Here is a 144,179-nt window from a genome sequence, read left to right on the forward strand (position 1 = left end):
CTAAATTTGGTTAATAACATATGTTAGCTTCCAAGAAATGATGCGCCTATGGATACAAGCGTCAATAATAACTGAAGAATCCCCTTCTATATGTAACCTATGGAAATAGCCTTGTTTAGCTAAAATAAGCCCAGCCAATAAGGCATGAGCCTCCGCTATGTTATTAGTATCAATGGGCAAAGGAGAAACTGTGATAGCGACAACCTGACTAGAGGGATTTCTAATACATGCTCCAAAACCTGATGGACCTGGATTTCCTCTTGAAGCTCCATCAAAAATCAACTTCCAAAAACCATATGAAGGGGGTCTCCAAAAATTCTTTCTAGGTAAGAGATATGTGGGTGAGAGGCTAACTTTCCACCCATTTGGTATGAATAATTGTTGCCATTGTTGGACAATTTGGGAATCCCAATGGGTCACAATCGGGTTGAATTTAATCACTTTTAGACTAGAATTAGTCACTTCTGAGATTGATTTTTCAATACCAATCAAAACAATGTCTAATGATAGGGATTCCTTTTTGAAAATACGCATATTATGTTCCCACCAGATAGCCCAAACTACCAAGGCTGGTATGCATTTCCAAAGATTTGCAAACAATGCTTTTTGATAAAGAGGTGGCCATGCTTGAAAGAGATCCCAAAGATTGTTTGGTAAAGGAGTAAGGTAATTAAGTTTACTCAAAATGAAGCACCAACATTGATAAGCAAGTGAACATGTAACAAACAGGTGATCCACAGTTTCTTCTTGTTCCTCACAAAAAAACACATTTAAAAGGAGGAGCAATATGTAGTCTATTCAATTTGTCACTAGTTAAAATCCTGTGTTTAAGTGCTAGCCATGAGAAACAACCTGCTTTAGGAAGAACAACCGGATTCCAACAAAATGAAAAAGCTCTGGAAGTAGGTTTATTCAAACCATTCTGTTTTAAAATTTTGTACCCCTCTTTCACTGAATAATTTCCATCCTTAGCTGGAGCCCAAAAAATCCGATCATGGGCTTTAGAAAAAAAGACTTGCTTTGAATTCAAAATATTTTGAAATTGAATGGTTTCCTGTGGTGACAGAGGTAATTTAGTAGGATCTTTCCAAACTATTTTCTTTGAAAATTCACAGACATATTCCACATAATGATTAAATTGGGATCCCCAGTGAAGCTCAGCAACTTGGATAACATTCAATGAGATTCCACTCTTAGAAAGTGGAATTTGACCATTCCAGGAATCGTTCCAAAAATTAATACTGAAGCCATTATTGACTTCCCAAGAGATGTAGTCTACAATGATTTTGCGCGAAGCTATCATGAAATCCCAAATGACCGAGCCTTTAGGAGGGTTTGAAATAGTAAGGATTCTAGAAGGATCATTGTTATCTAGATATTTTTGCTACATAATTTTGCACCACGTAGATTGAAACTTGCAATACATGTGCCAAATCAATTTCCCACCAAATGCTTCATTTCTAATAGATAGATCAAGAATACCTGCCCCTCCAACACTTGAAATCTGTGACATATCTTGTAATGAAATAAGTGGGATCTTACGAGATTCATTCATATTACCCGACCAAAGGAAACCCTTAATCAATTTTTGAATTGTTAGTAACACTTTAGGTGGGATGTTGAGGACAACAATGGAATAATTAGGAATTGCAACTAGAACTGATTTGATCAACAAAATTCTTCCTGCCAATGACAACCATCTAACTTTCCAAGAAGCAATTCTACTCTGAATACGTTGAATAACCGAAGACCAATACGAAGATTTATTTGAACCCATGAAGAACAGAATACCCAAATATACTGAGGGAAGAAAGTCTTCTGAAAAACCCAATATTAGTTTGACTTTGTCAAAAACCATTTTCTTAGTATTGAAGAAATAAATCTTCGATTTCTGAGCATTAATAGCTTGACCAGACACAACTGAGTAGAGATCAAGGGTATAAAGAATATGACGAGCTTCCTAGACATCTGACAATTCAAACAAAAGAGTGTGATCCGCAAAAAGAGAATGTGTAATATATATGTTTGTACTTGAAATAAGAGCTCCTTTCCATTTCTGCAACATGTGTTGATGTGAAATGGCTCTACTAAACGCTTCAACCATAATAATAAATAAGGCTGGGGATAAAGGATCTCCTTGTCTAATCCCTTGTTTAGAAGGAAAAAAACCCACATGCTTACCATTAATGATCAGCAAAAACCAAGCTCACGAAATACATGCCTTAATCCATTTGCACCAATTTTTTGAGAAACCCATTTTAGCAAGAACTTGAAGCAAAAATTTCCAGGAAACTCTATCATAAGCTTTCATCATATCTAGTTTACTAACAAAGTTTGAAGAATTACTTGAATTAATAAAGTGGAGAACTTCATGAGCCACGAGTGCCATTTCCATGGTTTCCCTTCCCGAGACAAATCCACCTTGTTTTGGAGAAATAATATGTGGAATAAGATGTTGAACCCTAAGATATATGGCTTTAGTGATTATCTTATAAGATAAATTGCATAAAAAAATTGGTTGAAAATCCGCAAAAGTTTGGGGATCCCTAATTTTGGAATAATGGAAATATTGGTAGTGTTAAAATATTTCAAAATAAGTTTAGATCTTCTAGATTCTTCAACAGCCGCCAATAAATCCCATCCAATTATATTCCAACAACTTTGAACAAAGCAGTAAAACCATCTGGACCTGGGGCTTTGTCAGGCGGAAATGAAAATATAACCTTTTGAATTTCTCGAATAGTGAAGGGAGCCATCAGAATATCATTGTCTTGATCTGTAATCAGTTTTGGAATAGAGTCAAGAAGTTCATCCACTTGTGATATAGAAGGCTTAGGCAAAACGTCAGGCGCAAGAAATTTTTTTTAAAAATTGACACCTTCATTTCTGATAAGATTTTCATTGGATAAGAGATCACCAGAGGTAGCGTCTTTGATATGGAATATTGTACTATTAATTCTTTTTTGCTTAGCTGAAGAATGGAAAAACTTTGTATTTCTGTCCCCATCTTGGAGCCATAATTCTCAAGATTTTTGTCTCCAATACATCTCTTCTTTAGCACACAGGTCCTCCCGTTGTGATTGTAAATTCTTTTGAGAAGAATATGTTTCTTCATTCATTCCCTGCTAGATGATCTGATTATATACTTCTTCTAACTATTCCTTGACTTCTACTTTTTGGTGGAACACATTTTTGAAAACCTTTTGATTCTAGATCCTAATTTGGGATTTGACACATTTAAGCTTCATAGCAAACTGATGCATTTTAAGACCTTCCATAGGAACTTCATTCCACCACTTTTGGATACTATGTAGAAATTTTGGATGCCTGAGCCACATACTTTCAAATTAAAATGAAGAGTGAAAGTGTTGTTCTGAACATTTGTTGTTGCAAATGAGGCTTAAAGATATAAGAAAATGATCAGATCCTGGCAGTGTAAGGATTTCTGAAGAAATATCTGAGCAATTCAACTTCCAATCATTTGATAAGAGAAACCTGTCTAGATGAGCAACAATATTAGCAAATCCAGATCTCTTATTAGTCTAGGTAAATGAGCCATTATTTGGGTGAACATCCATCAGATTGTTATTATCCACAAAAACATTAAAATCTTGTATGGTTTTGGGGGGGGGGGGGGGGGGGGGGATAATACCTCCAGTTTTCTCGGATTGAGATAATAAAGCATTAAAATCACCTCCAATAACCACTTGTAGATGCTCTTGCATTTGAAGAGAGCATGTGATAGAATCCCATAAACAAGCTTTATCCTTAGACGAAGCAGGTCCATAAACATTAATGAGGATAAAAGATATGTCAAATGTAGTTATATAAAGCATCTGCCAATTGTTCTCTTGTTGGAGGAGCTGTGAATTAAGTGTAAGAGGATTCCAAAGAACTGCTAAACCTCCAGAAGCACCCAATCCTTGCATATGATAAGAATTCCATTTTTTCCAGCTAGCAACTGTTTCATCAAAGTTATGTTGGGACAATTTAGTTTCCTGTAATAAAATAATATCTACCTGCAAAGAATCAATAACTTGTTTGATTCTTTCCCTCTTGTCAAAGGCATTTAAACCTCTGACATTCCAAGAAATGATTTTTATTGGAGACAAGGAGAACTCCTAGTTCTCCTTGTCGATCTTTTAATAACAGTGAAGCTATTGTCCAAAGTTGTTTGAATACCTGCAGCAATTTTTGTTCTTATCTTGGAACCCTTCGGTCTACCTCGCGCCTTAGGTGTTTTAGCAGTAGGAGGTATTGTAGACGGAGATTGCAATATTGATAGAGGCTGAATTTTAAAATTATCTAGATCGTGAGGATCGTGAGACAAAGGTTCTTTAGGAAACGATACCGTAGACTTTTGCACTAGCTGATAGAGATTAGCCTCTAGTCCCAAGGGATCTTCTACCATTAAATCTATGTTTCCTACGCCAGAATCTTGAGGAAATTGGTTAAGAACTGTCTGTTTTTCAAATGCCCGACTTGGGATCAATTTATTCCAAAATTGAAATTCTCAAAGCAAGGAGTCAATTATAGGTGAATTGTAATCCTCAACTTGCAAACCTTCTTCTTTGGCAATATCAAAAATAATAGAAGTGGTAATTTCAGAAAAAATTTGATCACAAATAAAAGTCAATATCATAGGAGAAGGATGAATAGAGAGGCAACAAATAGACCGCCCTAGCAATGAAAGTGAAAAACTTCTATTCTGAAAATTGATCAAATTGAGTGACTTTGAAGGTACACAACGTTGAAAGTCTATCAGAGGAAGTAACTTGGATCTTACGTCTTTAAAGGAATCCATTGAAGATGAAGGGACAAACTCCAGCAAAAATATTTTACTATTGAAGCACGCACGTTGGAAGAAAGCCATAATCCAAAGAAATTGTTGAAGATAAACCATGAATGAGACTGGCATGAATTTACCTGTATGCATGTTCGCTGTGTGCATATTGTGCAAGCTATTTGATGTAACATCTTGATCCCCTAACATGGAGAAAATGTTATTGGTCTCAAAAGTGTGACAGTCCATCAAAGAAATTTTCTGAGAGCAAATATTGGAGTCTGAACAGTGATCAGGACAAACTTGTAAAACATCCTCTTGTCCAGTTTGGCACATAAAACTGAAGTGACCAATTTTATCTTGAAATTTGTGAATCACAGAGGAATCCTACACCTTAACTGATTGCATCCATTTCCCCCATTTGGATATGAGAGCAATAGATTTAGGAAATGGTTTATGCATATTACTCAATAAACAAACCCTGACTTCCATTTGAGGGCACTCATATGGAATCAAATCATGTTTAAAAAAAATACCCAACTTGTTAGCTATAATTTCCATAATCTTAGGATCACAATATTCCAAAGGCAAGGAAGGAAAAGAAATCCAATGTGGAAAGAATTGGATATTAATATCTCATGGATTAAAATTTGGAATCCACAACATGGTATATAACCTCACTCCTTGACAAAACCAACCCTTCTGCTTATTAATAGCATCTCTTTCATCTTTCGAATTAAAAATAGCAATAAAGAAGTTGGAGTCTGAGTCATGATAAAAAATATCTTTAAGACCAGACTAGCGTATGAAAGCCCAATTCTTGATATCCATAAAAGATAAAGAAGCAATAGAAAACTTACCTATGAGAGCTATCTGCTAAAGAGTAGAGATCAAACCCTACAACATTTGATTTGAAAAAGTAACATGCAATTGTTGTTGAGAAGAATTCAAAGGATCTTGATCCATATAATTCTGATATTTCTCTTGACTAGTGTCCGACAACTGTTGGTCAGGTGCAAAGTTCGGAAGGCCTTGATCTAATTTACCCTGAATTTTCTTTCTCTAGATCTTTTTTGGTCTGAAGGGGGCTCTATGAATTCTCAAATCTAACTTCTCTTGAGTCACGCTATTTTGCATCTAGGCAGATTGCATTTGGACAGATAAATCGAGAGGAGCACCTTCACAAATATCAAAAACTGGTTGCTTTTTGAGGATCTTTCTCTTTGGATTTCTCTGTGCAAGTGTAGATTTATATCGCATATTCGCCTTTGCAGGAACCAATGAATTTGAAGCATTTCTCTGGGATGAACGATTCATTGAATGATTATTATGAGAAAAATTCCCCCCCCAAAAAATTTTGGAGGCTAAGGTTGATGAGCATGGTTAGAAGATTCACCCTTTTCGAAATAGGGTGAGAATCTAGGGTTTATAGCTTGTGAACCTATAGATCTCAATTGCGACCTTCGATCATGAAAATGAGGGTTAAGGAAAAAGGGTTTTGCAGGTTGAACAATTGCTTTCCCTTTGAAAATAGACTTATCAATGGTATTTGGGAGCCATTTAGAATTTATATCTTTGAAAGGGCAACTCTGAAATAGAAAAGGGTTAGACATAGACTTGATAGGTTGTACCACTGGTGTAGAAGAAAAAATTTGTTTGAGGTCATGATCTCGAGCCGGTTGGACAATAGGGGTAGATGAAAAAATGGAAGAAAATTCATGAAAGACAGAATTAGAGCCAGATTGATTACCCTGGTCTTGTCGCATGTCACCATGAGATTTTCCCTCGCACCTATGTTGATGCTGCTCCAAGCCATGTCGCTTCCCCTCATGCATGTAATGGTCCTGCTGTTGATGAGCCAAGCCATGAGAGACCCCCTCGCACCTGGGATGATGCAGTTCAACCCCCTTACCCCTGTCCTCGACGCCATTGCCATTGCCTTTGCGCTTGTGAAAGACAGAATCAGAGCTAGATTGATTACCCTGTTCTTGTTGCATGTCGCCATGAGATTTTCCTTCGCACCTATGTTGATGCTGCTCCAAGCCACGCCGCTTCCCCTCATCCATGCAATGGTCCTGTTGTTGATGAACCAGACCATGAGAGACCCCCTCGCACCTAGGATGATGCACGTCAACCCCCTTACCCCTGTCCTCGATGCCATTGCCATTCCACATCCAATAAAATTAGGACCAATCAAAATGGTTAGTGGTATCAAAGTTGAAGATAGACTCGAAGGCGACTCTAATTATACAACATGGTAATTGCGAATGAAGGTAACCTTAAAAGATAATTATCTCAAACAATTCATAGAAAAATCTGACCAACCACCGAAAGGAAATGATGAATCGAATAAGTGGGAAAAAGACAATGCTAGAGCTATGAAATTGATTGTGGATGGAGTTAAGGATCATCTACTCCCTATTATTTATGAACTAGACACTGCACACGAAATGCTTAAAACACTTGAAGAAATGTTTGAGATAAACAACACAATGAGAATCCTTAATTTGAAAGATAGTCTCTCCAACATTAAGATGAACAAAGGAGAAACTATTGCCTATTTCATGAGAATAACTGAACTAAGGAACCAACTTTCTAAAAATGGTCATGTTTATGATGAAAAGGAATTAACCATGATAGCTCTAAGAGGATTGCCACAATCATGGAAAACCTTCCGACAAGAAGTATGTGCTCGATCCAAACTTCCCAAACTTGGTCGACTAAAGGATGATTGTATTCAAGAGGAAAGTATGTTAATATTACAAGATGATACTTCGACTAGAAGTGATCTTCATGCTCTTTCAACTCATGTTGATAAAAGCAAGAAACCAAATTTCAAAAGGAAAAGATGGCATGTAGATTACTCTAAGATGCAATGTTTTAGATGTGACAACTATGGTCACTCTACCTTTAAATGTCCTAATAGATTGAAACATCAAGCAACTTTTGCCAAAGTCAGTGATTATGATATAGAGTTAGAGAAACAACCATTCTAAAAAGGAACTTCTAAGTATCCTTAACATGAGTGAAATATTGAATTAAGAGGGAGTTCTTTATTATATTCATGTAATGAAAATAAATGTTAAATGTTTCTTTAAAGTAAATTTAGTTGTTATAACTCTAAGATGGAGTCTTAGAATATGAAATAAATTACTATACTTTTATATGTAATATTTGCTTCTCATGTAAGCTATGTGCTTTGACCTTTCTATTTTGAAATGTACTACAAGAAGAGGGAATTGAATGAAGAGTCCTATTTATCATTCAGAGGGAGAAGACTGAGGATGCTATTTTGTTAACCTCAATAAACCTGATCTTATTGATTAAGAGGGAGTAAACCATGTTGAGAGGGTTTCTCTAACGATCATAAGTTATCATAGTCATGAGGACTATGACCTTGTGACTTTTATATGGGCTTACCCCCTGAGGAAGTGACGAATTCCAAATGATCATCACTTGTATTTGCGAGAAGTTGTTGTAAGGTGACGATCTTACAATCAACTTGTATTATGAGATCTAATAAAATGAGTAAATGGTGAATGTCTTGTATCTCAACATTCTAGGAGACCATTACTCTTAGAGTACTTGGTGAATATCTTGATATTCTGGGAGGCCAATACTCTTGATATCAAATGTGATATCTAAAACATTTTGAGTAAGTGGTGGATATCTTGATATTCTTGGAGGCCAATACTCTTGATATCAAATGTGATATCTAAACATTTTGAGTAAGTGGTGAATATCATTTATATTCTGGGAGGCCAATACTCTTGATATCAAATGTGATATCTAAAACGTTTTGAGTAAGTGGTGAATATCTTGATATTCTTGGAGGCCAATACTCTTGATATCAAATGTGATATCTAAACATTTTGAGTAAGTGGTGAATATCATTTATATTTTGGGAGGCCAATACTCTTGATATCAAATGTGATATCTAAACCTTTTTTTTGAGTACTTGATGAATATTGGATGTCGATATTCTGGTGAGATCAAGACTCTTGATATCAAATGTGATATCTTACCCTAGTTTGAGTAATTGATGAATATCATATGTTGATATTTTGGAGATCAATACTCTTGATATTGTATGCAATATGAAATGATGGAAAACTTCTGAAATTTCTAATATTTCTAATGGTGTAATATTTGTCTTGTGTTTATCCTCCCTTGCTAAGAGGGAGTGTTAATATTTATAGCTTTTGTTAGATAAAACATATGAACAAATTTTTATTATTATTAAATATTATTAAATTATATATATAAAATTGTGTATCTTAATATATCTAATATGGCGTGATAATAAAATAAAGCTTTGTATAGATATAGACTCTCCTTAAGTCTATTAATCTCTTTGGGCATATTGTATGTGTTTATAAGCTGATGTGTGCAAGGGTCATAGACCTTGTACTTGCACAATAGTAGAGACTGCATTATTATCTCTTGTCTTATCCTCCCCGTACGTGGTTATCATGTAAGAGGATCGCAGTATATGGTGTTTGGATTAGGCAAGCCTTTAGCATCCTATTTTTGGAGTCATTGTATGTTCTCATGCCTTGATTATATGTTGCGTTGACTAAACAAATTTTTGTTTACTTATCCTAATCCACGTCCTCTAAAGGATGCCTCCTTTCATTTCGCATCATTTAATGACTCCACAGTCTCATTGTGCCTATTCATTCAGATATAAATTACATCATTCAAATTTGCAAAGATATCCGAACACATTGACCACAATAATATATAAGGTCTTTTATATTAAAGGCGTCAACAATAAATTAGAGATTTTTGAATAGTTCAAGATTCATGACAGATAGAATTATCGATATTAAAAGGGTGGAGAATAAATAATTAATACTTCAAGACTTATTTAAATTATACAAGAATATATAAATATATTTGATAGATCGATTATATATATAGAAGTAAAGGGATAATATAAATCTAATTATGAAAATTTAACACCAAGATCTAGAAGCACAAGAGATAACACAAGAGAGACAAGAGATGATCAAATGAGAATCTCAATAATGATCAAATGATAATGGATTTAAGATGACTACATCATATAAGTTCCTTGTATATAAAGACAACTTATATGTCTAGGAGTCATACAAGAGATAAACATAACAACTAAGCACATGACCACCAAGAGTGGATTATCCTCCATTATGCATGAATGTATGTGCAACAATGAAAAGATAAGACTACAAAGGTGTATCTCATAAAGAGATGTAGTAGACAAAATGTGCTTAATTGAAGTGCAAACTACTGTGTTGTCAACATGACAACTCATGAATATGCAAACTCCTAGGTGTCTACACGACAACTAATATGAATATGCATTAACCTAAGTAAACTTAAGTGTAAATAGTAAATGCTTATTTATACCAACACCCCTCCTTAAGTGAAACTTAGGGGAATGTAGTTAAGATTAGAAAAGTTAGATTGTAATGCAAGATGGGTCGCAACTACTAGGCCATGTTAGGTACCCATGTACAAACTGCAAGTGCAAAAGATATGGAATGCAATCTCCCATAAAGTAGAGAAAGATGGAAACCACATGTGAAAATCCCCCCTCCAAAAAGAGAGATGAGTACAATAAAAGAAAATGAGAGAGAAGAAGACCTCACGTAAGGAAAAGCTCCCCCGCATAAGAGAGAAGTGGAAGAGAGACCAAGTAGCTCCCCCCTTCCCCCTCCACCCCCCCAATGTAGAATGTACACTTGTGGTAGATGCTTCAGGCTCAATGTAGAAACTCCTTCATGAGTGTAGAACAACATTCCTCCCCTTAGGAAGAAACATAACCAAAGGTGTATCAATGAAGCCTCTCCCATCTGTAGGAAGAAACCTCAAAATGTATGAAATCTTTGAAACTTGCCCAAGTGTCCCCATGTCAATACTGAAAGTTGCCTCCTCCAAATCATGTGTACTATGCCACTTTGCTGAAAAAGACAAATCAGGATCAACTGAGGATGAATGTGGAATATGTATTAAAGACTCAAGTATCTCCTCTGAGGAAAAAGTGACCTCCTCCAATTGTTGTATAAAAGGAACTACCATCATATCAACCTCGAAAGATTGATCAAGTAGAGAATGAAGATGAGGGTCAACATGATCCCTCGCAACAATTAAAGAAAGATTATTTTCACCAAAGAGAAGATGAATGTAATGTAATGCGCCCTCCCCCGCCCCCCCCGAAGATCCTTGGAACACAAGGATAAACCATGCATTGAATAATTTTTTTTCTTAAGATAAGTTACTTAACAACATAAAGTAACCAAGTGCAATAGCGAAACACTAGGACAAGGTGATGAGAAGAGAGAATATGACAAGACTCACATGTTCACCTACACCAGTGAAAGTCTTACAACTACTTCCAAAGATCTCTAAGCTTAAAACCAAGACCACACGAATCATGAGAACATACCAAGCGGATATTCTTGTTTAATCCCAAGGTAAAAGCTCCTAGCATGCTTAGACATACAAGTCTATATCTACTCAACATATCATAATCACGATTCACAAGTAGAGACCAACAATGGTCAAGCAGAAGATGAGGGCCCAAAGTTACCACTACTCATCTACTAAACACCATGTTGAAAGATAGATGTTGAATCTTGAAATTTTACTAAGCCTGAAATCTTGAAGTCCTAAAAATTGCCTAAGTTTGAATTTTTGAAGCCCTGAAATTTCTTAGAATCCTTATCTTATCTCGAAGAGGTTTGAAAACTATCTCAAATGAATCATCGCATATATTAAAATATATCTTTTAAACGATATATTTTAAACACCACAGAAACATTTGTTGAACTAGGAAGAAGTGCAACCCTAAAGGGTACTCAGAACACCAATCAACTTCCTAATGAAAAGTCTAGAGATACCTGGTGTTTTCTCAAGCAAGTTTTTGCAAGAAAACTAGGCAACACTATAATACAGCTAGGCGACATTTCTCACTATAGCTAGGCGATACTTTTCCCTATTGCCAGACGATACTTCTCAATATGTCCAGGCGATAGTTCTTAGTATGGCCATGCTATACTTCACCAATATCGTACGATATTTCACACTACTATGGTGTGATACTTTCCAGTATTGTACGAGCTTTCTCCTTAAGGCATGCAATACTCTTCTAGTATTTCCCAATGTTGAATCACTATTGCCTAGGATTGAAAAGAAACAATTTGATGAATAATTAAGATAGTATAAGAGTTAGAACCTCCACACCGGGGAGTACTAGATCCACTATAATCCATGCAACAAGAAGTAGAATACAACTATCTATCTAATCCATAACAACATATGAAGGAACATGCGGAAAGCAACATTGCAATGAACATATATGGTTCATAAACCAAACATCATATGAAGGAAAACATAAACGATAAAGTACCAACACAACTAAAACTTGTGCGCGGTTCCTTCCAACCATAATAACATCATGAGACCTCGAAGGTCCTAGCCATCCCCCGTGTGTAACATCCCAAACTGCCAACTAGATAGTCGAAGTTGTCTTATAAGGATGTCACTACTAAAGTGTAATTACATCATAAGAATAGGAAATCTAACATGTTAATCCAAAAGCAATAGATACTCCAACTAAGCAGATAACATCATCTAATCATATGCTAAACATCATAATAAGGGAATGCATCAATAAAACTAACATCATCTAAACATGATATCCAAACATTCCAATGAAAGCATAAATCACAAGAAAGTATACTCCGGAACCCAAAGTATCAAGTGAAAACATCCAACAACGGTCGCACTAGGGCAATAGACCGTCTCTGTACATTGGTCCCCAACAATGGTGAAAGTAGCTATGCCTCCCAACCACGTGGAACCCATACGTCCACTCCCACCGTGTTGATGGAGATAATGATCCAACCACAAACACACATAAAGCACAATGTCCATAGCTAACACTCACACCAAACAGTAATGATGACTGAAACCAAGATCATGAGATAATGCAAGTACTATAGGTCTTGGTCAAACACTCGATGAGCTACTCTGTACGGGTTGACATCATGGAGAGTCGCTTGGCATTGAAAAGCCCAAGCTAGTACTGACATCTCTCCACTTCCCAACGGAAGGAGCACATCCTGAATCCTTTACACATTTTATTTAGTTATCACTTAATTAAGACTTCCTCTGCCAACCTGTGGGAGTAGTCACCAAGATGCGAGATAGAAGCCCCTCCATATGCTACCCTACCCTACCCATGCTCATCCAATGATGAGTGCTCGTAGGCATGCATATTCCCAACCCAACCCTAAATGATCATAACTTTTGACAAGTCCACGGAAGATCGGGCCTCACAAGTCACCCAACAAATGTATGTGCACGTGTTTGTGTGTGGCACACCACCATCTACAAGACAAGAAGTTTTATTTAACTTCTTTACTATGGGGGTAGGGGTTTTCTGTAGAATCTACATGATAGAATCCTTTGGTGGAAACTTATATATACCTCTTCCCCTCTTTCTATCTATACTCTTATGTAGCCATGTGACATTAACAAGCACTTATGAAGGTATCCTAAAGTGTTTGGAGAGAAAGTGAGTACCCTCTTGATAGGGGGACTAGTAGAAATAGGAGTTTGAGTTGAGAAAGGGAACTTTGGCATATTTTCCTATTCTATAGATGGTTATTGCACTTCCTTGATTGGAGTTGTCCCCTTATATTCACCTAGCTAGGTGGATGTGTATCTTGATCACCTTGGTCTCGTTGGTCTATCTAATCTAGAGATGTGATGTCTAGTTTCTTAGGGACTATGTTATCCACTTTAATATTTATGTTTGGAAAAGGTCTTATTCCATTATTGGGATGAATTCTTGAGAGTTTATATGGAGGTTTTCCATTGCCTCCTCCAACTCCAGACATATCAGTCACTAATATATTTGAACTAGGAGCACTCTAAGTAGACTAATAAACCTAGCTTTATGTTAGGGACATGGGAGTACCTACTGGGGTTGAGTTATGTCCTCCCTTCTCATCCTCATCAACCACTTCTAAGTTCTTTTCAAAATAAGGGCTTCCTAACATCTAGGTCATCTTTTTTTATGCATCCTAGTTGATGGGCTCTAATGGGGTACATTGCGCTCTAGTATAGTACCAAGGATCTAGAATATTAGAATTGTCTTTTGTTACTCCTTGGACATCTCATTTGATCCAACATCCTATGATTTAGTCTATTCTTAGTTTAGGCCATGACTTTCTTCATACTTCAAAACCATCATTGTGATTTGCCCATAAATCTTCTAGTAGAAACATGATGATAAGAGGGGCATATTATCTTTAACAAAATTAGTTGAAGAAGAATGTGCTTCATAACATCATAAGTTTCCACAATATACCTATTTGTAACTTTAGTGATGTTTATGATGTTTGAGGAGAAATAACGAGTGTATATACCCAATAAAATAGGCAAATCTATACTTTATTTGTCTTTTTTCTACATCTTTTATTTTCTTTACAAAATTGCATGCTTAATTCCACCATAATGATTTTGTCATCTGCATAATGAGGAGCTTCCACAAGAATACCATAAAGGCATCCACTCTTATATATGTAAAAATGGGGAACTAGATGAAGTAACTCCTATAAGTTTTTGTTAACATTGTAGCCTCTAGACAAATCCTTCTTTTTGGGAATCCCTATAATTTCCACACCAATTTCATAGTAAAAACATCATTTATCTTATAGAAGTTTGTACATGTGTTATGCGTTTTAGGGAACATGTACAAATTATTTGTGTGAAAAAGAGCATCCATTTGTCCAAACATATTGTATGCTCGTCTCTTGCTAATATATACAAGAGCACTATCAAACATATTGTATCCTCGTCTCTTGTCATTCAGGTTCGATGAGGTTGGGTAGTAGTGCTTTTTACTTATACCATTGAGATCTGATAGCTGGATGTCCTTGTGTAGTTATTCCTTTCATTCTGACCTTGTATTTCTGATAGATGGTTATATTCTGTTATACTGTATTTGATTATCAGAGATCTTACTAGATGATGTATTTTATTCATGATGTATATTCTTTGATCTTTTCATACCTTGTGACTTGTATGGTGGATGATTATGCATTTTGGTTATGCCAAGTGGCATCTTATGTAATTATATACTATTTAAATAGATTCGTACTTGTGGTTATTCCATGATGTGGATTTTGGTTATGTGTTAGATTTAATATTAATAAACTTATACATGTGATTCAACGTCACGAAACCCTTAGAGATGTAATCTATTTATGATGGTTGTATGTATGTGAGTTATTGCTTCCGCTATATTATTTGTTGTTGTTATTATCTTTCAAAAAAAATTGTTTGAAAAACTTAGTGAAACTTTGGGTTAATTTCTTTTGGGTTTCCTGGCGAGGCATTACAATATGAATGTATATAAGGATAAACAATGTTTACAAACATCTATAGGTAATTTCTTAGATTGTTACATGTATTTTCTCCTTGATTCAACTCCCAAAAAATTAATTTTGTAGCTCAATGCAACATATCTTAGGACAATAAGCAAGCTTTTAATGATCACAAGATAATATTCTCTATTGTAGATGCTATTAAATCTCTTTTATTTTTCAAAATATCAAATTATAGATGTGAACAATAAGAATGCCTTAAGTTTTTTTTGATGATCTCTAGATGATTGAATACAAACTCTTAAATTCAAGCAAATACACAAGTCAATTCAATGTATGTTAAGTTGGCTCACAACTAATGAATAAATTTAAAAATAAAGCTAATACATATAAATATACAAATCAAGAATACAAAAATTAAAAACCAATGAAAATGGAATAAAATATATTTAATGGGTGGTGTGATGGTGAAGATGGAAAAGTTCTTGAATTCTATTATGGACAAGTCTTATTAGATAAGTAAAGGCTCGAACATCATAAGAAATGCACTAGAAAAGTTTGAGTCTAATAGGAACCAAGTCTTACTAGGTAAGTAAAAGGTCCTACATCATAAAGAGTGGGTTCAAAATCGTGCCTTGATTAATTTGATAGTTCTTGACTTTTAACCCCAAAAAAAATTCAATGAAAAGCAACTAATTAAAACAACTGAAATCCCCCATTAAAAAGTAAATTGAAATATACAAAATTATAAACTGGATTCATAGATTGCTTTTTTGGTTGTTGCAATGCGACTGAAGTCCCCCAAGCCTGTGTGAGCACTCAACTTGTATGTAAAATTATTAGTTCCCGCCTTTGGTAGGAAACGAGGTTCCATATTAGTTACATAATCTAAATTTTTCATTGATATACTAATGTTTGCAAAAGGTTTATTAATTTGCATGATTTTTTGGAATTGAAAAATACAAATTTTTTAATGAAAAATACAAATTTTTAAAAATTGTATTGGCTCATGATAAAAAAAGCAATGAAAAAATTCAATTTTCTTCAACAAAAATACAACTATTTTTTCCAACACCTCTATTAATGCATGCATTAATTGCAAATTTATCTTTTTCACATTTGTGACGAGTGGATAAACTTTAAAAAAAATCAATCATTTTTCTAACACCTCTATTAATGAATGCATTAATTTCAATTTTATCTTTTCCACATTTGTGACAAGTGGATATATTTTTTTTTTTTCAATTTTATCTTTTCCACATTTGTGACAAGTGGATATACTTTAAAAAAAAAGACAATCAATTTTAATTGATGTTTATTTTTGTAATTTGTAAAATGTTATTTTATAGACATTTTAAATTGTCAATTTTCAAAAATTATTTTTTATATAGTTTAATTTTAATTTATATATAAGTTTAAATTAAATTTAATTATTTTTATTTTTCCATATCTAAACCAATGTTTTTAATAATTAAAAAAAAAAAAAAATTATATATATAATTTTATTAGATTATACATTTATTTAACATATATAATTTTTATTATATTGATATTTTTAATTTATAATTTAAAATACATAATATTAATTTTGTATCAATTTTAATAAAGTTCAAATTGTTTAGCTTGGTATATTATCAACTTAATTTATTATAAATGTGTTTGGTTTTTTTAAAGCATAAATGTTATTTTTTAATTAATTTATGTTTATTTATTTTTATACATTAGATTTAAGCTTGAGAATATTGTCTAACTTTTTCAATTGGATGAATTTACCACTTAAACAAGATTTATCAAACAATTTAATAATTAAAATTAATCAATTTAACTCTTTTTAAAAAAAATAATATAATTTTATCTATATCTTATATATAATTAGTTGATAAATATCTTTGATATGATATATGTTAATTTAGCATGATACTATAATATTTATTTATATATTCTTTTATTGCTTTAATTAATATATATCATTGCAATTATATAATATAATAATATAATAACTATACTCTATAATTTAATTTAATTTAGCACTATAATATTATATTTTTCATTACTATTTATTTGTTATATTTATTAAATTAAATACATTATATTTTAACCTAAACCTACTTCAATCAACCAATCATATAATAAAGACAAGGCAGGAACTTTGTCACGCGCCCTTGCGTATGGGAAAATCTTTCGCATTCTTCTTGATCCTTAAAAATTTCGTTCCCGAAACCACGATTGTAGGTGTATCAGCTAGAGGGCTTACCAACGGCAGGAAGATGTACAGGTTTCTATGATACTCACTGCCGACTTTTGCCCTCTATTTTGAGTTGGTTAATGGATTCGATTTTTGAACTAAGATTAATTGTTGTGACTGGAAGGTTTAGCATTGCTCTCCGGCAGGATCTACAAATTGATTCTTTTTAAACTTATCAGATTTCCATAATCCATACTAGTTTTTTTTCGGTCGATATATGATGTGCTTGTTTTGTAAGATTTGTGGGTAGTTCTCTCTTTGGTTGTGATTGTTGGGACAATAATTAATTCCCAATTGACAACAACCAGAATGCAGCTAAATAGCTGAACCCAAATTCACCTCTTGTCAAAGCAGAAAAGAATCCCGATGACACGGAAGGGAATAAGAGGTAAATCAATGGCTACCCAAAAACTATTATTCTTTGTCGGGTTTCTGGTGATGGCTGCAATCTTCGTTTACTTGTACTCCCAGCCAAACTTGCCACTCTCTTTGCCCCCAAAAGAAAACCCAAATGCATCCCAGAGAACACTAGTACATTCAAAGCCTAAAATCGACAGAGATGGATTGAGCAAGAATTTCAGATTGGTAATTAAAGTTCTGGCTTACGATAGGTTGGAATCAGTGTCCAGATGCTTAGAGTCCCTGGCAGAGGCTGATTATGATAAAGATAGAGTGAAACTTCACATTTTCGTTGACCACTTTGGGATTGAAGAGCAGGGTAAAAGTGCTGTGCCAATGGATGTTGATAGTAAGCTCAATAATGCTCACCAGATTTTACAGTATGTTGATGTTTTTGATTGGGAACATGGTGAAAAAGAAATTCATTACAGAACCCGTAATGCTGGACTGCAGGCTCAATGGTTGGAGGCTTGGTGGCCATCCTCCGATGACGAGTTTGCATTTATTGTGGAGGATGATATGGTCTTGTCTCCGCTGTTCTACATATATTTGAGAGCTCTTATTGCAAGTTATTATTATAACCCAGAGAACTTTAGTCCCATGGTTTATGGAGCCTCTCTTCAGCGACCCAGATTTGTTGGAGGTAAGCCTCTGATTAGTAGATAAATGGAATCTAGTAATATGAATTGTATGTTTAGTTGTATAATTCATACATTGGAGCTGCTTGTACAATGTAGGACTGACTTGTGTTCTCTAAGATGATAAGATCACTAGGATTACTTTTACTTGTACCGGGTTTAGAAATGACTACTTGAAAACACGAGAATCTTGATTATCAGAAATACGAGGGGAAGAAAGTTTAGGTATTCCTCTGAAGAAAAATCAGGAGAGGAAATGCAGCAGGAAATGTTCAGAAGCAGCAATAGAAGCCTTAGCAGGAAAAACAGTAGAAGGGTTAGCAGGAAAAACAAAAAACAAAATATCAAAGTCATAATTAGTTTACCCGTACAAACTGCAGGAAATAATAGTAGAAATCCCTTCAGAGTATCACAAATGTTTTTGGCTACAATCTCAGAGTTCCCATAAGCTTGAGATGAAGTTTTCACTTTCAGAAGTTTCCAAAATTGCTGAAGCATTGATAAGGTGGCAGACAAGTACCCAGTTTCCCAGAATTTTTTAAGTGATTCCTAGGAGCATTGCAATTAAACAGTCTAACATAAACTAGCTTTTAATACATGCTCTAATCGACTAGAGTATTCTGATGCAAGATTTAGCCTTCGTTCTCCTAGGCATGTCAGTTTTAGATAAGTAATGGTTGAAAACCAAGGGTCTCTCGCCCTCTGGAAGAAGACCATCTGAACCATTTATTTGATCAGTTAAAAATGGGATCAGGGTCCACTTTCAATATAGAACAAATAAAAGAATAAAGAGCGCTTCAGACTCATATATGGGGAGCACAAGAAAAAAACACACTAAAAAACCTATAGGGGATTCAGAAACCAAAAAGGAGCTCAGAAAGCAAAAAAGACATTGGAAACTAAGCCACCGAGTTTGCAACTAAGTTACTAAACCATCCACCAAGAAAGAGCATCTCATCTAGCCTTTTTTGCTAACCCCTTCCTTATGCTCCTAGTGAGGAGGCCATCCAATGTCCACTGAAACCCATCGTCAACTGCTTTGCAGCGTTCAATATGGAGCTTCATGTATTGTCTCTTTCTTGGGTCACCTTAGATTTTACCTAAATTCACAAATCCAAAACGAAACAAAGAGAAAAATAGTTAGAAATATAACCCTCATCCAAGAATAAAATGAGATAAGCCTCTTTTGGAAACCTGCAACCAGATTAGATAATAATGTAGACATAACTCATTGGATACTTGCAATTCTAAGATTAAGAAATATATATCAATCTGCAAAAAAACTCTTAATGATTATATGGGAGTTAACCATAATGAGGGTTGTGATGGGATACATGATGTGATCCCCCAAGTATCCTCTACCCTGCCCTGCAGCAGGACCCTACCCTCTTTGGCCTCACGGTGCTTAATCATCTTTATGAGGTCATGTAACTAGTGAAGTTTATATGCGAGTATCCATTCTGGCTCATTTAAACAATTGATTAATGTGTTTGATAGGGGTGGCTGCAATAGGGTGCTGTTAAAATGACCCTCAACCCTAGCAGGCTCTCATCCACCTTGGTCTCATGGTCCTTAACCATCTTTATGAGGTGTTGTACTTGGTGAGAGATCTGGGAAATGTGACGTGTCACCCTTTCTTCTTTTTGAATGTGATGTTTGGTTTAGAGATGGCACTGGTGGCCTGGGAAACGGTGCATTTTTTAAGTGGAATGAACAAATCATCCAAGTCTTGGAAGTCTGCATAATCCTCCTCAAGATACTCCATAAATGGATATGTGCCCTCAGAATCAAAACAGTTATCCACATCCTCACTCAGCTAATCAATACTAGGGAGTATATCTTTGGGCTGAGAGGATATTGGCACCACAGCAGTAGAGTTGTCACCTTTGGGCTGACGTGGGGAATAGTCTAGAGGAGAGGAGACAGTAACAGAAGCCCTAGGAATGGGATCGGGTTATTCATGAGGGGCAAATAATTTACCCTTGTGCCAGATAAAATCATCATATGGGGAGCTCGACTTCCTAATCTATTTTTCAGAGTGAATTTCCCTAAAGTAGATTGCCTGGTAACAATCTTGTAACCCATCATGTTGCAGCGAAAGGATCTGAAGGGAAGACCATTATAGTTTAGAAATTGGGTCCAAGTGCAATGCGAAGAATGAATTGCGGCTGAGTGGCGAACTTGTCTAGAATTGTCAATGATAGCACAAACCTTGGTGTATCTCCAATGGTAGGCCCTGGAATCTGCATCCAGCTTAACGAAGGAAGTTCGAAGGAACCAATCTGATTGAACATACTGCTTATGAGCCCAATATCACACATGAAAAGAGGAAGATTATACATTCTGATCCAAACAGGGATGAAAGTGATTTTGGTGGTTGTAGGATCAAAGAAAGGAGACTAGCAAGAAATGAATAGGCCTGACTGGCCATAAAACCAGGGACCATTCTACTTCACATAATTGCAGTCTTCCACAGAATTGAAATGGAGACAAAAGCCAGAATCCAGAATATCAATTTGTGGGAGGTCACAGTGCTCCAGGAGGACTTCATCCAGGCAGCAAAGTGATCAACCGATGGTCCTTTGCTCAAGCATCTTTTGAGGAAGGACTGATTCTGAAACTCCGCAAAAACTTCCTCAATGAACAAATCCAAAACGTGAAAATCAACAGGGGCCCTCCCCAACAAAATCTCAAAGTTTTCAAGATTGCAAAGATGCAATCCCTTTGAGATCAAAATAGAATTTGTATATTATTAGGATTTTATAATAGAATTTGTATATTTGGACTAGGGCTTGTCGCAACATTTTGGGGCCTGGAGAACTTGTTGAACTCATGGTAAGGGTTAGACTGATTTTTGCAGCCCTCAACAAAGAAGGGAGCTGCAGAAGGAAAGGATGACTGAGGAGCCGAATGTTGGAGTTTATCCCCATGTGATTGAACAGCATCAAATCCACACATGTCTGCACCAGAACAATCTCGCTCTTTACACACCTTCACTCTGTCACCAATCTATGCTATTTCACACTTTTTGCTTGCTCTTACATCTCTCATTATATCATCTTTAGTACATATGTTTATTAAAATATAGATATGCTTTGAGAAAAAACACCATCTGGACCAATTTTAGTTCCAATAGAAGAGTCAAAAATATCTAAAACAATTTAGAACTATACTAAATCTTCTGCTCATGCTACATGAGGCTTTAATGTGACACAGACCAGCATTTAAAACCTCATCAAACTACTAAGCATTAGCTGCAGCATGAACCGAATTATTTTTAGGGCTCGTCCATCAATATACGCATTTATTGCCCTTGCTAATGCTTGAGAATCTCTAAGGCTAATTGTAATGGCTACTTTTTGAAGTAGGATTTTATAATAAGTAATAATAATATAATTAAAATATAAAAGTAAATAAATAAATAAATAAATAAATAAATAAATAAATAATAAAATTACAACTTTAATGAAAGGTCAAGAGATATGTAATGAAGAGTTGTGACTCCCTCAAAATAAGATATAAAATGGAGGAGAGTTCATTTAAAAGGTGATATGGAGGAAGGGAGAAAAGGGGGAGTAGAGGAATTAAAGGAGGATTAATGGAGGAAGGAACAGGATGAAAATAAGGAAGTGAATCTTTCAAAGGGCAGCAATGATGAAGGGATGTAACTCTTTCCAAGGGTTGCAATTATCAAAGGTTGCGACTCTCTCAAAAGGACGAATGATAAAGGATTGTTACGCTTCCAAAGGGTAGGAATTATGAAAGCTTACAACTCTCTTGAAGGGCAGAAATGATGGAGGATTGTGAGTCTTTCAAAGGGTGGTAATTGTGAAAGGTTGTGACTATTGCAAAAGGGCAGACTGGATGAACAGGTGCGTCTCTCCCTCACATTGGAAGAAAGGGGAGAAGGCAATCAATCAGCAGGGGATATAGGATGAGGAATAATTAGATAAAAAAGAGAAATTGATCAATCAAATAACAACAGATTGACCCAATCAGCAGGACAGTTACGAGCAGATATAAACAGTGGTAAAAGCAATGATGAGAAATTAATGAGCAGGGGTGGAGTAAGAAAGGATTTCACAGAAATATCTGAATGTAAGGAAAAAGGATCAGATTGGACCTTACAGAAAACATAGGAAAAAGATTAATCGGGTATATAGCGGAATAGCTCAATCAAGCAACAGTAGCGATCTAGACAAACTCACAGAGACACATGCCTTATAAGAAGCATCAATTAGTTTGGAAAGGCAGCGATGGGTTAAGAAAGGACACTTCTCATCCCATAGGGTCATAACCTTTATGAAACTGAAAGACATAACTCTCCAGCCCAATGGAAGGAAACTGAAAGACATAACTCTCCAGCCCAATGGAAAGAAACCGAAGGACATAACTCTCCAGCCCAATGGAAGAATGTAAGAGACAACACTGATCATTCAATGAGAACAGCAATCAATGAAGAAGAACATTAACTAAACAACAATCATTATTATTACGAAGTAATTGGAAAATATTTGCTTGATATTAATAGTGATTAAGAGATCAATTTATACAAGAGACTAGACGATGTTTCCTTTGAAACAATTGCAAAGAATAGAAACATGAAACTAAATATTAGAATCATTCTAATATGTTCAGGAGATTACAATAGATAACCATTAGATACTAAACAGAGATAATATAAATGATCTATTATCGTAATACCTTCCCTTAATGGTTAATCTATCCAAAGCATGAAGCTGTCAAATGCATTGTTTTAGTGGTCTGAGAACAAGATTGCTTAGATAGGACAGCTAAGCGTTGACGACATTAAACCCTCATGTGCCCATACTTGTGGCAATAGTTACATTGAATGTTCTCTTTCCTGGAGCTTTCTGAAGCTAGAGCAGAGGACTTCTGTTGAGAAGATTGTTGTGAATAAGACTTGCCCTTATCCTTTTCAAAGAATTTAGCAACAAAGGCTTGCTTTGTGGAGGTGGAGCTGCAAGTGCTACCAAACTTTTGTTTCCACCGATCTTGGTGAAGCAGAAGTGTGCACTGTGTAGAGATCTATGAAATTCAGATCAACACCAATAGAAGTGATGTTGAGAGTCTCGATAAAATGCTTGTAGGATTTGGGTAAACTCTTGAGGGTTGTGACCACAATGTCCTCTTCCTCCATCTTGTGTCTAATGGAAAGTAACTGATCATGGATTTCCTGAATCCTATTTAGGTGATCCTAGAGCGATTTCCATTCATCCATGACAATAGAAAACAAAGTGTTCTTGAGAAAGAAGGCACTACTTTTGTTTTAAGTCTCATGAAGTGTCTTGAGATGCTCTCATATCTCGTCAACTGTCTTGTTCGATGGAATTTGAGGGAGCTGATCATTAGTTGCAGATAATTTGAGAAGCATCACCACCTCCCGATTATGTTGATCATATGTCATTTGATCAGGACCAACTTGAGTAGGTCGAGTTGTAGTACCCAGAACCACCTGATCACTGTCGCAATATTTGAAGATGGTTAGCATATGCTATTTCATGTGCCATAAGTGCAGCCATTGAACTTTTGATTTTCCTCTAGCAAAATATTAGTCATAGATGCCATAGCACATTTTCTAGTGAGGAAGCGTGAAAGTTTGTGAAGGCACATACTTCGAGGTAAAAAGGTGGAAGAACCAGAAAAAATGAAGAGGTACCCAGTAGAGAGCTTAGACAACCTAGAAAGAATATGTTGAATTTTGGATTCGTTGGCTCAAAAATTGGGTCACAAAAATTTGATGCACTCAGAAAAACGAATGACAACCCAATTGAGCTCTCAAAAACCCCATCATGAATTTCTAAAAAAATTTCAAATCTTGTTTAGAAAATTAGGGTTTCGACTAAAAGCAACCTTGGCTGCAATAAAGCTTCAAAAAAGCTTAGAAAAATGACAGATTTGCAGAGAAAATTGCAGATTCTAGGCACAACATTAAAGAAATATTAGAATATGCTAATACCCTCCCTTAATGGTCATTGTCTAGCTGTTGTCTTTTGGTCACAAGTTCTACAAAACATTTTTTTGCTGTTAAGACCCTCCTTGGATCTGCAAAATGTTAATGACCAAGAAGCCAAAATTCGTCCATAAAAGAAGAGAGAAGGGTGTCCCCTTCTTTAAAATGCTTTGTAACAAGAGACAAGAGCTTGCCATTGACTTTTCCATTGAGATAAGTCTACCACTAACCAACCCAGAAGCAAGAAAACATCTGATAAAAAATCATCACAAAATATCCAACTTGATGTTAGATAACGAAGTTGCTCTTCCTTGGAGACAGAGATAAATATTAAGAACAACTACCACGATGTTGAGAAAAAATCGACAAACCTTCCAAACTTTGTAGATGAGCATGATGCCCCAAAATAGACCACAAAAAGGCACAATTTTTTAAAGGAGAAAAATCAAAAAAACCAAACACGATTTTTGAGGTGAAAAATCAATCAAAACTAGACAGTACAAAGCTTCGTTTTTTATAGGAAAAATAGTAAAACCCACCATATAATTTTTGAGGAAAAGGTATAAACCCACAAAGGAATCCCACACAACTTTGCGAATTACAAAATCAGAAAATTTTCAAGGGAAAAATTATAGAAACCCATAATAAATTTTTTAAGGGAAAAAATTATGAAAACTCAAAAGAAATTTTTCAAGGGAAAAAATTATGAAAATCCATCAAAACTTTAAAGGGCGGCAAAACATGAGACTTTGCATGTTAAACCAACACATGCAAGCAACATGCAAGCACATGCAAGTACATGCAACCCTAAAAAATCAGAGACTTTTGCTGCAACCAAGAAATTGCTAGATCAAAACCCCTTACCAAGCTTGCAATTTCCAGCAAAAATCCTTGAAGATGAACCACAAAAGTTTCATAAAATACCTCTAACAATCTTTATATCTAAACATTGGAAAACAAATTTCTGGAAAAAATTTCAAATCAAAAGATGCTCCAATTTTTTTTAAAAAATCTGCCAAATTTTATGAAATTCCATTGACTTGCTGTGATACCATATTACGAAGTAATTGGAACATATTTGCTTGATATTAATAGTGATCAAGAGATAAATTTATACAACAGAGTAAACGATTTTTTCTTAGGAAACAATCGTAAAGAATAAAACCATTCTATTCTAGAAATAGAAAACTAAATATTAGAAACATTCTAATATTTACAGGAGATTACAATAGATAGCCATTAGATACTAAACAAAGATAATAGAAACTATCTTTTATTGTAATAGTTATCACAATAGTGGCATTAAGTTACTACAATCCATAATTGAAGGATGGATGAAGAGGCATGATCTGGCTGAGGGAGCAACAACTCCTCAAGGGTCGCCTCTCTTCATGTCAATATTAAGATAAATGTTGGTGAGGGCCATCATGGGAGAGACCATTAAGGAAAAGAATCAATCCTGTTAGCATTGGGACTCATAAGATGTAGACCAATTCGTCAAGTAACAACAATCAGACACATAGATAGATCAAATCAGGGATTTCTATCTATTGCAGACAATATCATTCTTGTTCAACGGTGGTATGCATGAGATGTGTTAGAAAAAAAGGTTAATTTAATTTAATTTATTAAATTACCTTTTTCTCCCTTCTTAAGATTTCACTTTATGCACCTTTTGTATTCTCATTTAATAATTAATTAGTAACTATTAAATAGCATTGACCTTTTAGATTACCCTTTTCGGGTTTTGATCTCCTTCTATAAGGATAGATTGTTTGTAAGTATTTTGTATCTTTTCATTTTCTGAGAATACAATTTGCATATTTTCAGAGCAAACCCTTGCCTCCTCTTGGCTTTTTCTTCTCCGTGATAGGTTTTTACATACATGTATTTTTCAGGCTTTGTGGATTGCGTATTGCTCAAATCCTTCATGGTATCAGAGCTAGATCTGTTGTAGCTTGTTTAGTATCTGGAGAAAAAAGAGAAAGAGGGTTTAACAGAACAAATTTGACATTTTTCGGACATTTTTCTTTAATTTCTGAAGGTGTGACGACGGCGATTCAGAAAAAATAATTATAGAGATGATTTTCAAACAATGATATCTCACTCATACAAACTCCTTTTTTTGAGCAATTTTTTTTTTGTTTTGGGGTAGAATTTCGTGATCTACACATTGGTGCAGGTTGTTTGTGATCTTTGTTTCTAATTTTTCCGAAAATCACAAATCCTGATTTTTGCAACTTCAAAGGCTTTGTTTTGGCTCATATGGACACATATTCAGGTGTTATATTTTTTTTATAGTGCATGATTTATTGTCTACTTTCCAGATTTGGTATCAATTTGGAGTAATATTGAGTGGACATAGTACTTTCAGCATTTGGTCATTTTTTGGCCTACAAAAAACAGGTATTTGTAATTCATATCTAAAGCTTTTTTGCTTTTCTCTCATTTACGCATTCCTTCTAGCAACTAGGGTTTGGTTTTTTGCATTGTGGGGGGAGTTTTGTCATATTGTTTCTATTATTTACTTATGTAAACCAGAAATAAATTCAAAAAATAATTCAAACACCGAAAACAAAGGCCAAGACCTCTTCTTGTCTAGAACTTCTAACCCCTCATAACTATCACATATTGAAGACCTTGATGACACGACTTTTATCATATTGTTTCTGTTATTTACTTATGTAAACCAGAAATAAATTCAGAAAACAATTCAAACACCTTCTAAAACAATGGCCAAGACCTCTTCTTGTCTAGGACTTTTGACCCCTCATACCTATCACACATGGAAGACCTTGATGACACAACTTCTCTGGTCAAAAGGGTTGTGGTCTTGTTTAGATGCAGTACAACTAGTTTTATAGAGGCCTTTTGAGGTCATGCAACACAGAAACAAGATGGATGAGGCAAGAGGATTGATTGCCTTATAGGTCTCCGATAGTCTACTGTCTCATCTTGATGGGTGCAATACCCCTCTAGCAATGTGGACCAAGCTTGAAGGCTTGTTTGGTACAGTGAATGAGTTTAGGGCACTTCAGATTGAGGCAGAGCTTACCTCACTTATAGCGGATTCTTTTCCTTCCATTGAGGACTTCTTGATGAAATTCAAACAACGGAGGTCTTTATTGCAGGGTTGTGGGAAATTGAAGACTGACACTGAGTGTATCTACCTGATTCTTTCTAAGCTTCGTGGAAATTTTCAGATTTTTTCTTCTACCTTCTATTCCACCAAAGCTGCTTTGGGTAATAGATTTACCATGCCATCCTTTGAGGTTTTTTGTGATTGTTTGACTCGAGAGCAGGCTAAGCTCTCTCAATTGGATTCTCTCACAGGCTCACAGAATCATGCATTGGTAGCTCAACCATCTTCAGGGATGAAGGAAAAGACTCAGAAATCTCATTCTATAGAGTTTCAGATTGATTCCAGCACTCACAGTTCATCGGGGCCACCTCCTCCTAAGGGGGGTAAATCAAAGCCAGAAAGACGAAAGTGTGCTTATTGTAATAAGCCTAATCATGATGAGTCACATTGCTATGAGAAGAAGTTAGATGGTTATGCCAAACGGGTTTCAGATTTGACAACACTCTTTCAAAAGAGCAACATTGATATTCCTTTTACTTCTCATAGACCTTTTTCATCATCATCATTTCAGTTAGATGGTAAAGATACAGGAAAGGGTCATGCACTATGTACAACCACTATTCCTCATTCTTCTAGATGGTTACCGGATTCAGGTGCTTCACACCATACGACATCTTCTTAGGATTTGTTCTCTTCTTTCGAGGCTTCTCCTACTCCTCACATTTTGATGGAGAACAACACAGTTATGACTGTATGTGGGAAAGGTTCTATTGACATTGATGATGGTACATTTAATGATGTACTTTGTGTTCCATCTTTGTCCTCTAACCTTCTCTCTATTTGTCAGATTACACATAGTGGGGCAGGTTAGACAGTTGAGTTTGCACAAGATTCAATGCATATCAAAGATAGTGAGATAGGTAATATTATTGCTACGGGGACTATTGATCATGCTTCCCCCCTATATTCCTTCTCACATTTTGGTCCACCATCTCCACTATTAGAGACTCACTTTCTGTAACGCCTTGCGAAGGGACCCACAAGAATTAACCTAAAGTTTTACTAAGTTTACCAAATATATATATATATTTTAAAGTAAGAAAGTATAACATGCACATTAAACACATAGTAGCGGAAGCAATAACATACAGTCAACTAAAGGATACATGACAGGTTACACTCCTTAAGGATCCCAAGACGTTGAGTCACATTTAAATCTAATCTAATACTAAGTCTAACAACTACCACATCCACGTGAAAGAATAATTTAAAAGTCCAAAGTCCATAATATACATTTGTTCCGAATGCCTCTCGGCGAATGAAATCCGGAATGCTTAATCATCCATTGTACATGCCACAGGGTATGAAAGGCTAAAAGAATATACATATGTAGTATTAAAGATACATCATCCTCCACGAATCCATGATGCAAAGTATAGTAAAATAAATGAAACCATCTACCATACATGATACATCCATCCATCATAAAAGATATAAACATCCAACATTAAATACAACTATCCATCATAAAACATAACTAAGTACGCGGTTCCTCCCACCTGTCAATAGCATCATTAGACCATTGTGGGCCCTAGCCATTTCCTGCGCGTAACATCCCAAGTCACCGATAAGATCGTCGGTACTATAGTAATAAGGACATCACTCTTAAAACATGCTACAACATATGCATAAAGAAATCTAACATACTATAATAAAGCATAAGATGATCCTACAAAGCAAATAACATCATCTATCACATACTAATCATCAATATAAGGAAATGCATCAGTAAATAACATCACTTAAACATGATACACAAGCATCCCAAGAAGCTCCGGCCATGGTGGCTACAGATGGATCTCAATGGTAAGAGTGAAAAAGCACTACCACCCGACTATGTGAAACCTAAATGGTCCACTCCCACCACGCTGAGGAGATAGTCTCAAGTCCCAAACAAGATAACAAATCACATATCACAATACTCTCTAAGTTCAGGAAATCCTAAAAGTATTCTAACTCAAGGGTTCCAACATAGATCAACATCTAGACCCAGAGGCACACAAGACACGTAGGAAACCTACTATGCAAGCGGGAAAGTGTCATCGCACAAATCACGTTGGAAGTTACCCGAGCAATCCCCTAGGAATCCTGGGTCCTCAATGAATCTTGCGGCCACTAGTATCCTCTCATACTGATGAGGCATACTATGGAATGCAAGGTCGTTACCAAGTGTTCTCTCTACTCCCATCCTAGTCTGTACTAGCACTCGAGGCATGGGCGAGAACATACAATTAATCTTATTAGGTTCATTTTAATCCCCATTTAGTGTAATGTTTTCACTTATTAAAAAAACAACTTACAATGAGTCATCCCCAGAGCCTCTTAGGGCCCCCGTCCCCCATTGCAAGCCACTTCCTGACACTACACATAGATAACCTACCCTAGGCTCATGAAATCACAAATCACAAAATCACCTTAGCCCTATACAAGCGATTGGAAAGCATCAAAAGATTAGCCACAATAATCACATCAGTTCTCCACGAGCGACTGAAAAGCATCAAATGATAATCATAATAATCACAATAGTTCTCTATTAGCAACTGAAGGCATGGATGATAAATCACAATATCCAATGGTTCTCAATGAGCAACCAAAATAAATTACAATACTGATCGAAGACTCAAAAATGGTCAAGTCAAACATGACATCATCAAGAACATAGCAACAAACATCTCAGTCTCATCAAGGTGACTGAAAAGTAATCCAAGTATAACTAATCGAGGGCTCAAAAATGGTTAAGACAGGTATCTCATATACATACACCTTAGCTTCACAGAAGAAGACTGGAAAGCAATAACAAGCAGTAAATACAACCATATCATAGAGCAACCATCACATTACCATGGTTGGGTATAAAAAGATCGAGATCAAAAAACATCATAACATCACAAACACACAACCCCCAAGCCTCTGGTAACAACCTAAATTGGTCAACATCTAATCAACCCCAAGACCCCCAAAGCATAGATAGTACATGGAAAACATCATAGTCTCACATTTGGGTTTGAATGATAAAATATTGTTGAATTAAAATAAGGTTTCTATTTCTAGTTTCATATATGTTTCAAGTAATAAGTTTCGCAATTAACCTTTGCAATTAACCCATTTCTATATTTAAATGAATTGTACAATTACCCTATAAATAATCTAAGGATAATCATTTTTAAGTTATAGAAGTAACAATTAATGATTTTAAATAAAATAATTGCAATTTTATTAAAATCAATATCATCATTAAAAATAAATAAATCTAAGTTCCACTAAGTACTCTAGTATATTAGACTTAATTAATTTCATTTAATTGAACTAATTAATAATATTAAAAGTAAAATAAAATGATTTTACTCTTTATTAATTATTTATTAAAATAATAAATATTAATAAATTTATTAAATTAATAATGAAAATATCATTAAAATCCATTAACACATTTATTACAATAATATTAAATTCACATTAAATTCTATTAATAAAGTTATTAGATAATAAATTTTATATTATAAACTTCATCAATAAATTATTATTAAATTGGCATAAAATATTAACAAAGTTTATAAATAAAAAAACTTTTTAAAACAAACATTATTTAAATAAATAACACTGCGGGCCTTATATCAGCCATGCGGTGGTTTAATAACACCACCCCACCATTCGCAGTCAAGTACATTGAGATTGCAGTGTGGGAGCCGTCGAACGTAGGAGGTAAGTGGGGTGGGGTATAAAATCCTCTCCCATATATATATATATATTTTAAATTTTATTTTCAATTTAAATAAAACTCCCCCTCATAAATATACCATTTATTTTTAGATTCATTTAAAGTTTAACATAAATTATATATATTCACTTTATTTATTTTAATTTTAATTTGATTAAAATTTAATAAAATTAATTCAAACAGTATAAAATTAAAATTAAAATTAATTCAAATATTATTCTTTTATTATATATATATAAAATTTTCTTTTTAATATATATTTTTTTGAAATTGTTTTCATCAGTACTTTGATAGAGAAGATATTTGTAACCATTCGAATTTTCAAAATTTTTCATTTAATTTAAAATTCAACCCTTCCCTGATTAAATCCTTGATTTCTTTAATCTAGTGAACGAGGATTCCTAATCACTTTTCTAATCTCTATGTATGCCGAATATATTGACAAGCATTTAATAATTTACAATATTGAAATGTTTAAGCTTTCATCACAGAGAATTTGGATTAACAATCCATAGACATGAAGAAGACAGGAAAGGAAAATTGCGTAATTAATCAGTGATCAGAACACAAGACCCTACTTGAGCCTGATGCTAAAACTCAATCTCCGAAAATTGTGAGAGAGTTCGCTCCTCTTTAAGAACCTTTCCCTAAAAATTTTCTCAGAATTCTCTTTCTGAAATTCGCTTCCAAAATTTGCATCCAAAATTCGTCTCCCAAAATTCGTGTGTTTCGAAAATGAACTCTCAAGTGATAATAAGGAGTTTTCTCCTCAAATCGGGGCACTAACTGTGCGTTCACCCGAGAGGACTCCTTGCTCACCAGAGTTAACTCTAAAATTAACTTTTATTAATCTCTTCTTTTATATTTTCATGCACGAGAAATGAATTATTAAATTACTTTATTTAATTTTCACTTGGCTTCTTTTTAATTAATTTATTACTTTAATCTCATGCACGCACTTTATTAAAATATCTTTATTAAGTTCACATGTTTAAACTTTTTAATTAATTTCTTTTATTTTCAACTCATGCGAACTTGAATCTTTTTATAAATTAATATCTTTTCACTTCTTAATTTATTTTAGAAACTTAATTGATAAAATATTTATTAACTTAAATAACAATAATATTTAGCATTTATTTAAAAATGAACTCTAAATATATTATTATTAAATTAAATAAATATTATCACATTCTAAATTTATACTTACAACTTTTATCTCCAAATTTAATTCTTTTTATTTAATTAATTTCTCAATTAATTAAATATAATTGAATATTAATATATCATAATAATTTTTCATTAAATTAAATCATTAATTAATCTTTTAATTAGACTTAATTAATAGAAAATACACCAAAAACTCATAAAACAACATAAAAAAACCCATCATAGCAAAACACATACCAAATCAAACAAAAAGGGTTATAATCACGAATTAATGTCATTCAATGCATTTAGAGAGTGCTTGACTCAGATACTTGTCCTAATTTTCAATTAGGACAAATGGCTTAAAGGGTTGGGATTTGGACTTAAGAATTTATCTTCCCTCTCTTACCATTGAGATAATGTGATGGTGTACGCTCATCCTGGCAATTTAGGGAAGTCGATATCCAGTACCTGCAACCTGCATAAAATCCACACATGTACAGACACAATATTCTAAGCTAAACAGGCAATGGCAGGAAGTGGTGCATCGTGTAGATCTCGACTCCCTTCCTTATCCACATCAAAAACGCCATACATAAAGAAGACAAACACGCACACCATACACATGCAGTATGGGGTAAGTATCCATAAGAAAACACATGTGATAATAAACCATCTAACTAATCATCATTAATAACTGAAGACACTGAATAATTATCAAACATACATGAAATATAGAGTACAAAGTAATCTCATCGTATAATAAACTGAATGTAAAACAATATCTGATAATCTGAAAGTAATGCTACTAAATTAAGCATGAAACTGGCCTAAAAGAGTTCAACAATGATAACAGAAATGTGAACTAGGGGCAGGCACTACACTTTTTTTTTTATGAGAGTCTATTGAGGTGAAGTCAAGTCGGAACTTATGTGATGTCCCCAAGACCAGTGTTGTGACTTCTACACGTCCACCTCTTGTTCAGATTCCATCTCTTGCGCATGGTTACTCTTCAGCATTGCCTACTATTGTAGCTTCAGTCATTGAGCCACCTACTGCAGTTGTTGAGGATATATCAGAGGACACACATCTCCTCTGAGATGACAGATTCAACACACATGTTATTCCACCTCCATTGGAGATTCCATTTTAGAATTCTCACGCTTTCTCCTTTGAGCATCAACTAGGACTTCTAGTTGCACTTTACATACATGGGTTTTATCATCCTTGTCCACTGTCTTTGTTTCCTTCAGATTGGAGCCACATTGGTATGTTTATCGACACAAGAGTTCTACCATTCTGGAGGGGCTGTGGAGTCTCAAGCTTCTATCATGGAGGCTTTCATTGTACTTATGGTCTTGAGAGATTCTCTTGAGATGTTTCATTTATGCATTCTTTTCTCTCTTTTTGGAGTAGAGTTTTTCCCACTGGGTTTTCTCTATTTCTCTGTTTCATAGAGATTTGTTTGTGATTGGGTACCTCATTAGGCCTTGTTGTCGGGATCCAAGTTTTTTATCCGCATTGCATTGTAGTTTCCTTGCTTTTTCCGCATTGTTGCTCATCTTCAGGGGGGTGTTTTATTAAATTACCTTTTTCTCCCTTCTTAAGATTTCACTTTATACACCTTTTGTATTCTCATTTAATAATTAATTAGTAATTATTAAATAGCATTTACCTTTTAGGTTACCCTTTTCGGGTTTCAAACTCCTTCTATAATGATAGATTGTTTGTAAGTATCTTGTATCTTTTCATTTTTTGAGAATGCAATTTGCATATTTTCAGAGCAAACCCTTGCCTCCTCTTGTCTTTTTCTTCTCTGTGACAGGTTTTTATATGCAGGTATTTTTTGGGCTTTGTGCATTGCGTATTGCTCAAATCTTTCAAGATGTATACTTAGTATATTTAATATATAATTTATTATATGAACTGCTAACCTTTCTAAAATTGTAATTTGTTTATTCTCCTTAGGACTTTTCACTAGGTACACCTCATATGGATGGCAAGAGCCACTTATAGCCAAGAGGAATAATAAATGGTTCAGGGTAAAGGAAATATTTTGTAAGTACATGTTGTATAGCATCATTTACATGATGGCTTAGCATGAAGTCCTCCTTCCAAGGATGCAATTGAGCATTTGACGAATTTGTAACTACGAGTTATGAATGCATGTGCATAGACTGAAATGTTTCTTAGTTGTACAAATTTATTTCTGTGTATACTTATGGATAAGATTCAATATTGTTTAAGAAGCATAAGAAGAATGTCTTGGAACACATTTTTGCAAGTGATTGTCATTGCCATTAAGTAATGAAAATCCACTAGTTGATGTCAAAATTCCATTATTTCATCCAATGTCTAAGGAGATTTGATGCTCAATATCGAGTGACCTCACCGTATCCATTATAGTCTTGAGTCCTAGATTTCCTCAAATATATTATAAAAAGGGTTATCAAGTGTTTTTTGATTGTGGTTTAGCCACATCCATGCTGATATTTAGCATTGCTACTAACTTTAAACATGAAACTAAAATAAGTTCTTAATCTATAGATAAAATGATTTCCATGACATTGAGGCAACCCAAACATTGGTCTGATATGTTGAGAATGTGATATTGCAAAATAATGAATGAAGCCTCCATATGTGCCATGATTGAAAAATAATGGCATCCCATTCTTAGATGTGCCATAAAACTAGAAATCATAGAAATGTAAGGGGGGAAGATAATTTTTGGTAGACTTTAACTTAAGAGACTGATTTGGTCTCTAGCTTATACAAAATTGCAGGATTTATTAACCTTGAATTTTGAAGGCAAACAGTAACAATGAACTTCTCATGTGACATGAGGATCCTAGTGGATGGCCTAAATTTTGTAAAAAGTATAAAACGTTCTCTGTTAATTAGGTGATCCATTTTAAAACATCAACCATTCTTTTGTAAGTTTGAGTTGTACTTCAAAATGTTTCTATGCAAAAACAGATGTTTGAAATTTCTGGCAATTTCTAATGACAATGGTATTGTGGAGTTCAAACAAATTATTTATTATTACGCAAGTAATTGGTAAATTATTTGATGTATTAGCAATGAGCAAAGACACTCAATAAACAAGCTTACAATATTTATAGAATAAGCAAGTTTTTGAAAAAAGAAACTGTAGATAAGATCAGAGACAATCTTATCATCTAAAACTATAATAAAGTACATTATTGAGCATTAAAATAATTAATAAAACATTATGTTAATACCCTCCCTTAGTGCTCAATTTATCAACAACACCAATAGAGTCCCTAAATTTTACAAACTTATTTGGACTAAGGGACTTGGTGAGGATATATGTTGTCCGATCCGTTGTTGGAGCATACAACAACTAAATGGATTTGTCTTCAACAAGTTGTGGAATGAAGTGACAATGAGTTTCCACATGCATGGTTCTTTCATGCAAGATTGGATTCTTGGCAAGTTTGATAACTCCCTAATTATCACAAAACAAAGGAGCCGGACCTGCTTGAGATGTTTGCATATCCACAAGCATTCATCAAAGCCAAATTGCCTCACAAGCTCATTTAATAGCTCCTCGATTTTCTGTTTCTGTCGAGGAGAGAGCCACAACCTGCTGCTTCTTACTAGTCCACGTGATTGCACCAAATTCCAAATTGAACACATACCCAGATGTTGATTTTCTGTCATCAACTGAACCTACCCAATTTGAATCTATGTAACCAAGAAGTCTAGGATCTTAAATCCAAGTGTACAAGAGTCCAAAATCAAAAGTGCCCTTCACATAATGATGCAGCACATGCTTTGCTACTACCCAATGATCAACCTTGGGGGCTATCATGAAGCGTGAAATGTAGCTCACTACATAATTGAGGTTAGGTCTAGTGGCAGTGAGATAGATGAGACTACCCACTAGTTGCCTGAACAAATATTCATCTACTATAGGTGAATCGAAATTAGTTGACAACTTAAACCCTTTTTCCATGGGTGCAGAGGTAGTTTGCAATCTTGCATTTAGTACTTATCCAGAAGACTTCGAGCAGACTTGGATTGGGAGATGAAGATACTGCTCCTTGTCTACCAAACCTCAACACCTAAACAAAGATGGAGAAGTCTCAAATTTGTCATGTCAAATGAGTCGCACAAACTCTGTTTGAGCTCACCAATCAAGTGTACCGAGCTGCCAGTAATGATCAGGTCATCAACATAGACAACAACCAACAAAATCTCATTACCGACTTGTTTGACATACAAATCAGGATCAAATGGACATCTCTGATAGCCATGATCTATGAGGCACTTATCAAGCTTGCTATACCTAGCCTGATGAACTTATTTCAGGCTATAGAGTGATTTTACTAGTCTGCACACCTTGTGTTCTTGACTGACAACCTTGAACCTTAGAGGCTGAGTCATATAGACTTCTTTGTTCAACTCACCATTGTGGAAAGCACTCTTAACATCCATCTGATGAATTTTTTAACCAAACTGGGCTGCTAAGGCAAGGACAAGCCGGATGGTATTCATCTTGGTAGTAGGAGCAAAAGTTTCCTCATAGTCAATGCATTCCTTTTGTGAGAACCCCCTAGCAATGAGACAAGGTTTGTACTTTTCAAGGGTTCTGTCAGCTTTGTATTTCACCTTATAACCCATTTGCAGCTAATGGGTTTCATCCTTGAAGGAAGATCATAAAGGACCAAGTGTGATTCTTTTGAAGACTTTGATATTTGGCTTCCATAGCCTTTTCCCACTTAGGTATCCCTTTAGCCTTTGAATATGTTTGAGTTACATAAACATTGTGAATGTTGGCCATGAGAGCAAAATTAATTGTATGCTGCTGTTTGCTCTTGTTTCTGGATGATCTACCCTCAATGAGCTCATCATGATGAAGATCACTGATAATCTTAGCCCACCATTTAGGCTAGAGAATAGAAGGACCAACATTGGATTTAGGAGCTAGAACTGGTATTGGATTCAGAACATGTTCATCAAGTGGAAGATTACCATCATCCGGAGGAAACACAGGTTGAGCATCTTCAAACTCAGAACTTGCATCATCCCTTTCATCAGGTAGACCTATCGTAGACGAACACCCAAATCAAAAGCCTTTAAAGGTTGATCCTTAGAATTCTACACATATGAGGATGGGTGAAACGTTCCACATGTTTCATTATAGACAAATCCCTATTGAAGATGAGACGATCAGGGTTTACTTCTATTAATTGGTAAGCCTTATGGTTAGCACTATACCCTATGAACATAAGTTTTTGACTCTTGGAATCCAACTTGGAGTGCTTGGCATCTGGAATCCATACATAAGCTAAAGAGCTAAAGATTTTGAGATGACTGATCCTAAGTTTGTGACCAGTCCAAACTTCTTCAGGAGTCTTTCCCTTACCAACCTATGTAGGGGACCTATTAAGGAGATAGACTGCAGTGAAAATTGCTTCTGCCCAATACTTATTAGGAATACTCCTATACTTTAACATGCAACGAGCTATCTCAACAATAGTATGATTACACCGCTCTACAACATCATTTTGCTAAGGAGTGTGGGGTGTGGTTAAATGATGTTTTATACCATGTGTATCACATAAGTTGGAGAATGTAGTAGAACAAAATTCCCCCTGTTATTTGACCTAAGAGTATTTTACTATTTATACAACAACCAAACTCTTTTTCTACCAAGGCCTTAAACTTCTGAAATACAACAAACACATCTGATTTCTGTGTAAGAAAGGACACCCACATTTTATGACTAAAATCATTAACAAAAAGCAAGAAATACCTGCAACCAATAACAAAAAGTGTATTCATTGGCCCACAAAGATCAACATGAACCAATTGAAGTATCGTAGAGGCCGCCATGGTTCACCATCCATGAGCAGTGTCTTGTGCTACTTCCTAGCCTGACAAGCTCCACAAACACAATGATGCTGAGTCTAGATCTTAGGTAAACCAGCGATAAGTCCCTCTCGAGCCAACTGAGAGAGATAGTGCACACTTAAGTGCCCATACCCTTGATGCGAAAGACTAGTGATGGAAGAACTTCTGCTTGCCATGGCTAACTCTAGAAAATCACCAATATCCACAAGTTGGTAAAGACCATGATCCTTAATGCCAACAACTATAGTAGTGTGAGTCTCCTGACCAACAATCAAACACTTGTGTGAGCTAAATACAACATCCAGCTAAGGAGAATGTTGCATGATCTGACTGATTGAGAGAAGATTTAGTTCCATGCTAGGAACATAGTACACATTGAGCAATATGAGATCCCTCCTACTAGAATGTACCTAAATAGCGCCCTTACCAACAACGGTGTATTCTTCTCCAAAAACAACTAGGTCAGCAAATTGAGAGAAGTTTGTGAACTAGTCATGTCGATTAGTAAAGTGATGCGAAGCACCTTAGTCAATGTACTAGGCACAAGATTTCACATGATTTGCAAATCTTTTAGCCATGAAGGCGTAAAAGGAAGATTATTTCTACTCAGTGTGTTTGGCAATATGTGCTTTCTGCTGAGACCCTCTCTCCTCCTTCAGTTCAGAAGCCAATCACTTACGACAACCCTTCTTCATGTGATCGTATTTATGACAGTAATTACATTGTATGTTCTTTTTCTTAGAACTGTCCTGAGGTTGACCTGAGCCTTTCTGCTATGAAGGTTGACCTTTGTTTTTTGGCTGAGAGTGTCTTGCAAAAGCTTTCTCTGTAGAAGATGAGGAAGAACTAGTACCAAACTGTTGTTTCCATCGTCCTATTGCAAAATCTTGGTACGGAGATCTAGAAACTTCAGATCAACATTCGTGGAAGTAATGTTGAGGGTTTCAACACAATGTTCATAAGACCTTGGAAGATGTTTCAAGGTAATAACCATTATGTCTTCTTCATCCATCTTCTGACCAATTGCCTCCAACTGATCACTTATGTCCTTAATCTTCGTCAGATGCTCTTGTAAGGACATTCTCTCATCCATCATGATCGAGAAAAGTTTATTCTTTAAAAAGAATGCATTGCTTGTATCAGAGGTTTCACACGAGGCCTTCAGGTGCTCCCAAATCTCAGCAGCTGATTTTCCAGAGGGAACCTATGGAAGCTGATCATTTGTAACATAAAGTTTAACGACCATGACAACTTCACGATTGCATCCATCAAACTTTTCTTGATTTGGTTTCGCTGTAGCTGGATGCTTAAGGGTGCCCAAGACGATCTTATCAAGACAATGATATTAAAAAATGGTCATCATTCGTTGCTTCCAAGTGTTGTAGTTTTAGTTAGATAATTGAGGGGGGCGGGGGGGTGAATCAGTTATCCTCAAGTTTTTTAAAACAATTCTCAATACATTTCACCATAGATGGACTGCTGGTAGAGTACTCTCTAAGTTGCAAAATATGGCCGAGTTTTTTGGCTTGGCGAGTTTTTATAACTTTTATTGGGGCGAAAAACTTGCAGAATTTTTAGCAAGAACTTGTCAAGTACTTGTTGAGTTTTTGTTAAAAACTCGGTCGTGGTTATATAACAAGTTCAAGGCAACAAATGACCTAGATTAATTTCATTTCTCATTTCTTCACTTGTATTTTATTGAGAGGGGAAAAGTCTTCCAAACACTTGCAAACTGATTTCGATCGATTTGAAGCAGACTTGAGGCGGGTTTGAAGCATAGTTGCAACAGGTTTGGAATAGACTTTTTGAAGAGGATGACATCAATGATTTGAAGAGGCAGGCTATGGAGGAAGGCATGGATTTGGTTTCACATTGGATGACATTCAGTTGAATGAGTAGTCATTGCTAGTGCCAAGAAAAGCTAGAGGCAGACCTATATCTAGGATTGAGGACAAGCAACAAACTGAGTAAGACATACCGAGCAAGAAGACAATCATGGCCAGTGCAAACTTCTAAGATTAGACCCTCTAGTACTATCTCTTCCTTAGTTTTTATTAGAACTGAGAAGAGGAAGATGTAATTGGAATGATGCATTTACTTTTAGGTTTACAAAAATTATTTACTATTTTGCTTCTAGCCTTGAATCTTCCTCAGGAGAATGCAATTTTGTACCCACTTATGCTTAAACATATTTAGACTAAGCTTGTTTTTTTTTTTTTGTATTCTCTTTTATTGACTCATTGGATGTATCTTCTCATCGATTTTTACAAAAAAAATGCATTTCCAAATAAATTTAAGCAATTTTTAAGTTGTCGAGTTTTTCCTGAAAACTGGCCGAGTTTTCCCCAAATTTATTTTATAGACCTTGGCGAGTTTTTGGCTTTTGCGAGTTTTCCAACTATGATTTTCACAACTTAAACTTATTAGCAAATTCACTCTATAAGCATATTAAACTTGATCAACCGAGTCACAATAGTAAATAACAATGTTCACATGCAAACTTGAAATAACATGTAAAACAATCATATACACATGAACACCGATATTTTAATGTGGAAACCCAATAAGGCCAAAGACCACCTAGGACTTGTCACCCAAAAAGAATTCACTCGTTTGAAGTAAGCTCGGTTAAGAGCCATCTCTATTAAAGGTTACATACACATTTTCTAGATGTGACCTTGTTAGGGGATTCACACCAAAGATCATCTAGACCTTATCACCCTTTAGTGAGTGACCTATCTAAAGGACTCAAAAACATTCACTGGAATGTCACCTTACAAAATAATTTACAAATAAGACTATTAGATCCACTCGGTTAAGAGATTTTCTGTAACAATGGTTAGAAAGTAATAGTGAAATGATTTGATAAATATGCAACTGCCTTTGCTTGTTCAGATCTCCATTCCACTCAAATCTTTTCCTTACTTATTGGTCATCACACTAATTCCATTAGTTCACTTCATTTCACACTTCAGATCTACTTAGTATGCCCTTCTACTCTTTCTGGTTATCAACTTATTCAACAACTTGACCAACATATTTAGCCTTCTTGTCCTCGCCTTATATAGACAAATTTTTCCTGCTTAAACATATTCATTAGGGTTTCCATGAATTCTTCTCATCCACACGATCGATTACCAACTTAGATTCATTGAACTTGACGCTAGGTAAAATATTTTACGGATCATGCCAACTATAGCTTCACCTTGAAACTTAATTTTCTTGGATCTCAAAACACATCTTGAATCTTTACCATTTGATTTTACCTTGGCAATTTTATCTGTCAATCTCACTAATAGACTTTGTCCTCATCTGAGAGTCTTCGAGAGTCTTCTAGATAGTCTATATCTTCTCTTTCTATTGTCCCTTAATTGATTCTTCACAAATTGTTCTTCTTTTCCAAACTGTGTTCTTGCTTCGCTGAATACCTCCATCACTCAGTCAATATTATGCTCAATAATCACTAATCTCGCTCGGTAATCACTATTCTCGCTCGGCAACCGTTCTTGCTTAGTAACATCTTCTGCTCGGTTAACCTTGGTCTCCAACTTACTTAACCTTCCTTCTTTTTCTGACCACCATTTCTAGCTTGGTGCAACTCACTGATTTCTTAACTTCTCACTATACAACTTCATTCCTTTCTTATCAACCAAAAAAACTTGTGCATCATCTTAGCACTTTATCAAATCATAAAACAATCAAACCAATATTATCTTGCTAGAGACCAATTCATCAGTTGCCCAATTAAGTTCACATACTTAACATCACTTCTTCATTTCATCTCTTATCTTTACCATTCATTTCTCTTTTAACACCACATCCTTCAGATGATTTGCAACTTACATGAATTAGTATTGTCAATCAGCTTGACATCAATGACAACATAACAACTGATCTAACTCAATTCATAGCTCGGTTATCAGACCTTGTTCCTCATCAACATCGCTAGATTAGTCATAACAATTCTTCTCATCCATCAGCATTAGTTGGGTCTAACCATAGATGGAAGACTCGCCGGTCACTCGGCGAGTTTTTAAAACTCGCCAAATATTTTGGGACGGCGAGTAAATCGCCCAAAAACTCGCCTGCCAAAAAACTCGGCGTGAGTCCAAAAACTCGCCGAGTAATCTGCGAGTTTTAATCAAAAACTCGGCAAGTTAATGTAAAAAACTCGCGGTTCAAGGAACGCGCGGCCAATGACGCTTAAATAGGTCAAAATGCATTGTTTTTTGCATTGTTTCTTTCATTTGTGTGGAGCAAAGAAGGTTTTAGCTGATTGCAAGTGATTAAAGGCAGATTGGAGTGGATTTTGAAGGATTCTAACCGAATTTAGAAGAGAAATTTCTTTTCAGGTATGTTCATCTTATCATTGTTTGAAATTTTTTTATAGTTTTAAGCAAAGCTTTTATTGTTTTTGTTGTTGTTTGTAAATGATTTCAAATCATTTGAAAGTTGAAACCCTAGTTGTTCTAAACTTCTAGCTTCTAAGTTCTAAGTTCTAACTTTGTTTATTCATTTTTCTATAAATTTAATTATTTATGTGTAGGGCAGTGGACAAGCATTAAGAAAACATGACAAACCCGCAAGAAGAGTGGCCACAAACACCATGCCCATCTAGATATATAGGCACTCGGCCTAAAAATGCAAGAGATAAGGCATGGCGGTATGCCTATGAAGCTCCAAGTCCAAATGATATTGGGAAGGTGATATGCATTCCCTGTGAGAGAATTATTTCTGGAGGCATAAACCGCCTCAAATACCACCTTGCAGGCATAAAGAAACATGACTCAAATCCTTGTCTCAAGGTAACTGATGAAGAAAAAAGATTCATCCATGCCCTACTTGCAGCTGTTGAAGAGAAAAAATTGAATAGGGAGAGGGAAAAATTATCTATGAGGGCAGCCATAGCTGAATTTGAAGGAGCTCCTTTTGATATGCAAGAGGAAGAAGAAGCACTTGAGAACATACCAGGATCTCTTCGTGGCCCACGGATCCGCAAACAAAATTTCTCTTTTACCGGTTCCACTTCTTCTACATCTCCTACTTCTTCATCATCACCATCCGGATCCCCATCAGGGATAGGTGGTTATTTTGTGCTCAGGAACACACCTGGAGCACAGCCATCATTAGAGGGCACTGCATGGTTTAAGGAGGTGCATGAGCAAACTGATATTGCAGCAGCTGATTTTTGGTTTTTTAACAATATCTCAATGAATGCCGCTGATAGTCCCTATTGGGTCAATATGGTGAATGCAATGACAATATCAGGCAAAGGGTACAAGCCGCCTAATCGCAAGGATATGAGTGGAAGGTTAGTATTTTACTATTTAGTAATTGTAAATAATTGTGATTCACTTTAGTTCATTGTTATATTTTAAATCTTAATTGTTATAACTTATTTCCTAATTTTTTACTAACACTTACACTTTATTTAATATTACACCTAAATTTTGTAGGTTGCTTGACAAAGCGGTTGGTAGGGCAACATTGTTGATAGAAGACCAAAAGAAAGAGTGGAAGAAGTATGGCTGCACCATTTTATCTGATGGGTGGACAGATGGAAGAAGTAGAACCATTATTAACTTCTTGATTGCTTGCAAAGATGATGTGGTGTTTTGGAAATCTGTCGATGCCTCCAACAAAGTGAAAAATGCAGCCACATTGGCTTTAATGTTGGAGAATGTTGTCATGGAGGTGGGAATAGAGAATGTGGTGCAAATAATCACAGATAATGCAGCAGCATATGTGGCAGCAGGTAGATTTAATTTTTTATATTTGAATCAATATGAATCATGAATGTAATGCTATGGTATTATTCAATTTAGATTTGATGTAATTTGTAAATACTAAATATGGAAAGTTTGTTACTGATTATTGATTTTTTGCTAATCTTTTAGGTAGAATCCTCCATGAGAGGCATCTCACACTTTTTTGGTCACCTTGTGCAGCACATGTCCTTGACCTTTTTTTGGAGGACATAGGAAAACTTGATTGGGTGAGTAAAGTTGTGGAAGATGCTAGGCGAGTCACGAAATATATCTATAATCACCCATGGGTTCTCAGTTTGATGAGAAAAGCCACTAAAGGCAAAGATTTGATGAGACCTGCTATGACAAGGTTTGCAACGGTCTTCTTGACGTTGCAAAGTATTCTTGACCACATACTGGCTTTGAAGCAAATGTTTGTGTGTGCTGATTGGGTTGCTTCACCTTACTCAAAGAAGCCCAAAGGAGAGGCTGTGGCACGAATAGTCTTTGATGATAGCTTTTTTGCAAAGGCTAAGGAGATTGTGGAGGTAACTTCATTATATTTTTAGTTTATTCAAGTTTCATTATCAATTCATAACTTACTATGTTATTAACTAATTTGTATTTTTCAAATTTCAAATGTAGATGTCTCTGCCCCTGGTTCTAGTCTTGCGCACATGTGATGGGCAGCAATCCCCAATGGGAAGTCTTTATGAGGCCATGGATAGGGCGAAAGAGGCTGTTGGAAGTTACTATCATGGGGACAGTCTCAGATTTGACTCCATTTGGGAAATAATTGATAGGAGGTGGAACAATATGCTCCACCAACCTATTCATGCAGCAGGCTACTTCCTCAATCCCAAATTCAGGTACTATGATAATTGATTGTCCTTGAAGTTGGAATTTTAATAAGTCTTTATTTTACTTTACTTTTTAAGGTTGTGCAGTAAGACTTGATATCATTTTCTATTTGTTTTAGGGCTGATGATTCCTACTCAGATTCTAATGGAGAGGTCATGGAAGGTCTCTCTAAATGCATTGAGAGAATGATATCAAGTGAAGAGGAGAGAGACCTTATTGTGACCGAACAACAAATCTATGTGGAATCAAGGGGTCCTTTGTTCTCTTCTATGCTAGCAAAGAGAGCAAGATCTACTCAAGCACCAGGTAAAGCATCAAACTTTAAAACTTTTGCTAATTGATAAGTTGTGCTTCTGATTTTTTTTTATTGCTTTATAACTTTTTTAATTTTGTTTTGCAGATGCTTGGTGGGCAAGTTGGGGTGGCAATACCCCCAATTTAAGGAAATTTGCTCTCAGAGTCCTATCCCAACCTTGTAGCTCATCCCATTGTGAGCGCAATTGGAGCTTATTTGAGTCCATCCATACAAAGAAAAGAAACAGAATGACTCAAAAACGGCTTAATGATCTTGTTTATGTGCACTATAATCTTAAGTTGTGCATAAAAAAGGCAGAGCTCTTAGAACTACCTGGTCCGCTTGATCTAGATGAGATAGATCCTTATTCTGATTGGACAGCACAGGAGCCAAGTCCATTGTTTACACCAGATGAGATCGCTTATTTGGAGAGGCAGGCCATGGAGGGAGAGGCTAACACTGATTTTCAGTTCACTATGGATGACATTGAGGATGAGGACGAGGATGATGATGATTCAGGCGAGGATCAGGCATTACCATTAGGAGGAGATGCATCCTCTTCTAGGATGCTGAGCCAGTCAGTAGGGACGTCGAGCGAGGGGGCACAACCACAGAGTTCACAGTCACGCAGCTCACGCCCTATCCCAGTGCGGGGCACTTCTTCTAGGACTAGACCCCCTCGCTTTCCTGCTAGTGCAAGTGGAAAGAGGAAGATGTGATTGACATTGTATTGATGTATTTAGACTTTTAGTATTTACTTCTAGTTTGATAGATTGAAACTATTTAGTAATTTACTATTTTGCTTCCTACCATGAGCATTCTGCATGAGAATGCAATTTTGTACGCATTATGCATTTATATATATCTAAACTTTGTTTCTTTCTTTTGTATTGTCTTTAATTAACTTATTAGATTCATCTTCTCATTAAATTTTGCAAAATAAATGTATTTTTAATTAAATTTCAGCGGTTTTTTAGGTTCCCGAGTTTTTTCCGAGTTTTTTTTTTAAATCGCTGAGTTTTTCCCGATTAAACTTTTGGGGGGCTTGGCGAGTTTTTGCATTTGGCGAGTTTTCCAACTATGGGTCTAACAAATTCTCCCTTTGGCATTGATGACAACGCTTTAATATCTCTAATACTTCTGAAATATACCATCCAATACCAAACTTCATTAATGGCAACACTTCTCATTATCAGATTCTCGCCGTTAGGATAATCTCTCCATGGCTTAAGCATCTTAGCTTCTTTACTTCATATTCTCCATCTTCCATCTCAACATCTCCCCGTTTGCTGGCAACACACTTCTCAACACCTCTACTTCATCATTAAGTTCCTCCCTTTGATTATCCTTCACCTTCTTCTTTCTTTATATCTGCTCATTCTCAGGTTCTCATTATACTCTTCTCCTTTTAGCATTCAACTCCCCCTTTTTCTCATTCACTCCCCCTTTGACAACAATGCCAAAGGTATCTTCAAACCTTGTTGTAAAGTCTTTTTTCATGTAGTTGTACCTTGTACCTTGCTTTCTGTTCCCTTACATCATTTTCACCTTCTTCACAACTTTAGGCAACTCCTAAAGAGTGAACTCTTGCAGCAAATCACAAATAGATGTTTTGATAAAGCATGAATTGATGCAACGCGCATCTTCCTTTAGTGAACATTAGATAGGGGAATTACCCCTTGTTTACCTCGTAAATATTAAAAGATATCCTTAGGTAATGGTTTTGTAAATATATCAACAATTTGTTCCTTTGACTTTACATACTTTAGCCTTACTTGTTTCTTTTGAACTTGCTCTCTCAAATAATGATATACTTGATTGATACATGCTTTGTTTTTGCATGCATCACTAAATTCTTTGAAATGTTTATAGCACATGTGTTGTCACAATAAATTTTTATAGGATCAGTTACTTCCTCTTGCATACCTTCTAGTAATGTTCGATCCACACAATGTTAGAGCAATTGATTGCAGCTGCTACATATTCTGCTTCAGCACTAGATTGTGAAATACAACTATGCTTCTTGCTTATCCATGCCACCAATCTTTCTCCTAAAAAGCAAGCTCCTCCACTTGTGCTTTTTCTGCCATTGACATTGCCTGTCTAATCAACATCATAATAAACTCTCAACTCAAAATGTCCATCTTTCTTGTACCATAAACCATAGCGCTCTGTTCCTTTAAGATATCTAAAGATTCTTTTCACAACAATCATATGTATTTCTTTATGATTAGAAGAAAATCTTGCCATAATACTAATAGTATGATCAATATCTGGTCTTCTATGGACAAGATACTATAACCTGCCAATCATTGATCTATAAAGTGTTTCATTCACCTCGGTAGAGTCACCTTCCTTTGAAAGTTTACATTTTTTGATCATTGGTGTACCAACTGGTCTTGACTCTTCCATACCAAAGGTTTTCAAAATCTCCTTGATATATTTGGATTGTGTTATGTATATCCCATTCTTAACTTGTTGAATTTGCAATCCAATAAATAATTTGATCTCTCCAAACATAGACATTTCAAATTTCTTTCTCATTTCATCAGCAAATGATCTTTACATTAGTTCATGTCCTCCAAATATGATATCATCAACAAATATTTCAGCTATTAAGATCTTATCTTTAGATTCGCTTTTCAAGTACACATTACTGTTATCACTAGTTATGAAATCAATTCTCATCAAATATGAGTGTAATCTTTCATACCATGCTCTGTGTGCTTGCTTCAATCCATATAAAACTTTGTGTACTTTGTATACCATTTTTTTTTGATCCTGATCCACAAATCCTTTTGGTCGCTCAATGTAGATCTCCTTCAGAATTCCATTTAGAAATGCAAACTTCACATCCATTTGATAAACCTTGAGTCCTTTGTAAGCAGTATGTGCAAGTATTGTTCTCACACCTAATCTAGCAGCAAGAGCGAATGTCTCACCATAATCAATTCCTTCTTCTTGAGCATATCCTTTGCACACTAGCCTAGCTTTGTTCCTTATCACATTGAAAATCCACTTTGTACCAATGACATTCTTATCCTTGGGTCTTGGTACTAGTGAGCAAGTATTGTTTTTCTCAATTTGATCAATTTCCTCATTCATTGCATTTATCCAATCTTCATTGCATTTTTGACTGTTCCAGGTTCAAATTAAGAAATCAAACAAGTATTTTCTCTTAGCTTACTTCTTGTCATGATTCTAGTATTTTTATCTCCAATTATTTGATTTTGTGAATGATTACTTTTGACATACTTTGCTAAAATTGGCTCAGTTCTTTGTTTTTCAACATCTTCACTTGGTGGGGGTTTAATTGGTCACTTGGTAGTAGCTGCTTGTTGCTCGGGTATGGTACTCGATGCACCTTCCTGTACATATACAAGTCTTTGATAGTCTTCTAGTTCTTTTTTGCTTTCTTCATCACTCTTATCTGCAAACTCATCAATTCTTACATTTGCACTTTCCACCATTTTGTTATTAACCTTGTTCAAACATTTATAAGCTTTGCTTCATGTAGAGTAACCTAGGAATATACCACCATCTCTTTTAGAATCAAACTTTCCAATCCTAGCATCTTTCGGAATATGAGACCTACTTGTAAAGATTTTAATGTGGCTAACATTTGGTACGCCCGTACCAGAGTTCATAAGGTGTTTTGTTTGTACCTTTCTTCAGTTGTACTTGGTTGAGGGTATAGACAACAGTGCTGATTGTGTCTTTCCAAAATATTTGTGCAACCTCCTTCTTAATCAACGATGTTCTAGCACAATCAACTATTGATCTGTTTCTTCTTTTAGCTATGCCATTTTGTTGTAGAGTCCTCGGTGCAGAGAGTTGTCTTTTAATTCCATTCTCATGGCAAATGACAGTAAACTCATTAGACATGAATTCACCTCCTCTATTAGACCTTAACCACTTCAATTGCTTACTTGTTTCTTTCTCAACTCTTGCCTTATACAATTTGAACATTTGAAATGCATCAAATTTTTTTTTTAAAAACATCACAAACATCATTCTTGAGTAATCATCAACAAATACAATGAAATAGCGATCACCATAATAACTTTGAACTTTCATAGGACCACAAAGATCAGTATGAACCAACTCTAGTACATCATTAAATGAGTAAGACTTGCTTTTAAAATTTGACTTAGTCATTTTACCAACATTGCTTGCACATCACTTTATTAGGTTTGCTTAAGCTTGGTAAACCTCTCCTTTTCTTCCAACTAACCTTGATTATGTTATCAAAATTCACATGACAAAATCTTTTATGGCATAGCGAAATATCTTTAATCGTTGTAATCAAACATGTGTCCTCAATAGAATCCAGATAGAATAAGTTACCTCTTGTTTGTTTTCCAATGCTAATCAGATTTCCAACATCATCATAGATCTTCACCTTCTTGTTTTGAGTGTTATTTAGCTGAGCCACACTCAACAGATTGTATTTTAGTCATTGCTCCCAGTATGTATTTTCACAGCTAATCTTCTGCCGCTGCTCCTCGTTCCCCCATTTGCTTTCGCTTCGTCGACAGTGATAGTGAGCTCTTTTCCTCTCATCTTTTGAGACTCCTCAATCCTGCAAGTTTTACCGACTCTTGTGAGACCTCCATGTTTGACTTGCTTACGACGACCATTTGGAAGTCTGCCATCCTTTTCATACCTCAGTCCTTCACTTCCCCTCTACAGCAAACATCGTAATACTTGTTCTATGAACCAATGGTTCGATATTGACTGCAAAGCTTTTCATCGCTCAATGCATTCTGCTTTTGAGGCCCACTCCCCCTACTTTGCTTACCTTCGCTTCTCTTACCTTTATTTTCTTTGCTGTAAGAAACAATCCTTTACTGCTTCCCAATGCAAATCCCTTTGCTCCATGTTGACGTTGGTCTGCAACTCCCATATTTTTTGGTGCACCATTTTTCCCCGTTGTTCCCCTCTGCCCTCCATCCTTGACTTTTGTTCCCTCACCTCTCACACCATGACTCTTTATGACATTCTGGGGCAACCTTCTATCCACCCCATTCTGCTTCCTTTTTGCCACTTGCTCACCCCCTCTTGCATTTACGAGGCCATCAGATCCATGAGATGTAGTAGAGCAATGAATGAGGAGGGGTTCCAGGCTGGACTCATCAAGTTTGGTGCCTCAGTTCTGGGCCCCTAGCTCTTTATACTTTTCATTCGAGTGCACTGGGTTCTCGACTTCTTGGTCCAGGAATTTGATTTACCCTATTCACAAGACTAGTCTTGTCTCTGATCCTGGGAATTACAAAACCATTATGATTGGGCACACGTTTGCGAAATTTTATGCGACAACTCATAATGCTATGTTATCTAGCGAGCTTGATAGGAAAGGTTGTAGAGCTAGAGGGCAGGTTGGTTTTCGGGCCGACTATCAGACCATGGACCATATATTCACTTTACAGGTTATTATTGAGGAGGCTAGACATAGATCGATGAAAGTTTATTGCTGCTTTGTTGATTTTTACAAGGCTTGATGGCTCTTTTTGAGAGGCTTCAGGAGATTGGGATTTTTGAGATGCTATTTACTACTATTATGAGATTATATGAGATTGTGGTGGGTAGATTCAGGACCCCTGAGGGTTTCTTAGATCTGATCCATAGCACCATTGGGGTCAAACAAGGTTGTCCTCTCTCCCCTACATTGTTCGGCTTATATATTGATGAGCTTGAGGACTTCCTTTTGAAGTCATCATTCCCAGGTGATGGTTGTTACTTACACCAGGTTTTGATCTCCATTCTTCTTTTCATGGATGATGTGGTTCTTCTTGCTTCTTCTCCAGAAAGTTTATAGAGGCTGTTTGATGGTTTGGCTTCCTTTTGTGATCAATGACAGTTTGTGGTTAACCTGGGTAAGACTTGGGTTATGATCTTTAATTGCTTAAAGACTTCTCATATTCACTTCTTTTTGCAGGTACAGGAGATTGAGATCACTTCCTCTTACATGTATCTGGGGGTGAAGTTTTCTAGAGCTCGGTTCAGTATGAGACTGGCGATTCAATCTAGAGTTAATAACGGTATGGGTTCTCTTGCTACGCTTGAGAAACACTGCTTTAGACACCACTTTCAGGATACCTCGTCCAAGTTATCCCTCACAGCAGGAGTTGAATGAGCATGTTAGACTAGATATTTACAGACAGTACATTATCTTTACTTGGACTAACCTGCCTGCTAGCTTACGTCCGAGGATGACCTTCTATGGGGAGCACTTTTTGGAGATTTGTGATGGGATTATTGTTTTTCCTAGTTACCTATCTTCGCGGTGGTCTCATGCCTTGCATATCACCCTAGGGTCCTTCAGAGTTGGTTCTCACTGTCTTAGGGCTCAGATCGACCCTCATATTGATAGTGGAGAGCGAATTTGTAAGCTGTGTACTTTAGATGAGGTCGAAACAAAGACACTATTTTTTGTTGCCCTATCTATTATGAGATCAGAGGGAGATTTTATTGTCTGTTTCGGGATTGTTTTTCTCTTTCAGATTTCTTTAGTCATAGTGACCAGCGGTGTCTTGCACTCTATCTTTAGGAGGCCACCCTACTCCATGATAGCACTTTATAGTCACTACTTCCTCACCGACATACATCTACTCAACTCATTACTGCCTTTTTCACACCCTTATCTCCTTTATGTGGTGCGAAAAGGTCGTCTAGTTCTGCCAGCTCTTTGGGCATTCTAGGTCTACCAGTCCCCGTATCGGCTTCTTGCACTAGCGGCACTCCTCTACGAGCTCATAGAGACAGATCAGAGCTTCTATCCATCTGGAGTCGTATCCTTCTGTGAGTGATTTCTTTTTGCCAAGAAAGGACTCCTAGTCCTTGTCTTGACCTCTCTCTTTGTATCTTTTCTTTTTCTTAGTTTTGTTGTACGCTTTTCTCAGACACCATTTGGTGCTCCTGTTGTTAGCTTTTTTGTTGTAATCCTCCAGTCCCGTAGACCTTTTGGTGGTCTTTTGTTGGACATTAATATTATTATCTTATCTTATCTCATTCAACATAATGGAACCTTTTCCTTTTTCAAGACATAGAGCATCATTTCCAAGTTTTACAAATCCTCCATCATAATGTTCTATATTATCAAACTTTCCAATATCACAAGTCATATGGTGTGAACAACCACTATCGATAATCCATGTATCATTCTTACTAACTTGAGAAATGAGAGGTCTTTCATCTTCATAGCTCATCTTCTTCTGAGTCATCTTTCATAGCAACATAAAGAACTTCCTCACAATCATCTTGATCAGTTTCATACTCGGTGTCATCTTCTTCTGTTAGGTAACAAGACTTCTTTCCTTTGTCCTTGTAATCTCTATTTGTTTGGTATCTATTCTCCTTTTTGTCATTCTTATTATTCTTGTTCTTGTTAGGACATCTAGATGCAATATGACCAACCTTGTTACATTTAAAGTAGATCAAAGGTAATTTACCTTTATACTTTCCTTTCCCTCTCGCTAGTCTTTTAGCCAGCAATGCCTCTAGCTCTTCTTGTTCTCTCTCCTTTGATTCATAGTCATTTTCATCTTGACTGTAATGAGAATTCATTTCTTGAACTACGAATGGTTAATGATGACTTGAAAGCAATTTCTATCTTTGGTAAACAATCATCAAAATGTTAAGCTCAAATGCAGTCAACCTATTGACCAAAGTCTCAAGAGTAATAACATTACCTAGCATGGATCTCAATTCGTGAATAGCAGAAACTCTAATAGCTTAGATGCGTAATAGAGTTCTAAGAACTTTACTTACCTTAACTTCTTCACATATGATTCTAGCGGCTTCTTTGATAGCATTACAGCTTCCTTGAATCTGTTACTGTATTGCACAACGTTCTTGCATTCTTGCATTCTCATGTCATCAAACTTTCCTCTAAGACTTTCAACTTTTGCCCTCAATACATTCTGATCTCCTCCATGAACAAGTGTAAGTTTGTCCCACATTTCTGTTGTTGTAGCAGTCTTTGACATCATCAAATTCAACATTAGTTAGGAAAGAAGCTATCTCTATCATCAGGGTGTTGTGTTCTTACTTCTTTCTTTTCTCTCATCCGTTCAACTGTCATTGGTCCAAGAGGTGACGATGTGTAGTGATTGTCTAGGTAGTATAATGCATAGTCTCCAATTCCAGATAAGTACAGTCTCATGCTGATGAGATTTTAATTTCTCGATTCGATTGTGTAGAATTCTTTACCATCAACACTTCAGATCATACTACATGATCCATCATTAGGATGCAAGAGAATAAGAACATTTATGGATCATACTACATGCTACATTGTCCCGAAGGGAAGTTCTCTTTATTGAATTTGGGTACCTCTCTCTTATACATCTTCAGATTTTTAGCTTAAGACTTTCAAATTTATTCCTCCAAGCACCTTTTCTCTGATACCAATAGTTAGATAACTAAGGCGTGGGGCGTGGGGGGGTTTGAATCGATTATCCTCTGGTCCTTCAAAACTATTCTCAATACTTTTCACAACTCAAACTTATCAGCAAATTCACTCGGTAAACATATTAAACATGGTCAACTGCATAACATCATTAAATAACAATTTGGATCTTCTCTTTATGTCTTCGCTTAATCAACTCTTGACAAACTATTTTTCTTACTGAACTGTGTTCTTGCTTCACTAAACACCTCCATCACTAGATTAACATTATGCTTGGTTAACACTATTCTTGCTTGGCAACCATCCTTGCTCGATAACATCTTCTACTCAGTTAACATTGTTCTCCAACTTACTTAACCTTCCTCCTCTTATCGGCCACCATTTCTATCTCGGTGCAACTCATTGATTCCTTAACTGTTCACTTTACAATTTCATTCCTTTCGTACTAACCAAAATAACCTATTGGTGCATCATCTTAACACTTCATCAAATCATGTAAAACAATCAAACTGCTATTATCTTGCCAGAGACCAATTCATTAGTTGCCTAATTAAGTTCACATACTTAACATCACTTCTTCGTTTCATCTCGTCTTCACCATTCATTTCTCTATTCAACACCACATCCTTAAGATGATTTGCAACTTATATGAATCAATATTGCCAATCATCTTGACATCAATGACAACATAACAACTGATCTAACTCAATTCATAGCTCGGTTATCTGACCTTGTTTCTCATTAGCATCACTTGATTAGTCAAAGCAATTCTTCTCATTCATCAGCATCCATTGGGTCTAACAATATCTGCCATTGAAATGCTGTTTGCCTTCCAACATGATGTTGGTCAATGGAACCTTCACATTTTTTGAGACACGAAAAACTAGAGACTATGGAGATACTGATCGCACAAAGTTCTATGCACAAATTTCAATGCATTGAGACAAGCACAGATTTCAAATCTGCTGGCACAAAAATCAAGGCACAGATTTTGAGACAAACTTGTCAGAAGACCAAAAAAAATATGACGAAGACCTAGAAGAGATCTTAGAAAACCTAGAAAGATTCTGAAATCAGAATAAAATTCCAATTACATGGAAAATGAGGTACCTAGAAAATTTCAATGATGAACTATATGAGATCTCGAAAAACCCATCAAGAATTTGCAAGCACTTTTTCAAAACAATAAAGGACTTGAGAGTTTTGAAAGAAACCCTAGCCATTTTTGAAAAACCCAAAAAATTGCAGTTTTGACTGTAAAATATGGTGGAAATGTAAAAATGCTAGCCGCAGATTAAAGATAGAGGGTTTTAGAAAGCCTAGACGATGTCAATAATGGCAACTGCTGGAGAAAATCACACCACAAGACAAGAATCTGTCAACTCAGAAAAACAAACTTGCCTCCAGTGTCATGTCAAACAAGTAGACACTGACATATCACCTTGTATTATGCAAAGGTATTCATTGTGTGAAAACAAGATTTTGGATTATAAGATGTTAGTGAAATAATTTCTAAAATATTTTCCTCCACACAGTTTGGAGGGGTACACGTTTGGATATGTGGAGTAGAATGCCAATCCCACCACAATTTACTCCAACACTCAGCTGGATGCCACCTATTAACTGCTTTCTATGAATGCAAGAAATATTTCCAAAGTCTGTTACTCAACCACTCATAAATACTTTGCAGTATACAGGAGGATGTTCATTACTTTTAAATTTTTTGTTTGAATGTCTGAAAAATCGAAATAAGTAAATCTGATAGGAGTTAAAAAAGTAATATTTTCTGCTGCCCAGACAGTAGTTCATCATGGGGAAGATGATTTTCTTATCTAAACTATTCAAACAGCACACTCAGAACCCCCAGTCAGAGGTTGTACTTCTCCATCTCAGCACTTCTAGAGGTCCAATCATAAATTTTCTAGGAGGATGAGACACATTTGATTCCTTTTGTGACAACGATGCCACGAAAAACCTTATGTTCCATCCCTACAAATATAAAAGTTTTATATCAGCTTGATTTTTCTCCCTAGGAATATGCAAATTGTTATGCTAGGATGAAATAAGTCCCAGGCTGTTGGCAAAGTTTATAAAATGAAAGACTTGATATTTCAAATGCAGATGTTTGTGTGTTAGTGCTTCTCCTTTGTAAACTTGGACAGTCTAGGCTTAGAAGAGTTCAACAATAGTAAGGGTTTTCTACATTCCTCCACCTTAACAATTTACTTCAAAAGCCACAATAAGTATTAACTCTTAACAACTTGGAAAGTGATAGCACCCTTCCAATAGTAAGTGTGGATGGTTGTTTCGCAGATTCCACAGATATTTCTATCAAAATCTTTTTGTTAATGTCTGGTAGCTTTAGTTGGAAAAACTATGAGGCTAATATATATATATTAGTATGAGATATAATACATTTATAAAAATATATGAGATATTATATTATCATTTGTTATATTAATTAGATTATAATGGATAGACATGTCTCTCCATGTCTCTTCCATAATATAATTAAGAGTGAAATTGCTGCTATTGAGAAACATATACCCTAGAGGCAATGTTAATACATTTGCAGTGATCCTGATAAAATAACATGGTATCAAAGGCAAGCTGCAAATGTATATTGGTTTTCTCTGTTTGGAAGGGAAGCTTAGATTCACCTGCAAAAATCTCTTTCTGTTTGGGAGAATGGTAAAGCACGACGTGAATAGACCAAATTGGCATTTGAATGGTGGGGCATTTGCTTAATCTTAATGCCTGATGAAGTGCCTCTGATCAATGTTGTGTTGCCTGTTCGCGCTTGGGTGCTGACTTGTCTAAATGTTTTCTGGGATTGCTTATGAAATGCAGAAATCAACAAACAGAGAACACGTACATAATAACAGTCTTCGATCATTGTATTGCAGAGAATTCGGCAATGAATAGATTGTAGAGTCTGTCTGTCAAATTGAATGTACAAGATGAGCTTTCATAGGGTAAAGATCAACATAACACATAACTACTTAGATCTCTACGGTGATAACAAAACATAGTCTTCTACGTTGATAAGGGCACATTGACTTCTATTACAACTTTATAATATTTAACATCTTCATCAGTGAGAAATACTCAGCAACTTCTGATATTGTCCTAGCAATGTATAATAACGAAGACTTTGCTCAAATTGTGTAATAATAACAGAGTTATTAATATATTAGAACAAACACAATAGATTCGAAAAGGAGTGATTGAAACATTCATTCAAGCAAAGGATGCGGGAAGCATGGAATTTTATATTTGACTGAAGGCTCTGGCACTTGTTCACAAATACTGGTTTATTCCTATTGGTAGGAAATCACATAATTTACACCTCTCAAGATGTGTGAGGGGCTGCATTGGATGCAGCAATGAATTGATTTGGTAGTGAAAGATTTGACCCATAGTCATTTCTGAATTGAACAGGCTCAATATAAGCCTTGTTAGAGTTTGATGCATATTGATCTAGAAACCCAACAGGTTACTGGTCCACTGTCCTTTGGATATCAGTGGATCGTCAATGTAAGGATATCACTGGGAGATGGAGTTGATACATAGTGCATACTGTGTTTGACAACCAATTTGGTGGGGAGAGTGGACAAAACTGACATTGATTTAGTCGTGGAGGACGTGAATAATAATCCAAACCATTGTAATAGCACATAGCTCCTCTTGCTTATGAGAGGCAGCCACTAGTGTATGCAATTGATAAGGTACAAATCTTGGAAACCGATCCATGCATGTTATCACAAACTATTTAAATGACGAGCATTTTGATTCAAACAACATGATATCAAAGGAGTATAACACCACCTTATAACAATGAGCAAATAAACCCAAAAATATAAGGGCAAGGCACGTGAGGTATGTGATATTATAAGTTATATGTTTTATTAAATAGAAAAAGCTATCTTTATTAGCTCATGAAATTATTATATGATTTTTCATATATATATATATATATATATTTATGATATATGAATATCAAAAGAAATATATGATTGAACATTGAGAATTTAAATGGAATAATTATTTTCACAGTAATATGTTGAAAATATAGATTAAAGTTTATGCATACATAGATATTTATCTATATTATATTGAAGAAATCGTATATAAGAATGCAAAATTATTTATTATCTTTGAGTATCATGTTAGTCTCTCTCTTATTCTTTTATTTCAATATGTACTATAAGAGCTATTTGCCTTGATCTTTTCTGAGGACGCTCTTGCAAGAAAGGAGGATTCATATCAGACTCAGAGGGAGTCTGATGCTCCATCAAAAGCATCATTGGATGAGGAGTTCAGATGATTGATATTCAAAGGGAGTTCGAAAGTTCATATGTGTGACAATATGATTTTAATGAGCCTACCCCCTGTGTACATCATGAGGAAGTGATGACTTCCAAATGATATCTCTTGCATTTGCAAAAGTTATTGAAAGGTGACGATCTTACAATAACTTAATTTTCTATTATGATGGATATCTTATGGATATCTATGCAGATCATGATAGATTATACTTTAGCTTGGTGGATGTTTATATGGTATGCATTATGAGAATGCGTGTGCACATACCTTGTTAACATTTTCTTTTGAGTATATGGTGAGTGTTATGCAAATTGATGTTTAGGCGGCCATTACACGAAGTACTTGGTGAATGTCATGCTACTTGATGTTCTGGAGGCCATTACTCACAGTACTTGGTGAGTATCTTGCATCTTAACATTTTGGAGGCCATTACTCAAATAGTATTTGGTGAATATCATGTGTTGATATTTTGGAAGACCAATACTCATGATATCAAATGTGATATCAAAATGATGAATATCATATGTTGATATTCTGCGGACCATTACCTTATTGAATACATGGTGAATATCATATGTTGGTATTATGCAGGCCATTATTTAGAGTATTTGGTGAATATCATATGTTACTATTCTGAAGGCTAGTACTCATAATGTCAATTGTGATATCAAAATGGTGGAAATCTTCTGATCAAATATTTCCTTGTATGTGTCCTTACCAAAATTACCAATGGTGTAATATCTAACTTGTGTTTATCCTCCCTAGCTAAGAGGGAGTGTTAATGTTTGGTAGCTTTAGTTGGATAAACTATGAGACTAAAATGTGTATATTTATATTTATATATTAATTAGATTATAGTGGATAGACATGTCTTTCCATGTCTCTTCCTCAATATAATTAACAGTGAAATTGCTGCTATTGAAAAACATATACCTAAGAGGCAATGTTAATATATTTGCATGTGATCCTGATAAAATAACACTTTCAAATATGCATTCCCTATCCCATCTTTTGGTATCCATCTGACTCTCACTATGCCAACACATGTCAGTGTTAGAGGATGATTATAGACCCTAAACCCTCTTACTCTCAGGTTTCACCACTAACATCTTTTAGTTTACCTATGACAAAGGTGTGCTTCTCACCCATCTATTGTATTTAATGACAGTCATCTCCCTTATCTGTTGGCCAATTTAAAAAGACCCTAAACATTCTTACTCTTAGTTTACACCTGTTGAAGTGCATCTTACGACACTAATAACTTAGGTAAGTTTCACAAACAAACTTTATCTCTCTTCAAAGATGATTAAGTTCTGAAATAGAATTAATCCCAAGGCTTCAAATGTCAGGTCCTGAGGTACAGGTTAACATAGTTGGTCATTGTAGACACTCTTTTATAAAGAGACTTGCACAATGAGTTCGAAGAACTACGGACAGATTTGTGGACATAGGCGGTTAATGCTTATCTGGATTTAGTCAGATGCTACATGATCTTGCGATCAAGCTCTTTATTACCAATTTCAGTACTCAGATGTTCAACATCTTTAAAATTTTAGATCAGATGGAAAGAAAATGGAAAAACAACAAAAGGTCAGAAAGAGAAAGGTTAGAAGTTCTAATGTGGAAATTTAGCAGAATTGACATGCAAACCAACAAGATATCAGATAACTATTATATGTTTCATCAAATTGTTGATGTGAGTTTTATGCCAGTACAACATGTAGAACTGAGTACTTAGTATTCCAGGATGAAACAACAAATGTCCAACTCTCTCTTGATTAAGGAGGCTCATATGCTAGACAATGTATTTGGATTGTATGACCAAATGAGACAACCCCAAAGTTCTTCTTCTTAACTCAGTTGTAATGATGTGATATGCTGGTTATCACAAAAGAGACTTACACTATTCATTCAATGGATATCAACTACTTCAACTTATTCTAGCTACTTCCCACTAAACAAACTACTCAGGAATAAGGATTTATAAAGCTATTCTACTCCTAGAATGTAAAAAATTGTGGATGTCTTTGTGACCCTCCTAGATTTAGTTTAGCCATCGACATCAACCAAGCTAGTGCAATTTCCTAAGGTAGATATAAGATGTCCAAAGTATTGCCATTCCATTAACACCATCTATTGATGCATATCAATGTGTAAACAATAATCAAAGTAAAGCTCATAAATATGCCATCCGACCATGAAAGGCATATATACAATTAGGAAACAGGTAGAGGTTTGATCGGAGGGAGTGTTGGATTTGTAGCATCTGTCGGATATCTTCTATCTGATATTGCTCAAAAGGAATCACAGATACTCTCATAAATATACACATGTATCTATCTATCTATCTATCTATCTATCTATATCTATATATATATATATCTGTATGAGAGTATTTTAATTGACTATATTAAACTGATTCGATCTGTTCAAACCCTTTACATATGCAGCAATCATATCACAGTATGAATATGATTCCATTATTCACTATTATGGTGAGCCACTTCATTGTGTTATATCACTGATTGAGATCATAAGTTATGAATTGCTTAATACCCATCATGATCAGATTTCTTGAACCATCGAATATGATTTAGTATAATGGATCCTAACTAATGATTAAGGATAATTCTTAAGGGTTGTCTCATATAGAGACATGACCCTATGTGCCCAAAGGGCACGTTGGGCATGTTAAATCTGTAACTTATTAATCATACTGATCTGATAACAGATCGATCAGATTTGATATAGCATGATAAGTAAGGGATTAAGTCTTTGCCTTATAACCTTTGCAAGATTGGCGTCTATCCTTAGGAGTTTGGTTTAAATACTAATCTAACAACATTGTTTGTGTTTGTAATTAATATTTAATTATCCTTAGAAAGTTGCCGACTTCTAGAGGTTAGGCAAATGATGCTTGGAAGAGACATGTCCTTTCTAAGGACATGTCCCTTGACTCCTATACTTATAGAGGGTAAGGATGAAGTCTAAGGACACACAAGATCAAATACAAGTCTGCTCCTTAGTCATTACCGCCTTCATCAAATTGCAGAAGCAAAAGACAGAATTCTGAATTACATCTCTAATCCAATTAAAGGCTATAATTTGAAGTTATTCACAGCAAGCCATAAGGAGATAAAGAAGGTAGATTCCAGTTCATATTCAGTCCAAAGAATTTGCAAAAACTTTACATGGTATTAGAGCTCTGGTAGTTGAACCTAGGCTCTACAAAATTCGGTAAATCAGACTTTATATATATTTAGCAGCTCCTATTTTCAATGGCATATACAATCAGATCGGAGGACAGGATGGGAAAGAACACTTAGATGCCTGGAAATTCAGAATCATGATGATTCTAGAAGAGAATGATGTAAAACAAATTGTTGATAAAGCATCCAAGCAACCACCGGTTGAACCTCATAAATCCATTTGGAATAAAGGAAATAGGAAAGCGATTCAAATCATATTAGATGGAGTTAAAAATGATATCGTACCCATGCTTACAAAACATCAAACTGCATTTGATATGATGAATGCATTACAAAATGCATGTGAGGTCAACAATGCAAGTAGAGTTCTTGCACTGAAAAGGCAACTAAATCACATTCAGATAAAGAAAGGAGAATCAATGAATTCTTACTTCCTGAGGGTTGCCAACATTAGAGATGAATTGTCAAGTATAGGAACCATTATCAGTGACATAGAATTAACACTAATGGCTACAGATGGATTACTAGATTCATGGGAGACTTTTGCACAAGGAATAAGTGCCAGAGATAATCTTCCTGACTTCAACAGACTTAAGAACGATCGTCTGCATGAAGAATCCAAAAAACTAAAGAAAGGAGGGAAACTAAAAACAAAAGATGAAAAACTTCATGTTCTTAATACAAACTCCTATAAGGGCAAGAAGAAGCATTTCAAGAAGAAAAAGAGAAATCAAAAGAATGGGAAACCCAAGAAAGATCTATCCAAGATAAAATGTTTCAGATTTGAAAAGTTTGGACATTATAGATCTAATTGTCTTGAAAATTCTAAACAGCAAGCAAATTGTACAAATGTTATTAGGGAAAAAGATAACTATGATCCCGAGAATCGTGTATTGTAATCGTCACTATCAAATGAAATCTCAAGTAAAGCATGGGTAATTGATAGTGGATCTTCTAGACATATAACGAAATACAAAGAAGCACTAGACTCTTTATTAGAAAAGGTTAATGGCGAAGTTACCATTGATGATAATTCAACACATCCCGTCGAAAGAATTGGAAATTGCACTCTAAAGCTAAAATTTGGAAATTCTCTTCTTCTCAAAGGTGTACTCTACGTACCAGGAATCAAAAGAAATCTAATCTCAATTACAGCACTTGAAGATGATGGGCATAATGTTGCATTTGTGGACGACAAAGTAATAACTTGGGCAAAGAACTCCTCAATCAAGAAAGCAAAGTTGATTGGTTAGAGAAAAGGATATTTGTATGAATTGAATTCAGAATCTAGTCGACCTCGTCAAGCCTTAATTCATGAAGCTGAAGACAAATGAAATTTGGCATAGAAAATTATGTAATGACCCTTACTAATAGGATCACTAAAACATTGATTCTTTGTACAATTGAATTTCGTCAAACACTTGGCATGTAATCTGAACTGTACTACTAAAGAAAATGTACTATGAAATTTCGTCAAAAACTGGGCATGTAATTGAATACTGCTGGAAGTAAATTTCTGAATGTAGGAAATTGTTGTGCAACAGATCTAACAACTTGCTGATAAAATGATGCCCAAATGTACTACAACTAACTGAGACAAATTCACAAACAATTGGCAAGAAATGTAAAGGTATAGCTGGAAACTTAGAAAATTGCCATAATGCTAAATACTGAAAATATCTATCATTCAAATCCTTCTTCACCTTCATACATTGGATCATTACAATGAATGATTAACTCGGTTAAGTCCTTGGCATTAATCATGAAATTCAACATTCAATATTTGACCAAACACAATGCAATCAATGTTTTCAACACAAGAACCTGGGGAATGCTGACGCTGCCCAAATGTTGAGAAAATACCAATTGCCGTACAGGCCTGTACATGGATGCTCCAATCACTATTTTAATCACTGCTTGGAAGTGACGAAACAGGCCTAGACTTAGTCACCATAACCCTGGGATCACTGCAATTTCCCTGTGCAATTTTTATGAATTCTTTAGATTGCTGGGAAGCCGATTTGTTTTACAATTTTTAATTGAATTTTATAGATAGTTGAAACTGCCTGGTGCCAGTATTTCTTAACCTTTTAACTCCACCAAAGACTGCCAAAAATTAGCCCAGACTAGATTGGATCAAACCCAACTAACTGTGATCAATTTTTTGTTTTTAAAATTTTTTTTTCCTTGCCCTTATTTGTTGACGAAAATCACCCAATTAGGAACACCTAGGGTTTAGGGGGTCAGCCAAACCATCAACAAGTGGTAACACTACCCTAGGAAGGAGTTTCCAACTGAAATAAATGGCTTTGCCTGTGAATTTGAATTTCAGTTGCTGCTATAAACCCTGCTAGTAAATGCCTCTAAAATGATGTAGGAATGCAAAATGAAATCGCTTTTCCTCTCTTGCAAATTTCAACCCTTCTTAGATGCCCTTTCTTCACCAAAAAACTGATAATTTCCTGAGTATAACAAACAACCAAATTCCAGTTAGCTGAAACAAGTAAGTACTTCGAAATATGCAACTAACTCCTTGAGATGAAACCCTCCAGATGCTGGCCCTTGGCCACAAATTATGCTCCGCTTGAGATAGCTGGATACTATCTCCAAAGTGCAACCCTTCAGAGGATCTTTCAACCCCTCAGTTATGCGATCTATTGGGAGGTATCGTTCCCAAAGACCAATTGAAAATTTGCAGACCTAGATGGTGCCACAAATGCTCATGAGATAGGTAGTAGAATCATCAAATCTCGTCCATGCAAATGAGAGGCCAAGCCCTCTATTTATTCACTTTTCTAAGAAGTTACTAAGAACTTCTAGAAGCATCCATTATAAAAACTCATTGTAATGCACTTTTATAATTAAATAACTTTATAAAAATAAAAAGTGCAACTCAACTTAAAATTATAACATGTAGGCCGCGTATAAAAAAGTAATGATAAAATAATATCTCCAAGAGCATAATAAGCCATCCAATCCTCAAATAAACGCCATAATGACCCTCTCATCACAACCACCAGTCTACGAGAGTCCGTGATAGACTGATTCAGCACGCAAAACGATGTCAACCAAAACGGGGACATTACAGATTAGGGCATCTAAAATTCAAAACTTTATCAACTATGGAGAAGATGGTTACTAGTTTACCTAAACTCAACAAAGACCACTCAAGCATATGCAAAGGGTGCGCACTGGGTAAGCACACCAAAAGTCCATTTCATGATAGCACTAGAAAAATAAATAATGTTTTGGAATTAATTAATTCAGATTTATGTGGACCTATGTCTGTTCCTTCTCTTAGAGGATTCTGGTATTATATTTTGTTCATAGACGACTTCTCTAGGAAAACATGGATTTATTTATTAAAATATAAAGAATAAGAAGAAATCCTAAAGAGATTTAAAGAATTCAAAACATTAACTAAGAACTTATCAGGACATAAAATTAAAACTCTTAGAACTGATAACAGAGGGGAATATACCTCAGATTTGTTTAAAAAGTTTTGTAAAGAATCAGGAATTAAGAGGCAGTACACTATTCTTTATAATCCAAAACAAAACGGGGTAGCAAAAAGAAAGAATAAAACAATTATAGAAGTTGCTAGAGCTATGATATTTGATCAAAATCTAGAATATTATCTTTGGGCAAAAACCTCTTGTAATGCCATCTATATTCAAAACAGAAGCCCACATTCTTACCTTAGAGATAAAACTCCTGAAGAAGTATTTACTAAGGTCAAACCTGATATAAGCCATCGTAGAATTTTTGGGTGTCCTGTATATATTCATATTCCAAAAGAAAATAGAACTAAACTAGAACCCTCTAGGAGGAAAGGTATTTTTGTAGGGTATAGTGAAACATCTAAGGCATATAGGATTTTTATACCTGGACAAAAAAGTATTGAACTTAGTAGGGATGTAATTTTTGAAGAAAATCTAGCGTTTAGAAAAGCACTAAGTTCTGAAGAACCTTCTCCTTTACTTAGTTCTGAAAGAAATAGCGAGTCTGAGTCTTAGAGGAAGAACTTAGAAGAAATTGAAGACGAAATTCAAAATCTAGATCTTGAAGAAACTCAAAATTCAAAGAAAAGACCACTTTGGGCCATTAAAATAGTAGAGGAAGCACAAGACTTTGCTGCACCTTTTGGAACAATCAAAGAAAGCAAACGACTTAAAAGGTTTTCTAGTTATAAAACAAACATGAATGATTTGTCCAAAATAGAACCAACCAATCCTTCCGATGCTATTAAACATACAGCCTGGAATGAAGCTATGATAGAAGAATACCAATCCATTATGAAGAATGATGTTTGGGAAATTGTTCCAAGACCTAAAGGAAAATTTGTTGTTTCTTCCAAGTGGATATTTAAAATAAAGTATGCTGCTGATGGTAGTATTGAGAAGTATAAAGTTAGATTTGTAGCCAGAGGATTTTCTCAGAAAGAAGGGATTAATTATGAAAAAACCTTTTGCTCTTGTTGCCAGATATACCTCCGTAAGAGTAGTCCTAGCAATTGCAGCATTGCAGGGATGGAAAGTACATCAGATGGAGTAAAAACAACATTTTTAAATGGAAAGATTATAGAAGAAGTTAATTTGGAGCAACCTGAAGGATTTGAAACTCATGATCCTAACACCTTTGTTTGCAGGCTCAAGAAAGCTCTCTATGGGCTCAAACAGGCTCCAAGGGCCTGATATGAAATAATTGATAAGTATCTCACCAGCTAGGATTCTCTAAGAATGAAGCCGATTCAAATTTATATTATAAAAGAGATAAAGATGGTATGGTAATTCTGACACTGTATGTTGATGATTTACTAATAACAGGTGATGATCATCTTATAGATCAATGTAAGAAAGATCTAACTAGAGAATTCAAGATGAAAGACTTGGGACTCCTTCATTACTTCCTAGGACTGGAAGTACGATAGAATTCTGATAGTATCATACTTAATCAAGGGAAGTATATATCAGACATTTTGAAGAGATTTGGAATGTGGAATTGCAAGTCTATGTCTTCTCCAATGGAGACTAATCTACATAAACTTAAAGAAGTAGCTGCAGAATCACCTTCTATAGATTTTACTCTCTATAGACAGATGATTGGGTCCCTTATGTACTTAGTAAATACAAGACCTAATACTTGCTATGCTGTTAATGCCTTAAGCCAGTTTATGTGTTGGCCAAAGGAGATTCACCTAGTTGCAGTTAAACATATTATGAGATGCTTACAAGACACTCTTGATTTTGGACTCAAATACGAGAAGGTTGGCTTAGATTTACATGGATTCACTAACTCAGATTGGGGTGGAAGTGTAAAAGATAGGAAAAGAACTTCAGGATTCTATTTCAGTTTAGGATCAACAATGATATCTTGGATATGTAGAAAGCAGTGTTCAGTAGCTCAAAGCTCCACAGAAGCTGAATACGTTGCAGCAGCAATGGCCTCTCAAGAAATAGTTTGGCTAAGGAAGTTACTTGTGGGATTATTTGGGCAAGCTATGAATCCTACGATTATTCATTGTGGTAATCAGAGTTTCATCAAGCTTTCAGTGAATCTAGTTTTTCATGACAGGTCTAAGCATATTGAAATTCCTTACCATTATGTAAGAGATACGGTAGACAAGAATTCTGTAAAATTAGAATACATTGGGAGGATGTGGTTTCATGAATTGTTGTGATGATATAGTTTCATTAGTTTGAATCTTGTAAGGTCTTCGTCAAGTGGGAGATTGTTGGGATAAGGTGACCCAACCTTACCACGATTTATTGCTTTATTTGTGCTTTCTCGGAAAGTTGCTAAATGAAGCTAGATTCTTCCACAAGAAAAGACTTGGAGTAGAAAAACAGAAAACTTCTGTTTTTTGGCGTTTTATTCTCTTGTGCTTTGTTTTTATGCAAGAGTTGTGCACAAAGGAAGTTTCTAAATAAGTTGTAGATACATTGAATGTAGACGCTTTAGAGATTGTTTCTTTTTGTATAAAAGCTTTATAAATACAATGAGTTGCTGAAGAGATGAAAGAGAGAGATGAGAAGCTATTTGCACAGGGTTATGCTGTCAAATTTTCTATAGAATGGAGCAAGATGTAAATCTCCATGTGAAGGCTGGAAATGTATTGTAACTTGTTGCTAATAATACATTAGCTTGATGGTTTGGAGGGTGGAGTTTTTACCTGGAAAGGTTTTCACCATGTATATCTGTGTTCTCTATTCTGTCTCATTCTTCTAGTTTCATGATTGTAGAATAATAATCTGTATCTCGTAATGCTTCTGGAATTTATTTAGATCGGTCAATTGCAATCACTTTGCTTTGAAGTTTTAATTGTGGGAAATCAACTATGTTTGTTTCCGCTTTTATGGCATAGTAGTATGCACTTGTCTTTGCTTATTAGAAGTTGTTCAAGGAACTATTGGATATAGGATGTGCATACTAATCTCAAATGACTTTCTGGGGTGCTCTCATTTCCCTTTAATTGGTATCAGAGCTCAATTTTGTGAATTGCATGTGACGATTCACAAAGTTTCTAGTTCTGGGTATTTCTTCTATTAAGATTTCTTATCTTGCAGAGCTTGAAGAAGTTTGGTTTGAAGAAATTGACTGATAATTAACCCTTTGATGAGTGGAAGTCTTGTAGTTGATTTATTCTTTTAGGAGATAGCAGACATTTCTTGAAGGATGGCGAAGACAGAGAAAATAGAGTTGGTCATGTTGAAATGACATTGATTTGGAGCTCTTGATTGGAGGGTGGGGTTTTTACCTGGAAAGGTTTTCACCACGTATATCTGTGTTCTTTATTCTGTCTCATTCTTCTAGTTTCATGATTGTAGAATAATAATCTGTATCTCGTAATGCTTCTAGAATTTATTTAGATCGGTCAATTGCAATCACTTTGCTTTAAGGTTTTAATTGTGGGAAATCAACTATGTCTGTTTCCGCTTTTGTGGCATAGTAGTATGCACTTGTCTTTGCTTATTAGAAGTTGTTCAAGGAACTATTGGATACAGGATGTGCATACTGATCTCAGATGACTTTCTGGGGTGCTCTCATTTCCCTTCAATTGGTATCAGAGCTTAGTTTTGTGAATTGCATGTGACGATTCACAAAGTTTCTGGTTTTGGGTATTTCTTCTATTAAGATTTCTTATCTTGCAAAGCTTGAAGAAGTTTGGTTTGAAGAAATTGACTGATAATTAACCCTTTGATGAGTGGAAGTCTTGTAGTTGATTTATTCTTTTAGGAGATAGCAGACATTTCTTGAAGGATGGCGAAGACAGAGAAAATAGAGTTGGTCATGTTGAAATGACATTGATTTGGAGCTCTTGATTGATAGTAGAATACTTCCTGATGCATTGGTATTGGAAGATGTCTCTTTTGTTACCTATAATGCATAGAGGTTATGGAGTTGATCATTGGATGATCTGGAAGCTTTTGGATAATGTATCTCTCTTAGATGCAGGTACTAGTAGTGGTTGTAGAATTGGTCTACAAGTGGGCCTGGAGTTCCAATACTATATTTTCCTCTTGGATGCTTATACATGCATGGCTTGGATTCTTGTTCGTGGGATCTGAGGGGTTTATAGATTTTCCTAAAAAATCTATGGCGATGTTCATCTATGTATGATAATCCATTATTCTGGGTTCAGTTTGTTGGTATTTTTTTTTCAGATTTTAAGTCTTCCAGATGAGAAGTGGATGTGGATGTGCATAGGTGTTCTTAAACATAATGTTTTTTGCAGGTTTTGCATGCTGAAATAAAAAATTTGTGGTTTTTGTGGATCTACTGAAGAGCTATTTTCTTGACTCTTGTTCCTTTAGAGTGGTACCAGATGAGATAGTAGTAGCCTACATGCATGCATTCTTTGTGCATGGTGAGAGGAGGTGTTTTTTCTTTCTTTGCATGGAGATGTTGGTATGTGATCAGTCGCTCAACATTTCTATGATGATGCTTTGTTGGATTCCTGGACTATGGTGCTCGATGTGGACATGATTGACAAATCAGATTTGTGCTTAATCTGGTGTTTGAGTCATGTTGTCTACATGATTATTCTATTTGATCTCATTTGTACATGTCTCTAATTTGATAGTGGGTTTGCATGTTGCAATGATTGGATTTACAAGTTATGCAGTTAGGTGGGTAGGACACTCATTTAATTGCAGTTGGATAACTTGGATGTGGACTGTCTATATACACTAGATTTGATTCAGTGTTGGTGCAGACTTGTTAGCTGGCCTTGTTTGTGGTCACTTGTGCATTTGTGTGGTTGCTTTGGGATGAGAGGATGGATGATATGTGAGTACTTGGATAGTTAGTTATGGAGTCCTATAGCATGGTTATTTTCCTTAGTGTGGAGATCTTGGTTTTCACTCAGTGTGATGTGTGGGCTTGGATGATTTTCAGATTTGGAGGATGGTGTGTCATATGCGTAGATAGCTCAGTATCACGTTTCACTGGGAGCTTTGGTAGTGGCTGTATTTTTTCATCATATGGTGATGGATGATCTTCTTTACTATTGCAGATGTTGGAGGATGCCTTAGATCCTATTGCTACAGAAGGGTCTTTCACATTTGTTGGTTCACTAGTTGGAGATGGTATCTTCATGTGATTGGAGATGTTAACATTTTTAGGATTCAAGGGGTCCTTGGTAGAGATGTTGTTTATGCTTTTATTTGATATCTTATCATGGTGGCTTTTATGTCATGGTTTTCTCTTTATTACGTTAGAGTTGTGACATGATACAATTATTTGATATGATCACATGAAGCATGTTATCTCTTTGGAGGAGATGGTTTAGATCATAATGTCATGCTTATGTTCCTAATTCCATGGTTGGAGCTTTGACATTGATCTTGATTTAGTTTCTTGGTAGAGTACTTTGATCATTTGCTTGATAGTTCATGACAGTGCTATATTGCAGTGGAGTTTTGCATGGAGTGATTGATTATAGGTGCTTGTGGATACTTGGAGACTTAGGTGAGGCTAGAGTTCTCTTGAGATGAGAGACATGTTGTTGAGATGTATACTCTTGATGAGATTTCAACAGAAAGTCCAAGGAGCCTACACCTTTGTTGGACGTGAGTTCAATAGAGACCTATGGGGAGTTTGTTCTTGGATAAGTCACAGGGTGACTTGCATATCTTGGAGGAGCATTCTAATTCCCCGCTCTGGGTCTACTTGACAGTTTATCACTTGAGAGGTATTGCCCAATGTTACTTTCAGCTGCTTTATCTTTTCTTTCATATTCATGGATCTTGAGCTGCAGTTAGATGGTTCTGGAGGATTCATTGTGAGAGATGGATAACATGGTTATCTCCTTGAGGTGTATTTTCATTTATGATGACAACAGGAGATGGTAGTGGGCTGATTTTCTAAAATGGGGATGGAGTTGTTTGATCTTCTTTGAGAGGCTTATATCCATATAGATTCATGATATCATGTTTGATCTCTTGAGGTTGAACAATTTTGGATGTTGTTGTGGCTTTTCTCTTGGGGTTGTGAAGGAGATCATACTTGGCACAATTGACATTGTAACATACTGATTTTCCTAAATGAATTTTAATTTTGAATCAATTGATTCCCTAATTAATATCACATGACATTGATTTCCATTAACTGTTTATAACCGAAGTAAAACTCTATTCAATATATTCAGCTGAAAGTAACTAATATTCTTGAAATGAAATATCTAAAAATACAAAATGAGATAATTATGTATTGCGATCATTTAACTACTTCTAAATATCCAGCTGGAATTAAATAACAGATGTTCTTGAAATGAAATATCTATCTAATTACAAATTGAGATAATTGCGAACATTTAACTTCTTCTAGTTAAGTAACAACTATTTGTAAAGTAATTGACTTTCATCTTGAAATGAAACAACTAAACATTCAGAGGGTTAAAGAACATACAGTATAATTTGAGAAACTTCTTTTACTTGTTGTCCAAGCCTCGACATTGGTGAGAGGAGAAGCATTGACATAGGCTTAACCTCCCAATTGCAGACCATTACTTATGCCCACTTATTCTAAACTAATAGAATGGCCCTCCCTACCTCAGGATCGGGCTTGGGATGTTCATAAGTCCAACCATCAGAGTATTCAGGTGGGTTGAAGTCCCAACAGTTATTTGCCATAACTGAAGCGTCTAGACATTCAACAAAGATCACTTGCTCGGGAAATCTGCCTAATTCCACCCTAGCCAAGGATTTCAAAATGTGGGTCGACAAACCCGATCTCCACCAACTCGACTTGATAACATCTTACATAAGTGGAACATGCATGAGCTAAAGTAATGTTTTATATATTGTATTTATTAATACTGATGTCAACCTCATTTTGCAGGTTCTCGACACCTCACCTTATTCAGGCCTCCAAGCCGATGATTCCCAGGTGTTATCATATTGTAATTGCAGCAGAACATTTCACCTTCTTCACCATACTCTGGCATCAACGCCTGGTAAATTCATCGGTGTTCTGATTTTGAGATATTCTATTCACCATTATGAAATATGATTGGAAGTATTTGGATTTATACATATTTGACAAAATGCATGGTAGGGTTTTCATTATATGAACATAATACAAATGTATATATAAGCATTCAAATGGAATTATCAGACATGGATTCGGTATCACAATCTTCTTACTACTGTTGTTACAATATATGGAAAGAAAACAGAGAACTGGCGGAAGCTTAGAGCATACAAAAAAACTCAATTTTGTTGTGCATCGAACTTGGCATTAAAAGAAAGTAAAAATAATATGTGACAGAGCCTTACGTGACTCCTCTAATTGAATTGGAAAGACTGGCGCTGGACTGAATCTTTGGTTTTTGAATTGTGATCCGTGGCAGATATGTTAAGGAAGTTCGGACAAATATGAATTCGAACTCTCAGCTTTGTTACTTCGGTTACCGACGACAAATGGTTCTTAAAGGCTGAAGGCCAAATAATTGGATGCATGATATGATTATGGAAGTCTAAGAAATAAACAAAAGCTTGACTCAATGGCTTCCATCCGTTACAAGAAACCATTTGAAACCATTCAAATCGATTTTAAAAAAGAGAAAAGAAAAGAGGAGGAAAGAAAGAAAGAAAATGGGAAGTTTAAAGGTTATTATTATTATATTTTCTCATCTATGCTTATGTGTATGTAATGATAGGGTGGCATCATTGGATTATTATTTATAATGTAATGGTGTCATCTTATTATTATTTACATATGATCATATTTGAGAATGTAAAATAATAATTAAATAATATTAATATTTGATAATTCTTTAAAGGTAATAATTTATGTTTATTTTACATTATTTATTATAATGTTCTACTTTATAGCTCATGTGGTTCCACCATGAAATATGTTGCCAAGTCCTAGTAACCTTGCCAAGATAGTTTTAGGTCAAACCTGTTGATTCTGATGATAGAACTACTTGACCATCCCCTTCCGATGACCTTGTTTAGCAATGCTTTACCTCTCTCTTCAGTCTTCTTGTAATTAATCAAAACAACATTCTTGCCAAGACATCAATTCAAGATTTATAAATTGCTAATTCAAAATCATCAAGTGACCATTAGGGATTTCATCAATGTTAGAATAACTAACTCTGCATGTTCATCGTATATACAACAACTATAATTAACTAACTTACTTTCACATGATCACGAATAAATTGATACAACGGCTATAATTAACTCACTTTTATATGATAAATAAATTGATACAACGACTATAATTAACTCAATTTCACATGATCATGAAGAAATAAATGACTATAATTAACTAACTCAATTTCACATGATATGAAGAAATAAACAACGGCTATAATTAACTAACTCAATTTCACATAATATTGTTTCGTTAAATTAACGACTATGTTCAACTTAAAATTTAGGGCAAAATTTGGGATGTAACATACCCACCCCCTTAGATTTTTTATCATCCTCGATGAAAATAATAACAAATTGTACTTAATTAGTTAAAATAAAAGAAATAAAGTATTCAATTTTCAACTTCAGAGAAAAGGTAGGGATATCTTCGAAAAATATCATCATAATCTTCCCAGGTGGCATTATCTTCCGTATACTGGTCCCACTGGACCTTGCACTATGTTATTTCTCAATTTCATAAGTGTAGCTTACGTACCTCGAGTATTTTGATCGGTTTTACCTCTACCACTCCTAGCTCTCGCACCTGCAGTAATTTCTAATCAATCATATGCTCATGGTGACTAATATACTTTTTAAGGTAAGACACATGGAAGACGTCATGCATCTTGGCAAGGGCTGGTGGTAAAGCAATCCTGTAAGCCACTGGGTTGACAACCTCTAAAACCTCAAAAGGTCCTACATATCTAGGGGCTAATTTCACATTCTTGCCAAACTTGATAGTACTCTTCTGAGGTTTAACTCTTAGTAACACCTTGTCCACTACTGAGAATTCTCTGGGTGTTCTTTTAGCATCAACATAACTCTTTTGTCGGTCATTCACTTCCTTCAATCTTTGACGAATTTGAAGTACCTGTTCTTCCATTTCCTGAAGCATTTTAGGCCCGACAATGAACCTATCTTCCAATCGATTCCAACTTACTAGAGTTCTGCACTTACGACCATACAAAGCCTCAAAAGGAGCCATTTTAATTGAAAACTGATAAGAGTTATTATATGCAAATTCAACCAGAGGTAAGTATGTTTCCCATTGATACTGTCGATCCATGCAATATACCCTTAAGAGATCCTCTAATACTTGATTTACTCGCTTGATCCAACCATCTATCTCAGGATGATAGGTTGCACTTATATTCAATTTGGTGCCCAAGGCTGTAAATAATGTTTGCCGAAATCTGGAAGTTATCTTAGCATCCCTATTTGAAATAATCTTCTTTGGAATCCCGTGTAACTTGAAAATTTCTTTTATGAACTTATGAGCAATTTCAGGTGCTCCATCAGATAAATTTCCTGGTATGAAATGAGCAACTTTAGTCAATCTGTCAACCACGACCAGGATAGTGTTGTGTCGATTTCGAGTCATAGGTAATCCTTGTACAAAATCCATAGATATTACTTGCCACTTCCACTTGGGTACCTTGTTCGGATGCAACAAACCTACTGGATACCGATGTTCAGCCTTCACTCTCTGACATTCTAAATAACTTGCTACAAACTTGATTATTCCCTTTTCATTCCCTTCCAGAAATACAAAGGTTTTTATATCAAATAACACTTTCATTACTCCTGAATGTCCTGAGTATGGAGCTGAGTGATATTCACCTAAAATCAATCTTCGGAGTTTAGGGTTATTTGGCACATAGATTCTGTGTCGATATCTTAACAATCCATCTTCTTATAGGCTAAACTTTGAATACTTGGGATCCTGCGGGTCTCTAATAAGTGCCATGTTGATTTCTATATAAAAATCATCATGTTCCAAATGTTGTAAAATTTGGTCACTCAACCTGAAATTTACCATAGTCATTGCCAAGATGCGTCTTCTCTGGCTTAGGGCATCAACCAACTTGTTTTCCTTTTTTTTTAATTTAGCTTATGTCAAACTCATAATCTGCTAGAAATTTTAGCCATCTCCTTTGTCTAGCATTAAGATTCTTTTGGATGAAAATATATTTTAAACTTTGGTGATCAGATCTAAGCTCAAAAGGTTTTCCAATTAAATAATGCCTCCACATTTGCAAGGCATGCACTAGTGCTGCTAGTTCCAAATCATGGGGTGTGTAATTCTGTTCATGATTTTTCAGTTTCCTAGACTCATAAACAATGACTTGTTCCTCCTGTATTAACACACCCCCTAAACCTTCACCTAATGCATCAGTGATAACTACAAACTGTTTCTGTGGATTGGGTACCCTCAAAATAGGTGCAGTAGTCAATTTTTCTTTCAAAAACTCGAAAGTTGATTGACACATTTCCGTCCAAACAAATTTCTTCCCCTTCCTTTGGAGTGAAGTGATTAGATAGGCTATCCTTGAGATATTTTTGACAAATTTTTTGTAGAATCCAACTAATTCCATGAAACTCCTGTTCAGATACATTTTTAGGTATGGGCCACTCTTTAATTGCTTTTATCTTAGATGGATCTACTGCTATACCTTGTGCTGAGATAATATGCCGTAGGTACTGAATTTCCTTATGGTAAAAAGTACACTTAGATAATTTCCCATATAACTTGTGTTCTCTAAGTCTTTGCAGAACCGTCTCTAAGTGTCTCTGATGTTCCTCTTCATTCTTGGAGTATATTAAAATGTCATCTATAAAGATCAATACAAATTTGTCCAAACAATCCTAAAATATACTGTTGATTAAATTCATGAAAGCTGTGGGGACATTAGTTAATCCAAACAACAATACTGTAAACTCATAATGTCCATACCTAGTTCTGAAAGCAATTTTATGTATGTCCTCATCCTTAATTCGCAGTTGATGGTATCTTGATCTTAGATCAATTTTTGAAAATACAGTCGCCCCCTTCATTTGGTCAAAAGATCATCTATCCTTGGCAATGGGTACCGATTCTTGATGGTGACTTTATTAAGCATCCTGTAATCTATACATAGTCTCATGGTTCCATCCTTCTTTCTTACAAATAACACTGGGGCTCCCCATGGTGAGACATTAGGTTAGATCATCTTCTTATTCAACATATCCTGCAATTGAAGTTGCAACTCCATTAACTCCGTGGTGGCCATTCTATATGGGGCCCTGGATATGGTTTCGCTCCCAGTATCAAGTCTATGGTAAAATCAAATGCTTGGGAAGGGGGTAATCCAGGAAGTTCCTCAGGAAACACATCTTGATAATTCTTCAAATAGGGATATTTTTCTTGGAAAGATTCTTTTAATTTTTGCCTAATTTCTCCATCTTCATAAATGTAATCATCCCCATATGTGGATATTTTAGGCTCTCTTGTATCTTCAATCTTAATTGCGAAAATTTCACAGCCTCTTCTCCCATATCTCTAAAGTTGCATTGTAGAAATCTGTTTTGGTTTGATTTCATATTTAATCCCTGAAATGTTTGTGGGTCTACCTTGATCATCCACACAATTTACAGTTTTGGCAAGACAATCTATCTTAGCCTTATGTTTCCTGAGCCAATTAATTCCAATGATAATGTCATATGACCCTAGCGGAGCTACATATAAGTTCAATTCTGTAGAGAAATTCAGAAAATCAACCTGAGCTTCAAACATACATTGCTCTACCTTGGCCCTTGACTAGTTTGCATACTCGACTGTCCATGGTTTTTCCATAAAACCAAATCTTTTAAAAAATCTACTTAACTGCCTAGGTGATATAAAACATTCAGTTGCTCTAGTATCAATTAATATGGATACAGGGTTTCTATAAATCTTACTCGGGGTTTCAATGGGACCTATCTGCAGCTCTGCTTGCCTGTTATCCAAGGCTGCATGAATCCTTTGTTGAAAGACTTGTTGCTACTGCGGCAAAGGTGGATACTGTGACTGGCTGAAGTTAGGGCACTGCTTCTTATAATGATTTCCTCTGTAGATAAAACATCCTCCCGGTGGTCCTTTCTTCTCATTATTTCTGTCGTTTTTGTTCACATAAAAATTACTTTTGATATCTCTTGTTCCACCGCTTTTATTTTCAGGTTTGTTAGTCTTATAATCCTTAAATTGTTTTTTCGGCGGTCCAAAATCAATGCCTTCTGAATTCCAGGTAGTCTTTCTTTTTTTGTCCCGAATGGAGTCATCCTTTCTAATCTTATGCTCTTGTCGGATAGCCTTTTCTAAAGCCTCTTCCATGGTCCGTGGTGCAAGAACATCAACAACTCCTATCCTATTATTCAATCCCATGATAAACTTTTTCGTCTTCAGATTGGTGTCTTACTGATAAGGTGGTATGTATTTAAGCAACTGAATAAACTTCTCCCAATACTTATGCACTGACAAATCTCCTTGTTTTAAGTTCTGGAAATCCAAAAGTCTCTGATCATAAAAGGTACGAGGCAGCCATCGTTTCCGAAATATGCCCATGAATTTCCCCCAGGTGATATTAGTAGTTCTAATGTTTTGCTCGACCTTAGTGTTTCCCCACCAAGTTGCAGCTTCCCTGGTGAAATGATATATACCCCATAGTGCCTTCGAGGTCTCAGAGAAGTTTCTAATCTCAAAATATTGCTCCATTTCAGTCAACCATGCTTCTGCTTCTTCTCCAGACTCAGAACCAAAAAACTTAGGTGGTTTTATTTTCTTTATGTCTGCTGATAAATCAGCTACTATTTCTTTCTTCTTTTGCTTTACTATTTGTTTGGGAGAGGGGGTTTCATTATGTTCAGAGACTTCTGTCTCTGCTCTAAAAGTGGGTGTGGTTTACACTTCTTCATGATGTTGCCCCATCTGGGCTGCCATTTCACTCATCCTCCTTTCCATGGTTTCTAGTTTTAATTGCGTTTCTTGCAAAATTTGGAGTAGCAGTTCATTGGAAGATTGGGGATTCTCGCGTATAATATCTTGATTTTCTGCATTCCCGTTGTTATTCATTTTTTTATATTTTAGATTTTCCACATGTTAATTTACAATTGGGTTATTTCGCAGAAGGAAGAATTTCAAAAGAAAAGAAATAGAGATAGAGTCTAATATCACATATTTCCAATAACTTAATTTTATTTCCATTGCTCAATTAAGCAATTTTATTTACAAAATTTTCCTCTACTGAGGACATTTACAGAACATTTTAATCTTGCTTTACAGCATTACATTTTGGTTCAGCTTGGTACATATCTCGTACCATCCAGGATCTATGAAATTGTAATAGGGGGCTGCTTTGCTGAGTATTTCAGCTTTGTATCAGCTTGCTTCTATAAGCTGCCTTTTTGGTCCACCTGACTCTTTTCTTTTTCATTCGTTGAATTGCCTGATTTAGGGTTTCATTATCTCGAGGTTTAGAACAATAGGAGTAGTCATACTTAGTCATGTTTCTAATAAGATAGGGAAAGATTGGATGCTAAGTTTTCTTGCCGGGTGTTTTACGTACTAGCATACTGTAGTCATTTTAGATCTCCATTAAGTTTTTAAGAAGGTGATGTGTCCTAGGTTCAGTGTCGAACCTAGCACTCTGATACCATATGTAACATATTGATTTTCCTAAACAAATTTTAATCTTGAATCAATTGATTTCCTAATTCATATCACATGACACTGATTTCCATTAACTATTTATAACTGAAGTAAAACTTTATTCAACATATTCAGGTGAAAGTAACTGATATTCTTGAAATAAAATATCTAAAAATACAAAATGAGATAACTATGTATTGCGATCATTTAACTACTTCTAAATATCCAGCTGGAATTAAATAATAGATGTTCTTGAAATGAAATATCTATCTAATTACAAATTGAGATAATTGCGAACATTTAACTTCTAGTTAAGTAACAACTATTTGTAAAGTAATTGAATTTCATCTTGAAATGAAACAACTAAACATTTAGAGGGTTAAAGAACACACAGTATAATTTGAGAAACTTCTTTTACTTATTGTCCAAGCCTCGACATTGGTGAGAGGAGAAGCATTGACATAGGCTTAACCTCCCAACTGCGGACCATTACTTATCCCCACTTATTCTAATTTAATAGAACGACCCTCCCTACCTCGGGATCGGGCTTGGGATGTTCACAAGTCCAGCCATTAGAATATTCAGGTGGGTTGAAGTCCCAACAGTTATTCGCCAAAATAAGTGAAGCATCTGGACATTCAACAAAGATCACTTGCTCGGCAAATCTGCCTAATTCTACCCTGGCCAAGGATTTCAAAATGCGGGTCGACAAACCCAATCTCCACCAACTCGACTTGACAACATCTTACATAAGTGGAACATGCATGAGCTAAAGTAATGTTTTATATATTGTATTTATTAATAGTGATGTCAACCTCATTTTGCAGGTTCTTTACACCACCTCACCTTATTTAGGCCTCCAAGCCGGTGATTCCAAGGTGTTATCATACTGTAATTGCAGTAGAACATTTCACCTTCTTCACCATAATCTGGCATCAATGCCTAGTGAATTCATTGGTGTTCTGATTTTCAGATATTCTATTTACCATTATGAAATATGATTGGAAGTATTTGGATTTATACATATTTGACAAAATACATGGCAGGGTTTTCATTATATGAACAGAATACAAATGTATATAAGCGTTCGAATGGAATTATCAGACATGGATTTGGTATCACAATCTCCTTACTATTGTTGTTCCAATATATGGAAAGAAAACAGAGAACCGGTGGAAGCTTAGAGCATATAAACAAACTCGGTTTTGCTGTGCATCGAACTTGGCATTAAAAGAAAGTAAAAATAATATGTGACAGAGCCTTACGTGACTCCTCTAACTGACTCGGAAAGACTGGCACTTGACTAAATCTTTGGTTTCTGAATTGTGATCCGCGGCGGATATGTTAAGGAAGTTCGGACAAATATGAATTCGAACTCTCAGCTCTGTTACTTTGGTTACTAGTGGCAAATGGTTCTTAAAGGCTGAAGGCCAAATAATCGGATGCATGATGCGATTATGGAAGTCTAAGAAATAAACAAAAGCCCGACTCTACGGCTTCCATCCGTTACAAGAAACCATTCGAAACCATTCAAATCAATTTTAAAAAAGAGAAAAGAAAAGAGGAGGAAAGAAAGAAAGAAAATGGGAAGTTTAAAGCTTATTATTATTATATTTTCTCATTTATGCTTATGTGTGCGTAATGATAGGGTGGCATCATTGGATTATTATTTATAATGTAATGATGTCATCTTATTATTATTTACATATGATCATATTTGAGAATGTAAAATAATAATTAAATAATATTAATATTTGATAATTCTTTAAAGGTAATAATTTATGTTTATTTTACATTATTTATTATAATGTTCTACTTTGTAGCTCATGCGGTTCCAACATGAAATATGTTGCCAAGTCCTAGTAACCTCGCTAAGATAGTTTTAGGTCAAACCTGTCGATTCTGATCACGGAACTACTCGACCATCCCCTTCTGATGACCCCGTTTAGCAATGCTTCCCCTCTCTCTTCAGTCTTCTTCTTGTAATTACTCAGAACAACATTCTCGCCAACACATCAATTCAAGATTTATAAATTGCTAATTCAAAATCATCAAGTGACCATTAGGGATTTCATCAATGTCAGAATAACTAACTCTACATGTTCATCGTATATACAAAGGTTATAATTGACTTACTTTCACATGATCATGAATAAATTGATACAACGGCTATAATTAATTAACTCACTTTCATATGATAAATAAATCGATATAACAACTATAATTAACTAACTCAATTTCACATGATTATGAAAAAATAAATGACTATAATTAACTAACTCAATTTCACATGATATGAAGAAATAAACAACGGCTATAATTAACTCAATTTCACATGATATGAAGAAATAAACAACGACTATAATTAACTAACTCAATTTCACATGATATTATTTTGTTAAATCAATGGCTATGTTCAACTTAAAATTTAGGGCAAAATTTGGGATGTAACAGACATTTAGAAGTGTTTGTAGGACATGCTACATGCTTATGATTTGCAGTTTCTTTCTTTGGTCGTGGTTATCTTCTTAGATGTTTTGCTTCACATAACATTATTTTTTGACATCTGTTGGAGCTATGGTGGTCACTCTTTTGTGGTCATTTGTTATCACTTGTACTTCATTGTTTTTTGTGATGACAAGGTGGTTCATTTATCTCTTTTCTTTATTAGATGTGGAGAACACGAGAGTTGTGGAGATTGGATGAGAGATTTTTTTGCAATGTTTTTGCGACAGGATTTGCATGTCTTTGTGGATGGTCCTTGGTACTACATGGTTGCACTTTCTTTGCATTGTTATCAGTAGACTCAATATGCTTTTGATTTTTTAGATTCGACATTACCCATACAATGGGAGTTCTTGTATGTGTTTGGTCTTTATCGACTGGTTTGCACATAGAGCTTGAGGTTGCAGTTTATGGGTTGGTTATGTTGTTGGCATGAGTTTTTTGGTGTTGGATACCTTTGAGGTATGGGTGATTGAATGGGTTAGCATTTACTGTGGATGCTATTTTCAATCTCATGGGTTTATTAATTGGATTGGACTAATCAATTTGGTTGTTGTTTTGGCTGATGTTTTATCTTGTTTTCTAGAAGATGACTTCACAATTTTGTTGGGCTAAGAAGTTGATGTTTTTGATGCTTCTATGTAGCTCATGAGCGCAGTGGAGTGGTGGCAGTTTTGTATAGCCCTTGTTATCAGTGGGATCTTATGCTTGTGTTATTTGGACAAGTGTCTAGTTAGAGCACGAGAGCATGTGTTAATATTTATGTAGTTTCATGAATGGTTGTGATGATATAGTTTCATCAGTTTGAATTTTGTAAGGTCTTCGTCAAGTGGGAGATTTTTGGGATAAGGTGACTCAACCTTACCATGATTTATTGCTTTATTTGTGCTTCCTTGGAAAGTTGCTAAATGAAGCTAGATTCTTCCACAAGAAAAGACTTGGAGTAGAAAAACAAAAAACTTCTGTTTTTTGGCATTTTATTCTCTTGTGCTTTGTTTTTATGCAAGAGTTGTGCATAAAGGAAGTTTCTAAATAAATTGTAAATACAATGAATGTAGACGCTTTAGAAATTGTTTCCTTCTGTATGAAAATTCTATAAATACAATGAGTTGCTGAAGAGATGAAAGAGAGAGATGAGAAGTTATTTGCACAAGGTTATGCTACCAGATTTTCTATAGAATGGAGCAAGATGTAAATCTCCATGTGAAGATTGAAAATGTATTGTAACTTGTTGCTGAATAATACATTAGCTTGATGGTTTGGAGGGTGGGGTTTTTACCTGGAAAGGTTTTCCCCACATATATCTCTGTTCTCTATTTTGTCTCATTCTTCTAGTTTCATGATTGTAGAATAATAATCTGTATGTCATAATGTTGCTGGAATTTATTTAGATCCGTAAATTGCAATCACTTTGCTTTAAGGTTTTAATTGTGGGAACTCAACTATGTCTGTTTTTGCTTTTATGGCATAGTAGTATGCACTTGTATTTGCTTATTAGAAGTTGTTCAAGGAACTATTGGATACAGGATGTGCATATTGATCTCAGATGACTTTCTAGGGTGCTCTCATTTCCCTTCAATTTGCACTGTAGATCAATCAACAAACATACTCACCAAATCTCTATCTAGAGTGAAGATAGACCACTTCAAGAGAAGACTTGGTATGGTTGAGTTGTAATCCATTTGTATTCTTCTAATTATTAAATTTTTTTTTAATTTGTCAGGCTATTGACTGTTATGGGCTCCACCATTTGTATTCATTATTTAAGAGGTGATGATCTCTGAGATAATGAACACTTGTATATAAGACATTATGAGAGATGACGATCTCTTAGATAATGTGCTAAACAGTAGAGTTCTATTATAAGATCTAGATGAGTTCAAGATCATATTGTGATGTTGACATTGCTATGTCAATGAGTCACAATTCGGATAAAAGAAGAATTTTATTATTCTTTAGATTTAACCTGTATTCTGATAGGTCTTAAACTCAGGGTCATGTTGTGATATAGAAATACCAGTATCTATGAGTCACAACTTGGATAAATGAAGAAATTAAAATACTCTTTAGATTTATCCTGTACATTGTATTTTTTGCAATACTGTTATCACTAGTATTAGTGATTTGTCATACTACAGGATTAGTAATATGACATTGTATCATGTGTTCTATGATACCACATGCTAAGGAGATTTAGCTACATATAGAGTATCAATTCTTGCTTGTTCATCTTTATTGATGTTGTTAGATATGATATCTCTCAGTATGATTATCAAGTTAAGAGGGAGTGTTAAATCTGTAACTTATTAATCATACTGATCTGATATAGCATGATAAGTAAGGGATTAAGTCTTCGCCTTATTACCTTTGCAAGATCGGCATCTATCCTTAGGAGTTTGGTTTAAATAGTAATTTAACAACATTGTTTGTGTTTGTAATTAATATTTAATTATCCTTAGAAAGTCGCTGACTTCTAGAGGTTAGACAAATGATGTTTGGAAGAGACATGTCCTTTCTAAGGACATGTCCCTTGACTCCTATACTTATAGAGGGTAAGGATGAAGTCTAAGAACACACAAGATCAAATACAAGTCTGCTCCTTAGTCATTACTGCCTTCATACAAATTGCAGAAGCAAAAGACAGAATTCTGAATTACATCCCTAATCCAATTAAAGGCTATAATTTGAAGTTATTCACAACAAGCCATAAGGAGATAAAGAAGGTAATTCCAGTTCATATTCAGTCCGAAGAATTTGCAGAAACTTTACAGGGCACGTAGAGTCATGTCTCTACATGAGACACAACACCTCAATCCTTATATATACAAAGTGGCATGATCGTTTGGAAACACATCAATATAACACACGCTATTACCAGCGATCTGCATACCTATATAACCTGCAATTAAAAGAAGAAAGCATCAGCATTATTCATTGAAGGATTCAAATACAAGTAAGATATCAAGCTTCATTTCTTGAATGATCTAGGTATAGCCTCACTGTCATAATTATCAGAATTAGAGCAGTCAAGTCTGAACATAATTTAAAGAACAAAGTTCTACCTCTGATCTAATTTCCTTAACAGTGAGTTCACCAAAGATGCATCCAAAATACCTTGCATTCAAATAAATACCTTCTAACCAACTTGAAATGAAATCCTAATCTGAGGAAATGTAAACGTCATGCAATACACCAAAGCAATTCAATTAATCCACCATGAAGACCAACTGAATTAGCAATTGCTTTCATAGCACAACAATTTATCCAACCCTTTCCTACTCTACTTCTAATGAGCTATAAATGAGAAGGCTTGGCCTTTTATAGTAGCTCAATTACTATGAGTGGCCAATATCAATTCAAGGTAAATGGCCAAGATTCCTCCAACAATGTCCTGATCCAACTAATAGCTACAAGCATTAATTTCTTGTCTAATTAAATGAAGGCACCACCTTGTGGGCCAATAGAAAAATTACAATGCTTTTAAGAGCCAATGAACAAATCAATTACGTAGAGACATGATGTGGGGTCAACATGTACAGTTGGCATAATATGATTGATTAATCTTTGACACGTGCAAATTTGAAATTTCTGACTGGTTGAAAATGGATAGGCACCACATCAGCATTCTTATCTTGCAATCATTTTTAAAATTCCACCTCTCCACCTTCAAAATTTGGAAATCTTTTCATTGCCATGACCATGAATTTTCTTGTACATGAAAACTTGATGTCTCTTTTGGTGCCTAGACCTTGATCTTGCACTTGTTCTTCAACCTCAAACACAGTCTTTCTTGTCCTCTCGACGACCCACTTGCAACTTGCTAGTGCATGAAGTCTTGATATTGTACTTTGCCATAGTACCTCCATGTTCTTGAGCATCTCGGTCCTCCACTTCAGCCTTGCAAAAAAGAAAATAGTTGCATTAAATTCACAAGAATGGTAAGTATAAGCAATATAAAGTATTTCACCTAACCATAGCATTGTAGTTGTATTTGTGCTAATTCATGCATGCATCGACATTAAACAAATCCCAGTTCTACTTGAATTCCCATTTAAAATGTGATAACAGATGTTTATTTTGCTGGTTAAGACCAAAAATCTGGGTGTTTCAGATTAAGTCACCCAAAATTCCGATTCTTCAAGCCAGGTCATTGATTTGCACTTCATTTTAGACTTGAACCTTGAATTTGTCCGAAATCTGGTGTTTTTCCAAGTCTGATTTCAAAACTGCTTTCATTCTTCCTCCAAACTCGAACAGCTGATGTGAAATTCGCTGAGTTTCAATTGGATCTACTTTGCTTATGATTATGGTTTGGAATGAGGTGAACTGCCTCCCTTATAGGCAGTCATGCCCAAGGGGTGCCATACACCATGTGTAGCTCTATTTTTGAATAAATAGAGTAGAGTAATAGATATATTATAAACATGCATTTAAATTCACCAAGCTTTATTGTATTTTAGTATTCACCATTAGGACAACTCACATATGAATTAAAGATATGTTTTGGCTATAGAAGGCGGACCATAAATGAGACCGTTCATTGCTTGAGGATAAGCAAATTTGGGAGGGGAGGACTGTCATGTCCCTGTTTGAAGCCCATTGGTAATATCCTCATCTTGTCCACAACAATAATGTGAAGTCTTTTAGAGACAAAATTACATAAATGGCATAAAGGAATTCATCTAAAACTCTAATGTATTAAGATTTAATAATAAATAATAATCAATACATAAAACATAAATGAATAAAAAATAATAATTGTCAAATAAATAGATTATAATAAATTAGAATGTAAAAATAATAAAAAATAAAGATATAATATAAATCAATATAATCAATGATAGTTAGATTATCATTATTATAAATATAATATAATACATAAAATGATATAATATAGTTTTGAATGGCATTAAATAATAATATTAAATATAAAAATAGATAAATAAAACGTCTAATATAATTATAAGATAAATGAATAAATAATTACTCTATTATAATTATAACATAAGTGAATTAATAAACTTATAATATATTATAATCTATTACTAATATAATATAATCTATAAATGGGGTTAACCCTCTAGCACGACGATTGTCGTGAACCCTATAAATCGGGTGGTCTCTTGTTTGACTCTGCCCAGTGTTGACATGTCACACAGGATGATGGTTATTGTTTGGGCGTGCATAGACATGCTGATGTGGATGATTGCTGTTGGATTCTTGGGCCCAAGGCTTGACTGCGGCTTTCACAGGAGTCTTGGGGTTGTGCTAATGCTGCAGTCTATTAGACGGTACAAGGCGGTGATAGATGTGAGAGCCATAAGTAAGATGTTATAATTGCTGTCACTTGGGGGGGTTCTCGGCGCCATTTGGGGTGATAAGATGTGGGAGGTAATGGAGATTTAATGAAGAGTGAGAGGTATAAGGAATTTTAATGATGATTGATAGTTATAAGGAGATTTAATGGAGTGATAACGAGTTGTGGGAGTTATAAGGAGATTTAATGGAGTGATAAGGGGTCGTGGGGGTTATATGGAGATATGTTGGAGCAATAAGGAGTGCTTAGGAATTGAAATTGGATGGATAATGTTTGCATATATTTAGCAAGGCGTTCATGTCTAAGTGCTTCTGTAGTGTAATCGCCACAGGGATGGGGTCCCCCAAATGTGACCACACTGGTTCAAAGCTCTAGTCAAAAAGTGAAAAACAATCATTGAGAATAATAAATAAAATAACTTATTAATATAATGGATATAAAATATTACCTCGGGGGGGTGGGGGGGGGGGAAGGTTCTAAAAAGAACAATTTTTAGGAGGTAAAATTATAAAGGGAAATAAGTAAATCAAAATCAGGGACATTACATCTTATTTGGGGGGATTTCTAGGGCAAATTAGAGTAGGGTCCCAATAGGGGACGTTACAATAGAACTATTTAATTTAATTGAGGTGGAGATGATTGCAAGGATTAGTGTTAGTGAAGAAAGAATACACTCTTTGCTTAAATGAGTTCAAAAGTCTGTTATAGACAATCTTGAAATAAAACAACCCTTGATTCAAAATAATTTTAATAAAAAAATTGAAATTGTTTTCAAAATAACTTGGAATGAACACTCCTAAAATAATTTTAAGGATATCGCAGAGACAGATTGAGGATAACGTATTTGACTGAGATTAAAGAATTACTATAAATGTAAACCAAAGAGCAAAACTAACAGGACAAGAAGTCAATAATAGAAACAGATTGAAATTGGTAGTAATAGAAGTTAGAAATATGCAACACATAAAACAAGCTATAACCTTGCATAGGATATGTGTCATGTCCCCTTTCTAGAGTGGACATTAGAGATGACAGAGTTAGACTATCAGGGAGTTGCGTAGGCTGGCAGTGGTGTTTAGAGACTCAGTTAGGGTATACAGTGTTCGGATCTGGAGTTTCAAACAGTAGGAGGGCAGTTGAGAGCAGTTCCTTAATTGTAGGAGTTTCCTACATTTTAGGAGGTGGAGATGGGTTATAGTCTCGAGTCTCTATTAGATCATTCTATGGTTTCAGTTTCGGGAGATTTAGAGACATTCCTATTTTTTAGGAGTATCCCTAATTTTGAGGGATGAGACTGTCAGTTATTTCAGATTATCTGACATCAGTCATAGGAGGTGACGAGTTCAGTTTCACCTTGTAGAGGTGTTTTGGCTATCAATTCGCTATTTGGGAAATATTTTAATATATTTAAATATTCTCCTAAGTTAGCATTTTAATAATTTAAATAAGGCTAAGTTATAGCCATTTTGGAGTAATAAGGGGTTTTTTGGCCTCATTTGGGTGAATATCCCTTGGTGTAATAGCTCATTGGAAAGGTCTTGAACTTTTCTAAATATTTCTCTTTTGACTCGGAGCATTTCGGTGAACCGATTTCTTTCTATTGGGAAGAAGGTCATTTTCTAGATACTTGACCACTTTAAAAATGAGAAATATATTATTTTATAACCCAATGCCACATGGGGATACTTTTAGGGTTCGAGCTAAGTTTGGTGGGTTATAAGGAGGTAAAGACAAAGTTTGAAGGCATTATTGACATATTACATCTTGGATTTGTGATTTGGGCTCTGATTGAGCTTTCAGCACTTGGGACGCCAACCCCACTTGCTTTGCCTGTTTGGGACGTAGCCCCCAAAACAGTGGTTTGGATTTGTTGTAGTTAGAAGTATCTTAGAGATTGTGCATTGTTTCTTTTGGAGAACGCAATATAGAGTCAGAGTTTTAGCTGGGGTTTGGGCATTCTATCCACGTGCGGGCACTTTGCAGCTGTACGGCAGCACCTGACAGCCATATTTGCAGCTGTACCCATATTCCTTTCCACGTGCAGCATTAGAGAGCTGGAACCTGGCCGTAGCTTCCTTCTAGGCTCGTATTTCTCCTTCACGCCTTCAGGTTGGGTTTATCCTTGGTTGTAATCATCTGAATATTATTGTAAATCTTCATTTGGTTACAAATTAGGTTTTATATTCAAAAATCTGCTTAAAGCGAAATTGCTTTGATTGCATTTGGAATATATTTTCAGAATTGGTTCATGTTATTGTACTTATGTTATTACTTATTGAAAAATCATCAAAAACATAAAACAATCAAACTTTTTTGCAACTTCCATCTAGTTTTGCAAGAAAATTTTAATAAATAGGGAAAACAAATTTAAAAATAATAAAATTACAGTAGATCAACATAAGAGATCCATCTTGAATCTTCCAGTGGTATCAGAGCCTAGAACCTGCTAGCCTGTTGGAAAAGAAATCAGTTAAGTTACAGGCCAATACCATGGCTAGAAATAAAAATGGGTGCTCTATGGTTTCATCTTCGTTAACAAGCAAAGTAAGATGCCTCTTGCCAAGACATTCAATGTTGTAGTGATGAGCAGCAACCATTGGTATTGTTCTCTTCCTAAGGAGATAACCCAACCTCCTTTCCTTTACAGAATTTATGGGTGTACCTGAAGCAGATGATAACTGGATATCTATAAGCTCCTTTCAACAGCAAAAAGAGAAAGAAATATTAAATGATAATAAAGAAGCCATTGGTCACAAATTGGAAGAGATTACAATCAGGGGACAAATCATTAGAAATGTTGGAAATGTGACACCAAAGTGTGAGGCCTATTCTGAAATTTGCAACAGCAGTTCAAATCATGAGGTAACATTTATTTGAAATGGAGGTAATGATGTTGATGATGGTATTCAACTTAAGAATGGGATGACAAGTTTAATATGCAGGTAGTCTGATTTTGAATCTCATAGAAGCCAAGTTGAAGACTTCTTTGAGCCACTTCTATCTAAGCATGTGAAGATTCAAGATGGGGTGTTGTTTAATGATTGGAATGGAAGCATGGAGGAGGCTCCCACAACTCTGATTTGGGGCAGCGATAGCTTACACCGTCCTTGTAATATGGTAACTCTTTCACTTGGGAATAGTCATGAAGGCCCGTATGCAAGTGGTGGCCATGAGGCTTTCTATGATAATACACTTAAAGGGGTCAAAAATATAACTAGAACACACTATAATAATTCAGAAGTTCATAACAGCAGTGACACAACTTCGTTACCTCAAGATGTGGCATCCTTTGGTCAAGAAGAGCACAATGATTTGTATTCTATATTTGAGGGTACACATGGTGTAAGCATGGGACGTGATGATGAGAATGGTACAAGTCATCATAAGCCTGATTTTGTGTACTTTGGGGTAGATGATATAAAACATTGTCAAAGGTTGAATAAATATTGGTTAGATAGAGCTGTGCAAGCAAAGATACTTGCTGCCCAAGCAAGACAATGTCTCCAAAGAGTCAAAGAATGCCATAATCAGATAAATGATGCAAGGAAACAAAGGGAATCATCCATTAGATCTTTATTTCTTCCAATGAAAGAAGAGGCCAGCGTTGATTTGGATGGAACAATAAGGAATACAGAGGGTCAAGATTATTTTGGTGAGTTTGCACAAGAGAGTAATCCGGACATAGGTATTTCAGAGGCATTGGGTGATGAGACTTCATGTCATGATGAGTTTGATTTCTTAGACCATACCCTAGAAATCAGAGTAGTGTGTATTCATAGTGACACTGAATCCCAAGATTGTGATTCGATTGTATGTGTAGACACATGGGGAGTTGATGAGAGTGAGCATAGTGTGGTGACAACAGTTTCATCATTGACAGAGGAGGTGGTCTTAGAGGTACAAAGTTGCAGTACTATAAATGAGGATACATGCATTAGTGAATGCATACTGGATACTCCTTACAACGATGTACATGGCTTCGACACAGTATTCTACCATAGCGCAAATTCAGAGGTAGTACACATGCTTGAGAACTATCATTTTCAGACTCCTCATTGCTTGATTAGACAACTTAGGGTTGATGATAGGAGGGTAGACATAGTGGTTGAGCACTTTGATGTCACTTGATAGATGTTATCTACACTCAGTTGGAGTGCTCTTATGACCGATGAGCAGGATAGTGGAGGATTTTCCATGATAGATTTCCATGCTCTTCATAAGGCTATGTGGATATTGAAGTAGGACTTATACTATCCGTGTTGCGATAGTGCGCTCCCATTTGCAGAGGATAGAGTTATTGACTGTAGGCACCTGACTCAGCAGTTTGGGAGGATTGGTTGGTGGGACCAGCAAACGATCCAACATTATGTCAAGCAGTTTTCGACATGGGCTATCACATCTATATCACAGAGACTTCATCCAGGATCATGGTTACAGGATGATGTGGGTATTAGTAGACATGATGCTTTGGATGATTATTACTTTCGTGGTGGTATCACAGTGGTTGTGGAGAGATATGGCATGATGAGGTTTCTAGTTATCCCTGTTTATACCTGATGGATGGGTGCTAGTTCAGATGGTGTTGGAATTCGGGTGTTGTTTTGTTTGACGCCTTGTCTCACAAGAATTCTAGTATGTTACTACCTTGGTTGTGGGAACACTTTCATCTAGTGTGGGATCGTGGTATTATCCTATGCAGTGCATTTGATTGGGCGATCCTTGATGTGTTGCTTCATTTCACACACCCAGGAGTGTATATCAGAGTGGCGCAACAGGAGTTTGTTCATTGCTTGTGGACAAGCAATCTTCGGGAAGGGAGGATTGTCATGTCTCCTTTCTAGAGTGGACATTAGAGACGATAGAGTTAGCCTATTAGGAAGTCTTGTAGGCTGGCAGGAGACTCAGTCAGGGTATACAGTGTTCGGATCTGGAGTTTCAGACAGTAGGAGGGCAGTTGAGAGCAGTTCCTTAATTGTAGGAGGAGTTTCCTACATTTTAGGAGGTGGAGATTGGTTATAGTCTTGAGTCTCTACGAGATCATTCTATGGATTTAGTTTTGGGATATTTAGAGACATTCCTATTTTTTAGGAGTATCCCTAATTTTGAGGGATGAGACTGTTAGTTATTTCAGATTTTCTAGCATCAGTCACAGGAGGTGACGAGTTCAGTTTCACCTTGGAGAGGTGTTTTGGTTATCAGTTCGCTATTTGGGAAATATTTTAATATATTTAAATATTCTCCTAAGTCAGCTTTTTAATAAATTTAAATAAGGCTAAGTTATAGCCATTTTGGAGTAATAAGGGGTTTTTTGGCCTTATTTGGGTGAATATCCCTTGGTGTAATAGCTCATTGGAAATGTCTTGAACTTTTTAAAAATATTTCTCTTTTGACTCAAAGCATTTTGGTGAATAGATTTCTTTCTATTGGAAAAAAGGTCATTTTCTAAATACTTGACCACTTTAAAAATGAGTAATATATTATTTTATAACCTAATGCCACATGGGGACACTTTTAGGGTTCGAGCTAAGTTTGGTGGGTTATAAGGAGGTAAAGACAAAGTTTGAAGGCATTATTGACATATTACATCTTGGATTTGTGATTTGGGCTCTGACTGAGCTTTCAACACTTGGGATGCCAACCCCACAGGCTTTGCTTGTTTGGGACGTAGCCCCCAAAACAGTGGTTTGAATTTGTTGCAATTAGAAGCATTTTGGAGATTGTGCATTGTTTCTTCTAGAGAACACAGTATTGAGTCAGAGTTTTAGTTGGGGTTTGGGCATTCTATCCACGTGTGGGCACTTTTCAGCTGTATGGCAGCACCTGGCAGCCATATTCCTTCCCACGTGCAGCATTAGAGAGTTGGAACTTGGCCGTAGCTTCCTTCTGGGCTCGTATTTCTCCTTGGGCTCGTATTTCTCCTTCAGGCCTTCAGGTTGGGTTTATCCTTGGTTGTAATCAACTGGATATTATTGTAAATCTTCATCTGGTTACAAATTAGGTTTTATATTAAAAAATCTGCTTAAAGCGAAATTGCTTTGATTGTAATTGGAATATATTTTCAGAACTGGTTCATGTTATTGTACTTCTATTATTACTTATTGAAAAATCATCAAAAATATAAAACAATCAAACTCTTTTGCCACTTCCGTCTAGTTCTACAAGAAAATTTTAATAAACAGGGAAAACAAATTTAAAAATAATAAAATTACAGCAGATCAGTAGAAGAGATCCATCAGGGATCTTTCAATATGATAGAGCTTAAGCTATAATAAACTATTATAAACTTAATAAAACTTGCACACTAAAACAAGTTAGAGAAAACTCCCCTCGTCTTTCCTCAACAGTGTCTCTAATGGTGAGTGCTCTTTAAAAAAATGATAACCTTTCAACAATACAAGCTCAAGAAGATTAGTAGCAATCTACACCAATGCCATAAAAGAAAAATAACACGGAGAATCAGAAATTAACTAAACAAGCACAATCGTTCAAAAGTAGATATTACCATTAAAGAATCATAAATGAAAATCAAGCAAACCAAAATCCAAGGAGACACAAGATCTATAAGGGGAAAAAAGAAAAATCGCCAATATTATGGAGATGGCAAAAGCCTAGATAAATTACAATGTGTGTGTGTGTGTGTGTGTGAGAGAGAGAGAGAGAGAGAGAGAGAGAGAGAGAGAGAGGTGGGGGAGGGGCTACAACTTAGAAGAAAAAGAAAGACACTTCAAATATGTAGAGGTGAGAGAGAGCCATCTAATGCCCTATGTGTGCAATGTGTCACAATCTTCATAAGGAGCAAACCTAATATTCCAAATATTTGGAATAAAGGAAATCAGATGTGAGATTTCAAATGAAGACAAAGAACTCGAAGAAGGGATTTCCAAAGCATATTCTTAGAATAGACAAAATGAGAAAATAAACATTTCCAAGTAAAGATTAATTCCAAAAAAACCAAAAGGAAAATTTTACAAAAAGAACCTGGTTACCCTTGATACTAATTCTCAACAATGATGATTTTTTAGAATTAGATGTACATTCACTGAAGCAGTGCATGAGAATGAAAATGAAGGAGATGGACAATGTCATTTCTATAGACTATTCCTCTGAACAATTAATTCTTTTATCTAATTTTGTAATATGTCTCTCATCCTTAAAATGCATTGTTGATGGCGAGTGTTTTCTTCACAAATGTGATGTTGTAATCACTTATTCCAGTCCGTCTTTGGTTACATTGGTGAGACAGCTTAAGATTCTTAGTAAGTTAATTCAGGGCTGTTTATACTGATTCAGGGCTTAGAAAACGATAGTTTTCTCAACTACTAATGCATGCAGCCCAAAGTTAAATTGAATGGAAGTTTTAAAGGACGCAAAAGGTATGGATGGGGACCCAAAAATCTTTGGTTTGTGGGGTACAAGGTGAGTTTGTATTAACAAGATATGCGCACACACACAATATTTACACATGCACGTATACTCCTGAATCTTACAGATTAACATTATACAATTGACGTTATGTTATAATTATATTTCGGGGGTGGGTCCGCTAGGTACAGATATGTATAATGTGCATCCATTATAAACTTGGGTGTGCACATTTGTGTAATGGTGATGTAGACCATTTTTTTTCCATGTTGTAGATATAGAAGAGGATGTGTTGTTTGGAAGGTTCATTTGTCAGCTCTTGTATTCAGTTGCTAGTGGAAGATTCAGTAGAAGAATCAAGATTAATAAGTTTAGTCTAAACAAAGATATTGTGTATGTTACATTGGTTGTGAATTGTTGTCTCTTCCATTGTTCTATTTGTTATTATTGCTACTATGGAGATCTTCCTATGCTGCTTTAATTTCCATGTTTGCATTTGCAGTCCTTTTTGATGGGTTGACAAACCAAGTAATTTCTTTTTCAATTGCGTCAATTAAAAAAAAGTGCCTTTCTCTGGAAATGTCTTGAGGAACTATTTTCATCCACTAGTATAAGAACCTAGCGTTTTAGCTCTAATCTTTACTGCTAACTTGTACACACTTTTGATTGCAATGTATCATTGGTGCTGGGATATTGATACTGAGATTTGGTCTTTTGATTTTTGAGATAAATGACATGGATCCAAGTTTTTACCAAATAGAAATTCTTAATGGAGCAAAAATCTTGTAGGAGTTGGAGTAGTGTTCATCCTTATCTTAGTTTTTTAAATTTTTGATATAGATGTGAGATCTTGTAGTTCTTAAATGGTCTTTGCATCAAGTTTAAGCATGGGTGTTCATTATCTTTCAGTAATTTCCTCTTGCTTATGAAAGTGGTTGGCTAATCCTTTAGTCTCATTTCTAGGATCTTGTTCCTGCATCCTCTCTTCAATTGCTACGAGCTAGACAGACACACATGGAATAGATAAAAATAATTCTAATTCCCAAAACAAGTGAAATTTAGATCCATGCCTTTCGAGTCCCCACTTTCAGAATAGCAATCAAACCAGTGATACTTGATTTGAGATAAACTGGTATAAAGTGCTCAATCAGTTAGTCATAGAGGTGAGTTTAGATTTTGGCAATTGAATGAAACTATCTCATTAGAAGAGTTTTAGATGTGAAAATAATTAATAGCCAAAACTCAGGTATGAGTTCTCTTATTGCAACAAGTCAATAGATTTTGATTACGTTATGATAGAGGATAGCTAGTTTTATAATGAAAGCAGACAGGTGAGCAGTAAGAAGGAAACACAACTCAGGAATGAGGTCTGAGCAGTAAACAAGAGTGTTGCTCAGATATTCATATTAGAAGGTGGCTTGAAGTTTGAACAGGAAGAAGTTAACCATGCGAAAACAGGAAGTCAATTGGATTGAAATCTATTCATTAAGGAGACCACAAGGTCAGTTAATATTTAGAAGTTGGAAGTTCATTTAAACCAACAAGAGAGTCTACTTGTGTGTAGATGGTAGCCATCCTAATAAGAGCAACCTATCTGGCAAAGGCTGTCTACAAAAGATAATGTCAGAAGGAATACTTCTGATAGAGAAATGTAGTAGTTATTTTGTTGATGTTCAGTGTGAGTTCATATGCTTGACAAAAAGTAGATTATAGGATTTTTAACCTTTCTGCAAGTGAGAATTGAATGCCAATCAGAGTACTTGATTGTGAGATTAGTCTTCTATATTGCTTATTCAACAGTTGACAATGATATACAATACACATGGCTCCCATAACGTGTGATTGTATCAATTTATGTTTTCTATGGCATGTGGCTGATTTGTTAACATCTGAGGATCAACTTAACCTGCACTAAGCCTTGGGGTTTGACAACACAGTGTGCATGAGATGTAGGAAACCTTTTCACATCCCATTCAACCACTTAAATCATCATTTTGTCAGTGCTACCATTTGGCACTTTGTCTTAACATTTTGATCAGGAAAGTGATTTTTTATTGCTGGGTCTCTTGCTGTTCATTTGCTGCCAAAATAAATGTTTTCCATAGATAAATAATAAATTATTAACTTTCTGTTTCTGCATGCAGGTAAACATGGAAACAAATTAGAAGTGGATGATCATACTCGGCTATTTTTGTATCAGATGGTTGGCACATGGGGCCAGCTTCTTTTCCCAAAACCTTGGAAAGAGTTTCGTCTTTGGTACGATATGCATAAAAGCAAAGGGATTAAACCTATTTTACAAGGTATGGTCACAAATGGTTGGTACAAGAAAATGGGGGAAAAAATCTGGACACCTTGGTTTATTAAATTCATTCATACTCATGGCTACTACAATCTGTACACTAACTTATTACATGAAAGAGCATTGAGTGTTTCTTACAGGGATGCTGGTGTAAACTATGGTAAGAAGGTTGGGCCTGATTCTCAGTTAATTAATTCAAGTGATATTCTGGACATTAATCTATGGGAAATGAAACCTTTGAAACTTATCAACTGGTATGATTTCTGCTTTCAGAAAGTGCTTGTACATAGACTTGTGAAAAGGCTTGATGAATTAGAAACAATTCTATCATCCGTTGAAGAGCAGAAGAGGGTAATCCTTGTTAGTTTGTTCAGAATACCAGATGCAATTGTAAGGAATCTTCTGTGTCAGTTCAAAAAGTTAGGCATCCGGAATTATATTCTTCTGGGAGAGAAATCAAATTTGTTAGAGGACTTGGCTAGGAGGGGACATGCAACCATAGATGCAGATCAACTGCTAGATGATATGACAAGAGTGGGTTTAGTGGATCTTAAGTTTTCCAAAGTTCCAGATCTCAGGGAGGCTCTGATTTATGCACATGTAATAAAGAAATCACTCCTTAATTATAGCATCTGGTTAACAAAAGCAAACATAATTCCTACAGACACTATTTTTTCTACTGAAAGTTACGTCAAGGATGATGCAATTCTTTTGGATACAGACCAAAAGCAGAGGACAGAGCTATTGTACTTGAAAAGTTCTGAAGCAACAATACAGTTAATGAGTAATGTATTGGTAAAATTGGCAGAAAAAGATACATCCTCTGTCATTGATGATCTTCCTGAAGGGGAAAATATTTTAAGTTCTCAAGTTAGATCTTCCATTGCAGGATTCAATGTTATGATCAAATTAATTGATGCAAGTGTAATGACACATGTCGGTAGTTATACAAGTGAGTCTTCTTCCAAAACATCCTCAGAACCAGTAGCAAAGGTTTTATTTTGGCCTCCAAATAAAGACACTGATTATGTAAAGGAACAATTGAAAGCCCTTAATATGTGGATGATCGATGATGAACTTACTTGCATGTCAATCATTTGCCACCAGTCCTAATACCAAACTAAAATCATTGGTGCACAAAAGGATTAATGAACTGGGATGTAACATTATGTTGCAAGCATGCAGGCAAAGAAGCTACCTACGTTGAGTTTTACAGATGTGCTCCTAAATTCTATCCATCTTGTGCCGGTTAGAATATAGAAGTTTTAAGTAATTTTCTTTTGCGGGATGCCTGGATGGATTTTTGTGGACTCAGCTTTTTATTGTCTTCTGTTTTATTTGCTTAACACATCATTATTGTCCTGTAGAATAAAATGTATGCCATCAGCCTTCTATCATTGAGCTTTTTAAGGATTTCTATAGTTGAACTGTCCATTTCAAGTTCTCTTTATCTGGTACTCCCTGGCAATTGCATCCTTAAACTTAGTGGGGTGGCATGAATATGGGTGAAGCTGAAATTAACCAAGGCATAACCAAGTACGGTTCCCACATTGATGGTAAGAATACCATAGATTGAGCAAACCAGCCAGTCAGCAAAGGAAGTGCTTAAAACAACTACAGCTAGGGGAACGTTCCTGTTGGATCATGTCAGGCTTCCCATACGAGCGAATACATTTGAATTAAGACATTAACCATTCATGTGCATTTACAAACAAGCTTTGCTTAACGCATGTTCTCCAGTATAAAAATATTGTAAACACAAATGAGTCCTGCTGAATGTCAAACTATAATTTACATTCATTTGAATTGTACCGAGCAATGGAGACCCATTTTTGGGATGAACCATTAGAAAATGCAGGTTAGACAAATGTAAGTTTGCCTCCGGGATAGAAATTTACTCTCCAGCTTTTAATGAAGGGATCTGATGATCGTTGTGACTGCATTGAATTTGAAGATGTTGGGCCTTGGCATTATTTCTCCAGCAGAATATGCACGTATGACTTTGTAGATGGAGGGAATAATTTACTTGATTTATGTCTAAGTACTTGGTTACATATTCATTTTATGATAAGTTACCGTATTCATTCAGGGAACATGAAAATCAATATTTGATTCGATGCAAAGTTGAAGTCGGTTCAAATTCGAAACCAAATCATTTTTTCTGACATATTTGGTGGAAATTCGTCCAACATGACCCTGGTCGACTTTTTGACCAATTTGAGTGAATTTAAAAAACCACCTGTGAACCTGGGAGGAATGTCGAATGGTTTTGAACGAATTTGGCAGAATTTCAGTTTGGTTGACTTTCAACGGAAATGTTATAACATTATTTTAATTTTTAATGTTAAATGATATATTGATATTGTTAAACGGTAAACCTAAAATATAAATACATTGTTATTTTGTGAAACTAATATCGCATCCATTTGTCCTCTCCCGGCAGCATTTGTTCTCTCTTGGCAGCGTTTGTTCTCGCTCGGTGACATTTGTGTTTTCCATGGATGGTTTTAACTCTCATTGGAGGTCCAAAACAAATCTGGCTTAATTCTTCCCATGTATAGCTGGGAAACGTTGCCACATTTGTTTATTTTGATCTTTCCAAGTTACCAAGGAAATAAATGCAAAACTTATTGTACTCAGAAATGGAACGTTCAACATGTCGTGAATAGGTCTCTTTTTTTGAAAAAGAAATAGAGATATACAAGCTCAATTATCTTCTTCCTTAATGCAAAGAAATATAGATATATGGCGGTGTATGTTGCTAAATTGCTTTAATATTAGCATAGTGCTGTATAAACTTATTTGCTGCAGCATATGTTTACATATATATAATTTTTCTTTAGAAAGAAAAAAAATCTTGTACAAACAAACCCAAAACGAACTGAACCCAGCCCACATTTTTTTTGAGCGAATGTGGAACCCACATATGAACCAGAATCCGAACAGGCAACTTAGATTTTATGTATGATTTAATTGTTCATGCATAGAGAACAATGCAAAGCTTCTGAAAATATTGTTGGGATAGATCACAGAGGTTCATTGGGTGCTTTTCAGATAGTCTCATATATATATATATATATGAATGGAAATGAAATGAAGTGGAGAACATAAATTAAAATCTATTATCTTATGTACATTTTTATTCTGGATTTTTCTTGGATTGGTATTATTATTGTGCTCGGCTTCTAGTTATGATTAATTTTTGTATATTAAATAATTTCAATTGTAAGATTCAAGTTTAATCAATATAGCAATTGTTATATTTTAAACGATCTTCAGAGTGAACAAAAAATAGAAGTAGATGACCAATCATTAGAAATATTTATTATTTAATTTTTAATTTTTTATGTATATTTGTAATAATCTCAAAAAAAGACTCCCAAAGGATGTATTTAACACAAGAAAGACTCCCAAGGGATGTAGTGCCTTTTGTCTTTGGAGGCTGGATTTGGTTGAGGGATTTGTTCTTTCCCCTGTTCCGCTGCTCTCATTTTTATGGTCTGCTTTGGCTGGGTTCCCCCGTGAGGCTCTTATTAAGGAAGAGTCTTTTTCTATGGAGGTGTCATTCCACTGGTTTCATTGTGGCAGATGTTGTAGTCTTGCTATTTCTCTCTTCTTTACCATTTCCTTTTGAGGTGGGAGCTCCTTTCAAGGTGGAGGCATACCCTTAGGAGGTGGGTTGCTGTGTGAAAGAGGAGTTCGGTGCTGGGGGGCTCTTTTACTTCATATTGTTTTTGGGTGGCAGGTCCTATTCTGGCTGGATTCTTTCCATTGGCTGTCTGTTCCCTTGCACTCCTGTTTGGAGTGGCTTTCTTCTTTCTGCAGAATCTGGGTTTTACAATTTTCCTTCTTGCTGATCACTTCTTTTCCATTCAGTTTTGGAGGTTTATCGTTGCCTTTTGTAGTTGCTGGAGTTTAAGTTTCATCTGCTAGTTCTTTGGAGCAAGGGGAGCAAGGGGTGTTCTTTGGTTTTGAGTTCAGGGTTCTGGCCTAAACCCCTCTGTTTTTCAAAATTTAATCTAGTTGATGTTGGACCCTAGGTCCATCTGGTTGTGACTCCTTTCAAAAACCTTTAGAAATCACTTCTACTGAATTCCTTTCCGCCTGTCGGTCCAACTTGATGTTACTTTTATGATCTTTCTGTTTCTTTTATTGTATGGGTTTAGGCCTTATCCCACTTCACCTAATCAGAACACAAGGAATAACATGATTAACACTTATAAACATTTGTTAATAAGAAAAGTTACAATGCTTATCATAGATTAGGTGGAGAACTTATATTTGAAAGAGAGGTCACAAGCTCAAATCCCGTTGACGGTAAGGAGTGTAAACTTGTTTGTAGTATAGTTAAGTGTCTCCTACAAGGAGTACAAGGTAGTTCCACATTAATATAATCATCTATACAAAAAACAAATGGTCAATATCATGAATAATAAAAGCTCATTTCCTTCACTTTCCTTTGGTTAACCCTCCTCTTGTCATAGTAATTGACAAATCATTTCATGCATGTAATGCCTTTTCTTTATTTCATACTTATCAATGTGAAATGAGTATACCTTATTAACTTTTTAAATTATGTTCAATAGTTGTTGCTTTTATACTTAATTGTTTTTTGGATATATTTTGGATTGACATTTACCTATTTAATTATTCAACTCGTCTCTTCTGGCATTTCCTTGACAGTTCCCATATAGAAAATTTCATAATAGATTTTCTTATAGATTAGGTTGTTATCTTAGAATTGGTTATCACCTCATTTGTGATCTCTTACATAGAGGTTCTAAACTCAAAATTTGACAAAATTTGGGGTGACAATTTTCTGTTAAATGCACCAACAATAAAGTATGTTGAAAACAATAAAATATTTTAAAAATGAGCTAAATATATATCTTTTAATTATCTTTGCAATGCCACTTGAAGATGTCAACCTTTGAGTAGACCAAGTTATTGTGTTGGCCTTTTTACCTAAAACTAGAAAAGAAGTGTTCAATGCTCTTTTGAATTTTAATCAAGAAATACCCACTTGTCAACAGAATGACTACCAAGATGAATTAATGCCCTTTAAAAAAAACAATTTCCCTATTTTTGTATAGTTAAAATTGTACATTAAAGTTATTTATCTTATAATATCAACTATTATTCATTAGAGTACCTTAACCATAATTAGTAACATGAATGTGATATCATCTTTTGTAAGTTCATGTCTTTTGACATCATTGTATCTCAATATTATTATCACTCAACCCTAGATATTTGGCCATGATCTCTAGATCCCCATGCATCACATTGGATACGATTCATGACTCTAGATTCCACTAATGTCATTCCAATGGTTGCATAATTAAGTTTTTTTTTCCTTCCTATTTTTCATAAAGATTTTAATATTAACTTTTTTCTGTGAAACTTCATATTTATATCAATATAAAAATTGGTTTAGAAAAAGCTCATGGAGAAAAGAACCAACAAGAATATCCCTGATCATTGCAAAATACAGATGGATGCAAGCATCCCAAATTGATAATTGCCATCATAGAGTATCAAATTTCCAATCCTAGGACCAAGCTACAGACCTACACATGATCCCTCAATAAAGAGAAATTTGACTAAATAGTTCATAGTCTATGAAGACCAGAAAATCTTGTAAGAAGTCATAAATAGTTTCTTGCATTGACATTATGATAAAACATGCTACATATATCTAATTCATTCAAAATTTCAGCAATAAAAAAAAAAAAACTAAATATTAAAAAAGGAAAAAATATAGTAAAATAATGCTTGTAGAAAAAAACTTACTTGTAGAACACAAAGATCAATGTAATTCTCATAAAAATAATTTAAAAATAATATTATTATCTGAAAGTTAATGTTAAGATCAAAACTCTCAACCAATAACCCTGAAGAATGCTACAGATATCTAATTTATTCAAAATTTCAGCAATATAAAATAAACTAAACATAAAGAAAGGAAAATATATAGTAAAAGAACACTTGTAGAAAAAAATCTTACTCATAGAACACAAAGATCAATGTAATTCTCTAAAAATAATTAAAAGATAATATTATTTTCTAAAACTTAATGTTGAAATCAAAACTCTCAACTAAGAACCCTAAATAATAATGGAAAATGTGACATTTCATAATATTATGACACCATTGTTTCTATCCCCATAAGACCAATCAAAGAAAAGCGAGGCACACACATCACTCCTTGCTTCTCAAGATCTTATCAACAAGAAAATCAAGCCTTAAGTGGTTGCATGTTGCTCCATTGACAAAAATGAGTACCAGATATAAATAATCTCCATCCCAAGTCTTTTTGTCATAGGCAAGCTGAAGTAACAAATAAATGATAAATTATTAAAGTTTATTGAACCAACTAGCATAGTAATTAATGCCTCAAGAAAAATTAGTCAATACATAAAATATCTCTAAGGCGACTGGCCAAGTTTATCATTAAACCAAGTAATAACATATTCTCCTTATCTAAGCCTTGCATCCAAGTTTGACTTCCATTCTATCATTAAATTAATAAAATATTTATACAATATTGAATGCATGAACTAAATCTAGTCTATGTATTCTCTAATAAGCCTAATTGACTATGTGCTCACTAAACCATGGCCATACTAAGTCCACTACCAAGATAAAATATGTTTAAAATTATAATATGTAATATCTTATTTTGATTTGAACCACATCATTACGAAATACAAAATGTTTTTATGTTAAAGGTGTTAAATATGTCCTAATGTTCTCCAAATTTTCATAGACCTCATAAGACATATGACATTTAAAGATCCAACCATTAAAAACTCAATACAAATTAAGAACGTTCTCATAGTCAATGTGTTCAGCTTATGTTTCATTTTGTTGATGGGATCCACTAAAAATCAATGCAACATACTTAAATGTACATCAATTATATTGATTTACACATTAAAAATATTTTTATATTACCACAATGATGACACACGTTAAATGATCATATTGATTTATAATTCCCAATAATAATTTATATAGGATCTCTAAAATCTCTTTTAAAAACCATGTACTAAGTATTTGATGCAACAACCATGGTCCATTCATTGTTCATCAAACTATAAGAGAAAAGAATCAAGAAAACACCAAACACTTAAATTTTTTTTCTTGTATCCACATCCCCTACCCATAAAACTTATGAATCCCCAAATATTCATTACCATGCAAAAGGTTCCACCTTCACCATAACATATTGAGCTCACAAATATGTCCCAAAGATACTTAAAGATCATTTAGATGATAATCAGTTAGCCCTTACCTACCAAACATGCATACAATTATCGCTTAGGACTGTTAGTACTTGGATCTTTGTTGTATTGAAAATCATAATCAAATATTCCTTACCTAGAATAAATGCTTGCATTAAATAGGATGCAAAATATACTAATAATTATAATGAAAAAAGGAAATCGCAAGAAGGGTGCAAATTACTTGCTTACAAGGAAGTGGAAAAGTTGATATTGGTTTATCAATTGTTATGTGTGTGAGAGAGATTAAGAATAGTTCTCTACAAGTGGTAAGAAAACATTTCCATAACATTGAAAAAACTCCATGAGTACGTTTATCCTCATTTTTAAAACTATGTCCATTCAACCACACTAATTATTTATATCAATTAAGTTATTTCATCCAATAATAATGCATAAACTAAATAATTTAAAATGTATTTTTTTGATAAATAAATGTAGCAAACAAGGGTGTTGACCTTTACAAAAAAAAGGCTTGAAAGTAGAAAGTTAGGCCATTAGTAATGCATAGACAACACAACGTGCATTGACTAGGACAAATCACAAAGCAAAACTAGGCGGCCTTCCAAAGAAAGGTAAAATTGATACCCAATAAGACGAGAGAGTTTGAGGAACAATTATTCCTATTATGTCAGACAACTATCTAGATGATGCTATCCTTAGACTCCCCGATGATAGAAACTATGTTGGGATAGTTATTAACACAATGCCCAGAGTGATGAGGAGGTTGAACAATATCAACATGACCTTGTTGTAGACCAAAGTAGTAGTAATATTAGAATGAACTACAAGACCATTGAGGGTTGTGCCTAGAATAGTAGGAACATCACAAAGGGTTGCAGTAGGTGCAAGAACCAAAAGAGCAACAAACAATGTCCATATTTATAAAAAGGTTCTCCTCTTCATCAACAAACTACGAGTCCTTAGAGGAAGAAATGAAAGAGAAACATACACATGAACTATCAAATGATCATCGCTAGCATACCTCCATCAAGAAACAATACCCCTATGATGTAGAAGAGTGCAATTAGAAGAGATGTGTCCTGTGGAGAAGTAGCACCCACAATGGAATGGAAGATCCTCATAATCCAATAGTTGGTTGCATGACCTATAAGAATAATTAGCAATGCATCCCTTTTAAACAGAGTGGAGATGTCCACATCAACCAAAATGCAAGCGAAAGTAAAGTGACCCAATGTACCATTAGCTTCATTCACCTTTGTGAAATGAACAAGAGAGTTTCCAATGGTCTCAAAGCAAGACATCTCCCAAAAAGGGAGTCAAAGATTAGGAAGGTGAATTAACATTTATAGTTTAATTAAGACATTTTTGAAATATGAAAAATAATATTATTTTTAATTTGTTAGAAAAATAAAGCTTGAATATCAAATTAACTAGTGTACTTTGGTGTATAATTCTATAACAAACACAAAAAATAGATAAATTATATATATAAAATCTTTCTACTATAGAAATATCATTCTTAAAAAGACAAATCAATATAAAATTAAATTACAACTATTCTCTTGACTTAATATATCATTCTTCTTATATTGTAAATCAAAAGGTAAGATAAATAAACAAAAATAGTTCAAATTGAAGAATTTAGAAAATAAAAATATAAAATTGTTCAATAATTTTCAAATGAGATTACAAATACTTCTTAGTCATATGATCAAGTACCAGTTAATCAAAATCATCAAAACAAATAAGTCCATACAAGATTTGCAATAAATATAAGTTTTGAAGCATACAATCTAAATTGAAAACTACAATCAAATTGATAATATTAAATTTGCATAATCCATCAAATTTATTTTTAGTGTTTTTTGTTTTAATTGTGTCAAGTTCTTGAATCAACATTTCGGGTCACACTATGTGACCATCATTAGGATAAAGAATAATAATAAGAGAGATGAAGAAGAAAAGGAACTAGTTGCTAATCAAGCTAGAATATAAAGAGCAAGATGGGGGAGGTTAGGGTGCATGCAAAACAAGGAGGGAGAAGAAGGAAAATTATAAAGACAAGAAAAATGAGGAAGAGGAGAAAAAATACCTAGAAGGCCATGAAGTAGAATAAAAATAAGAACAAAGGAAATTAACAAATATAAACTTACTAAAGAACACAAAAAGAAGTAACCACATACTAGGGACCTAAAAGAAAGCGATAAAATTAACAAGCAAACAAAAAACATATTTCCTCTCTTTGTTTTCTTCTTCTCCCTCCTTGTTTTGTGTACACCCTAACCTCCCCCATGTCTTTCTCTTTTTATTGTAGCTTGATTTGCAACTAGTTCCCTTTCTTTTTGAACTCTCTTTGCTTGTTTTTCCCGATGATGGATCACAAAGTGTGATCCAAAATATTGATTCAAAAACTTAACACAATTGAAACTAAAAGCACTAAAAATAAAATCAAATTGCTTAAAAAAAGTTTATCATAGAGACATTCTAAATTGAAACTAATCAAATTTTTAACCTTTAAGAAGAGCTAGTATTTACTCCATGAGAAATGGATGTATTGCTTCCAGAGCTCAAATTGGTTTCAGAATTCTCACATCGATTTCACAGATGAACACACAACTTGGTAGCAAGTTATATGGTTGTTTGGTTTTCTTTTATATAACTAGAAGCAGGGTGTATACTCTATTTCTCACCTAATCCCACAAATTTTCTATATTTCACATTGTTAGACAATGACAAAAAGAAGAAAAAAAAGAAAAAAGATTGTGAAAACAATCTTTCTCTTATTTTAGAATAAAATAGTTTTTATTTTTGAAATGAAGCTTCTAAGTTTATTCAAAGAAATACATTAGGTTTTATTCTATGTTGAGAGACTGCTATTATCTTCAAGAGGTTATATATTCTCCATGAAGGCATATCATAATGTTTTCAAGAGAAACATTACAACAACAACTGTGAAGTTTGTAGATATAATTGTTTTTCCTCTAAGCAATAAGATTACCAATACTTGCCCCATGGATGTTTCCTTGATATATTGTCAAGGTTTTGCCACATATATCTATGCATTGTTGGTTGTTTTATTATTCTTCTTTGTTTTGATCACCACTTCTTTGCATCTAATTTTTCTCATAAATTTATTATTTCTAAGTTAATGATTTTGCATGCATAACAAGTAGTATTATAGATAATTTTTTTTTGAGTATGTGTGTTAGAATATGGTGTTGATTTTGTAGCATCAAAGGAAAAGGTTTCAAATGCAAGATTTGAGGTGAAGAATTTAATTGCAAAATAACTTTGAGCTATGGAAGCTCAAGACACATGATTCTTAGTGCAATAGGGATTGCATAAGGCATTGTTTGGAAAGTCAAAGAAGTTGACATATATGACAATGATGGTTGCGAAAGTTTGGATATGAGACCCCTAAGCACAATCTAGTTCTGTTTGGTAGATGGGGTTCTCTTTAATATTGTTGGGGAAAATATATTTACAATTGTATGGAGTATAACAAAGAGTCTTTATATGAAAAAATCCTTGACAAACCAAATCTAATTGAAGTGGCAACTATATAGCCTATGAATGAAGGAAGGTATAAAAATTGTTGATCATTTAAATATTTTCAATACTTAATTTGTAAATTGGGTAGTATTTATATAAGAGTCAAAGATGAAGATGAAGCAACAACACTGTAATGTTCTTTTCCCGAATCTTGGAATCACTTAGTTACTTCTATTAGTTTTAAAAGATGACACATTTCATTTCTTGTAAGAAGACTAGTGATGCTATTCATGTAGTAGAGTTATTTTTTAGAGAAGTGGCAAGACTACATGGTATTCCAAAGAGTATAGTTTAGATTGAAATGCCAAGTTTCTTGGGTATTTCTAGTGTACATTATAGAAGAATTTGAAGACATGATTGAATTTTAGCTCATCACATCATCCATAGACTAATGGGAAGACAAAGGTTGTGAATAGGAGTTTGAGGAACTTGCTGAGATGTTTGGTTGGAGATAAGCCAAAAGGATGGGATTTGATTTTACCATATGCATAATTTTCATATAATAATTCTGTCAATAGAAGTACAAGTAAATCACCATTCCAGATAGTATATGGGAGAAGTCCTAGAAATGCTTCTAAAATAAGGAAGTCAGATAAAGGAAAGATAAGTAGTGTTGAAGTTGAAGATTTTGCAGAACATTTGAAGAACACCCATGAGGAGGTGAGGAAGAACATTACAAGGATGAATACACAGTACAAGGCCAATGAAGATGAGAAAAGTAGGTATAAGGAATTTTTAGGTTGGGGATGAAGTCATGGTTCATTTGAGGAAGGAGCATTTTCCAATGGGAACGTATAACAAGCTGAAAATGAAGAAGTTTTTACCATGCAACTTACTAAAAATCATGTTCCTGGAAATGCCTATGAAGTAGAGTTGCCTGCTAAATTGAATATTTCACTAGTATTTAACATTTCAGATTTGAAAAAGTATCAAGAAGGAGGTGATGGAGATGAATTCACAAAGCACAATAGAGTATCCCATCAACTATTTTAGATACAAAGGAGATTGAGGAGATACTGGACAATTGTGTTGGGAGAAGTACAAGGAACATAACCTATAAAGAATATATGGTCAAATGGAAAGGGAGACCAATAGAAGATTCTTTATCACTAACAAGGGAGGAGGTTGACCGTCATGATTTTCCTCTGAACACCTGAGACATGACGAGATCAATTCTCAAATTACCTTGGGTTTTTGATGCAGGAGCATCCTAGGTGTAAGAGCAATCTTGCATCACCCAAAAATACTTCATTTCCTTATCTTGAATAAGGGTTGTCTTAGTGCAGAGTTACTATTAGTGGAAGCTTTCTACTTAGTTAGTTAGTCATACAAGCTTAGAATGTTCTAATTTTAGAGGTGGAGGTTCATCTTGGATATATCAGCTTGCCAGTTAAGGGTCATTGCCATACCATGAGTATTCATAAAGTTATTGCAGATTTTTGGTATGAAATTTTGGTACAAAAAATTTAGGATCCATTTTTATTGCATTAGAGGCTCTGTATGGACTCCAAAACTTGGCTAACTAGATGTTGCACAAGTCAAGATCTGTAGATCCAAAGTAGAGTATTCTGAAATGGGGTCATAATTTCCAATCGTCTCAATGGTTTACAAGTTATGATCTTTTAAAGTTGGGCTACTCAAAAATTAGGAAATAAAATTCATAATTGTTTTGAGCTGGCTCTATATGTAATTTTAGGGTTGGTCGAAATCATGAGTTAGAGTTTGATGTCTAGAACCTTCTTGGGTGATGTAAAATAACCTATATAAGGAAGGCATGTAGCTTGTCTAGGACAATTCTGGGTGATAGTTCACAACTATACCTTGTAGATTATTGTAAGGCACCCATGTGGGTTTTCATATTGTATTTCATAGTTTTGTAGTTTCGCATTTGTGGAGATAATACAAAGCTTATATTTTGTTCTCGCAAATTATTATTGTTTCTTTATTTCTATTGTGTGTTTATTATATAAAGGGGAGCACCCTTTATCATGTGATCTATATCACAAGTAAGTAAGAGTCATAGAATGAATGGTTCAATGCATCCCAAGGATTCCATAGATTAGATAGGTGAACTAGAAGATTAATTCAAGCTTGAGAATATCATATATCCATAGAGGATTAGGATATAATAGAATAAGTTGAAGGGTAATGTAACCATATGGTGGAAATAATTGCAAAAACGTAGGGAGGAGAATGGAAACATGAAAATAACTAGATAGAGGGTGATGATTTTTGGGTTAAAGGCTAAATTCATGTACATGAAGATAATGAATTGGAATTATTCAAGAGATTACAAAACTTGAAGTAGGACATGAGTGTGAAGGAATACACTAAGGAGTTCTACAATATGACAATCAAATATGGACTTCAAGAATTATCCAAGGAGAATGTGGCTAGATAGATTAATGGTTTACAATTCAATATTCAAGATGAGCTAAGTTTGTCGAGGATTAGTACAATGGAGGATTCATATTAGTATGCATTAAAGGACGAAGATAAGTTAAGAACAAAACTAATCCCAGAGGAAAGGAGGAAAAAAATGAGTGACATTGGCAAATAAAAGTAGTCCATTTAAGTAGGCATAAAAGAGAAAGTGTGGGGCATTTTAAGTAGATGAATTTTCTAGAAGAAAGAGAAGCAAGGAAGAGAATGAAAGTTGTAGATAAAGAGGATATTCAAATTTAAAAGTGAGAATGACATTTATGTCTTGAAGCCTATAATATGTTCATAATTTTCTCTTATGGAACACCTTCTTCCCTTTGAAGAAAAATAACTAATCTTCTCCGTGATGTTGCCTATTTTCTTCTTCATTTATTGTGCTTGTTCTTTTGTGGACACCATTTGGTGCTCCATTTGTCCACTATCTTCTTGGTTGTAAGCTTCCAGTCCCATAGACCCAAGGTGTGGTCTTTTGTTGGACATTAGTAAAATTATCTTATATTTGCACCATAGGTGTCTAATCAAGAGCATTCACAGTTTTTGGGAAATATTGCACAATCCAAAAATATTTCCTTTTAGCTCTATTCCTATTTTCCACTTTCTATTTTTTTAGTAGAAAACCTTCAATTTGGATCATTTGCTATTGTGAAACTAAGAGTATAATATAGACATAACATTCTATCTATGTCTAGGATTACACCTCATTTAGATACTTTGTAGTCAATATATTTTGGACTCTTATTTTGACTATGCATGTCCTTCATTGTTTCAATGACCAACTAAGTTTTTTGATCTATCAAAACTATTTCCTGATTGCATATAAGCTTAATGACTCACATCTCAATAATCCTGAGTCTTTGGATGATGTATCTCTTGGATTTATGTTCTTATTTCATTAAATTGAAAGTGATATGATTTCTAGGTCTTGACCTATGTTGGTAATATGTTTTTCTAATCTTGGACAAATACTTTAGAGGCAAACTTATGGCTCATGCAGTTGTATAAAGTTTGGTAGTTGTTCCTAGTTTGAGACATAAAAGAAGTTGAAGGAGAATTATCTTTATGAAGATAGAATCTATTGAATTCATTTTAACCAATCATGTATGCCTTGAATGCAATATGTGTGTTGTAGGCCAACTTCATACAAATTCTTTGATTCGGTAATAATGAAAAGATATGTGTATCGTGTTGATTATCCATTCTGGTGTATGGAATGGTAGTTTTCGACATGTTGAGTCATGTTGCATGGTTTGGGCCATCTCCATTAGGGAAATTCCTATGACAAGTACATCATCCTATTATCAACTAAATGATTATTAAGGCAAGGGTGACCTCAATGAACATTCATTTGATATATGTATGATTAGATGATTTCCATAGATGTGTACTACAATTGGGCATACTAAAATAAGAAGGTAATTCTAAATCATAAAAATGTAAACTCCTAAGCTTTCTTGAAAAATAAGCTACACAATTGAGGAATGAAATCCTTTAGAAAAAGAACTCAAATATTTCTATTTTAACTCTTAACAACTCCTAGTCAACATAAGAACAAATATATGAATATCTTCACGCCATTGGAGACATGGATAACAAAATTAGTTTGAAATCAATAGATTAATGTTCATGTAATCCTAATATTATATGCATGTGATCAAATGACTCCTAGTAAAAAATAAATAAGGACATACAAACCTAACCATTATTAAATGGTAGTCTAATGAGGATATTCATCTACACCAAATGCAAAAAATGTTTTATTATATGTCTTAAGAATTTTTAAAAAATCTTTAGAGGAAGATTCCTAAAGAATAGAGGGATATATACACTGCAAGGTAAGGATATTGAATATTCCTCTAAGCATGTATAAAGATAAGGAAATATCCTAACCATATATGAAGATACAAATATTCAAGAATTCCATTTTCCTCTATAATAGTTTAATTTGCAATTTTCCCTTCAACTACTTTGGGATACTCAACTAGAATTAAAGAAAGACATACAAATCACAAGTGAATACTATCCTAAGATGTAATGTATTTTTTTAGGGTGAGAGAATAGTGAAACTACACCTTAGTTGCTAGAATTTGGATTCATATCAAATATCCATTCAAACTAGACAACATATAGGCTAATATTCTTGATCATCTAATATAACCACTATATCCATGAACTCTTAGAGATAGTGGTTGAATGGTTCAAAACATATTTGTATTGATGAATAAAATTGCAACATGATAAAGAAAAAAAATCAATTGAGATGCAACTCTAATGAATGGACAAATAGTTCATCGAACAAATCAAAACTACTTTCCCATGCCTAGTAGAAGAATATATAATGTTGACACTAGAGATGTCACATGTACAAATTTATATTGTTAATAGTTTATGAATCCATCAATAAATAAAAAAGATATAAAAAAAATCATAGAGTGGTGATACAAATGGTTGGAAATTGTTGGATCTTATTTAAATAGAACTAGTAAATAAATTTACTCTCATTCTAGAGTTTGAATGATTCTACTAAACTTTGAATTAATTGAGTTGATTTAATCATGTATAAGTACACTGGATTATGCAAATGCATAAATGAAATCCACAAAAGAGATAGCTCAATTTAATTTCCTATAATAATGTTAGAGGTCTTCTATCTAACCACCAATATTTGTCTTCATTTGGTCTTTCTTCAATGATCTTGTTCTCCTTATATATGCATTGTTTTCATGCCCGAGTCTCAATCTTGAACCATTTATATTTTATAATGTTTTGTTTGATTCATCATTTCCCAAGAATAACCAATTTATTGACTTGTATCTACAAACAACTAACTAGTTATCAATTCATAAAAAAATAGTTTTCCTTATCCTTGGCACCAAATGATTGCAATTGATGGGAATAGACATTTTAGAGATCCATCAATAATTCACGATTAAATAGTTAGTTAGCCTTTCATCTCACCCTAAATTCTAGATTTGAGTAACCTCTCTTGGTAATGTTTTACACTTTATTTGCTAGCCTCTCCCATGACCTAGTCCTATGCCCTTCTTCCTACACCTACATTTGTGGCTATAATCTTGACTACACTTGCAATACCTATCCCTGCACCACCTATTCCTATAGTACCTATTTTTGTACTTACTACTTGGTCACCCATGGTGTCTTTTATGCCTGTGCTTGTGCCTCTAGAACCCTAATGACTCTTCCATGGGGACATATTCACTCACATCCCAACAATCATCATCATTATCATCGTTGTCTCTTGGAATCCCCTTATCACCTCCTATGTCCATATCCATAGATTGCCTCTAGTAATCCTCCTCCATCTAACCTAGTAATGTGAGCCTCAGAAGATGATGTGTTTCCCATCATGCTACATACTCTAAAGACATCCTTGCATTGATGTCATCTAGTCTCGGCACCCATGGTAGTAGATCCATTGCTAGAAAAATCACCCCATAGAAATGGGATATATATTTTCTCTCACTATGCCCCTACCTTTCGAGTAACAAGTTGATGCATAATATTTCCCCCTATCACCTCTTGGTGTCTCCCAAACTAACTCATAATCCTACATACTTGATATCTATCAATAATATGCATTGTATACCCTAAAAACTAGAAATTTATTTAGACATAGGGAAAATACTAAATATCCTCCATGCCCCAAATCGTTGAAGTCTGTAATCTTGTCCAAAATCCTTTGCCAAAACCATGTTGCACCTACATATGCATAGTGTAGTGAGGCCCAATATATACATGATACAACTCCTCTAACTACCTATCCCTCACTCACACAACTAAAATACAACTTTATGTTCCCGAACCCAAATATAAAGATCCTTGACTCCTATCCCCAGGTTCTTGTGCCCTTGCTACACGTGTATATTATGGTACAATTGACCTAACATCATATAGCCTCAACAATAAGTAATAAAATCCATCATCATGTCATATAGCATCCTCACCCAACCCATAGTAAACCCTTGCCCTCCTAGGCCATGCATCAATTGTCTACCAACCAACCTTGCTAGGTATAGTGCTAGCTAAGGTAATCTCCATCCTAGATCCATTGATGGTCTCCACCTCATCTATTTCACATCCATTGTAAGTCTCTACATTGATCACTCAAATACCCTACCCATATAGTTGTCAACATCCTCTAATTGGTACACAAGAATACCCCTCAAATTAGAATCAATAAAATCTAGAATTTTAAGATCTTACATTCCAAATTTGGTTTAATAGTTATCTTTTGAATGAATTAACATGGCAAAAATATTGAACACTTATATAATTATAGAAAGAAAGCAACAAAGCCACTCAAGTTGTAAATAGAGCATACAAAATATTATTAAAACGATTTCTATTTCATGCATGTTGACAAGGGAACTTTAAACAACCAGTTTGTTATTTGTTATTAGGACTAAGAAAGGAAGGGTTTATGCACACAGATTAAACATTACACTAAAGCTTGATTCCTCGACTAAAAGTATTAAATAGCTTACTTTTCTTATTGTTTTCCTTTGTATGCAATGTTTAAGAATGACCAAATTTATGACATACGAAGCGTGATTTTGGCTTCCAAGTGATACTTCATTGACATGAGCACAGTTGGAATATCCCTAGTGAGATCAGGAAGAACACCTTCTTTAGCAGAATCCCATTTGAACGTCTTGACTAGATTGGCGAGAGTAATGGGTACATGCACGCTTGCCACATCCATTCCCGCACATACCCTCCTTCCTGCTCCAAATGGAAGATACGCCATCCTCACATTATTTTTCTCCATCTCATTCTTCTCCATAAATCTCTCCGGCCTGAACTCATCGGGATCCTTCCACACCTCCGGATCATTGGCCACGCTGTGTAGATTGAAAAGCACTGCTGATTTTGCAGGAATGATGATGCCCATCACCTTACATTCCTCCTCCGTCTGATGAAGCATCGCAAGCGGTGCAATGGATTCTTTTCTAAGTGTCTCCTTCACCACAGTTTGTATGTACGGCAACTTCTTCAAATCATCTAAACTAAAAAACCCACTTTTACCTTCCCTCACAACCTCTTCATAGGCCTTCTCTTGGATATGAGGATTTGTTATGAGGTAAGCGAGAGCCCATTCTATGGCAGTAGAAGTGCTGTCTACTGCAAGAAGAAAGAGTTCATACAAGTTGAATGCTATTTCTTCATCTGACAACTTTGAAGAATCCCCCATCTCTAGTTCCTCCTCTTCACCAACGGACAACAAACAATTCAAGAAACAACAAGGAGCAGTTCTCGTCAAGAACTCCCTATAACTGTGAGAGAATCTTATGAAGGGCAACATGAGACGGAGAACATCAGCTCTGAGAGACTTCCAATTCCTTTCAGTCCTCATTGTCCAAGGAACAAAGAAGTGAGCAGCAGGAAATTGATCAAGAAGCATATCGCCTCTATTGCTCAGCAAAATATCACGAGCTATATGTTCTTCAAGCTGAGACAAGAAATCATCGTCTTCAAAGTCAGGGCCAAAGCACAAGGGGGCAATAAAACTCATTGCCATCATCTTCAATGCATGAAATGGCTTCACAACACCATTATTATTCTCTATCATCTCTTTTTCTAGCTTGGCAACGAGTTTCTTCACACTGGCTTTGTGAGAGGAGCTCTGAAGGGAAAGATGGGAAGGGCTGAGAACGTTGTTGTGTAGGAGCTTTCTTAGCCTAGTCCAATGGTGGTTGTAGGGAGAACTAAGCATGGTCTTATAAGAGGCGTTTGTAAACTGCCTAGAATAAAGGAGGGGGCGACTAGAGAAGTTGGAGGCTTGGTTAACAAAGGCCTCCCATATTGGGGTCTGACCAGTGAGGATTACAATGGGTGATGAACCCATCCAGATTGTCATGACGGGGCCATATGTTTTGGCCATGGATGTTAATGCAGAAAGGAGATTTCCACCCTTGTTGAGCTGATGTAAGTTGCCCAAGGGAGCTTTGGTGGAGATGGAGGCCAGACCACTTTTTGCCTTTTGGGTGAGAGGGAAAGAGCAAGAGCAAGCAATGAAGCTGCGACAAGGGAAATAAGAGTTACTTGTAGAGTGGGAGAAAGAAGGAAATGGAATGGCAGAATATGATGAAGAAGAGCCAGTGTTTTCTCCATGACCGATGGATGGACTGCTTTCAGAGCTCAGCTCAGATTTGCATTGCTATTCTGACATTAATTGCAGCAAGTTACGTGTTAATATGCTATATTTTGTTTGGATTGTGACTTGTACATAATATGTTGAAAAGAATAGGGTCACATAAGTCTGGAATGTTGAAAAGAGTATACTCTATGCGGAAATCTAGAATCTGTTGAAAAGAATAGTACATTCACCTAAACACTACCAGTTTGCCAATACGCCACAAGGGAATATAATGTGTTGAAAAGAATACATTCTTTAATTATAACGGTCTAATAATTGCAATGTAAATTCAATGTGTTGATATAATATATTTTTAAAACAAAACCATTCAACAATACATTATGAAGTACAATGATCCAACAATTGTGGTATAAATCAGATAATGTATTCAAAACAAGTGCCACATAGTGACTTAGTACTTGTCTTTAATAGTATTAATTTTAATTTTGATATAAATTTAGTTGTAATTTTATTATATGTATCAAATATTTTAATGTGTACTTTCATAATTTCTAATAATCATATTCAATATTTTTCAAATATTTTTTTAATATAATTGATTTTGTACAATCATGTAGTTGTGGCAAATTGTTCAAATTAAGAAGCATCAATTTTTGTAACCAACACATTAATTCACATAAGATTCACACACTATAATACATAAGAAATAAGTAATAATAATTTTAATACTTATATTATTAAATATAATAATTGAAACAATACTTTTTGTGTACTATGCTACATTATTTGAAAAAAAATATATTCAATTTTTTTCTATAATATATTATTTTAAAAATTTTTATAATATAATATTAACATTTAAATAATGATAATTGAAAGAACTATTTAATAAATATTAGTAGTGGATGAATGAAATAAATACAATATAAAACATTTAACAATGGTATTGATTTTTTTATATATTAAAATATTATAAATCTTTCAAATAAAAGTTGAAGAATTAGAGGGAATAACACTCACCTAAGAGTTGTAATAAATACTTAAAGTAAATGATTATAATATTTATAAAAAAATATTTCAATGTATTTCTTTATAATCAAACAAACTATTTATAATAGTTTTAGAAAATAAGAAATATAAATAATTGATTATATTATTATAATATATAGTTTTCTATTCTAAAATCCATATACACTAATTGAAGTGTTCAAACAACACTTTGAACAAAATAGATAACAAATGTGCTAAAAACAAGGAATAAGAGAAACAATTCAAATATTTTGTTAAAAAATACTTCCCACAAATTCACAAATCCCCATATGAGACTCTAATCCATTCATCCAATTACAAGCTAGAAAATTAATATATATAAATTGTAAAGTTAAAAAATTGACATGTATTTCTTCGTAAACATAATATTTATAGAAAAATATAAAATGAAATGAATTTTTATTGGTAGAATAGAGGTAATTTAATAACAAGTTAATGTGAGTAATCCAAAAAATGACACAATAGTACTTAGCCTAACAACAAGTACTAATAATATACTCTTTAAGTACAATGACCTAACAATTATAATGTAAATCTAATGTTTGAAAAGAATATATTCATTAAGAAAAATGACACAATAATATATTCTTAAGTACAATTTGAACCAACAATATAATATTTAAGAACACATTCTTTTAATCTTTGTGATTGTATCTTCCATTTTAAATCCCTTCCATTTGAGTATTATTTAGTTTTATTAAGAATTCTTATAATAATGAAAAAGAAAACATATAACAAAATATTGTATTCATAATCATTAATTTATTAAATTGATAAATCAAAACTTCTTGATCATGACATTGCTTTATCAACTCATTAGTTCCAACACAAATAGACATATCATATATAGTCTCACTCAAATATCTTATGAGGTAGATTAACATCATTTAAGGATGACCATTGTAGTCCCATGCCTTCCCTTTAGATCTCATCTCACAGATTAACTACTTCAACATCAAGGTGCATTTTAGAGTTGGAGTTTGATAGTGATAAGTAATTCAAGGTTGTCTTTGATTTTGAGGATTTGGGTTGATATAATTTGAGATTTAGAGTTGTGTGGGTGACAATTGAGTTTACATACACAGTTGGTGGTGGATGACTTAAACATCACATAGTAAGCTTCATCCTATTTAACTAAAAGTGTTAAATAGTCAAAGTTGACTATTTTTTTCAAAGCTTAATTTTCTCCTTAGTGTGTGATGTTTAAGGGTGGCCAGTTGGTGGTGATTATGTGTTATGATTACACAAATACACATTTATGCATTGATACAACATGATGATCAAATATAATGGAAGTTGTTGGACATATGACTATTTTATTGTTATTGATGTCAAACTTGTTATATTTAGTCTTCAAAGGATAAATACAATATCTAAAAATTGTATTTTTTAGATATTTCACAATAATATAATATTAACGATACGTACATATAAATGTATAAATAAGATCATAGCTTTTTAATGTGCTTGTTTGGTGCCAAGCTGCATGTTTATACATGTAATCAATGTGAGAATTGCAACACCCATATGAGCTCTACAAATAGTCCATCCATTTGTCATGGAGGAAACATTGTCTCTTCTTAATTATCTCATGCCCTTCCATTTTCTTCTTCCTCCCACTGTACAAGTGACTCTTATTTTCCTCGTTGTAACTTCATTGCTTTATCTTGCTCTCTCAAATGTGGAAACATAGACATCCACTCTCACTCACACCCATCTTCCTTCCACACCCCCATATCATTTGACACACTGTGTAGATTGAATAATACTACCAACTTTTCAGGAGTGGTTACTTTGTTTGAATTGAAGCCTTGGTGGAGATTTAGGCCAAGCCACTTCCTTCTCAGTGGGTGAGAGGGGAAGTTGCAATAAAGAAAACTGGAGTCACTTGTAGAGTGGGAGTAAGAAATAAATGTAATGGAAGAAGATAATTAACAAGATGGATTTCAATACCAATGGTCGTTTCCCCCAGAGGGGTGGCACCAAGAGAATTTCGATGGGGTAGCTAAAGGTAATCTAGGTGAAGCTGGCAATGGTGGGGTGATTAGAAATAGATTTGGTTATGGCATAACAATGATTACCTTCCCTCTGGGGTACCAAACTAACCACTTCATTGAGGCATGTGTTGTCCTTCATACAACTAAGCTAACAAAAGATATTGATGTTAAATGCCTCTAGCTTGAGGGGATTCTAATAACATCATAAAATGCTTCAAAGGTGAACATCCTCCTTCTTGGTCTATTAAGAATTTGGTGGAAGAAACCAAAAAAATATTGCTTACTTTTGAGAGGGTCTATGTGTCATAGGTATATAGAGAGTCAACTAACTAGATGCTTACTTTTGAGAGGGTCTATGTATCATATGTGTCAGTAACTAACTAGATGGCTAATGAGGTGGTCAAAAGGGACATGTCATAAAGGTGGATTAATGGTGATGGGTTCCTGGTGGCAACTAAAAGCATGATTGAGATTGTAATAATCCAAGGGAGGATGGGAAGTATTAAGAATAATGATGAAAGGTAATGCTGTCAGTTCCACATTTAACTTAATGAAATTTAAGCATGGGTTGAAGATGAGTAAACTTAATTTGGAGGCTTTTTGGCACACTTTCTGGGTGTTTTGTAATCTTAATTACTATTGTATTCCCAAGGACAAAAGAAAGTTTTGTTTCGGTGAAATTTAGTAGAGTTTTGTTCTTTACTATCGGAGTATGTAGAGAAATTTCCCTACTCTTAACAACAATATAGTGTTGAAAAGCATTGCAGAGAGTCAAAGGATGAAGTGGCAAAATGGAAAAGGAGGTCAAAGGTTTGGGAGAAGCCGAGGGAAGGTGGCATTTCTAATTTCATTGAGAAATTTCATGGTTGGAACACAAAGCTTACTGAACTTATGGTCACGTCTTGGAGAGAAGGGAAAGTAAAGATTTAAAGAATTGATTCCATGGTTAACAAAGGTGTTATTGCAAAGGTCATTGACTTCCCATCCGAGGGCATTAAATTCTTTAGGGATAAGAAAGTTTCCCTCAATGTTGTTAAATACTTTGCCAAGAATGCCAAGGAGATGAAAGATTTGGTGAAGATGAGAGCATACTATGAACCAACTTCAATTAAAAAACTATGGAGGTTCGTTCTAAGAATGATCATCGCTTATATTACGCTGGACACTAGGTATGATAGAGTCCGTACCCATCACTTTGTCATCCTTAACCACTTCAGGTATGACACTAAGATCTCCATCCCTTACTACCTCTTCTTCTCTGTAAATAAGAATATCATGGGTTATAAGAAGAAATTGTATGCTAATCCAACTTTCCATGAGGGCCTATTATTACTGATTTATGAGCATTTTAAGGCTCAAACCTGTGGCAGATCCATAGCCCATAAAGTGGAGTCCTTGAAGGACATGGAAAGCTCCTATCTCCTATTTGACATTGAGGATAGCACTGGGCTTCATTCAAATGATGAAGAGGAGGTGGCCAAGATTATAAAGGATTTGGGTAAAAACAAGAAGAAAAAGGTTGGGAAAGGCTCAACGGGTAAAATTACCATGTCTAAGGTTAATTATGCCGAGGACTATAATGAAGAGGATGAGTGAAGGGAAATAGAGGAGGAGAATAGTGTGAAATGTTAGGATTAAACCACGGACAAAAATAACAATTATGCAAATTTAACCAATAACAGAAAATAATAGATCACACAAAAAAGAACACAAGGCACCAAGATTTAACGTGGTTCACCCAATCCTTGGGCTATGTCCACTAAACAACAAGTCTGAAATGATTACAACTTGATTACAATCCGTAATCCCTTACAGCTCAATACCGCCACAAGAACCAATTTTTACATCACAACTATGAAACAATCCATAACCCTAAGCTCTTTTATACAAGTATTTTTACTGCTTTAGGGTTATAATTAATAATTACATGTTGGTCCAAAATCTCGATAAAATAGGGCCCAATTTTCAAAGAATTTATGAAGTATGTACATTACTTTCCTAATTAGTCACCACAATCTAACAATCTCCCACTTGGGGATTGATTAGGCTCCATACTAAACAACAATCTCCCACTTAGAGACTAATCTTGTAGCTATGTCGCTACTCCATGAGGCTCCCATTGGATCAAACCACCCTGGACTCTACTATTCTTTTATTCATGTTCAGTCTAGAAGATCAACTGAAGTTGAAGAGGAGTTCAACTTCTCCCTTATTACTACCTTTGTCAACATATCTACTGGATTGTCATTTGTATGTATCTCCTCCAACTTTAACTGTCCATCCTCGAAAACTGACTGAACGAAATGGCACCACAATTGTATGTGTTTGGTCTTTGAATGCAGAGTTGAATTCTTTGCAAGATGAATGACACTTTGACTATATGTAAAAAAATAATTATCCTTTTGAGGGTGTCCTAATTCTTCCAAGAAGATTTGAAGCCATATCATCTCCTTGGCTGCCTCTGTAGTAGCTACATATTCTACCTCTGTAGTGGATAAAGCATTAACCTTTTGTAACCTAGAAACCTAGCTCACGACTGCCCTACCAATAGTAAAGACATAACCTATAGTACTCCACCTGGTATCAATATCCCCTGCCAAATCTAAGTCAACATAGCTTTGTAAATCAGTAGTAGAGCCCCCAAAATGTAAACACTTATTGGATGTTCCTCTCAAATATCAAAGAATCCATTTGACTGCATTCCAATGCTCAATTCCTGGATGACTCATATACCTACTAACGACTCCCACTACATGTGCAATATCTGGCTTGGTACATACCATGACATACATCAAGCTTCTTATAGCTGAAGCATAGGGTACCTTGGACATCTTATCCTCCTCTTCTTGTGTCTTGGGACACATCTCCTTAGTCAACTTCAAATGAGCAAGTAAAGGTGTTCTGACAACTTTAACATTCACCATAGATAAATGTTGCAACACCTTCTCCACATAATCAACCTGAGATAGCGTCAATGTTTTGTTCTTGCTATCTCTATAAATTTTCATAGCAAGGATTTGTTTTGCTGCCCCCAAATCCTTTATAGCAAATGCATGTGCTAATTGGCATTTCAACCCCTTAATGTGATCCATGTTAGACCCAATTACAAGCATATCATCAACATATAAACATATAATAATGTAGCTGTCATCATCCAACCTCTTAAAATAAACACAATGATTTGAATGACATCTATTGTATCCATGCTCATGCATAAAACTGTCAAATTTCAGATACCATTGCCGAGGTGCTTGCTTCAAGGCATATAAACTTTTTCTTCAATTTGCACACTAAGTTCTCCTTACCTTTGACCACAAATCCCTGTGGCTGAGCCATATATATCTCTTCATCCAAATCACCATGAAGGAAGGATTTTTTAACATCAAGCTTCTCTAAATGCAAATCTTCAGTAGCCACAAGACTTAAAATAGTACGGATAGAAGTCATCTTAACAATAGGAGAAAATATCTCATCAAAATCAATGCCCTTTTTCTGTACAAATCCTTTCACAACTAACCTAGCTTTAAATATTTTCTTACCTCCTTCCTCTTCTTTCAACCTGTAATCCCACTTATTCTATAAAGTTCCTTTACCTGTAGGCAACTTGCATAAATCCCATGTCTTATTCTTCAGCAAAGAGTCCATTTCATCTTTCATTGCAGATTCCCATTGAATCTTAGTATCCACCTACACAAATTTATCATAACATTCAGGTTCACAAACATTAGTAAGTAAAATTGAATACAAAGAGGGAGAGAATCTTTCTGGAGGTCTAATTTGCCTTGTTGACCGTGTAACATTCACTGGTGTGTGTGGTATTTTTTGCTATGGTTGTTACACATCATGAGGAATGGCTGGAACATCAGCTTTTGGAGTATCATCCAGCACTACATAATCATCTTCTTTCTTCTCATGTTGCTACAATAGATCTTTGTACAACACTTTCTCATTCAATATGACATCCCTGCTTCTTAAAATTTTATGATTTTTATAATCCCAAAGCCTATAACCACATTCATTAATGCCATATCCAAAAAATACACATTTCTTTGACTTAGCTTCTAGCTTGGTTCTATTTTTAGAATCTATGTGAGCAAATGCTTCATAGCCCAAGGTTTTGAGAAAAGAATAACTCACCTTCTTACTAGTCCATGCTTCCTTTAGAATACCACAGCCCAAAGGAGTAGAAGGAGCTCTATTAATCAAATATACATCAATATTGATAGCCTCTGCCCACATGTGTAAGGGCAACCCAACATGCAACCTCATGCTCCTTGTGCACTCCATTATAGTCCTATTCATGCATTTGGCCACTCCATTTTCCTGTGGAGTCCTTGGAATAGTTTTCTGTCTACAAATACCATTAGTGGAGCAATAATCTTCAAATTCACAACTGCAATACTCACCACCATTATCAGATCTGAGACATTTTAATTTCTTACCAGTCTCATTTTCAACCAAGCATTTCCATTTCTTAAAAGTTTGAAATACATCAGATTTCTGTCTAAGGAAATAAACCCATACTTTTCTAGTTGCATCATCAATAAATGTAACATAATAATGAGAGCCACCAAGGGAAGTTACCTGAGCGAATCTCCATACATCTATATGCACAAGCTCTAATTTCTCCTTTTTGTTTTCCTGCCTAGTCTTCACAAAACTCACTCTCTTTTGTTTTCCATACACAACTTTCACAGAAATCCATATTAACACATTTTAAACCTGATAAAAATTTCTTTGAATGAAGTACTTTCATACCTTTCTCACTCATGTGCCCAAGTTTATTGTGCCACAATGCTGTATTAGAATCTACAGTAGCTATTTGTTCTCCCTGCTCAACTGCAACAATTATTCCCTAACATTCATTTTTCTTTGAAACAATTAAAGTAGAAGGAACAATATGACCTGTACAAAGATATAAGGTGCCTACTTTCACACCTTTTTCTACTACAAGGGAACCTTTTGAAACCTTCCAATTTTTATCATTAAAAGTAACTACACAACCCTCATCACTGAGTTGCCTTGCTGAAATTAAATTCCTACTTAGCCTTGGAACATGTCTTACCTCATGTAGTAGCCAATGATTCCCATTCTGCAACTTAATCTTAATTTTTCCCTTTCCAACAATTTGACAAGGTTCATTATCCCCCAAATAAACAAGTCCAAAATACCCTTGGACATAATCAATGAAATAACCTCTATGAGGTGTAGCATGAAATGAAGCACCGAAATCTAAAACCCATGAATCATCAACACTTTCTAAAGATAGAAGCAAAGCATCCCCTTTAGATTTTTTAATTACCACATTTGCCTCCTTGTATCCATCTGGTTTATCTCCTTGATTTTTCTTTTGATTCCAACAATCTTTCTTTTTATGACCTAGTTTCCCACAGTACCAATGGTCATTCAGTCCTCTCGATAGAGACCTCCTCCCCTTTGACTTTCCTCTTGATTTTCCATGATTTCCAAAATTACTTCCTCTCTTAGTTGTTTTGCCCTTGCTTTGTGCATTCAAAGCACTTCTTGATGTAGATCCACCTAAGGATTTCCTACGAGTTTCCTCACTCAAAATAACAACAATCACATCATCATATTTTAGGGTACTAGATCTAGGAACATAATTACTCACAACCATTACCTAGCTATTCTAGCTTTCAGGCAAAGAACACAAAATCAAGAGAGCCCTAATTTCTTCTTCAAAATTGATACCCACAGAAGATAACTGACTAGTAATAGTATTAAACTCATTTAAATGATCTACAATAGATCCACCTTCTGCCATTTTCATATTAAATAAACACTTCATGAGAAATACCTTGTTTGAAGCGGAGGGCTTGTCATACAATTTTGCTAGGGTTTTCATCAACTCTTCTATTGTCTTCACTTTTGTAATATTTAATGCCACTGATGGTGCCAGGCATAATCGAATGCTTCCAAGTGCCTTTCTATCCAAAAGATCCCATTCATCATTTGACATAGATCACTGATTCTTGGCTTTGCCTTCCAATAGCTTCCATAAATCCTTCTTATAAAGATAGTCTTCCATTTATGTCTTCCATAACTGGAAGTTCTTCCCATCAAACCTATAAACCCTTAGCTTACCCTTGTCTGCCATCGCTCCCACTCAACTGTGAGACTCCCACTCAACCGTGAGACTTTCCTACAGAGAGTAACTGAAAAAACAAGCTCGCTTTTGATACCACTTGTTAGGATTAAACCATAGACATAAATAACAATTACATGCAAATTTAACCAATAACAAAAAATAATAGATCACACATAAAGGAACACAAGGCACTAAGATTTAATGTGGTTCACCCAATCCTTGGGCTACATCCACCAAATAGCAAGTCTGATATTATTACGATCCAGTGATTACAACCTGATTACAATCTGTAATCCCTTATAGCTCAATACTGCCGCAAGAACCAATTTTTGCATCACAACTATGAAACAATCCCTAACCCTAAGCTCTTTTATACAAGTATTTTTACCGCTTTAGGGTTATAATTAATAATTACATGTCAGCCCAAAATCCCAATAAAATACTACCCAATTTTTTTTTTCAAGGCAATGCCCCGAGCCCCAAAGAATTTATGAAGTATGTACAATACTTTCCTAATCAATCACCACAATCTAATATGAAAGATGAGGGTACTAGCAAGGTCCTAATTCGTAGGAAGGTGGAAAACCCAACCAAGAGGAGAAGGGCAATTAAATGGATGCTAATCAGGATTTTAGTAAGGGATAGGAGATCCCTATCCATGCCCAGGAGGAGAGAAATGAGGATTATGACATAGAAAAAAACCACTTGTACGTTTGGCTCTAAGGGCAAAAAAATGGTATGGAGGAACTTTAAAACTTGGACTACGAAAATGGGCATTGTGAGAGAAACTATCTAGCCCAAGGTCTTTGAGGGAAATGATGGTAGAATATTTATTTGGATGAACTTATTGATTTGGCCATGGTGATTCTCAATGACAATGTTAGGGAGGTGGAGATGGATCTCCTTAATAATTCCCATAATAACATGGTGGACAACTTCTGATCTATCAAGTGGATTTTTCAAGAAATAGAAGAGATAAAGAAAAGGTTGTAGGGGCTAAAAAGGAAGGGGAAGACAAGATTGACAGAATAAGAAATTTTGATACCATGGTTATTGAGATGGAAAAAATAATGGAAAGGATGGAGAGCTCTCTCCACAACATTTCTAACTAGAGCCTCAATATTATCAAAGGCTTTAATGATAATATCAAATAGTTGCATACTATGATGGAGGTTAGCACAGGGGTGAAAGATGACATGGAAAATGAAGATAATAGGGTAACTAAAGAGGATGTCAACCCCTTTCTTAAGAGCCCGAACAATAAAATGAGATAAAAAAAGAAGAAGAGGGACAAGGAGGACTTTCTAGATAACATACAACTGATGAGTTAAGCAGCAAAGACCATGGAAAAGCTAGAGCTCAAGGTAGTAGAGTTGGTCAAAGATATGGTGTGCTAATTGGTTCTCCTGGCTTTTCTATTTTTCCTTTGGTGTTTTGTTTTCTAGGCTTTCCTGCTCCTTAAGAGGCTGTGTTTTCTTTTTCAAGTTCTAGTGGCCTTCTATGGCCTGTTATTTCTTGTTGAATTGCTTCATGCTCAGGACTTAATGTTGATTTATTTTGTTTATTGTTGGGTTTCAGGCACCCATTAAAACTTTTTTTACTTAATAAAAAAAAATATTTGTTTCAATATGAAAATGTGATCATAATTAATTTTAAAACAAATTTACCGTGTGGAATTCTAAAATGTTAAAATAAATACACTTTAATCTAAAATATTTTAGTTTCAATTTAAGAAAACTAACAACACTATACATAAAGAAGCAAATAAGTAGGTCTTTTAACTTATTTTAAATTAAAAATTAAAGTGATGTTTAATTCTATTAAATAAATCCTAAATATGTCTCTCAAGAAATATTAGTGATAATATTCTTTCAAGAATGTTAAATATTCGCATGGATACTATAAAATTGAAAAGAGGTGAAAATTATGTAATGAAACACCTCTTCACAAGATGGTTATACTACCCAATCTACATGTTTCATAGTTGGCTTAATAAATTATAACATTTTAAAGTGAATGGTAAGTAGTAATATTTTAAAATGTTGCATATCCTTAAGGACAAAGAATATATAATAGTTTGAGTTCATTTGGACCTACTTATTTGATACAATAAACTTCATTGACATATTTAAATATCCTTGATATAAATAAATAAGACCTTTCATGTAGTTAAATATCTATTAACTAAATATATTTTCCATCAATAAATATTATAGCATTTAAACTAGTAAACAATAATTTAATATTAATTAACTTTATGTATATAAAGTACTTAAGAAGTATTGTAATGGTTGAAATTGAATACCAAGGTTATTTTATGAATTCTTATTAATTAGTATATCTAAATAACACTTGTACGTAAGCTCATCTCATGACATGATCCAAGAACATCTTGGGTCTTTGAGCAATTTGGGATCAACAAAAAATATTTCTTATTTTATGTACCAGTCTGTTGTTTGCAAAGTAGCCATTTCTTCTTTTGGTTTCTTGTTGTGCACAATTGATATCATGTCGATGACCTATACTAGATCCTTGTCCTAATTGCGTGAGTTTTTATTTTTCATATTTCTTAAGTCTTTTGCCATTCTTTTTGGTTTCTATTTCTTGTTTTGATTAAGTAAAAATAGGTTTTAAAGGACCCAAAACCTTTTACATAGTAGCAAGAAAATAAAAGCTGAGAAACCTAGAAGAATTGTGCATTAGCACCAAGAGAAAAACAAGCTAAAACAAGTGTGGTGTAAATTATTTTGATTAGCACTATTTCCTATTCTCATGTGGCATCTTAAATAGTTGGGAGCCAACTCCTAACACATGTGTGGACCTACCATTAAGTGTGCGTGATTTTATATTATCATTTTCTTGGGTTTTGGTTGACTATTCCAAGTCCAGAACTATATTGTAATTAAATGCTTAACTAGCCAACTTGTGGCTTAGGTGGATATATAGGAAGATTGGTTAGAAGTAGGAAGGTGGTTTTAGTAGAATTCCTAGAGAGAGAAGATAAGATATGCAAGCTTGAACTCTGATTTCATAAATTTATTTGTATATGGATGGAACCCAAAAGGCCTCATAGTCGGTCATGTTGTGGTTTCTTTTTTATGTGAAGTTAAATGATTACACGTAATATGCTACATCTGGCCTTGTGTTCTCTTTGGTTTATCTAACTTTGCATAGAGCTTCCATGTGTAAATTTTAGAAGGGGAGCATTGGTAGGTTTAATTGAGGTTATTCCTCACTTATCCCTTCCATATCCATCTCCCTATGTCATGCGGTCTCCAAGTAGTGTTCTTTCTTGTGGCTTGGATTATGGAGAACCTTGTTGAGTTTGGTTGTAGGGTGGTAGATCTAAAATTTGACCTATAACTTGCAGAAGGTTATAATCTTGTAGAAATTGTTGTCAAAATGGTTCGAGGTAGATGAAATGCTGATAATGCTATAACAAATATGTTGAGGAAGATTGCAACGAGACTTGAAGATTTTGAGACAATGTTGAGAAGAGGTGAACATCTTAAGGATGTTAGTGATGATGAAGAAGTAACACCTAATACCAATCTTGAACTTAAGGTTGAACAAGATGAAGAGAGGCTTTTGAGAGGTTTTTTTGGGGCTAATCTAGACCTATTGTTGAAGTTTCTTGCTATGATGGAAGACCTAAGACTAATGTACTATTGGATTGGATCACTAAGATGGATAAATACTTTGAGTTGTAAAGTACTTGCTGATAACAAGAAGGTTAAGATAACAATCACAAAGTTAAAGGGTCATACTTCACTTTGGTGGAATCATTGCAAATTGAGAGACCAAAAAGGGGAAAACAAAATATCAAGACTTGGGCAAGTGGGATCGTTGCAAGTGGGTAGATAACTTAATGGTTTAAGGACATCAATTCAAAATGATATCAACTATGTTAAAATAGACAGTGTGGAAGAAGCATATCAATACATTCTGAAGGCTAAAGAAAATTTGTGAAAGAGACAAAGAGGAAGAGATGGAATTTTTCAAAGAAGTAGAGGCTCAACATATGGAGAAGGTAGAAGATATGATGGTACAATGCAAGGAAAATCAAAATGGAAGGAAGAGCTTGTTGGTAAAAGAGGTAATATGTGAGAGGTAGCTATATTGGTTACTCTAGGAATAATAATGGTGGAAAAAGAGAAGAAAGATCTTGGTTTAAAGGTACTTGTTACAAATGCGGTGAGGGACATAGAACTTTTGAATTTACTATCTTTGGAAAGAAGATTAGAGGTAATTAAAAAAACATTTTGGCTTGTGAAGAAGTTATTGAAACACCTAATGAACCTGAAAATAGTGAAAAATTGATGTTGAGAAGGATCTTGTGAGTGAAGAAGTTGATGAAGAACCTATTTTGAGAATGATTTTGTTCAAAACTAGATGTAAGATTGCTGGAAAATGTTGCAAGGTAATCATTGATAATGGAAGCTCTGATAATTTGGCATTTGAGGAGCTGGTTAACAAATTACAATTGTAGAGATTGAGACATCCTAAACCTTATCATGTTTCTTGGATCCAAAAGGAGAATAAATTACTTGTAAGAGAGAAATGCCTTGTTAAATTCAAAATTAGGAATTATCATGATGAATTCTTGTGTGATATTATGCCTATGGATTGTTGTCATATTGTTTTGGGTAGACCTTGGTAGTATATATGATTGACAAGCTTTGCATGATGGTAGATTGAATCAGTATACTATTTGGGTTGATGCAAAGAAATAAATATTGTTTCCATTGATAGGAAAACTTGATGTGAACCACTATACCATAGTCAAAGTATGTTTGATAGAGGATAATCAATTTGCTAGAGAAGTGAAAGAAAAAAATGTTTGTTTTTCTTTCATTCCTAGAAATATTGACAAACAAGATGAGTTAGAACATGCACCTGAAATTGAGTCTTTGCTAGTGAAGATTCAAGACATTATTTCCAAGAATGGACACGATGGTTTGCCTCTTGTGAGAAGCATAAGTCATTGTATGGATTTGATACCTAGAGCTAGTTTGCCTAATAAAGCACCACATAGATTAACACCTTACGAAAAGGCTAAATTGAATAAACAAGTGCAAGAGCTATTTGAGAAAGGTTTGATTAGAGAAAATTTGAGTCCTTTTGCAATAACTGCTGTGTTAGCACCTAAAAAGACTGAATAATGGAGAATGTGCTTTGATTCTAGAGCTATAAAAAAGATAACAATGAATTATAGATTTCCCTTTCCTAGGAAGGATGACATAATGGAAAATTTGAGTGGAGTGAAGTATTTTACAAATATTAATTTGAAAAGTGGTTATCATTAGATAAGAATTAGAGAGGGAGATGAATGGAAAATTTCTTTTAAGACTAATGAAGGTTTATACGAGTGGTTGGTTATGTCTTTTGGTTTAACTAATACACATAATACTTCTATGAGCTAATGAATGAAGTCCTAAAGAAATTCTTGGGTAAATTTTTGATTGTATATTTGGATGAAATTTTGATATTCAATAAAACTAAGGAAGAGAATCTTGAGCATATTAGACAAGTATTGCAGAAATTGAAGGAGGAGAAATTGCTAATTAATTTGAAGAGATATTCATTTATGAAGGAAGAAATTGTGTATCTTGGTTTTGTCATTTCAGTTGATGGTTTGAAGATGGACCCTAAAAAGGTAAAATTTATTTTTGATTAGCATACACCTAAGATTGTTGGAGAGGTAAGATCATTTCATGGATTGGTGAGTTTTTTTAGGAAGTTTATCAGAAATTTTAGTTCTATTTGTAATGCTATGACTAAGACTATGATAGGAGATAAAATGTATTTCAAATGGACACATGGAGCACATAAGTTTTTTGAAATATTGAAACAAAAAATTGCATAATTACCTACACTTTCTTTTCTTGATTTTGGTAAAGTCTTTCAAGTTGAACATGATGCTAGTAGCAGTGTCATTGGAGTAGTTTTGAGTCAACAATGAAGACTTGTAGCAGGGTTAACTTTAGTGGTGAATATTTTCCAATTGGTAAATTTTTCTCATCAACCAATGTCGGTTTGGTGAATTTTTTTTTTGCATATGTGGTATGGTGCGTTGCCCCAAGTTTACCAAAAATGAGTCACAATGCCATTGGATCTCCTTTCAAAATGAAATAACCAATCAGAAATATTTTTTTCACTCGATAAATTAAGCACATTTGCCTATGATTTCTGAAGTTAGACTTTTTGGATGACCTCAATTTTCCCTTGGTTTTCAAAAATATTTTAGGAGAGGGATGGCATTCACCCCACAAATATGTGGATGTGTGTCACACAATAATTAAATTTTGCCAACTATATTATGTATTGTCATATCATTGACGAACCATATTTGGGTGACCGCAAGAAGTTGGGTCACAATTTCGCGGAAGTCAGATCCGCGGAATTGTACTCCTTAGAAATGGGTACTCAATTTTTTAAAAATTGGGTACCCATTTCTAAAATTACGCTTCGAGCACTCGAGCCAAATTTTAAAAATCGGGTACCTGATATTTAAAATGGATCGGGTGCCCGAGTTAATTAACTATCGGGTGCCCGCCTTTTTTAGAATTGGGTACCCGAGTTTTAAAAAATCAGGTACCCGATTGCTTAAAAATTGGGTACCCAATTTGTAAAAAGTTTATATAAGCGCTTTTTTGGCATTTTTGAGGTCATTTTCATGACCTCAAAAATGGGAGCCTGATTAGAGATGCATACGGGAGCCCATTTTTCAGCCTTACTGAGTACCCCCTTGCTGCTAGTTTTCGATACACAGGTATTTTAATATGTTTTATACTATTTTACTTTATTTTTTTTAATTTTCAATTTAATATGTATGTTAATTTATTGTTTTTTCACTTTTAATATGTATGTAAAATTGTAAATTTACATTGTTAATGAACATAAATGTTTAAATTTTTGTATTTGTTAATTAAAATATAGTTTCGTAAATGTTTATTTAAAAAATTATTATTTTAGATGTTTTGAAATGTATTTAATTTATGTATTTATTACAATGTTGAATGATTAGATTAGATGTAAATTTATTGTTTAAACATGTAATTTTACAAATAAATATAACCTCAACCTAAAACCATATAACCTCAACCTTGTTTGAACTATAACCTCGACCAAAATTCATTGTTTAAACTATAATCTTGACCTAACCATATAAATAAAACCCTAAACATATATAAAATACTTAATCACATAATAGCCCGTGAAGGGATCCAAACAAAAAACTTAAAGTATTTAAAATGATTTTACTTAAATTGTATTGTACTTTGTTTCATGGATCGAAAATGGATGATGTAAATTATTTTATAAATGTATATTCTTTCAGCCTTTCATACCCTGTGACATGTGTAGTGGATGATTGTGCATTCTGAATTAATTTGCCAAGTGGCATTCAGAACAAATGTATATAAATTATTTAAATGGATTGAACTGAAGTAGTTAATATGAACTTTCATGTGGATGTGTTATTTACTTTACTTTTAGTAGTTTATAATAATTTAAAAATGAAATGTAAATGTGCTCATTAAGGAATGCAATCTCTTATGTTTTTAATATATGTAAATTATTGTATGTATGTTATTGCTTGCTTAGTAAAACTTTTGATTAGTTCTTTGGATCCCTTGGCTGGGCGTCATTTAGGATTAGTTCTATAATGTCAATTTGTATTGAATTTAACTCTAATCATAACCCTTACTATCATCTTAACCTAAGTAATCTTAATTTGCTAAAACCTACCCCAGGTAATATATAAATAATTAAATAACTTTCCTATCTTACCTTGAGTACTAATTTTATAAATGTCAAACCCTAAGATTGAAAGGTGACCCTGGCCCTTAACTAATTAATATTATACTTATAAACCAAATTGAATTAAACCATGATCATAAACCTAATTATATATCCCAACTTAAGAGTAGAAATCTTGAATTTAACCTTAAAAATCCTTTCCCCAAACATTAACCAAATTGAACCATTACCCTAGAAGATTGAACCAAGTTAAACGTTGACCTTAAGACTAAACCAAATCACCCTAAACTAGAACTCAATAATATATTGAACACTTTAAAACAAAATTCAAACCTAACTTTTTTGAATTAATGTTGGTTTTTAATCTAAAAGCTCTAACTATAATTCTATATCTAAAACCAAATTTAGCACTTAAAAAATTTAATTCAATTTATTAACTCTTGTCCTAATTGAAACCTAAGCATGTAAATCTAATCAAACAGTACAAACCAAATTGAACCCTAATCCTAAAACTAATTAAACATTGATATCAAGGTCTCAAAATGATACATCATAAAAAAATTAGAAGAGACTTGAATGAATCAGGCATCTAATTAAGTAACCCTCCCTGACCATCAAGAGGTGGAGGTGTCCACATCAGTGTGAGTAGGAGCCCGGACTAGACCCTTGGATGGGTAGCCTAAATGTTTATTACCTTTGCAGAATGGAAGGCCACATAAAAAAATATTTCCTTATCCTATAAAAAGAAATACCCACCCCCTAGTGATATATATAGTAAGATCTTTTTCCTAATTTTACAATCAATTTTTTTTGTTAGAAGACGATGATAGTTCAAAATGATTTAGAAGATAGGGATTAAATGAGAACCATCATTCCTAGAATGAAGATGCATTATTCCAAGTGATAAACCCATTTCTATCATAAATCAACTCCTCCATCCAAAAAATTAGTAATGAGAAATCCCTATGTCAAGTAATCAATGGAGGGCTCATAAAATTGATCAAGTGATCAACAGAGGGCTCATAAAATCCCTAGGTCAAGTAATCAATTGATCCCCAAGGGGAGATAAGAATCTCATTGAAAATTAGAGACAGGACACTCCTAAATGCGTATCATACAAAATAATTATTGCCAAGGTCTTATCCTCTAGACTAGAAGATATCCTACCCAAGATCATTAAACCTACACAAAAGTGTTTTGTTAAGGATGTTTATGCATATTGGAGAACTTGATAACCTATTGGAAGACTTTGGATTGAGAAACATTTCTAGGATAGAGTGTAGGCATGCTCAAGTAATTGATTATGAAAATGTCTACAAAAGGGTGGAATGGAGTTTCACTATGATGATGTTGCAAGCCCTCCATCCAATATTAAATGTCAAATGGTGTCCTCTCTTATGATTGGTGTCAAGGTTTTAGTAAAGAAATTAATGGGGTTAGATCATAATTTTTAGGACTCTCTAGATCAATTATGAAAGGGTGTCCTCTTGCATCCTCTTTATTTTTTATTGTTGAACATTGACTCATTACATTATCTCCTTAGAGATAACCAGTTGTCTCTAAAAGTTAGAGGATCTGCTCTCCAAATAATTAATAAGTATCTAATGTACATAGTTTGTTGATAATATATTTGTATTCTTTCTAAGCTAGAAGAGTGCAACACGAGTCATTTAATGATCAAATTGGACCTCTTTTCTTTGTATTGGGTAGTAAGATTTATGTCTCTACATCTATCTTATTGGGGCTAAATATTGAGTCCCCTACCTTGTGTAGTAAATATGGTATTGGATGGAGATTTCATAATTAAGTGGTTAGGTACCTAGGGATTCCATCTGTAGTAAACCCTAACATATAAATGAAACGTCTCTTTATATCAACAAGAAAATCTTTGGAAAACTCAACAACTGGAACTCTAATTATCTCACTTTGGTTGGTAGAATTCAAGTATGTTAAAAGATTCACTCCTTGAATATTGGGTGTAAGTTTGTCTTCTTCCTACTCATTTTATTTAAATCAATTTGGTCTTCTATATAAATCTATTAGGACCATTTTGTGGATAGCCAAGGGATTACTTTGGCAATAAAATGGATGGCCAAAGCTTCATAAGGTAATGAATTATGGATTATGATTAGAATTAGGATTATTATATGGTTAGGGATAGGGTTCACATGTAAATTAGTTCATTACCTGACATGATCTAAACTTATAGTTTGCAAGAAGGTTTTCAACTTGGTGCCATACTCTATTTTTGAGATCTTCTAAAATTGCTTTTGTAAGAGATGTTTATCTCAATACCTGTATATGTACATAATATGATGGTGCTTCCCCATACATATATACTCAATATACTTTACAAATTATATGAAACTTCTTATATTTTCACCTTTACATCTTTTCCCCCTTTCTAATGTAAATGCCAAAGGTGAATTTTACATGGTTATTCCAAAATGTGACAAGAAGTCAGAACATACCTTTAGAATTAGTGCCATTGTCTTGTCCCAGTTTTCTTGTAACATCTTGTTTGTGTGCAATGTAATCTAAACTTCTGCTGATAATTCTATCATCTAATCAACAATGGAGAAATTGTTAGCATGTGCTCTATGACATGAGTATTTTCGACACCTTTCTAGAGAATATTTTTTATTAGCCAACTACTTTTTGTAGAACTTCATATGACCAGGTTTACAACAATAATGCATGAGTTAAGTTTTAGATTTTGATTCTTTGAAGAATCATGAAGTTTTTCGTATCCTTTCTATATAGTAGAATTGTCCCCTCATTCCCAAAAGCCCCAAAATTCCCCTCATCCCTAGGTGACTTAGTTAATGGGGATGCCTATTTTAAGTGTTGAGATTTGTACTTGTGTCACACAAGGTTTTTCTCTTTGTTCTTCTCCCTATTCTATTATGTTTCTAATATGGTCATATGATTGCATAGAAGGTTGACTCCTTTGAATGCTCTATGACAAGAGCATTTTTGACACCTTTCCAAGAACAATTTTTGATCAACCAACTGCTTTTTGTAGAATTTCATATGACCTAGTTTACAACAATAATGTCATGTGATAGATTTTAGATTCTTTGAAGAATTGTGAAGTTTTTTCTATCCTTTCTATATAGCATAATTGTCTTTGCCTTTGTCCTTGGTATTTAATGTTTTTTCATGTTGGATGTGTCATTGTTGATAGAAAACTACTTATGTTAAAAAGCGGATAATAGTTAGGATTCAAACTACAATCATAAATATTTTTTAATCAAATCATAATTCTATCTCTAAGCTTTCATTAGATAATTGTACCCTTAACTCTCGTCTTAGGACCATAATAAATATCCGATACAGGTAAATATAATTTTAACTAAAACCATAATCCTAGGTAAGTTCCCTAACATTAAAGGATCGCAATCATTATAATAATCTTAAGCTTAGCCATCATGAAAACTGTTAACATAACAAAATTGTAAACCATAACCTTCTCATAATCTTAACTTTGTTTCATCCTGAGACATGAACATGTATAATCCATAATGAGTTCATACTTAAAAATTTAGTATTTAATGTTTAATTTGACTTAAGTGTTTAACTTTATTTATTTAATTGATATGATTTTAATAAAGATATGCACATTTATATAGATCTAGTTGATAAATTTTAGATTTAAATTTAATTAAATAGTAATTTTGTCATACGTGTATTATGTTGTGATGTATTTTTGATGTGTTTTATGTTGTTTAAATATATATGCAGATTATATTTGATGGACCCACCCCCACCCCCTCCCCCTCCCATACCCCCACCTCCGCCACCTCCATCTCCACCTCCACCTCCACCCCCACCCACACCTCCACCATCCGCCGCGGATGAGCTCCGCGAGACCATGAGGCGTAACCTGAATGACCTCATGAGTGATATAGAGGCTATCCGATGTGAGAGGCACCACCCTCACCCCCCCCTACGTCTTGCAAATAGCATGCAAGGTGTGGTTGACTCCATTCATAATTTTGATTTAGACATTGATTCATTTAGATCATGGAGGGAAAGCATGCGCGCCTTCTAATCTAATGGCTTATCATCTAGAGAGGTTTGTAACCTGAATATAGGTAAAGGAAATTTTCAACATTATTTTGTAAACCCTAAGATGGGTGAACCAATTAGTGAGAAGAAGCCTCACATTTCCATTAGGTGGTGTACACATCCACGCATAGCAGCACATTTTTGGGAGCAGTGGTGGATGGTATTTGACCATCCACCACACACTAATCATGAGGTGCCCATGTACTTCCTTAGGAATTTATGGGCTGAGTTTGAGTTGGGTTTGAAACCCAACTATTTTGATATGAAAGCATTCCAGGGGGTTTGTAGAGGAATGCCTCAAGATAGGCCTGGGGCAAAGCTGAGTGACAGAACGAGAAACCGCAGGCGAGCTGAGCCCCTTGTACCTCTTCCTGTGCCTGTTGTGCATGCTCCTCACCATCATCATGCAATTTCATTTTCTTTTACCCATTTGAGTGCCCTTTCGGGCAATTTAGTACAACAGTGGACGTAGGCGGTACATGCTCCTCCACTTGGACATGTTTGTACTAGCTGTGGAGGCATATGCACAGGCCCCTAGAGTGATCCTGGTGCAGCACACGATGGCCATTATGCTGAGGGTGCAGATTTTGATGATGATGTATACGCTGCCCGTGGTGATGGTAGTGACGAGATAGATGTGTCATCATTTGTTGACCTCATGCAGTCGGGAGAGCTTGGAGAGAGTTAAGAGCAGCAAGTAAAATTTTAATTTCAATATAAATATAAAGTGCACATAATTATTTACTTTCTACATATATGTGTTATTGTATTAACTATATTAATTTGTACTTTTCAAATAACAGAGGATGGATGACACTGTTCCTCTTAGGAGGCAGTATAGTCTTTTTTCGAGACCTACAGATGTTGGCGTCCCTTATACGGTATGCACTTTGAATTACACTGTAAAAATGTACATTCAAATTCAAATTTAATAACATGTGCTCATATGTTCTTTTTATTTGATTTTGTAGGGATTGTCTGCATCTACAAAAATTGATGTTAGTACAAGTCCTACTTCAGTTACCACTGAGGCACAGCCTCAAATACATGCGGTATGAACTTTTGACTGAAGACAAATAATTTGTATTATTTTTATGTATGTACATTATTATTAACTTATAATCTAAACAATTTTGACTCACATGTATATATATTTTATGTGTTTTGATTTTATGAACAGGAGCATGGATATCATACTCATCCATACAAGCCTCGGTATAGCCTATTTTTGACTCCATCTTATGATTATCATGCTAGCATACCTGTAGACACATTTGTGACATTGGCTACCACTCAGGTATGATATATACATTATATATACATGTTTAATTTATAGTGTATAAAAAATGTAGTGTACAAATTATGTACTTTGTAATTATTCATGTATATTTAATTTTGACTAAACGTTTATGTATCCATAATTTTAGGACTATCTCACCACGAGTGTTGCTGAGAGCACAGGACTTAGCCAGATGGAGGTACCTACATCGTCATTTGAGGTCAGTATTGTGATTTATGTACATAATGTATAGTTCATTATGCTCTAAAATCAAATTAAAAAAATGTATGTATTGTAAATTATAGGACCTCACCACTGCTGCATTTGGTAGTTTTGACAGTGCGCCTCCTCCCGTTACTGAGGGACACCCATCTCATGTGGTATAATTTATTTTATTATGCAGTGAATATTTAATTTTTTTTGCAAGCTAGATTTTGAGACCCATTTCAATTAAGCAAGTACATGATGAGATGTGCCTCATGTTACATAGGGTGATACATCTACCTCACAGGGTGTCTGACATGACGAGATGACTCATATTACACATGATGATCCATCTGAGTCCTCTTTGCATGGAGCAAAGAGGACATTAGATCAGATAGATTAGGTCTTGTTGGCACCTATAGATTGTGTTTTTATGATGTATATATATTATTTATGATGTATGTACACTTTGTGTTAGGATAGTTAAAATTGTATGTTAGACCATGTATTTTTTCACTTCATAGATCATGTTATGATGTATGTTAGACCATGTACTATTTTTTTATGATTTCTTATCATGCTTGCGTATGTAGTACATATATTACTATGTTTCACCATGTTTTAAGTATATTCAACCCATTTTCTTTATTCTGACATATTTTATTCATGAACATATGACACATTTTGTAAGTATATATGCAAGACGAAAAATAATTTTAACTATCTATAGAGAATTATTGGATAAATATCACATCAAATTTATGCATTGAGATTCATACAAATAAAATTGACCTACTCAATTAAAAAATGTATTGATAATGTACCTAACAATGTATCATAAGTGATCTTAATGCGTTGTTTGGTAATGTAAGACTCATTATCACCTAATAAGACCTATTATGTGGTAGTAAACGTATGAATACCTATCATAACATATAATAGACATAATGACTTATTAGGACTCCCATGTCCCCTTAAGACATACATGTATGGATAACGTACCTAACAATGTACATCATAAGTGATCTTAATGTGTTGTTTGGTAATGAAAGATATAATCAATACAATGAATACAATGAGTAATGATCTAACATATAATCAATACAATGAGTAATGATATTTAAATTACCATGTGCAAGTGACTTGTTTTTAATATTATAATCAATAGTAATTTGAAACTTCAAACAAACATTAATTTAAACATGCTTGAATGTAAAAGTAATGGAACAAAATAGGAGGTCATTACTTAAATTGACAATTAATTTATAATAATTTATCAAGTGCACATACCTTTAACTTTCAAATAGAAGTAAACTCTCATTTTTGAATTAGTTTGTACAACATATTTCACAATATATGTAAGACAATGTCAATGATATATTTATAGTTCACTGAACTCATTTGAAACATAAAATTGGTTGAACACATCTCTTCAAATGAGGTCCTATAAAATAAAAATGTAAAACAAAAACACACATGTTAATAAACACATAAATTAATAGTCAAGGTATCTAAACTATGTAAATATATATGTGTAATTTGTATGTACTTACTATGTGAAATTGCACAAGATGTTGATGTTCGATCCACTTTAACATTTAAATTTGCATAAATTGTAATTGAGACCTGAATAAGAGGTATATAAGTTCTCTAAATTGGTATTGACAACACAAACATACATGTAACTAAATTATATAAGTACATATATATAAAAATAATACAATAATGAAAAAACTTACATGTGTTTGATTTAAATGTAGTCATCCCACTGTGCCATCTGCGTCCTCTCTCTTTTGCAATGCATTTATGATTGTCTTGTGCTTGTCCATTGAAATTGTCCATAATACCTTATTGGCAGGTCTCTCTTTGTATCTTTCTAATTTGATATTTGTTGCCACAACCAAATGAGAATAGTGTAAAATCTTCTTTTTGGTTTGGTAGTCTTCAAATGCTGACAAACCATTTCTTCTTGTTAGGTATCTACGTAGCCAGGTGCCAGCTACAACAACAGACCCAATTGGATACTCAAAACCATCATCGTCTACTTGATGACATGTCATTTTTTTCTTAGGTTCCACACATCTAGCTAGCCAATACTCAGTTTGTTCATCATTATCACTAGGTGCAATAACAACATAAACATGTCCTACAAGATAAGATAAAGTATAGAAACACTTTAATCACTCGTGTAAATATGCAAATTATATAAATTGAAGCATGAGATCGCAAAAAAATCTAATTAAATTGTGCATACCAGGTTCTATGAGGTCTGAAATACGATCATAGTCTTCTGATGCAAAAGTAACATTCTGGCCTTCATTTACTATATCATCTTCAAAATGCGTGTCAGTAGGTGCTAATGATCTTTGTTGCCAATCTTCAACCCATTCTGTATTCTCACATTCTTCCCATTCACCTGCAAGACAAAATTGACAAAAACAAGCAAGCTCCCTAATCCATATAGTCCAAGTGTTAGAATCTGAACTCCTAAATGAATGCCATTTAATTGAACCACTAATTGTATCACGATCATATCTTGAAGGGATATTATTTTCTTCAACTAGGTAGAAGAAACGTTTGATTGTAGAGTTTTGACTTGCTCCTGTGTATAAATATTTGTTACACCATTCGACAATCTCATGTGAATTTTTGAATTTAGCTCTTTCCTCAAATTTTAATTGCTCTTTACTAAGGTCTCTCTTCACACATGCACCAGCACCATCATGTTCTCCTTTACCATGTCTAGCCTCAAAAAAACTCCACACATGTTGGATGCTAGTTTGCTTATGTGTCTTACTCAACCAATAGAACATTCTAGCATTCTTGAATTGTCCTGTACAATTATCTGACCATATCCAATGTTGTGTTATTTGAATTTGTCTCTCTTTTAAATTATCATAAAAGACCTTGAAACAATATTGGACAAACTCAGATGAATGGAGTTTATTATCACTTAAATAAAAATGGTACTCTCTCAATATTTTTCGATCCTCCTTTGTACTATCAAGTGCATGCCTATAAACTATATGAACATAAATTGTTACTTGCACTAAATTGTAATATTGTGGTTGTACCTCTTCTTGCGGTGCAAGCGTGTAGTTCTCTGTAAAGTCAACAAATGAAAGTATAGTACCGATTGGAAATGTATTCTTACTTATGCGAAATTGTCCATCAAGCCATCTAGAATATTGAGAGTGTTTAACATATTTTGGTATGATCACACTCTTAAACTCATCCATAAATGCATGACAACTAACTTTATCTGTAACTAGATCACACCTTCTTCCAAACTTCCCATCCTTCAATGGATATTCAATAGTTTTGAATCTTTTTACCTCAACTAATTGTTGTCCAAAAGTAGTCAAAGCATTTTCATGCAAACATTCATCTAACAAAGAAAGATTGCCGCACATATCACATGTACTAGAAAGACATGCATTGAAAAGAAAGTATTGATCATTAGGTGGCTTACAAAACAAACCTGATATGAAATCTTTTATAGTTTGAGGTGGTATTTTTATACCACATTCTTGCAACATTTCTTTACTATGCATGGTACCACATATAGATTGAAATACATCATAATGGTAACGAAATTGAATATGAGTTTTACAAAAATAGGTGATTCTTTCCTTGTTAATCCTTACATACCATGGTTTACACTTTTCAAAAGATCTTTGACTAATGGTAATATTTAATACCTTACCATCTACAAATTTTTTAAACAATTCAGTTTGAGTCTTGTCCAAAAGGTGTTTAGGATGTGGATCACGTATTTTTTACCCAATTCTCAATTTAAGAACATCTCTTGAATTAGGTGATACTCTTGTGTTATCATGCCAAAAATTTTCAATCAAACTTTTGATTTCACTAGTAAGTTTCATATCACATCTCGGGAGTCTACCACTAGAAGTCCATAAAATATTTGCTGGATCACATTCAAAGTTAACCCTTCTCTTTACAACTCTTTCTAAAGTCTTACAATTCACATTAAGATATCCACTTATGTTGGTAATCAATCTTTTGTTAGATGTTGATTTGTTAACTAAAGCTATTGTTATTGCTCGTCGTGCTCCATTCTTATCTTTAGACCGATTTCTCTTTTCGATAACATCAAAGGCACTAGCAACAGTGGATACAACTTGTTTTAAAGACTCATTTTTATTCTTGGGTTTTGCATACATTCCCAACCCTCTCATTACTTTTCGCATTTTAGACATTTTAATTAGTTGCAACATTAGCTGACATTGAAACCCAAATTTCTTATTATAAAAAAAATTCCTATACAATCTATTAGCATGTGTCCTAATTTGTCTCCATGAAACCAATCCCTCAAGATTATCTAACACATCATTAGGAATATGAAAATTATGTTCAGACACTTTACTATCATCCTGACATGTTTGTTCAGTAGTTGGTGTTTCTATGTCTACATTCATGCAATTTTTATTTTCAGACACTTTACTATTTTCACTGTTATTTGGGATTTGAATATCATTTTCAAATTTTCTTGGCATTTCTTTTGGGGTAGGCATTTCAATTGGAGTGTTTTGTGCATGATCGTTTGACAATTGCTTCTCATGAAGAAAATCTAAATCGTTTAAATCGTAACCTGCTTCTAAAAGATCACCAATTTCATCACGAGAGAAAATTCGAGGGTTTGGAGACACACCTGTATTGAACGCATAATTAGAATGTGCACCTGAATTTTCTTGTATTGGGTTCTCTTCTTTGACTTCTTCATCCATCGTGGTATCTTCAATGTCTTTCTCCTTTGAAACATTGTTCAAGTCTCTAATTCTCTGTCTTCTCTCTCATTGATGTTGTGCTTCATTCTCTTTATTTGCTGCAATCTCCTCATCTGTCAGAACTCTTGCTTTCTTCTTTCTTTGTTGTTTTGATCCCATGTTTGCACCAATTTTGAATTTGAATCAGTAGCCTGTAAATTGTATAAGAGGACAAGAAAATAGAATAAGCGTGACAAAATTTGGTGTTGCAGGTCGAAATTGTTGTTCAATCATTTCAATCATTGAAATTGGGTCAGTGGGGCAGCTTTTGGGACCCAATGGATACATCAGAAATGGGTACCCAATTTCTTAAAAATTGGGTACTCATTTACAAATCGGGTAACCAATTTTTAAAAGAATTGGGTACCTGATTTTTAAAAAGTCGGTATAACGGTTCAAAGCAATCGGGCACCCGATTTGTGAATTACAAATCGGGTGCCCGATTCGTGAGACATGAGCGGGAATTTGGCATGGCTCCCAAATTTTGCATGGGGTTTTGCCTTGGGGATAGGCATGGCATAGGCTTGGTCCCACCAAGCCATGCCTTTATGCTCCTTTTTTTTTTCTAAGGCATAGAATCGACAATTTCTGGTATTGTCGTAATTTTTTTATAGTCATTCCTATTGAATTTTTTGACGAGACAAAAACCCATTATAGGTCTTGCTGTTCTGATTTCAAAAATGTAAATTTTATAGTGTTATTAGTTTATTTTCTATTTTTCCATTATTTATTAATCAAAACTATCTCCTAAACATTAAAAAGTGACATTCACTAAAACTTTAATAACTTTTTTATTTTATAATTTTTAAAAAATTAATTTATATGTCATCAATCTACATACAATTCTTTTGATGTTTAAAAAAAAAATTGAAAAAAGTGAGATTTTGATCAAATTATGTGGTCCGTACACAAGAGGTTTTAAAATTTACCTTTATAGCCAATTATTAATTAATTAAAAAATAACTATTCAATAAAAAATTAAGAAAAAATATTGTCATCAATCTTAGGTGTATTAGGTAACTCTCTTTAAAAGGATTTGCAAAAATTCATTTATTTGTGTCAAATTATGGTGTCCGTACACGAGCATGGTATGGTCCTGAAACAGGCATTTTGAAAAGTACTTTTTAAAGATCCATACCAAAAATATAATCTATCATATGGGTGCACAAATAAATTACATATTCAAAAACCAGAATCTAAACACTAAAACTTTTATTGTTGTATTTTTTTAATATTCAATCTCTAAATACCTCAAATTTTGACATCAATTGACAAAAAATTTCAAAAACAGGAAAAACACTTCCACTTTTTGGCCAAAAGTGAGACCCAACTTCTTGCATTGACCCATTTACCTTGGAAATTCCAAAAGACGTATTTTTATTATGTGAGCTTCACCAAATATTTTGTATGCGCTATAATATTCCCACAAAATTCACCAACAAATAGTCGTATAAATGCATTCATAGATCAGTAGGTTGTCTCAATCCCAATCAATAGAAAAGTCTCAATTTCTCAAAGTGTCAAGATCATTGTTCTCTATAATTTTAGTTCATTCTTATTTAGTAGATACAAGTTAGACTGTTAGTGGTAAGTTATTCTAGGAACCCATTTTAGATTTAGAATGCATTTCTTCAATGATGGGTCCAGGAACCCATATTTTCTTTGCTTTTACTTTTTTTGTGACTATACCTTTGTAGTCTCTTGAATATTTTTTTTCTTTCTTTGCATTCACATGTCAATTAGATGGGACATGGTGATCTTCATTTATAAATGGATCCTTGTATTTATTCTTATTTTGATCATCCAAATTTCTTCCAAAAGGCTTGGGACTAG

General features: G+C 34.6%; 2 protein-coding genes and 1 pseudogene across 3 annotated transcripts; 2 read left to right on the forward strand and 1 right to left on the reverse strand.

Moving 5' to 3' along the window:
• Positions 1-17,305: 17,305 nt before the first annotated feature.
• LOC149542002 (transferring glycosyl group transferase) lies at positions 17,306-97,129 on the forward strand. 2 transcript variants are annotated; one of them, XM_089797053.1, is made up of 3 exons: positions 17,312-18,449; positions 95,575-95,892; positions 96,006-97,129. In XM_089797053.1, the coding sequence occupies exons 1-3, from the start codon at positions 17,774-17,776 to the stop codon at positions 96,020-96,022; spliced, it is 1,011 nt and encodes a 336-aa protein (XP_089653179.1). In that variant the 5' UTR covers positions 17,312-17,773; the 3' UTR covers positions 96,023-97,129. The 2 variants fall into 2 exon arrangements, with proteins under 2 accessions (XP_089653178.1, XP_089653179.1); XM_089797052.1 differs by having other exon boundaries at positions 17,306-18,449; positions 95,575-97,129.
• On the forward strand, positions 42,879-46,089 carry LOC149542003 (uncharacterized). Its single transcript, XM_089796504.1, has 6 exons — positions 42,879-43,618; positions 43,764-44,062; positions 44,256-44,602; positions 44,700-44,923; positions 45,034-45,221; positions 45,316-46,089. Exons 1-6 carry the CDS (start codon positions 42,879-42,881, stop codon positions 45,927-45,929), a joined length of 2,412 nt encoding a protein of 803 aa, XP_089652630.1. The 3' UTR covers positions 45,930-46,089.
• Positions 97,130-113,457: 16,328 nt separating the features above from the next.
• Positions 113,458-115,172, reverse strand: LOC149542004 ((S)-stylopine synthase 1-like; annotated as a pseudogene).
• Positions 115,173-144,179: the final 29,007 nt, after the last annotated feature.

The sequence above is a fragment of the Cupressus sempervirens genome, chromosome 8 (genome assembly GCF_028749045.1).
Source record: "Cupressus sempervirens isolate cs-2001-9-10 chromosome 8, ASM2874904v1, whole genome shotgun sequence".
NCBI lineage: Eukaryota > Viridiplantae > Streptophyta > Pinopsida > Cupressales > Cupressaceae > Cupressus > Cupressus sempervirens.

What these genes read in the sequence shown, in the direction of transcription:
- LOC149542002 (XM_089797052.1), top strand. Translation starts at nt 17,774, where the DNA reads ATGACACGGAAGGGAATAAGAGGTAAATCAATGGCTACCCAAAAACTA. An exon ending in GCGACCCAGATTTGTTGGAG is followed by an intron (nt 18,450 to 95,574) that starts GTAAGCCTCTGA and finishes TTCTGCATGCAG; the next exon opens with GTAAACATGGAAACAAATTA.
- LOC149542003 (XM_089796504.1), top strand. Translation starts at nt 42,879, where the DNA reads ATGACAAACCCGCAAGAAGAGTGGCCACAAACACCATGCCCATCTAGA. An exon ending in AGGCTAAGGAGATTGTGGAG is followed by an intron (nt 44,603 to 44,699) that starts GTAACTTCATTA and finishes TTTCAAATGTAG; the next exon opens with ATGTCTCTGCCCCTGGTTCT. An exon ending in AAGATCTACTCAAGCACCAG is followed by an intron (nt 45,222 to 45,315) that starts GTAAAGCATCAA and finishes TTTGTTTTGCAG; the next exon opens with ATGCTTGGTGGGCAAGTTGG.